Source organism: Notechis scutatus, chromosome 13 (assembly GCF_049901735.1).
Source record: "Notechis scutatus isolate UNSWTSFEM ecotype Mainland chromosome 13, rNotScu1.2, whole genome shotgun sequence".
In the NCBI taxonomy this organism is placed as follows: domain Eukaryota; kingdom Metazoa; phylum Chordata; class Lepidosauria; order Squamata; family Elapidae; genus Notechis; species Notechis scutatus.
In genome coordinates, this window is record NC_142021.1 from 10008171 (window position 1) to 10129829 (window position 121659).

The 121659-nt window shown below is 43.9% G+C and overlaps 2 protein-coding genes and 1 long non-coding RNA gene across 11 annotated transcripts; 2 read left to right on the top strand and 1 right to left on the bottom strand.

Moving 5' to 3' along the window:
- The first annotated feature begins 4876 nt into the window (after positions 1 to 4876).
- On the top strand, positions 4877 to 41204 carry LOC148129620 (uncharacterized). Its single transcript, XR_015745281.1, has 3 exons — positions 4877 to 5023; positions 16327 to 16470; positions 41133 to 41204. It is a non-coding gene; the product is annotated as an uncharacterized LOC148129620 (long non-coding RNA).
- A 1651-nt stretch (positions 41205 to 42855) lies between these two features.
- Positions 42856 to 97920, top strand: RIMBP2 (RIMS binding protein 2). Of its 9 annotated transcripts, none has more exons than XM_087942974.1 (21): positions 42856 to 42982; positions 45546 to 45650; positions 51195 to 51245; positions 56549 to 56569; positions 59275 to 59479; positions 63712 to 63863; positions 65541 to 65617; positions 67266 to 67375; positions 69597 to 70406; positions 73571 to 73722; positions 75759 to 76217; positions 77645 to 77794; positions 78611 to 78769; positions 80640 to 81353; positions 83329 to 83446; positions 86378 to 86559; positions 88353 to 88521; positions 89638 to 89741; positions 90444 to 90515; positions 93655 to 93789; positions 94430 to 96190. In XM_087942974.1, exons 2-21 carry the CDS (start codon positions 45549 to 45551, stop codon positions 94454 to 94456), a joined length of 3969 nt encoding a protein of 1322 aa, XP_087799100.1. In that variant the 5' UTR covers positions 42856 to 42982; positions 45546 to 45548; the 3' UTR covers positions 94457 to 96190. The 9 variants fall into 9 exon arrangements, with proteins under 9 accessions (XP_087799100.1, XP_087799101.1, XP_087799093.1 ...); XM_087942975.1 differs by lacking the exon at positions 94430 to 96190 and adding an exon at positions 96360 to 97920 and having other exon boundaries at positions 42862 to 42982; XM_087942967.1 differs by having other exon boundaries at positions 42862 to 42982; positions 75759 to 76226; positions 77651 to 77794.
- A 484-nt stretch (positions 97921 to 98404) lies between these two features.
- PIWIL1 (piwi like RNA-mediated gene silencing 1) lies at positions 98405 to 114067 on the bottom strand. Its single transcript, XM_087942965.1, has 21 exons — positions 113940 to 114067; positions 111523 to 111625; positions 111165 to 111294; positions 110297 to 110422; positions 109431 to 109645; positions 108847 to 108968; positions 108173 to 108253; positions 107554 to 107751; positions 107088 to 107199; positions 106405 to 106531; positions 105853 to 105970; positions 105610 to 105724; positions 105264 to 105451; positions 104417 to 104489; positions 103623 to 103823; positions 103105 to 103208; positions 102274 to 102344; positions 101930 to 102083; positions 101205 to 101330; positions 99685 to 99832; positions 98405 to 98836 (listed from the first exon to the last, which is right to left on the bottom strand). The coding sequence occupies exons 2-21, from the start codon at positions 111607 to 111609 to the stop codon at positions 98720 to 98722; spliced, it is 2613 nt and encodes an 870-aa protein (XP_087799091.1). The 5' UTR covers positions 111610 to 111625; positions 113940 to 114067; the 3' UTR covers positions 98405 to 98719.
- Between the last annotated feature and the right edge of the window lie 7592 nt (positions 114068 to 121659).

Here is a 121659-nt window from a genome sequence, read left to right on the forward strand (position 1 = left end):
CACTCATGGTCTTTTTCCCCCTTTCGGGCCATCACTCTACTGAACACCTGCTTCTCACAGTACCCTCTATGCATATTTTACCCATGCAGTATGGCCGTATTATTATTATCATTATTATCTTCTTTACTGCCCCCTCTTATTGGTGGTATTATTGTTATTATTCTGCTTTGCATGTATACTGAGAGCTTCAGCGCTGGAGACAGATTCCTTGTGTGTCTAATCACACTTTGACAAATAAAAGCTGTTCTATTCCCGTTCTCTATTCTCTTCTATTCCTTCTATTTTCTATTCTGTTCTTCTTATTTTCTATTTCATTTTATTTTCTATTCTATTTTCTATTCTATTCTATTTTCTATTCTATGTTGTATTATTTTCTATTCTATTCTATTTTCTATTCCATTCTCTGTTCCATTCTCTATTCTCTATTCTATTTTCTATTCTATTCTTCTGTTTTCTATTCTGTTCTATTTTCTATTCCATTTTCTATTCTATTTTCTATTCCATTCTCTATTCTATGTTCTATTCTATTCTTCCATTTTCTATTCTATTCCATTTTCTATTCTATTCTCTATTCTATTTTCTATTCTAATCTTCTGTTTTATATTCTGTTCTATTTCTATTCCATTCTCTTCTATTTTCTATTCTATTCTACTCTATTCTATTCTCCTTCCTTCTTCTCTGCTTCTACTTGTCCCAACCTTCTCCTTCTCCTTTCCCTTCTCCTATTCCATTCCATTCATTTGATTTCTCTCTGTTCTTGCCAACCATCAAGTGTGTTGAAGACAGCCCATGCCAGTAGAGAAACGCAATAAAATACAGACATAAATATACACATTCAACCAATGAATAATAAAGTTACTGTTTTAAAACACAACAGTTCTAAACGCCCTAGAGTAAAGACTTGGCTTGTAAACCTTTTTATAAAAGAGGACTAGAAAAGCCACAATAGGTGACTTCTGCAGTGTGAAAAAGATTCAGGAATGTGTCTAATATCTTTTGTCTCTAAAAAATAATGACATCTTGAGAAGACCTTAGCCAAGATCATGAGCTGAGATAGCTCCTGATCTTCTGTTGAAATAGGTATGTCTTCTTAGTCTTCTTGTCTTCATGTATATGGCTGGAGGAAACCAGTCCTTGTTCTTTCTTGGGTCTTTGGAAGAACACCTGCACAGCTCCATCAGAACTCCTGGATTCACTTGGTTCTGAGAACCTAAGACGTTAGAAACTGGAAGAATGTATGTAATCATTCCAGTTAATAATCTGAATAGTAATTCAGATTTTTGCCTTGAAATTCTTCACCCCTTTTATCATTCCTCCCCCTTTCCACCTTCGGTTAAAAGAACTTTGTCAGTTGCACAGATTGTAATTGAACGGTAGAGGGCATCTGGACTCTTTTCCCTTGCCTCAAAGACGTGTCCATTTAGTCTCCTTGACAATAGCATGGAGTTGATTTGCCGTTGTCCAGAAAGACGTCTCACCCATCCACCAGCCCAGACTTTTCAGGCTATCAGACATCCATGACAAAGTAAGTCAGCTCCAACTTGGTTTTTTGGACCAGTGAAGGTTTAACCAGGAGCTACCATCTACTGTAGGCCTTCATTCATTTTGACCGATTCAAAATACAATCATATCGAAGCAAGCTATAGTTTACTCCTCCTCCTAATTTGGGAGGAATGCCATCTTTGGACCAGAGTTTGGAATCCCTTCACCAGTTTTATCTGAGATGTTGAGGGCTGCAAGATGACTCAAGTTAGCTTGATGACTGCAAAGAGGAAGCTTTGCCTTCTTGGTTGGCCTAACTCCAATATCCCCGTGGATCCATTGGAAGATGTCATCTTCTGTTTGAAAAGTGATGTCCTCTCATTCACTTACGTCCAAAGATGAGGAAGGAACCTTTCTCTCCAGATGTTGCTGAAGATGCAGCATTTCTCATCATTGGTCAAGTTAGCGACATCTGGGGTCCTTGCCCCCGCCCTCACTTACACAAAGAGGCCATCCTGGTGTCTTTTGCAAAAGTTCTCCATTTAGGTAAGGAAGAATTTTGGATTAGCCCAGCATCTTCCAATCTGATGCATTCCCTATGTGCCAACAGTGCTTAAGAAACTGAAAAAAAAAATAGCAACAGGTCTTCAACAAGAACAAACTCAGAAATGGGATGACCAAAAAACTCAACTGAGGAAGAAAACAGGACCCCTCGATGGGGAATCTCAGTGTTTAGGTTTAGTGTGCTTTCTAAGATTCAGAGATCAAGTCTCTGAAATCAGTTTAGATGTGCATGAGGTAAATAATGATCCATAAAGCGATTTGCCATGTTTTATAAAATGGAAAATCTGAATGTTTAGAAATCATTTTACTGCTTTAAAACTAATAATTTCAGGATGTGCATCCAAACAGACCCTTTTGTCAACTGCTAGATCCTACTTTAGAGGTATATGCTCATGATTTCTAAAGCTTGCTGTTCAGCTTCCGGAGCTCCTAAAAAAAGGTTTTATTTTGTTTAAGATTTGGAAGACAAGAGTAATGGCCTGTGGGAAAGACCTTGGGAGACCAGGAGAAGAGATGCTGCCAAGGGGAATGGTCAGATAAGAGACAGCATAGCCGAGAGCTTCACAACAGGTAGAGAAAGATGCTTAGAAGGGACCCAACTAGTTTCTCATTAAAGGAGGCAGCTGTAATGGTATGTGACAAAGAGATGGGGGAAAAGATTCTGCCAAGGAAGGAGATAAGAGACGGCATAGCTCAGAGCTGCATAATGGGTGGAGAAAGAGACTCAGAAGGGACCCTCCCTAGTTTCTCAGGCTGTAAAGAGATGGAAGGTGGGAAAGATGTACTTATGGAATGGTCAGTTTAAGAAACTGCATAGCCCTCAGATGCATAATGGCTGGGGAAAGAGGCTGAGAAGGTACCCTCCCTCCCTGGTTTCTTGGGCTGTAAATGAAGTGGCTGGAATGGTATGTGAGAAAGGCCTTGGGAGACCAGGAGAAGAGAAGCTCCCTAGAGAATAAGAGACAGCATAGTCCACAGCTGCATAATGGGTGGAACAAGAGACTGAAGGGACCCTCCCTAGTCTCTTGAGGTGTAAAGGAGACGGCTGTAAGGGTGAGTGGGAAAAAACTTGGGAGAGGGAAGGAAAGAGATGCTGTCTAGGGTATGGACAGATAAAAGTGGGCACAGCCCAAAGCTGTACAACGGATGAAGAAAGAGGCTGAAAAGGTACCCTTCCTAGTTTCTTGGGCTGTAAAGAAGATGGCTGGAATGGTTATGTGAGAAAGGCCTTGGGAGACAATTAAAAGAGACTCTCCCTAGGGAATGATTAGATAAGAGACAGCATAGCCCACAGCTGCCTAATGGATGGAGAAAGAAGCTCAGAAGGGACCCTCAGGCTGTTAGACCCTTAACTTCTCGGGCTATTCAGGAGCCAGCTGTAATAGTACGTGAGAAAGATCTCAGGAAATGGGAAGAAGAGATGCTCTCTAGGGAACAGTCAGATAAGAGAGAGCATAGCCCACAGCTGTATAATGGGTGGAGAAAGAGGCTCAGGGTTCCTTCCTATGTTATTGGTGAAATTTGTGGTCATACATTGAGGACTACCGGTAGTTTTACAAGAGCAGGAACAAGCAAGCGTCTACTGAAGGAATATCATGACCTTACAAAAAAAAATCTGGTGGAACCACAGCCAAGAAATATGGAACAGCCCCAGCAGGACCTCTTGTGTCTGCAGAGACTGCTCTCTATCCAACCTACTGGGACATCCACGTCCATTTTATGGACAAGCCTGGTGTACGTAAGCTTTGGGAAGTGCTTTTCCATTGTCTCCTGCGTTGGAGAATATCATTTTGCAAAAGGCAGGCAAAGAACCACTTGCTGTAGAAAAGCCACGTGCTTGAAATAAGGATTCTCATATTGATCGTCAATTCTTAAAAATAGCTGTGGCAGGCGTGCAAGAAAAGAAATCTTTTCAAACGGCTCGTCTCACCTGGCCCACCCATATCCCTATTTTTTTTCCCCTCTTCTCCCCCAAGGGCTAAAAGATTTGGCTTCCATCTCCAAGAGTTCGGGTTTTTTTACATTTACCACACGAAGAGGTCTCTTTTTTCCTCTTCCTCCTCCTCCTCCTTCCAGTTGCTAGGCAGCTGCCTGATCACCCAGCGAGAAGAAGTTGCAAATTGGGAATGCAAGTTGATTGCAGTCTTCTTTTGCCAAAGGGTGGGGAGCGGGCGAGAAGAACCCCTTGGTTGGAAGCCTCCAGCTAACCCCTCCGAAATACCTTTCAGGGGCTTCCTTGGAGCTGACAAGGAGGGAGGTTTTCCAAGGGTTGGGCCCATCGGGGTTCTGAAAGGGGTTCAGGATTCCACTTCTCCTGCCCTCCCATCCATCGGGTCTCCTGGTAGGTTCTTTCCCCCAAGACCTGTTGAAGCTCTCCTGGGCCAGCTTTGGGCAGGGAGTAAAAAAAAAGGCGAACCCTTTCCTCCAGCTGGCTCTTTCCCCACCCTCTCCTTCCCCACGCTGAATTTCCCTGCATTATGCTTCTCTCTCTTTTTCTCTCTCTCTCTCTCTCTCTCTCCATCCACCCCACCCCGCCGGCAGGTGGGCTTCCATGCTCCGACTGGAAGGACTCTCCGCCAAGCCCAGGAAAAGCCATCTTGGTGCGTGTCCAGGGGTGTGCGTGCGTGTGGGTTCTGTGGCACGGCACAGGCGCGCGCTGTGCTGCTGTGCCATAGGCTGTGGCGCCTGCTGCATGGCCAATGATGCGCCCCCACCGCCTCCCCGCACAGAGTCCCAAGAGCCTCTGGACAGCTCGCGGGCGCACGGGGGCTCCCGGTTCTTCTTTGCTGCTGCTGCTGCTGCTGCTTCCTCTTCTTCTTCCTCCTCCTCCTCCTCCATCCTCCTCTCAGGACAGCGGCCACACAAGCCCAGGGCTCGTGCCTCTCGTTTTATTTTTCCCCAGTTGGGTTATTTTTCTCCCCCTGCCTCTTCTCCACTCTGGTTCTGCAACCTCTAGGAAAAGGCTGCATTTCTGAAGGTAAGGCACCGAGCGGTTGGTTTTATTTTACGGTGTGTGTTTTTCCCCCCTCTTTTTTTTGCTGACGGTCTGTTTCCATTCGGCTCCTCTTTCCTAAAAATAGATTTATCTGCTTAACTGGCTTAAGAGGGTCACCCACCCTTGGCCTCTCTCTGTCTCTCTGTCTCTCTGTCTCTCTCTCTCCGTCTCCCTTTCCCCCTCTCTCACTCTCTCTCTTTCATGTCCTCTTCCCTCTCAAACCCCTTTGGGGGCTGACCAGCCACCCCCCACTGCAGGAGAGGCCATCCGGATAGCAACCCCAACTTTCGCATTCTGCTGGAATGTAGCTGCTGGTGGGGGGGGGCAGGGAGTGGGGGGGGGGGCTTTGATGTCCTTCAAAAGCTTCCCAGTGAAGGGAGGGGAGCTTGGCCGGTTGGAAGAAACGGCCTCTTGTCTCTGAGGCCGGCAGCATAAGATCTGCCCCGGATTAAACCCTTTTGCTAGATTATTTCCCGCCCCCCGCCCCCCGCGCCTCTCCCTCTCCTCTCTTCTCTCCAGCTTCTCTCCCGTTTGGCCATTCGCTCTCCCTTCTCCCCGAGCCCCTCTCTCTCCTGCCCCCACCCCACCGCTGTCCTCTCTTCGGGTGATGATGCATCGGGAGGAGAAAGTACGTGCATCCTTTTTTTAAAAAAAAAAAGAAAGAAAGAAGGAAAGAAAGAAAGAAGGAAAGAAAGGAAAACCCTGTGTCATCTCCCCCCGGATATGGTCTTGGCCTCTTCTGAAAGCTGCTGTTGGAAGCTGCTTTACCAGCCGCGGTTCTGAATGTGTGTCTGCACCGAGGGGGAAACTTTGTCATTCTGCTAATCAATATATTTCTGCCCCTCCCTTCCCCCCACCCCTCCATTCTCCAGTTTCACTTCCTTCCTCTTTGGTTTCATGGGTATTTTTTTTCCCCCAAACAGCCTTTGAGCCTTGAAATGCCTGCTCTCGTTTTTCCTCTCTCCTCCTCTCTCCCTTCCCCCCCTCTCCCTTTCTCTCTTCCTCCCCCTCTCTCCCTCTCCTTCTCCCTCTCTCCCTCTCCCTTTCTCCCTCCCCCTCTATCCTTCTCTCCCTCCCTCCCACTCTCTTCCTCTCCCTCTCTCCCTTCCCTTTCTTCCCTCTCCCTCCCTCTTCCCTCTCCCTTTCTCTCTCTCTCCATCCCCCACTCTCTTCCTCTCCCTCTCTCCCTTTCCTTTCTTCCCTCTCCCTCCCTCTTCCCTCTCCCTTTCTCTCTCTCTCCATCCCCCACCTCTCCTCCTCTCTCTCCCCCTCTCCTCCTTGCCCTCATTCCCTTTCTCCCTTTCCTTCCCTCTTTCTCTCTCTCTCCCCCTCTCTGGCTCTCTCTGTCTCCCAGATGTGAAATTCCCTATGGGGCTTCCAAGTATCTCTTTGCCTTTTGCTTCTTGGCTGCCTGGGGTTAAGGTTAGGGTTGGGGTTTGCCAAACTGGTTCTGCAGTGGGTTGCTTTCATTGGTGTGGAAATAGGAGTTTCTGAAGGTGTGGGTATTTGTGTGTGTGTCTGTGTGTCTATGTGTGTGTACATGTACGGGTATGGGTATATGAACATGTATAGATATAGGTTTAGCTGTTAAGGCACAAGGCTAGAAACCAGGTGTCCATGAGTTCTAGGCCTGCCTTAGGCATGAAAGCCAGCTGGGTGACTTTTGGCGAATCACCAGGAGACTGGGAGTTCTAGTCCTGCCTTAGTTTTGAAAATCAGTTGGGTGACTTTGGGCCAATCACCAGGAGACTGGGAGTTCTAGTCCTGCCTTAGGCATGAAAGCCAGCTGGGTGATTTTGGACCAATCACCAGGAGACTGGGAGTTCTAGTCCTGCCTTAGTTTTGAAAATCAGTTGGGTGACTTTGGGCCAATCACCAGGAGACTGGGAGTTCTAGTCCTGCCTTAGGCATGAAAGCCAGCTGGGTGATTTTGGACCAATCACCAGGAGACTGGGAGTTCTAGTCCTGCCTTAGTTTTGAAAATCAGTTGGGTGACTTTGGGCCAATCACCAGGAGACTGGGAGTTCTAGTCCTGCCTTAGGCATGAAAGCCAGCTGGGTGATTTTGGACCAATCACCAGGAGACTGGGAGTTCTAGTCCTGCCTTAGTTTTGAAAATCAGTTGGGTGACTTTGGGCCAATCACCAGGAGACTGGGAGTTCTAGTCCTGCCTTAGTTTTGAAAATCAATTGGGTGACTTTGGGCCAATCACCAGGAGACTGGGAGTTCTAGTCCTGCCTTAGTTTTGAAAATCAGTTGGGTGACTTTGGGCCAATCACCAGGAGACTGGGCATTCTAGTCCTGCCTTTGACATGAATCCGACTGGGTGATTTTGGGCCAGTCCCTCTCTCTCTCTCTCTCTCAGCCCAACCCAGTTGTTAAGTGAATTATGCCTGATTTTACGAACTCTTTGTTAAGTGAATCACTTAACAAGTAAGTGAATCATGCGGTCATTAAGCAAATCTAGCTCCCCCCCCCAATGAGCTTGCTCATAGGAAACCAATTAGGAAGATCAAGCAAATGGGGATCACGTGACCCAGAGATGCCACAACTATTGGTCGTATATTCTGGTTACTAAGTGCCTGAATTTTGATCCCATGACCGGAGATGCTGCAGGAGTTATAAGTGTGAGGACTGGTTTTAAGTCACTTTTTCAGTACTATTGTAACATGAAACAGGCTGTGGAACCTCTTCCTTTCAACATTTTTTGAATTACAAGCTGCCCAGAATCGTTCTCTGAGATAGCAATAGCACTTAGATTTTTATACCGCTTCCCAGTGCTTTCCAGCCCTCTCTAAGTGGTTTACTGAGTCAGCCTATCACCCCCAACAATCTGGGTCCTCATTTTACCAACCTTGGAAGGATGGAAGGCTGAGTCAACCTTGAGCCGGTCGGGATCAAACTGTTGGCAGTGGGCAGAGTTATGGAAGGAAGGAAGGAAGGAAAGAAGGAGAAAAGAAAGAACAATAGCAATAGCACTTAGACTTATATACCGCTTCACAGTGCTCTGCAGCCTTCTCTAAGTGGTTTACGGAGTCAGCCTCTTGCCCCCAACAATCTGGGTCTTCATTTTACCCACCTCGGAAGGAAGGAAGGGTGAATCAACCTTGATTCAGTCAGGATTGAACTGCTGGCAGCCGGCAGAGTTAGCCTGCAATACTGTATTTTAACCACTGTACACCTTGGAAAGAAGGGAGGGAGGGTAATAGCAATAGGCCTCAGACTTATATACTGCTTCACAGTGCTTTACAGCCCTCTCTAAGTGGTTCACAGAGTCAGCCTCTTGCCCCCAACAATCTGGGTCCTCATTTTACCTACCCCGGAAGGATGGAAGGCCAAATCAACCTGGAGCTGATCAGAATTGAACTGCTGATGGCTGGCAGAGTTAGCCTGCTATCCTGCATTCTAACCACTGCACCACCACAGCTCATGGGCAGATACAGAAAAATACATACATACACACATACATGCACAAGTGTTAGATGTCAATTAATCTGGGACCTTGTATTCCTTACCTTTTCCCCCTTTTTCTGGAAAACAAGACTCGTCCTGCATAGCTTCCATAGTTGTTTGCTGTTGTTAAAAACACCATCCGTCTTCATGTTTCTGTAACCCCCATCAAGCGGCCTCAAGAAATGAAGTGCTGGAATCAATAAGCGAAGACAATTGCTAAGTAACAACCAAGAGGGAAGAGCCTCCTCTTCGAAAAGGCATCCCTGAGATAAAAGCCATGAGAACCAGCCGGTCTTCCGTTATAAATAAAGATGTGGCCATCTTAATAAAATTGCTTCTACCACAGCCCTGCCAGAGCCAGGCAGGCCTTGTTCAGACGTGCATGCACGTACAATCATCATTTGCTTGATTTGCCCATCAGGGAAGGCAGCTGAGCGAAGGGGTGGAGGAGTGCTGAGAAAAATCTAAGCGGGAGGTAGACCATCTCTCGTGACCATTTGGGCATCTTAGGGCCTTCTAGGTCCTCAGAACCTCGGACGTAGGAGCCAAGCAGACCCTGACCCAGTTAGGATTGGGATGAAAGACCACCAGGAACCTTCAGCATTGTAGGAGGTTCCCCCCCAAAAAAAATAAGGAGAAGAAGAAACGTGCTAAAAGCAAGCAGCGGGAATCTCTTTCCATCCCCGTTGTCAAGGAAACCCTATGCATCCTTGAAGTTAGCTTGACGTGAAGGAGATTTTACTTTGTATAGCTTAAGCCTAAAATAGGCCTAACAGAGATTTTTTTTAAAAAAAAAAGAAATTTGCTGCAGTTGTTCAGTCACTAAGGCCATGTCTGACCTCATGGACCATAGCACGCCAGGTCCCCCTGTCCTCCAGTGTCCCCTGGAGTTTGTCCAAATCCATATTCATTGCGTTGATGACCGTATCTAACCATCTCCTCCCCTGCCATCCAGGGGTGGGATTCAGCCAGTTCAGACCGGTTCAGGCAAGCCAGCGATTAGTAGATCCTGCCCACCCGCCCCTGCCCTAGTCTGTCCCAGTGGTGGTATTCTCCTGGTTCGGCCTGGTTCTGCCGAGCCGGTAGCACCGATGAGCAGAGGAGACCGAACCAGTTTAGTATATATATATTTTTAGTATTTATTTGATTTGTCAATCGCTTACAAGATACAGGTATAAGAATAAATATAGTTTTGAATACACGAGATAGATACTTATAAGAAGAAGAAAAAAACAGTAGGACAGGGACGGTAGGCACGATTGGTGCGCTTATGCACGACCCCTACAGTCCTCTCCGCGGCTCTGCTGTTGGGCCCACCTGCCTGCCTGGTTTCCCATACTCACCTTTACTCCTTGCTTTTGAAGCACAGTTGCACCTGCACAAAGTGCGCATTTGGCACGCGCGTGCATGCAAAGTGTATGCATGCGTGCAAAGCGTGCCTACTAAGCCATGCCCACAAAACCGGTGGTAAAAATCTTCGAATGCCACCACTGGTCTGTCCTATATCTCCGTGTTTTGAAGCCACGCCTCAGCTGTTTTACTGACCGGGGCTGCAGCAGGAGGTCAGTTTTAGAGCTGAATACGGGTGGTTTTCAAACACTGCACGCGCGTGTTCACCAAGACAGTTGTTGCACCAGTTGAATCCCACCACTGTTGCCACCCCCTTCTCCTCATGCCTTGCATCTTTCCCATCATTGGGGGGGTCTTTTTCCAAGGAATCTTCTCTTCTCCTTAGGTGGCCAAAATATTTGAGCTTGAGTTTCAGGATCTGTCCTTCCAAGGAACAGAGTTGACTTCCTGTAGGAGGGGCTGATTTCCTCTCCTTGCAATCCAAGGAGACTCCCAAGAGTGTTCTCCAATACCACCGTTTGAAAAAGAACTTTGCTTCCTTCCACAAATCCAGAAAAAAAAAAGAAAAGGTCTACCCTTCTGTCTCCCCTCAAAAAAAAATAGCGGGCCTTTTCGGTAACATATTCTCCAGATCCAATTCTATTGGAATGCTTGAATCCGTGGTGCGTTTCAAATATTCTTACCGCCGGTTCGGTGGGCGTGGCTTGGTGGGCACGCTTTGTGGGTGCGCACATGTTTTGTGTGCACGCGCACACCAAACGCGCCCTTTGTGCAGGTGCAGAGGCATTTGGAGTCACCTCCTGCGCTCTTGCACTCTCCCTGACTCTTCAGCAGCTGCTGCGCAACAATTGCTGTGCCGCACAAAGCAGCTAGCTATGCTTCAAAAGCGGGACATGGTGGGCCCATCGCTACTACCAGCTCAGCAGAACCGGGCCAAACCGGTAGAATACTACCACTGGCTCGAATCCATGTGTAGAAGAATAGTGGGCGTCTCAGAAAGGGGAACGGTTGAAGCGAAGAACATTTCTTGGTCCTCCAAGATCTCCTAATCCAGAACCAAGCACTGGCGATAGGACTCGGCCGTCTTATTATACATACATACATACATACATACATACATACATATTTAATGGACCAGCTTTTGGTAAGAGAAACGAAGCAGAAACGAAGATTAGAAGCTCTGAAAAGGCATTTGAAATACAAAATAGAAGGGGCATCAAAGTAATAAATATAGGACTAAGGAATCAAACAGCTAATAATTTGCTGCTCTTATGTGACTTCTTGAAGTGGGAAAAAAAAGAAGAAAGATCTTGGATGGTTTTCAGAAGCTGAATTTCTACTCAGTGGGGCAGGGTTTTCTGGTGTTGGGAGCAAAACGTTTTATTTTTGTTTTGTTTTTAAATGTGGGGAAACAAAGAAGAGCCTGACATTACGAACAGGTGGCTTATGAGCCCAGACGATCCTTTTATTCACCTGCGGTTCCTAAAGTGAGGGACTGCAGCTTTGATGGGCAGCCAGGAGAAGCCCGCGATGAGTTGCCATGCCTTCTGTTGGGCCAGGCTGCTCGATTAAAATCCTTTGGCTGGAGATGGTGGCTGGGATCCAGTTGACTTGAGACCATCATCCGAGTGGCAAGTGGATAGGAAAACACAGGAGTTTCTATATAAAGGGGGTGAACTGTGTCTGTTGACCTGTGCAGGCACTTGGTGAACTTGGCTGCGATGACCCAGGGCACGGCACAAAGGCAACACAGTCAGATAATCAGTAGGAGTCCCTTTATTAGCTCCAACTTTGCCCCCAATGTCCTGGTTACCTTCTGGCTGGAGAAAAACTTTCCCAGGAACAGCCTTTGGCTGCAGAGAGTCAAGTCCAAAACATGGTCAACAAAAACTGAAACTTTAAGTCCAATGAGGTAGTTATCTGGCAGGGCAGGAGCAAGGAGACATGAAGGGCACAGCAAAACTCACACGATTGGGAAGATGCCAGGACACAGATAACCGAAGCCAACACTAGATAAACTCACATTTGTTTCCAGCAGATGCCGCACTCAGCATGCATCTCTTTTAAACTCTCTTCCTAGGTGTGGCTAATGAAGGGAATCAGGGCCCTTTCCTCCCCCCGTAAGCCATGCAACCCACCTTGCTCTCTTCTCCGTTCCTCTGCCTCACTGCTGTCAGATTCAGCACATAACTCCCAGATGGCCCTAGCCCCGTCTCTGTATCGGATGCAGGACCCTCCTCCGAGTCCTCCCCAGATTCCTGGACAGGCCCATGTTCCTCCCCACTGTCTGACTCTGCTGCCATCTCCGCAGGCTGCCGACAGACCATAACAACCAGAAGAAATTTTCGGCTCCATTGTGGTCCTATGTCGAGGACTTACCTGTACAATACGGGCAATCCCCAAGCTAAGGACATCTGAGGTATGGAGAGCTCATACTTATGAACAGGCTCCTAAAAATGGATAGGTGGTGCTCTCCTTCCTCGAGCCATGAACTGCTGAAGCTGTGCAATCTTTTTATGAACTTCTGGAGCCCGGGGGGCTTTGAAGACACCACCTGTTTTCAGCAGTTCATGAAAACATTGTTTGGCTCTGGGAGTTGGGCCACTGGAGGATGGAGAGTGCTAGCCACCATTTTTAGAAATAGCGGTTCCGTTTCTAAGCAGTGGTGGGATTCATTTTTTTTTTTTACTACCGGTTCTGTGGGCGTGGCTTGGTGGACGTGGCAGGGGAAGGATACTGTAAAATCTCCAGTCAGTGGTGGGATTTGCCGGTTGTCTGAACCACTCAAAATTTCCACTACCGGTTCTCCAGAACTGGTCAGAACCTGCTGAATACCCACCCCTGTTTCTAAGTACGGAATCCACAGTATGTAGAAATTGGAGTTAAAGAGCGAATTAGGAATGGGACTTGATTCAGGGCTTCAAAAAATTTAGCAAAGGGTTCTCTGCCCAGTTGCTGGGTAGGCATGGCCATGGTGGGCGTGGCCTAGTCGGTCTCCTGCACCATGGGGGGGTGTGTTTTTGCCCTCCCTGGGCTCCTGAGGCTTTCTTCAAGCCTCCGGGAGGGTGAAAACGGCTTCCCCAGGATCTGGAGGCTCTCTGGAAGCCGGAAACAGGCCATTTCTGGCCTTCTTGAACTTCCAGGAGGCCCGTTTTTCAACCTCCCTGAGCCTCCGTACACATCCTTCCCTCACCTGCATCCAAAACAGGCCACATGGGGACTCCTGGGAAGGGTGGAGTGGGGTGGGCGGGGCCAGCCAGGAGTGGGATTCACCAGAACCGACTGTTAACATTCTAAGCAGTTCGGAGAACCGGTTGTTAGAAGAAATTCCTGGCCTAATCCTGTAAGGAAGGCAGGAAGGAAACATTCTGGTGTTGCTTACAGAAACTGCCTCTCCGTTAACCCTGATTACATTCTTGGCAGGACTAGAATTCCTATCTCAGGAACTTCTCTGGAGGTTTTTTTTCCTCCTTTACTGGTACTTTGCTTGTGTGGAGTGACCATTCAAAGTTACAATGGCACTGAAAAAAGGGACTTATGACCCTTTTTCACACTTACGACTGTTGCAGCATCCCCACAGTCACGAGAGACCAGGCGAGGAGATGCGTGCCTCGATGTGAGTGATATTGAGTTGGCCACGCCCAGCCAATAACATGACCACCAAGCCACACCCACCACCTAAGCTACGCCCACAGAACCGGTTGTTAAAAAAATTGAATCTCACCCCTGGTATAAACACACACATATATACATTCTATACACACACACACACACATGCACACATACGTATATACCACCATCATCGTCATTTTAGCCATTGTCTACACACTGCAGGTTGAAGGCCTCTTCCACATTTTTCCAACCATGTTTGGTATGTGTGTATTGGTATGTGGAAGGAATAGACCATAATCTGCCACGCTGGTCCAATGCAGGTTGGCAAATGTGATCAGTGTTAGTCTGGGGTATCCATTGGCACTGATGAGGGCAAAACCAAATCTAGCTAATTCCTGCGCAAAATTAGCTTTTAATGACCTTTTTTTTTTATTCTTAATAGAACGATTCCTTTGCCGAAAGGGGAAGTATTGTTTGCCTGCAGAAAATTGGAAGAAATTTGATCATGGCTAAGCATGCAATATCCATTTATTAGTAGACAAAATAGGGCTTCTGCTGCCCTTTAAAGAATCATTATATATGGCCTGTTGTCTTCTCAATTTTCTAAATAAGGGAGAGAGTGGCCCACTTCTTTCCTATGAATTCTGTGGGGCTACCTCAACTTGAGACCCTCTTTAAATGTCTATTCTCAGTTCTCCAGGTCATGGTTGTCCCAAGGGTGCTTTTTTTCCAAGAGGCAATTGGACTTTCTGGAGGTTTTCTGAAAGCATTTCACTTCTCATCCAAGAAGCTTCTTCAGCTCTGACTGGATGGTGGGGAATGGAAGGATTTATATTCTTTGCAGACAACTGGTCATTTGCACTCTTTTAGGGAGTTGTTGAGGCCACTTGGAGGTTTATCTGTGTCCTCAGGATCACCTGAGTGGTGCAAATGGTTCCTGTAGTCTGCAATTTTTGGACACAGATAAACCTCCACATGGCCTCAACCACTCCCTAAAAGAGTGCAAATGACCAGCTGTCTGCAAGGAGTGTAAATCCTTGCATTCATATATTTTATTATCTCACTGCTAATCATTGTATTGTTTCGGTATGTTAATAATACCGTCATTCATCCTCTAATTTTCCAATTCATGCTTGGTTCTTATAATTCCCAATCAGTTTTTTGAAAATGAGCTGCAAATGTAGGTACTATTGGGTGAAGTCTTGGCTTTGTTAATTGTCAGAATAGTTAGCTTCAGGGAGAACATTGGTGGGGCTTGTGTTTTTCTGCACGGTGGTTTTGATGGGTTTCGGCAAACTGTTTCATGTTCTTCAACGTGGAGATGTTTCCTCCAGTTTGTCTCAGAAATAGACAACCTGGTTGCTTCCTAAAAAGACACTGCTATTTGGCGAATTTTTTTTTTAAAAAAAACAGACCTCAGTATGCAAATGTGCAATATTTTTCTTTCACCGAAGGAAGAAGATTGAAAACCCAGGCTTGCTAATCTAGTGGAGCAGGCAAGGGAATATAAATATCAAATGTGCAAAGATTTGCAGTGGAGCATTCAGCGAGGGAAGCCAAAACCAGCATGAAACAGGAATAGCAATTGGAGCCCAGCCTAGATGGTTAAGGATGGCCGACTTTTCAAACACTTTGCTAAAGTTAGCTCCTGATGCCCTGAAGCTGTGAAGTCTATGCCAAGACGTGGTCCCTTGCACAGCTTCAACAACTAACAGAATAAGAATAGCAGAATTGGAGGGGACCTCAGAGATCTTCTAATCCATCCCCTTGCTGAAGCAGGAGACCCTACACCATTCCGGACAAATAGTTGACCATTGTCTTCTTTAAAACCTCCAGTGATGGTGCATGCACAACTTCTGGAGGCAATCCATTCCACTGGTTTAATTGTTCTCACTGTGGGGTCCTTGGTACTCCCTGAGCTTGGCTGTTTTCTTGCAGATCCTTCCTTCTAGCACTGATGATGTTCCCTAGTTAGGTAATGAAACGTCTGCAGGAAAACCACTAAGCTCCGAGAGCACAGTTCAACTCTGAGCTACAAATAGGACCTTCTAATAGACTACAGACTTTTTCTGGGGCTCCATTCCTGTTTTTTTTTTTTTTTTTTAAAGTATTTTTATTGTGCATTTTCCTTCATTTTACAATTGCAATTGCAATTTTGCAACAACGATATGCTGGTAGTATCAGCACCTTTTTAAAATATACATGATGTTATACATCCTAGTTATGACAATTTTTCTCTTTTTTATATAGTCCATGGAAAAAAAGAATAAAAACTTGATATTATACAACATACCTATATCTATTGCATCCATGGTTATAACATACTTCTGTATACATTTATCACTCTATATATTTTGATTTACAATTATGTACAATCTAGTACCAATATTGCTTACGATACGTATCCTTCTATATAGCTTTATACCTGTATTTATTTCTAACCTGTTGATCCTCGTTTGTCATCCGTTTTCTAACCTTTGCACCTATTGTTTAGCTAATTGTACCATAGATCCCATATTAGGTAATACTCTGTTTCTCCTTTGTCTTTAACTTCTATCGTTAAAACCTGTCCACTTTGGCGCATTCTAATGTTTTCTTTATTACCATTTCCTCTGTGGGTATACTTCCATTTTTCCAATTTTGTGCATACGTAATTCTAGCCGCTGTTATTAGATGTAGCATTCCTCATCAGTCAATTTTTCTATCTTTGGCCCCAAGACGGAGATATGGAATTTGACATATTTTTAAACTACAGCCATCAAAGGCAACTGAAAACAATCATTCAAGAATTTTGGTGAACCATCGCCAAAATTGTTCCAAAAAAAAAAAAAAAAAAGGAGTACAAATAATAACCCTCTTTCTCATTTTCAGGTTGGAAATGAGTTGCCATCCAGACAACCTGCAGCGACACAGAAAACATTGGAGCAAATCCTTCTTTTAGAAGGAAGAGAATTTGGGTATTTTGGTCGAATGTCATCAGCCTAAACTGAGTGAATCACCGTTTGCGGGTTTTTGGTAAGTCACCCACGTTTCGTATTGGGTTTGTGGGTTTGTTTCCAGACCTTTCCATGACAATGGTGTTGGAGATAAAAGATAAAAGGCAACGTTTGGTGCGAGGACTCTTGTGTGATTTACACCTTTCTTCCTTTCCTGTCGGTGAGAATCTATCGTGTTTGGATTCCTTGTATTGGATTGTGGCTTTTGGACATGCCAAATAGGAAGGTCTGGTCTTTGCGTCTCCCATTCTAAAGTGCTGAAATGCATTTTTGGCTTATCATTCAGTATGGGTTAATGGTGCAAGGAGTGAGGAGCCCGTGCATAGCTGGGAGTCCGAATTGTTTCCATAGCAATAGCCATAGCACTTAGACTTATATACCGCTTCACAGTGCTTTACAGCCCTCTCTAAGTGGTTTACAGAGTCAGCATCTTATCCTCAAAATGGGTCCTCATTTTACCGACCTTGGAAGGATGAAAGGCTGAGTCAACTTGAGCTGGTCAGGATCAAACTGCTGACAGTGGGCAGAGTCAGCCTGCAATACTGCATTCTAACAGGAAGGAAGGAAGGAAGGAAGGAAGGAAGGAAGGAAGGAAGGAAGGAAGGAAGGAAGGATAAAAGGAAGAGCAAAGAAATACCACTGTGAAGCGGTATATTAGATGTATATACCGCTTCACATTGCTTTACAGCCCTCTCTAAGTGGTTTATCAGCCTATCGCCCCCAACAATCTGGGTCCTCATTTTACTAACCTTGGAAGTTAACCGTGAGCCCATCAGGATTGAACTCCTGGCTGTGGGCAGAATTAGCCTGCAAAGCTGCATTTTAACCATTGTGCACCATGGATGGATGGGTGGAAGGAAGGAAAGAAGGAAGGAAGGGGAAAAGGAAGAGGAATAGCAATAGCAATAGCACTTAGACTTATATACTGCTTTAGAGTGCTTTCCAGCCCTCTCTAAGCGGTTTACAGAGCCATCCTCTTGCCTCCAACAATCGGGGTCCTCGTTTTACTGACCTTGGAAGGATGGAAGGCTGAGTCAACCTTGAGCCGGTCAGGATCGAACTGCCAAACTGCAGCCAGCAGTCAGCAGAAGTCTCTGCGTCACCGGCTCATACCTCTTTGTGCACTTCAGGGTTTGTGGTTTAAGCCATTGTTCCGCGCCCTTTCCAACTATGTGGACTGGCGGGGTGGGGTGGCTGACAGGCGCACAGCTCCATTGGCACAAGCGGTGTGCACACATACCTGCCATTCATGCCAATGGGGCACGCACACAGATGCTCGCCCACCGCTTGCACAAGTAGGGATGCGTGAGAGTGCATGCACTCACCTGCTGTTTCTGTGGCCCGGTTGCAGATAGCTCACAGCCCACTGAAAGGCCACGGCCCAGAGGTTGGAACCCCTGGTTTAAGGCATGCCATAGTTGAGAAAAAAGAAGAAAACACCCATATACACGAACCATTTGCACCACTCAGGTGACCCTGAGGACACAGATAAAACCTCCAAGTGGCCTCAACGACCCTCCAAAGGGATGCAAATGACCAGCTTATCTGCGAGGAGTATAAATCCTTCCATTCCCCACCATCCAGTCAGAGCTGAAGAAGCTTCTTGGGTGAGAAGCGAAATAACTTCAAAAGAAAAAAACCAGAAAGTCCAGTTGCCTTTGGGACAACCATGACCTGGATGACTAAGAATCTCTACAGACTCTTCCTACACCCTAGCTACAGATATTTGCCGCCACTGCAGAACAGCTATGTTTCTGTGTTCAAAGGAACACTGCCAAGCCGTCACTCTTCTTTATCCTTGACCATTAAGCATGCAGCCTGCGAAGACAGGTTTGTTTGCTGGCTTCCTCACCTGGTAGTTACTAGGCAACTGTAGAATTTACTGCATTGTGTGACAGCTGTTGGGTAAATGCATGGAAGTCTAAATGGACAGGGAATTGCCGGGGTGGGAGAGGGGATTGCAATCGATACCAATAAAGAGATTGGGAAGCGAGAAGGCAAAGGTCACTTCGCTGGGAGTGCCACGAGCTTTGGGGGGGGGGGCTCATTTTGCTAAAGATGTTTAAAATTATTTTATTCATTTCCTGCCTTGGTTCTTTTGCAAAGAGCTCGAGGCGGTGAACGTATACTACGTGCTTCCTCCTTACTTTCCGCACAACAACTTTGTGAGGTGGGTTGGGCTGAACGAGAGGGACTGGCTCAGAATCACCTAGCTGGCTTTGATGCTAAAATAGGACTGGAACTCACAGTCTCCTGGTGATTGGCCCAAAGTCACCCAGCTAGATTTCATGCCTGATGGTGGAACTAGAACTCACCGTCTCCTGGTGATTAGCCCAAAGTCACCCAGCTAGCTTTCATGCCTCAAGGTGGAACTAGAACTCCCAGTCTCCTGGTGATTGGCCCAAAGTCACCCAGCTAGATTTCATGCCTGATGTGGAACTAGAACTCAGAGTCTCCTGATGATTGACCTATAGTCAACCAGCTAGCTTTCATGCCTGAAGGTGGAACTCGAACTCACAGTCTCCTGGTGATTGGCCCAAAGTCACCCAGCTAACTTTCATGCCTAAGATGGGACTAAAACTCACCATCTCCTGGTGACTGACACATAGGCACCCAGCCATCTTTCATGACCAAAACAGGACTAGAACTCACAATCTTCCACTTTCTAGCCTGGTGCCTTAATCAGTAGACCAAATGGACTGTAAAGATCATCAAGTAGGTTTTCTATGGTTGCTTTGGTTCTTCTTCTCTGCCCGTTCTCTGCTCTACCGCTGTCCTACCTTGCATGAGCCCTAAGGATGTCTCTTGAGGATTGGGGGCTTTCCTCTTGTGGGTCCCCACCAGCTGCACACACAAAGCAGTTGTTGGATCCACAAATTTATACTACCTGTTCTATGGGCGTGGCTTCATGGGCGTGGCTTTGTGGGCATGGCAGGATAAGGATATTGCAAAATCTCCATTCCCTCCCCATCCCACTAACCTGCTTTCCAGCTCCATTCTCCTATGCAGGGCAACCAAAGGAGACCCAGCCAATCATCTGGGACTCGGGAGGCAGAGAATAGATGGGGGTGGGGCCAGTCAGAGATGGGATTTGCCGTTTCTCCGGACTACTCAAAATTTCTGCTACCGGTTCTCCACAACCAGTCAGAACCGGCTGAATACCACCTCTGAAAGCAGGGCTTTTTCTGTATCAGTCCCTAGGAAATAGGAATGCGGAGCTCCTTTCCCTAGGATGTAGCAGAAAGTTAGCCCTGAACCCACTGAGAGAGTAGAGAAATAGTAGACAAGTGGAATAGTTTCATTTGACCTTTAATAATACTTTGCGAAACCTTCAACAAGAACGCTCAGGCAAAAAGACATCACATTTCAAAATTGCCGTGCGTGTTTGAAGCCCATGTTTATGGAAGACTGTCGTTGGCTTCCGCGAAATTGTGAAGAGGAGCAGATGTGTGGTGTGTTTGCGTTAGCACCTCCAGTAAATATTTGGTCCATTCAGTCGAGTGTTTTTAAGGGAATCTACAACGCGAGCAACCTGCAAACATTTCCCCTCCCCCCCTTAATGTTTACACATGCTTTTTTTTACACCAGGTTTTTCAAACACGGAGTTGGAACTTTTTGTGAGATGATGTTTAACTAGGCACGCCTTTTGAGCAACGCTGTTTCTGAAGTTGGGAAAAAGCACCACCCTAAAATTACTCAGCTGAATAGGAGGTGGCACTTTATGACATCTGGATTTATAGCAGGGGAGTTGAGGCAGAGAGTTTTCTGCAGTGGGCTGTGAGGATAACCTTGGGAGACGGGAGGAAGAGCTACAGCCCAGACTACACACTACCTTATGGAACCATCATTGTCCAGTTATTTCAGCCCGTCCCATCCATTCAGGCAGGGAAGACATGTTTTTATTCTTTTAATAATTTTTATTGTACACCAACCAGAGTTCCTCTTTGGGGGAGAAGGGCAGTTCTTCAATCAGATGACAGACAGACAGACAGACAGACCAATGATACAAATGGCTAGAGATAGATATGGATTTATGTAGATAGATGACAGAGAAAGATGGATGGAGATAAATAAAGAGATAGAGAAATAGAAAAGGAAATGGATGGAGAGGATGGTGGGTAGGTAGGTAGGTAGGTAGGTAGGTAGGTAGGTAGGTAGATAGATAGATAGATAGATAGATAGATAGATAGATAGATAGATAGATAGATAGATAGATAGATAGATAGATAGATAGATAGATAGATAGATAGATAGATAGATAGATAGATAGATAGATAGATAGATAAATGATATTGCTAGAGATAGATATGGATGGAATTTATGTAGATAGATGACAGAAAGATGAGTGGAGATAGATCAAGAGATAGAGAAATAGAACAAGAAATGGATGGAGATAGATAAAGAGATAGATAGATGGAGGGAGGGATGGACAGACGGACAGATAGACAGACAGATGATGCATATGATATGGCTAGAGATTGGTAGAGACAGCTGAGAGAGAGATAGAGATATGCAGATAAATAGATAGAGAAATAGAGAGATGGATGGAGATGACAGGCAGGCAGGCAGGCAGGCAGACAGAGACATTTGAATCCAAAGCAGGAATGAGGATGGAGAAAGCACCTCAGATGGGACCCTCCCTCGTTCCCTGAAATATAAAAACAGGGAGGGAGGGGGAGTGTTTTTCAGGATTTCCAGATTCTTATTACTGTAACCTTACACTAAAAGTAGCATTGTAGTATTGACGGGTTCTAGTCTGGACTTAGGGCTGTACGTTCTGTGTCCCCCTATCAGTCAACTTCTTCATCAGGCCCCGTAAAATATATGATGAATCTTGGATGAATGACGGCATCAACCTATATATCGGCAGAGTTGATGTCCCCATTTCCTTTCCGAGCAAAGCGGTGCGATCGCCCGATGCAACCCTTTGACAAGCTTAAGCCAAATATACTATGTCAGATCTTCATTAAGAGCCTTGACAAGAGACATTAGTTCAGAGAGAGGAAGCATCTGTGAGCAAATGGCATTGCAGACCTGAGATTTAATAAAATCAAGACTAATTCGGTTTGTACCAAATTTACCTAACTTTAATTCTAGAGGGGAGAAGATACGAAGTGAGTGTTTGACTCTTTGCCCATCATTCCAGGTAGACCAGACAGGAAACAAGGAAACAGTTGAGCTAATTCTATTTTATTGTTAAGGCTACATTAACAGAACCTTTGCAAGTGCAATTCTCACACCATCATCTTTACAAGCAATAACTTAGGGGGAGCCTCTTTGCTCCACCCACTAGGCAACTATGCGCTATGTTACCCCTTATCTGACTGATATTTCTTTCCTGGTCTCCCAAAGTCATTCTCACACCTGTTTACAGTATTTCTCAATCGTAGCAACTTCCAGGGAATGTGGACTTCAACTCCCAGAATTCTCATCCATGACCATGTTGGCTGTGGAATTGTGGGAGTTGAAGTCCACACGCCCGGAAATGGCTGTGGTAGGGTAAATAGTACATTAAGTGGTTGGTTACTTGTCACATTGTGTTTGTAGTTCTTGTTGGTTGCCTTTAAAAGACGTCTGTACTTGGGCATGTTGACTGTGACAAACTTTGAAACGGAAAGATACTTTTCAAATCAGTTGCCTGGAAGTCAATTTTCTGCACGTAACTCAACATCGATGGCCTGGTTTCCAACTAGACCCAATTCCTTACTAGAGAGAAATCAGGTTGGTTGAGCAGCTGAAGGAGGTGGGGTTTGGAGAAGGGGGCCTGTGCTTCATCTGCATGGCGTTGCTCGCTTGTTCCCCCCACCTCCAAGTTTAATAACCAAGTTATTAAAAATTCATATGCCTGGCTCTCTTGCTGATATGTTTTTTTCATTGTGAAAGCTGCCAACGTGATTAATAATTGAGGGCAATTAAAAACAGGTATGTTAAAGCCATGTGATTTTAATAGGTTGGTTTTGTTGGCATAACAAATGCTTTGTTGGTTGTATTGGAGGGCTTTTGTGCCTAAGGTGGGACTAGAACTCACTGTCTCCTGGTGATTGGCCCAAGGCCACCTAGACAGCTTTCATGTCTAAGACAGTCACCTGGTGATTGACCTAAACTCACACTGTTGGTTTTCATGCCTAAGGTGAAACTAGAATTCACCTTTGGACCAAGTCACCCAGCCAGCTTTCATGCCTAAGGTGGGACTAGAACTCACAGTCTCCTGGTGATTGACCTAAACTCACACAGTTGACTTTCATGCCTAAGGTGGGACTAGAACTCACAGTCTCCTGGTGATTGACCTAAACTCACACTGTTGCCTTTCATGCCTAAGGTGAAACTGGAATTCACCTTCGGACCAAGTCACTCAGCTGGCTTTCATGCCTAAGGTGGAACTAGAACTCACTATCACCTGCTTTTAAGCCTGGTGCCTTAACTACTAGACCAAACTGGCTCACTTTTGTATAGCATTTGCAATCCAAAGGAAAAATCCTACTAGGAACTGCTTTAAGGGATCACAAACTGGATGCCTTTTCCTTCTACATCTATATAAAAAAGAATATAATTATCTAGAGGTCTGATTTCTTCCAATCTGCTGGGATCGCATACAACCAGATCCTTTCCCTGTGCACAATGTTGTTTTGTATGGAATCTGTTTGAGCAGTTGTGTGGATATACGGTATTCCCTACCACACGGATCTGATAAAATTAGCCATTGTTCCAATTGTGTCACTCGCTCTGCTTTGGCCTTCCCAACTGTGACAGTGTCTCTATGTTACTTTTCCCCCCCAAAAAATAAATGTTTAGCTGCCAAGCGAATTTTGGGAGTGGAGCCAACTCCCCAACAGGTTCTGTTGGCATCTCTGCAGCTTCCTTAAGTTATCCATCAACGCAAAAACGGATCTGAACAATTTGGAAGGCCAGGATACATCTCTCCATCCCCCAGGGTTCTTTGATTAGGCGCTCCATCCCATAATTTCCATACTTAGTGGTGGCTCAGGCAGTCTCTTTTCTGTGATATGACTTAGACTTAGAATAACTTTACTGTCACTTTGTATGTACACTAATCGGCATACGTTAAAATGAAATTACGTTGCATGCAGCTCTTAAAGGGTCTCTACCTCTAATATAAACATATACATGACAAGATAAACAAACAAACAAACACAAAATTATGCACGTACCCACATATATTATATGACACAGAGAAACAAAACAGTCTAGTTTGGATGTAGACATGTACCGGTACATGGTGAGAGAAAACAATCTTGCGAGTTTACCAGTCAGGTGACATAGGGAGCAAAGCTGTTCCAGAATCTGGCAGTCCTGCTAGAAATACTTGGAAACCTCCTCCCGGAGGGGAACAACAGAAACAGACCATAAAGTGGGTGCGTGGGGTCTCTAACAATGCTTTGCGCTCTAAGCACATAGCAATAGCAATAGCACTTAGACTTACATACCACTTTATAGTGCTTTACAGCCCTCTCTAAGCAGTTTACAGAGTCAGCCTCTTGCCCCCAACAATCTGGGTCCTCATTTTACCCACCGCGGAAGGAGGGAAGGCTGAGTCAACCTTGAGCCTGGTGGGATTCGAACTGCCAAATTGCAGGCAGCCGGCAGTCAGCAGAAGTAGCCTGCAGTACTGCACTCTAACCACTGCACCACTGGTGCCTCTATCGTGCTTACAAGCAGCATCCTGAATAATGGGAAGCAAGCTTCCTATGACTTTCTCCACTGGCCTCACCACTCTCTGTAGGGACTTTCTATCTGAGGCACTGCTGCCATCAATCCAAACAGGGATACAGTTTGCTAAAGCGCTCTCAATCATGCCCCTGTAAAAAGTGGCCAGGTCAGAAGGAGAAAGATGTGCTCTCCTCATCCGACGTCGGAGATGCAGAGATTTGCATGCTTCGCTCAGGATGACGTGGAGAAACCAATTCAGATTGTTAGTTATCTGCACCCCCGGGTACTTAATACTGTTGACCACCTCCACAGCTGCATCCGGCTGATACTGAGTGGAGTATGATCATGCCGGTCAATGTGATATCTGGGGGGTCCTTGTTGCTCTCTGAGATTGGTTGGGTTTTTTTTGTTTTTTTTTTTTTTTTTTTGCAGACGTTTCATGACCCAACTAGGCAACATGATCAGTGCTAGAAGGGAATGGGGTTTGCAGAGAGGAGGAGGAGGAAGAGGAGGAGGAGGAGGAAGGAGGAGCAGATGGAGGGAGGAGGAGGAGGAGGAGGAGGAGGGAGGAGGAGGAGGAGGAGGAAGAATAATGACTGTGAGGTCATTGGTGCTCTCCAAACTTGGTGGGGTTTTTTGCAGACATTTCATGACCCAACTAGGCAACATGATCAGTGCTAGAAGGGAATGGGGTTTGCAGAGAGGAGGAGGAGGAAGCAGGGAGGAGGGGAGGAGGAGGAGGAGGAGGAGGAAGAATAATGACTGTGGGGTCATTGGTGTTCTTAGAACTTGGTGGGGTTTTTTGCAGACATTTCATGACCCAACTAGGCAACATGATCAGTGCTAGAAGGGAATGGGGTTTGCAGAGAGGAGGAGGGAGGAGGAGGAGGAGGAGGAGGAGGAGGAGGAGGAAGAATAATGACTGTGGGGTCACTGGTGCTGTCCGAACTTGGTGGGGGGTTTTGCAGACATTTCATGACCCAACTAGGCAACATGATCAGTGCTAGAAGGGAATGGGGTTTTACTCTCTGTTTATAGACAAGTGGCTTCCCCCGTCACTGTCGATGGGAGTGTTGTTTTCTTTCTTGGTAGTTCCTTGAAAGAACGAAGTCTTACGTGACCTATTTATTGATCTCTAGTCCTAGGAGTAATTTAATTTTTGAGAGGCAAATTCTAAATGGGCTCTTTCCCCATTTGGATCTGGACCCGGGAGCTCAAAATTCAGAGGGACAGAAGTGGCGGAAGTAAATTTTGACATTTCGTGGCCTTTCTGCTGCGTTGTTTGCTTAAGGAGGGTAATTGAGTTTGGCTGTGATTACAGCAGGTAACCAGATTGCAGTGTTAATGTTGCCTGCACAGCAGGAAATGAGAACATCGATTTGGTTTTGTTTTTTTTAATCATTAGCCTGTGAGCTGATGCTGGAATAGGCAAATTTTGAAATCTCTTTGCTTCTCAATTTTTTTTTCCAGGCTTGAAGCTTCTCTTCTGGGAAGAGGAGACCGATAAAGAGTTTTGCAAGAGATGTTATTTCTACAGGTAAAATATAAGCTATCCGATAGAAAGTAGGACTCCCTTTCTAGACCTCAAAAAAGTCAAGAGATAGTCGGTGTGAACCATAGGGGGTATTCAGCAGTTCTGACCAGTTCTGGAGAACTGGTAGCAGAAATTTTGAGTAGTGGGGAGAACTGGCAAATACCACCCCTGACTGGAGATTTTACAGTATCCTTCCCCTGCCACGCCCACCAAGCCACGCCCCACCAAGCCACACCCACAGAACCGGTAGTTTAAAAAAATCAGTATTCATATGGCTAGTGTCCTGTCAGTGTGTGAGAGAGTTGAGGGCTGTTTGGAAATTGAAATAGTATTTGCTGTGTGAGCAAGAAGGAGACAGCAAGGAGCATGGGCATGGCTTAACTCAACTGTTCTGTACTAAAGCTGGTTGCTGTTGTGAAACTGAAACTGAAACTCCTCTCCTCTGCTTGTGTTTTGCATTTGAAAGAGATTTCTTTTCAGGTGGGAAGGGGGAGTAATAATATAGGAAATACTAATGCTGTGATGGTAATTTTGAAAAACCCTTCCTTAGTGAGCACCTAGAAGGAACATATGTGCTGAATTTCAAGTTTGTAGGCTTTACGGTTCTGGAGATTTTATGATGATGCGTGAGTGGCATTTTGCATACATTTTTCTTTAATAAACAGAAAAAAACTCAATCTCTATATGAACAGCGTCTGAGTACAGTTAGTTCTGAACAACAAGATGATAAGCATAATCATCATAATATACATATCATTGATAATAATCACATAATAATAGCAACCTTGGCTTATCCATACTAGAAAGCTTTCCTTCCCTAATTAATCATTCTCTTAATCTCTTTGATTTCTAATCTCTGTTTCTGTTAGTTAATCATTGGTAAAACAAAGTATTCATATTTTAACAAAGTTAAAAAGTATTCCGTTTCTTCCTTCTCCTTTATTTTTATGCAACTTTAAGACTTGTGGACTTCAACCCCAGAATTCCTTGTTCCAGTATGGCTGGCTGAGGAATTTGGGGAGTTGAAGTCCACAAGACTCAAAAGTTGTCAAGGTTGGAGACCTCCCCCCACCCAGCCTAAACCACAAGATGGGCAGCAAATAAATTTGATTAAAAAAATCAGCACCCATACGGGTTTAAGAAGAGGGCAAAAACTAACTAAAGGAACTAGCAAAGCCACTAATCTGGCAGTTTCTATCAGCTGTTCTTCACCAACCAGCAAGTCTGAATTTTGGCCAGATTCCTAAATCTACTACAATAGGGATATATATATACAGGAGAGTGATCTCATCTTCCTTGACTGGCCGTTCTCTAGTCCTTCTATTTCAGGATCTTATAGGCAATGGCTGTGCAAGATTTATGATACTGCAGTACAGCAGGAAAGAAAGCATTTCTGCCTCTTTATCCAGCTTTCAACAATAAATAAAAAAAAGCTCAAATTTAAACATTGGGTAAGAGTTGACAATGTCCCCTTGATGTCACATCATCCATCAAGGTTGATGCAATTGGCTTCAAAAAAAAAACAACATACAAGACTTTATTTTGAGTGACTGTTTTGTCTAGTTCACCAACTGCAGACACAGTTCCTTTGTAGGCATCAACCATAGGTACCACCAACTGGAGTTACAGTATGTCAAAATGTCCACGTCCTTAAACATGTTCAAGAGGCGAGAAGATATGCCAACGTTTCAGGAACTTTGTTGTGGATCCACTTTGATCATTCCTAACTATCTACAGTATCTGTCTGACTCTGTCCATCTTCTTTCTTTCTTTCTTTCTTTCTTTCTTTCTTTCTTTCTTTCTTTCTTTCTTTCTTTCTTTCTTTCTTTTTTCTTTCTTTCTTTCTTTCTTTCTTTCTTTCTTTCTTTCTTTCTATCTATCTAATCATCTATATCTACTTACATACATAGGTATCTTTATCTACCTACCAATCATCTATCAACATTATCTATCATCTATCTATTGTCCATCCTATCTATTGTCCACCCTGTATACATGCATGCATGCATACATACATGTATACATTTACCCATTTGATCATCTATACAGCCATTGATCTACCTACCATCCATCCATCCATCCATCCATCCATCCATCCATCCTTATAGCCACTGTAATGCTAGAAAATCTGAAAGCAAAACTATTTTATAAAGAAGATCATGCTGAGAAACTGGCCAAGTCTGCTGAGAGGATAGACATTTCTCTATTCTCTCCTTCTTCTTCCTGTGCCTGAAACAGCTGAGAAATCTTTGTGCCTTCATCCTTACGGGCAGCATGGTCTTCAGAGTTATGGGCAAGAAGGCCAAGATGGTGTCCAGAGCAGCATGACCAAGCTCCTCCTCCTTCCATATCTGGCACCAGATTTCTCCTGCAACCCCCTAGTGACCAAGTTCTCTTCCAAACGGTTAGATCTTTCGTGATTCTTGCTGGTCTCCTACGTCTTAACGAAATAAGAGCTTTTCAGTAACAAGATCCAGAACTCCCCAAAGGGAGATAAATCTTCTCGAGCAGACAAACGCTTGCAGGAATTGCTTTCTCCATGAAATAGAACAGTGCTCAATGATTACATAAGAGAGATGCAAAGGGGAGGCGGAGGAAGGGGTATCTAACGCTGTGTTCTCTCCAATTCAATTCCAGATCCATTTAGGAGGAGGTGACATTTGCCAGGGTGGAAAGAAAAGAGGGTGTTATAAGTTCTCTCTCAAACTTAGAAACAAAATTTGGGTTACGTTTGGAAGTGGAGTGTACCTTGAATTGTTGAGAAGGAATAGGACAGCCTCCTTCTTCTTTCCCAAGAAAATGAATTGCCTGGGGAAAGAGTTGTGTTGTTTTGTCATTCCCCACAAATGTATTCCCCACTCACGTTGCGTGAATCTGACTTTGGGATTGTCTATGGAGATTCTCAGTCCTCCAGGGCATGGTTGTCCCAATGGTGCTTTTTCAAGAGGCAACTGGACTCTCTGGTTTCTCTTGTGAAGACATTTCGCTTCTCCTCCAAGAAGCTTCTTTAGCTCTGACTTTCATTGAAATCCTTCCATTCGCACCATCCAAGTCAGAGCTGAAGAAGCTTTGTGGGATGAGAAGCGAAACGTCTTCAAAGAAAAATCAGAATATCCAGTTGCCTCTTGAAAAAAAACACCTTTGGGACAACTTTAGGATTGAAGAGAAGAAGACAATGACTTTCTCTCCATTTCTAAATACAAAAACATCATCAGTCATCCCAAAAACCTTGTTTTTGCAAAAGCCATTCCTTTTTTTTTTTTTTTAAACAAAAAGAGCTACTCTTTATCCTTTGAACTGTCTCTTTTCTGTTCCTCATCCCAGTTTGGTCTGATCTTTTTTACCATGCAGATGTGGCTGAAAATACACAGCTCCGCTTGGTTTGTGCTCCCAAATTAAACTCTGGCAGGTTTTAAATGTTGGTTGTTTGCTCCATCAAGCATGGAACGTCTCTCTTTCATTTGTCTTCCTGCACTTTGGAAGAAGAAGAAGACACAGAGTCTTGCCTTCTTCTTTTCTTCTCTATCCTAACGGTATCTGTTATTGCAAAGGTTCCCAAAACAAACAAACAGGAAGCAAACCCCAAAACAAAACACAAAACACGATAGACGGAAGTTGGTTCAGCACCAAAGGGAAGAGCGGAGAAAGAAGGTTGCTCTCCATGGTGCTGAAGTTCCTTAAGACACAATTAACGGATGGCACATTCCGTGTTGGAGCTGTCCGTGTTGATGAAGGCACCACATGTCCTTGAAAACATAGTGTTCGTTGCCTTGTCAAGTTCCCTCTCTCTGAGAATCCAATAAAACTGATTTAGTAGTTTAATTAGTTGGATTCACCCAAATCACCCAAGGTTTTTTTTTTGGATAATATGCCTCAAAATGAACCGATGTATATGCTGAGTTTCCGGAGTGGAGATTCCCGATCTCCTCATTCTGAGACTTGCAATAGAACATAGAATTATACCATTGGAAGGGACCATGAAGGTCTTCTAGTCCAACCCCCTGCTCAAGCAGAAGACCCTATAACCATTCTGGACAAATGGCTGTCCAATGTCTGTTCTTGAAAACCTCCAGTGATGGAGCATCCACACTTCCAGAAGCAAGCCGTTCCACTGATTAATTGTCCTCACTGTCAAGAAATTGTTCCTTATTTCCAGCCTTGCTCATGGTATTCAGCCATTTTGGTATTCCCCAAACCACGGGGAACATCATGCCTGTGACACCATGAACCACTCTCCTTACCTTGATTAGAATTGCCAATGATAGGCGAGGGAAAAGCAGCCCAGCCTCTCTTTTTCCATTCTGTTAATTCTTCAAGGGTAATGCTATTATTTTATTTTTAAACAATTAAAACCTGACAGCCTTTGCCTCCAGTATCTTTTTTTTTCCAATCATCATCTGCGTGTGCTAGTTTGGGCAATTAAATTGGAGACAGTTGACAGGGAATGTCAGTTCTTTTTGGAGGAAACTGACTTGATCGTCTCTGTTTAGAAAAAGGGGCGAGTTTTCTAAATGCTCTCTCCCTAGGCTAGATAGAACGAACCCCAGGATCAGTAATTGTCTCCTCAGTTCAGGCAAAGATTAACAACAACAAAAATCTGTCTTGTAAAAGAAAGGGAGGGTTTTTATTATTAACGGAGACAGAAACTTGTCCAATTAAAGGATGAGTTGTTGATTCAGTGTAAGAATTTAATGGATTTATTGAGTCATTTCACTGCATCACTACAGAATTAGGGAACAGCCAAATAAATACAGTTTCAAATAAACACACAGTTTTGTCTAACCAAAAGCTACTTTTTAAAGAGGCGTGCCTCTTTCTTTTCAATAGATCCTTGCTTCTTGTTGTGGGTTTATAAAGGTACAGAAAGCACGTATAATATTTGACCAAATTTAAAAGGAAACGTGTGCAACTGTGAATAAAGATAGAATGGAAGGGTTGATCCTTTGCACAGCCCATGCGACGATATTTTGATTAGTTACAATAACAGCATAACAGAACTGGAAGGGACCTCAGAGGTCTTCTAGTCCAACCCACTGCTCAAGCAGGAGACCCTATACCATTCCAGAGAAGTAGCTGTCCAATCTCTTCTTAAAAACTTCCAGTGTTGGAGCATTTACAACTTCTGGAGGCAAGCTGTTTCTCTGATTAATTGTTCTAATTGCCAGGAAATTCCTCCTTAGTTCTAGGTTGCTTCTCTCCTTGATTAGTTTCCATCTGTCCCTTCTTTTCTTGCCTTCAAATGCTTTGGAGCAGGGGTCGCCAACTTTGGCAACTTTAAGACTTGTGGACTTCAACTCCCAGAATTCCTCAGCCAGCAAATCTAGCTGAGGAATTCTGGGAGCTGAAGTCCACAAGTCTTAAAGTCGTCAAGGTTGGAGACCCCTGCTTTGGAGAATAGATCGACCTCCTCTTCTCTGGGGCAGCCCCTCAAAGATTGGAAGACTGCTATCTTCTCACCCCTAATCCTTCCTATCACTAGACTAGCCATGCCCAGTTCCTGCATCCATTCATTGTATGTTTTAGCCTCCAGTCCTCTACTTAGGTCTCCAACCTTGGCAACTTTAAGACTTGTGGACTTAACTCCCAGATTCCTCAGCCAGCAAAGCTGGCTGAGGAATTCTGGGAGTTGAAGTCCACAAGTCTTAAAGTTGCCAAGGTTGGAGACCCCTGCTCTACTGGACCAGACCGGACTGAATTTTAGGCATTGCAAAGAAGCGACGTTGAACTGAGGATTCCCAAACCACCATCACCCCAATTCCTTGAGACACGTTATGAAGGACTAGATAAATTTTTAAATATTGCACCGACCAACAGCTGCAACAGAGCTTAAAATGTGTGGATTTCTCTATCCCTGCCCTAACTCTCTCCCCAGCCCCCAGGCAACTAATATGTTGTTTCCAGGCACTTACCAGAAAGGTCAACCCCAACCAGGCAGGAAGATTAAATTTAAATTTAACAGCAGGCACCCTGCACCAGAGCAGGAGGTCTGACCCTTGGGAGGGGAGGGGCTGTTTATATGGAGGAAACCATGTGGGCAGCTGGGTGGAGAAGCAAAGCCACAAGACCAGACACGGGTTTTCCGTAGCAATTGTTTAAAGCCGCCGTTTAAGGATTCAGCACTTCCTGGCACCCTTCTTGATTCCTCTTGGGTTATCCGCGCCGACGCCTCTCAGAGGTTGCTCCTTGCCCACCTTTCAGGAGGATATTTGGGCAGGTAAGTTTTGCAACTTCATTGCTTTCCATGTCTTGCTTTCCTCTTGTGGCCCTTTACGAGGAGGTGTTCTTTGCCGTCTTTCAACAATGTCCTGCCAGCACCTTCTTCGTCTTGCTTGGCTGTGGGAATAAAAAGTAGAATGCATTCATTGCGGTGGTAGATCAGCTCAGAAACAGGGATCCAGCCCCTACGTGATTCCCAGAATTCAACAAGGAAATTGCTTTGTCTTCAGCAACAGAGTGGTCAATGTCTGGAATACTCTACCTGACTCTGTGGTTTCTTCCCCAAACCCCCAAAACTTTAACCTTAGACTGTCTACTGTTGACCTCACCCACTTCCTAAGAGGTCTGTAAGGGGCGTGCATAAGGGGCGTGCATAATGTTCTCTTTATTCATATCCATTTCATTAATAATCTTGTTTATACTTATATCTGTTATCTAATACATGCTCGACAAAATAAATAAATAAAGAAATAAATAATACAAATAAATAAATATTGGCACATTGCACAGCTAACAGGGATAATCTAAACTTATCAACTTGTTTTGACGAATGGTTGACAGGGTTCTTTCTTTTCTTCCACTCAACCAAGTTAGAAAGTATTATAAAATACAAAGTAAATAGAAAATCAGTGGTGGCGCAGAAGGAAAGTGAGGAAAGATAAGAAAAGAAAAGGAAAAGAAGCACTGACACCCGACCCTCTCTATTACAGGAAAATAAGGCACAAACATCCCAATCAAGACTTTTGGCTTTTTTCATAATAATATGAACCAGCCATTCCTATCAAGATCTATCAGTCTAATGGGTAAACCCCAAAGTCAGAGTTTCATTCTTTTCCACAACAAGCACAAAGTTCAGAGGCAGTACTTATGTTCTTTTTTTTAATCATCCTTTAATCAAAGTGGTCAATTCAATCATGTCTGATTCTTGGCGACTGCAAATTTTTGGGAAGGGTTTTTTTTTTAAAGTGGTTTGCCCTTGCCATCTTTTTCTTAGGGCTCAGAGAGCTGGACCCTCGCCCAACTAGCTTTGTGCCTCAAACTGGACTAGAACTCACTCTCCCCCAGTTGCTAGCTTGTTGCTTTAAGCTCTAAGCCAGTGATGGCTAACCTATGACACGCGTGTCACTCGTGACGTGCTGAGGCACTTTGACTGACACGCCTGTTGGTCTGGGGAAAACCTGCACATTTAGAGGCTGCCTGTGCTCTGCTCCAATCCCTGCTCCCTGCTTGTGGCGTGGAGGCGTGGTGTCACCGCTGCCGCGAGATCTTTGCAGCAGAGAACCAGTTTTAACCACCATAAACTGAGGTTTGTCAGTTTCATTACCTCAGGAACGCTACAGGAGGAAAGGAGATCCATGAGGTTCACAGCCCTGTAAGGTGGCCTTCCGATCCCCACATCCTGCACCTGCAGCCCTGAGACCAGGGAGACGAGTTTCACAGCCCTGTGTGATCACCCCAGCCCAGTCCGTCATAAACCAAATTATTGATATTTCTTGAAGTGACACACGACCCGAGGAAGGCTACACTTTTTCCTGATTTTCGACACACCAAGCTGAAAAGGTTAGCCATCACTGCTCTAAGCAAATCTTGCTCCAAGCACACAAAATGTAACCAGTTTAACCCAGATTCAAAGGCTCTGATTCTGAAAGGAAAAGCTACTCTGACCGTACCTGTGAATCTCACTTGGGGATAAACTATAACCAGTTAAATATGAGCCAGCAGTGTGCAGCGGCTGCCAAAAAAGCCAACATAATCCTAGGCTGCATAAACAGAGGGATTTTATCAAGATCAAGGAGGTACTAATACCACTCTATAAAGCCTTAGTAAGACCACACTTAGAATACTGCATCCAGTTTTGGTCACCACAATGTAAAAAAAGACGTTTAGACTCTAGAAAGAGTGCAGAGAAGAGCAACAAAGAAGATTAGGGGACTGGAGGCTAAAACATAGGAAGAACGGTTGCTGGAACTCGGTATGTCTAGTTTGATGAAATGAAGGACTAGGGGAGACATGATAGCAGTGTTCCAATATCTCAGGGGCTGCCCCAAAGAAGAGGGAGTCAAGCTATTCTCCAAAGCACCTGAGGGCAAGACAAGAAGCAAGGGTGGAAACTGATCAAGGAGAGAAGCAACTTAGAACTAAGGAGAGATTTCCTCACAGTGAGAACAATCAACCAGTGAAACAACTTGCGTCCAGAAGTTGTGAATGCTCCAACTTTTTAAAAAAAGTTTTTGGACAACCATTTATCCAAAGCGATGTAGCGTTTCCTGCCTAGGCAGGGCTAGAAGACCTCCAAGGTCCCTTCCAACTTTGTTATTCTGTTCTATTCTATAAAACATTGACGTGTTTCTTCCTTACGGTGGGTCAGTATCATGCAGGGGTTGAGGAGTGGCTAAAATTTTGATTTTGCACCAAGCTTTCCTGCATATTCAGTTGAAATGTCCAGAGGTTTTCTTCAGTTTGGGAAAGAATTGAATTCAACTTCAAGAATACGGCTAAAGGAGAGAAGGGTTGCTGTGTTAGCTTAACCAACTTCTTCTGACAAGATGATCTTTGGGTTGAAAAGAAAATATTGAAAGAAAAGCAGAGGTCCCTACGCCATGCGGTGCATGCGTTTGTTAAATATATCTCTGTCACGACGTTTTAAAACATCTTTGATTACTAAAATATGAGTCCAGATCCCCACCGCTTGCTCATTAAGTAAAGGCCAAGCTAGAAGACTTAATCCCTAGCTGTGCAATAATTAACGTAGCAACACAAATGCCACCCAGGGTGGCCGTTGAATGTTCTCTCAAGTTGGGGTGTTGGGTGTCCAACTTCATCGAGTCTTCTCCTCCCCACCCCCAATCCAAGGTGACAAATTCAGCCAGCTTCATGAAGGACGAGTTGAGTACTTGTGTCTTTTAGCAGCTGGAAGCAACCCCTAGAGGAAGCAATCCAGATCTGGAAGATTGAATCTTTGTAAATCTCTGGGGAAATTGAGCTCTTGATGATCCTCCAAATTAATTTTAGAACTTTCATTTCCTCCGCTTTAAAAGACAGGGTCAAAATTCCTTAAACACGGGAGGCTGTTTGTCCTCACAATGGCTGTTCGTCTCCAGGTTTGCTCACCTCTTATGCCTCTCTTTTTGCCTATGGCAATCAGGCCAAATTTTGAGAATGGATTTTCCTCTTTAAAATTCCAACCTCCATGCAAGAAGTAAAGGTGAAGGGGATGGGTTTAAAGCCAAGCTGTTTCCTTCTTTTGGTTGATTTGGATCTGGTTACTGTGTCAACCTCTGTAGATTCACAGGTGGAGTTTTCACTCATTTTCTTCTTATGCTTCTTCTTCTTCTTCTTCTTCTTCTTCTTCTTCTTCTTCTTCTTCTTCTTCTTCTTCTTCTTCTTCTTCTTCTTCTTCTTCTTCTTCTTCTTCTTCTTCTTCTTCTCCTCCTCCTCCTCCTCCTCCTCCTCCTCCTCCTCCCTCCTCCTCCTCCTCCTCCCCTCCTCCTCTTTCTCCTTCTCCTCCTCCTCCTCCTCCTCCTCCTCCTCCTCTATCAGCACCAACACTAACACCAACACCCATCTTGTAAGGGAGCCTGCTTCATCTGGTCTCACAAAAAGCTTAAATTCATTCTGCCCCAGCTTTCTTGATGCCTGTAGGAAACATCTCCTTATAGAAGATTAAAAATAAAAAAAGTAAGAGGGAGAGGGACTTCAGTTAAGATTTTTCTATAAAAATGCATTTCCTCCCCATCTAGCATTTCAGCTTACAATTGTGGGGTGACCTAAGATTCTAGTTCTCTAATGTCTAATGTCCAGCACTGTCAAATGTTGGGAGTGGCTGAGCATCTTTAAGAACAATGATCATTGTAAGTTGACCAACAAGCTTGCCTTTGGATAGAAGAATGCACATCCACCCTTTTGTATTTCCTTATCACTTATTATAATTCTGTCATCTTTATGGGCAAATGTATTATGAAACAGAAAGAAAAAAGTCAAGTTACTGTCTTTGAGGGATTTCCCCTATTTTAATTCCTGCAGGGAAGAAGGGAGTTGAAAAGGGTGCTTCCTACTCTACTCTAATTTTTTTTTAAAAAAGTGTGCCCTCTGCATGCTATCTAATTAATATCAACTTGTAGGTTAACCCAGTTTAACATCTACCAAGTGTTTAAAATTTAAAGGATTTTCTCAATAATAAGTATAGTTATTCATTTGTCAAGCTGAGACAAATGTTCATTTGTCGCAAGGTAGAAAGCTATGGGAATGTCAGGAAGTTGATTAAAAAGAACCAGAGGAGATACATTTGTGGTAATATATCTCTTCTATGTGTTTTATACACCCTTTGGGATGTAGTTCTGCAGATAAGAAAGAGTCCACCCTCTTCCCGTTAGGAGGATATATGTGAAGTAGAGGGCATCTCCAATTTTTCATTTTGGATTGCCGTCAGCTTCCCACTTACTCTACTTTTCATCAGTTTCATTAAATAGATTGGATTAGCAGTGGAAGGAATCCCCTGGGATACAACTGCAGCCCAGGGTAACTGAAGGGAACCAGATTGGTGGTGTCTAACCTGACATATTTAATTCAAGTCTTTGGCCCTTGAAATCCCCAAATTCTTTGGGAAGTTTAATGAGAAGGCAAAAGGACATCTGTATGGAATTGTCTACCTTTAGACGTGTTACGGCAGGTAGCAATATCTGGCTAATTCATGCCTTCGATGCCTGAAATCAGAGAAGGGATTAATTTAGTAACTAGATCTCATGTCTAAAGAAGGAATAGAATAGAATAGAATAGAATAGAATAGAATAGAATAGAATAGAATAGAATAGAATAGAATGGAATGGAATGGAATGGAATGGAATGGAATGGAATGGAATGGAAAATAGAATGGAATGGAATAGAATAGAATGGAATGGAATGGAATGGAATAGAATAGAATAGAATAGAATAGAATAGAATAGAATAGAATAGAATAGAATAGAATAGAATAGAATAGAATAGAATAGAATAGAATAGAAGGTACCTTGGAGGTCTTCTAGTCCAACCCCCTGCTTAGGCAGGAAACCCTACACCACGTCACACAAATGGCTGTCCAGTCTCTTCTTACAGACTTCCAGTGTTGGAACATTTACAACTTCTGGAGGCAAGTTGTTCCACTGATTAATTGTTCTAACTGTCAGGAAATTCCTCCTCAGTTCTAGGTTGCTTCTTTCCTTGTTTGGTTTTCCATCCATTGCTTCTTGTCCTGCCTTCAGGTGCTTTGGAGAGTAGCACTTACTAGACTAGAGCTCAGCATCTCCCAGTTGGCATCTCCAGTTGGCTTTCACACCTAAGGTGGGACTAGAACCCACAGTCTCCTAGTGGTTGGCCCAAAGTCACTCTTTCACGCCCAAGGAAGGACTAGAACTCATTTTCTCTGGGTGATTGGTGCAAAGTCACCTAGCTGGTTAAGGCGGGACTAGAACTCCCAGTCTCCCAGTTTCTAGCCTGGGGTCTTAACCACTAGACTCAACTGGCTTTCCCCATGAAGGATGTTGATTTCCCTAAGAAGTACAATTATGTATCACCCATCCTAGGGGTGATACATAACTAGGAGAGACAGGAGAGCAGTCTTCCAATATCTCAGGGGCTGCCCCAAAGAAGAGGGAGTCAAGCTATTCTCCAAAGCACCAGAAAGCAGGATAAGAAGCAATGGGTGGAAACTAATCAAGGAGAGAAGCAACCTAGAATTAAGAAATTTCCTGACAGTTAGAACAATTAATCAGTGGAATAATTTGTCTCCAGAAATTGTGAATTCTCCAACACTGGAAGTTTTTTAAAAGGTTGGATAACCATTTGTCTGAAGTGGTGTAGGGTTTCCTTTGCCTAAGCAGGCGGTTGGACTAGAAGACCTCCAAGGTCCCTTCCAACTCTGATATTCTATTCTATTCAAGGGATACAGGCTGACAGAGGGAAGGCATAGCTAAATGATGGAAGTTACTGCAGGGGGTGATGAAATTGAAATGGATGTTTATTCTATCTGGATTCACGAGGTCCCAAACACATCTGGATAGATGCTCTGAGAAATGGTATGCTGGTTAGTCAGTCTCTTGGATCGGTCTTTTGGTGCATATCCTAGATAGCCTTGAATGTGCCCACCTGGTGGTCTGTTTGATGGTACTTTAAACGTTTCCTGCCAGGAACTCTGATTGCAGAAAACTCTTGCTGTTCAAAGAGCCAGTGGCTCTGAATCTTAGATAGGCAGTTTGTTTATTTCCTTCGTGGCTATTTTTACCCTTTGCATATCAAATGCTCTGCTCTCAGGCTATCATTAAAGAACAAACTCCAATCGGTTGCAGTGTTGGTACTCTTTTATTAGGACATGTTTTAATTTGCATCTTTAAAAAGAAAGAAAGAATCTAATCGTGGAATGGAGCTATTTAAAATGCAGATGGTTTCTGAACTGTCATACATAAGGGAGGAAAATAAAACCATCTTGGAGGGTTGAGCTGAACCCTCCCTGGGCTTTTAACAGCTGGCACTTTCTGGATGTCCCTGGTTCCTTGCCTTTTGATGGCCTGGCACCACATTTTGCAGGTTCCCCCAAATCCAGGTATGTCATCACCACTATTTAAAAGAGAAATTTAAGATCAGGTTCCTTTGGTAGAGTTGGTGAACCAACTCAACAGAAGATCCTAGAAAAAGCTAAAGTAGTTCAAGGTTGTCTAAGTCTAGAATCTCAAGTCTGGTGCTGTGGGTATTCTGAACAGAGGAATGTAATCTTCTTCTGGTAAAATACTTCTGGACTCGCTCCATTGTGTGTATGTTTATATCATGCTAGAAGGGAGTGAGGTTTGAGGAAGAGGAAGAGTAACAGTAAGAGGAGGATGAGGAGGGGGGGTTATTGGTGCTTTCTGAGTTTGGTTGGTGATTTGCAGACTTCATTACCCAACTAGATAATATACTCAGTGCTAAAAGTGAGTGAGGATGGAGGAGGAGAAGGAGCAGGAGGAGGAGGAGAGTTGTGGGGATTTCAGTGGTCTCTGAGCTTGGTTATTTGTTTGCAGATGTTTCATTACCCAATTAGATAACATCAAGGCAATGATGAAACATCTGCAAGAAAACCACCAAGCTCCAAGAGCACCAAGGACCCCACAGTGGCAAATTATTCAGAAAGGCAGATGAAAGGAAAGAAGACTACGCAGAGTTTGGTTCAACTCTCCAGATGTTTGCCCATTCTGGTGCGGTTCGACTTCAACCTGACGCTGCCTTCCTTTCTTTGTTGAGTTGGCTTATTTTAAGGTCTCTGGCATTTACATAACTTTCCCCCCTCCCCCTTGGCCTACGTTTTTTGGTTCATTCATTTCTGTGTTCTCAACTACGAAACAAAATACATCAAGGACGTGTGAACTAAATAAAACATTCAAAAAGAGATGCTTGACTCCAGGCGATACAGAATCTGGCTTCAGAAACAACAGTGGGTTGAATTTCTTTTCCTTTTCCTTTTTCTTTTTTTGGCTTACTGGTGGCCATGTCCTCCCCGAAAGATTTTTATTCCTCTCGCTGTGTTGTTTTTAAATTGCATTTATTTCCAGGCCTGGAAGAGAGGCTGGCTTGGCTCTCCCCCTAAAAACACAAAACTCAATTAAAAGGCAACTTGTTCTATTTAACACCCCCCAAAAAAACCACATTTGTTCTATCCTGTTTTTTTGTTTGTTTGTTGTTGTTGTTTTGCATTCTTCCTGTCGGAGATCACAGGATATTAGCTAGTTGTAACAGTTCAATGCACTGGTTTCTTATTAAGCAGGAGCGCTGCAAGGCAGAAAGAGGGAAGGAGGGAGGGTCGGGAGACTGCATTTTTGATGAATTGCTTTTATCTCACGGATGCTTTATTAAAGATAGATATCTTGGAGGAGATGCAGAAGGCACAGCTCTTGGGAGATTCTGCCTCAGATCCTTTTGTACAGGTAGTCCTCAACTAAGGACCACAACTGGAACTAGAATTTCTAAGCAAGGCAAGATTAGTCAGGCCTTTTGCCACAGTCATTCAGCGAATCGTTGCACTTGTTAAAGGAATCCCTTTGCGCCAATGACCAGCAGACCATGAGTCTTAGCCCAGTCCCACTTAGCCATGAAACAAGGAGGCAGTGGGTTCAAGTCTCGTTTTAGGCATGAAAGCTGGCTGGGTGATTTTGGGCCAATCACCAGGAGATGGTGAGTTCTGGTCCTGCCTAAGCCATGAAAACCATCTGGGTGACTTTGGGCCAATTACCAGGAGATGGTGAGTTCTAGTTCTGCTTTAGCTTTGCAAGCCAGCTGGGTGACTTTGGGCCAATCACCAGGAGACGGTGAGTTCTAGTCCTGCCTTAGTTTTGAAAATCAGTTGGGTGCCAATCACCAGGAGACTGGGAGTTCTTGTCCTACCTTAGCTTGAAAGCAATCTGGGTGACTTTGGGCCAGTCCCTCTCTGTATCAGCCTAACCCACCTCACTGGGCTGTTGTTGTGGAGAAAATAGGAGGAAAGTGTGTTGAATATGTTGAGTCATATGTAAAAATAATAAAGGTGGGATGCAAATAAATAAAGGAATAAAATCCTCCATTTCTTTACATGGCATTTTTTAAAATATTTTTTTATTATTTACATATAGGTATATCTAACACAGTGTGACCATCCTGGCATTTTCTTCACCATGTACACCAAAGTGAAAGACATATATAGTACTTATACATTGCTAGTCTTGTACAATTATTTTTGACCAACATACTCATTCTAATACATATAATAATATCTTATTCCAGGTCTACTTAGTCTAATTATTTTGTGTTCCGACTCCCACCTCTTAATTTCAGCCATTGATAATATCTGTTCCATGGGTCATAATATTCTGTCTCCCCTTTGTTTGTTTTTTAATTCTGACTTTTATCTGTCCGATTCTGCGCAAATTAATATCTTCTTTATTGTCTCCTTTTCTAAAGAAGTGTTTTCACTTTTCCATTGCTGGACATATACCATTCTCACTGCCGTCAGAATATGTAATATTAGGTATATTGACCCTTTACTATAACCATCTATTATAATTCCTAATAGAAATATTTCTGGTTTAAATTCTATACGTTGTCCAACCATATTTTTTTTCTAACCACATCTGGATTTGTCACCAAAATTTCCTTGCTTCTTTTTTTAATAAGTCCACCTTTACGTGGTATTTTCCATTTTATCCCAGCAGCATCCAACCTGAATGGCAACATTTGAACGAAACACCACTGCAATGCTTGAGTCCCTCTCTTTCCTTTCCTTGCAGGAAAATGAACTGAAAAATGTTGGGGATGGAAAGGACCCTCTGAACTTCCAATATGCAAGCGTATCACCCAAGGTATTACAGTACAACTAGGGAATTTGCAAGAGGAGGATTTACTTTTAAGTTAAAGGAAGGGGCTATCCCTTAAAATCAGAGGCAAATTTATTTGAATTGGCTTAAGGCTGCAACCAAGCCCTGAAAATTTTGGAAGGATGATGGCACGTTGCATTGTTCTCTTCTTCTTGGTTGGTGAATTTAATTCTGTGATGCCCAAATGCTGCCAGGCTCATCTTTCACCACCAAATGTCACTGTGTTCTGACCCAAACCCTTGTCCAATAAAACAAACACGGACCAAAGGGAACAGAAACCTTTTAATGATTCTTACGAATCCCCGGTTAAAAGGCTGCTGCAAACTAATTAACTTTGATAAGCATAAGCCTCGCCAAAACTGTGTGAGGCTGCCAAGAATCACAGATAAGAAATATTTCACAACACAAGAGTCTTCAAATATCAACTTAAGATACTGCAATGTCCACGAGGCTGAGTTTCAAAACGACTTTGCTTCCTGCAAAGAACGTACAATTCACAGCTGGCTTTTATCTTCTTGAAGGAGGGGCCATTACCTTGCAGCCTTACTCCCGAGTTGCCCGTGCTGCTGCAGCTGCTCTTTCCTTCGTGCATCCCTGCATGCACTTGGCACAGGCTCCTCAGTAACTTCCTCATCGCTGCTGCCAACCCCCACAATCTCTGAAGGCAGCAGTCCACTCCGTAATGGCCCTGGCCTCTCATCTGAGTCCTTGCTCTCCTCAGCCGTCTATACCTGCTGCCGGCTAACCACAACACACTGCCAGAGCCAAATACAGGGGCTAACTAGCATCCTTGGACCAACGTCTATCTGGATCTCTTTCATTTCTCATTTGTGGGGTCCTCGCTGCTTTCTGAGCTTGGTTGGCTAACATCATCAGTGCTAGAAAGGATGGGGGTTTGCAGAGTGGAGAAGAAAGAGGAGGAGGAGGAAGAGGAGGAGAAGGAGGAGGAGGAGGACTGTGAGGTCTTTGATGCCATCTGAGATTGATTGTTTTCTTGCAGATGTTTCATTGCCCAACAGGGCAACATCATCAGTGCTAGAAGGGAGGGGGGCTTTGTGGAGTGGAGAAGAAAGATGAGGGAGAACAAGGAGGAGGAGCGGGGAGGGGAGAGGGGGGAGGAGAACAACTGTGAGGTCCTTGATGCTATCTGAGAATGGTTGCCAAATTAGATAATATCCTGAGTGCTAGAAAGGAGTGGGGTTTGGGAGGAGGAGGAGGAGGAGGATGTCATCCTTGGTGCTCTATGAACTGGGTGCTTTACAGACATTTCATTACCCAACTAGGTAACATCATCAGGGCTAGAAGGGAGTGGGGTTTGCTCTCTGTTTCTATGCAACTGCTTTCCCTATCAGTGTTGGTAGGAGTATTCTTGGCGATTCCTTGATTAGGTCATTGTTTACTTTTTGATTGTTTCCCTGAGATGTTAGTTCCTTGATCGGGGCGTTGTCTTTTGTGACTCTCACCTTAAAATCTATAAAACCACTAGAACTTCCGATATCTTCTATGGTTAGGGGATGAATAATAGAAGGAGTCTTACTCTGAAACCATTGATCACCTTCTTTTTCTGTGGGCAGGAATATTGAGTATGGAAAGTGGTTTTTACCCTCATTTCCCCCCCTCCCTTCCTGTTTGCTTTCAAGGTGTAAAACAACGATGACCAGCTCACAGAAGTCCTTGCTGTAGTAACCAAAGAACGAGATTTGGCTCTCTGGGGGAAACACCATCTCCAAGCCAAACTGGAGAACTTAGAGCAAGTCCTAAAGGTAGGTTGAATATTGCTACCAAGAACTTTGCAACCTCGTAGAAGGAAGTACAGGCCATCCTCGACTTACAAACCATTCAATTAGCAACTGGTCAAAGTTATAATGGCACTGAAAAAGAAAAGCAACCAATCCTTGTACTTCAAATGATCCTCACAATCATGTGATCAAAATTTGGGCATTGGGCAACCACCTGTATTTATGAGAGGGCACGATGGCTCGGCGGTTAAAGACGCTGAGCTTGCCAGCTGGAAAGGATTTGAGACCCGGGCGTCATGTATATGGGGTGAGCTCCCATTCCTTGCTCCATCTCCTGCCCACCTAGCAGTTTGAAAGCATGTGAAAGAGAGTAGATAAATAGGTACCACTTCCGTGGGAAAGTAATAGCATTTCGTGTGCCTTGGCATAAAGCCACATCACCACAGAAAGGACAACACTGGCTCCCTCGGCCAAGAAACTGAGCCGAACACTGTCCCCTGAAGTCAGACATGGCTGGATAGAGGAGACCTTGATTTTTACCTGTATGTTTATGAGGGTCTCAGTGTCCAGGGGTCACACGATCACTATTTCAGACTGTCAAGCTGCCATTCTGAAGGGGAGTGAGGGGTAGCTTCATGTGTTGAAGACTGTGATGACCCAGGGCGTGGCACAAAGGCAACACAGTCAAATAATCAGTAGGAGTCCCTTTATTAGCTCCAACTTTGCCCCCAACGTCCTGGTTACCTTCTGGACTGGAGAAAAACTCTCCTAGGATCAGCCTTTGGCTGCAGAGAATCAAGTCCAAAACATGGTCAGCAAAAACTGTAACTATAAGTCCAATCAAGGCAAGAGGAGGTAATTAGTCTGGCAGGGCAAGAGAAGGAATTCCAGGTGTGAAGGCACAGCAATAACTCAACACGGTTGGGAGGATGCCAGGAACACAGATAGCCAAAGTCAACACAAGATAAACTCACGTTTGTTCCCAGCAGATGCAGCACTCAGCATGCATCTCTTTTAAACTCTCTTCCCAGGTGTGCCGAATGAAGGGAACCAGGGCCCTTTCCTCCCCGTAAGCCACGCAACCCATGTTGTTCCCTTCTCCATTCTTCCCTGCGTGCCCTAGGATGAAGAGCGGGCGGGCCTGGTTCATCCTCTGAACTCCCTTTCCCTTGTTCTACCTCTTCCCTGCTCTGCCCAGCTGGACTTTGCCCTTCCCCAGTTTCCTCCACAGCCAACAGAGCCACACTCCCACTCCCTGTCAGCTGACAGAGGCATGACAAAGACTTTGCATATTTTCACTTTTGCTGTAACCATTTGGGGGTGTCTATGGAGGTTCTCAGTCCTCCAGGTCATGGTTGTCCTAAAGGTGCTTTTTCAAGAGGCAACTGGACTTCCTGGCTTTTCTTTGAAGGCATTTCGCTTCTCCTCCAAGTCAGAGCTGAAGAAGCTTCTTGGATGAGAAGCAAAATGTCTTCAAAGAAAAACCAGGAAATCCAGTTGCCTCTTGAAAAAAGCACTTTTTGGGACAGCCGCTTGGGAATTAGGGAGGGGGAATGCGCCACCTGCACAGATTCTCCCTCTCAGGCAATTCCAGCCTGTTACTCAAGGAAAGCCTATTATCCCCATCCAATCTCAGAGTTCTCAAAACACCTTGGTGGCATCCTATTGGCCACCGGTGGACATGGGGTGGGGGGGTTGAAGGGAAAAATGAGCTTCGTGCATCGATTTTCAGACTCCACCTGACTTCCCTGCAGCCCCTTTCTCTCAGTAAAAGTTCCTTTTCAAATTCAAATTGTTTCGGGAGTCCTGCTTTCCCAAGACAATAGCTTTGGCAGGTCCTTACAGAGATCAGCAAAATCAAGGTTAGAAGCCAGATTCTCTTAACAAGCATTTGATTCACTTAAAACAGTCGGAGGGATTTGCTGGACAGCCATGGCCGAATCATAAAATCAAGCACGCCTCTAACTCTTAAGGCAGAGGTCTCCAATCTTGGCAACTTTAAGACTTGTGGACTTCAACTCCCAGAATTCTCCAGCCAGCTCTGCTTTATGGACCACAGTCTAAGTACCACTACTTCAGAACTGTGGCAAATCCAAGCAGCCTTGGAATGTCCTTGAGTTTTAATTTTATTGGAAAAGCTTCTTCTATTCAGAGGTCTCCAATCTTGGCAACTTTAAGACTTGTGGACTTCAACTCCCAGAATTCTCCAGCCAGCTCTGCTTTATGGACCACAGTCTAAGTACCACTACTTCAGAACTGTGGCAAATCCAAGCAGCCTTGGAATGTCCTTGAGTTTTAATTTTATTGGAAAAGCTTCTTCTATTCAGAGGTCTCCAATCTTGGCAACTTTAAGACTTGTGGACTTCAACTCCCAGAATTCTCCAGCCAGCAAAGCTGGCTGAAGAATTCTGGGAGTTGAAGTCCACAAATCTTAAAGTTGCCAAGTTTGGAGACCTCTGTCTTAAGGGCCCTAACCCTTAACAAACAGTCTTGCTTAGCCATGGAAATTCTGTTTGTAAGTCAAGGAGTCCCTACGCCTTGCTTGCTTCATCTGCAGTGGTTGTCTTCCTCCCTCTTGTCTTTCCAGCATATGCGAGAGGCTGCTGAACGGCGGCAACAGCTGGAACTAGAGCATGAACAGGCCTTGGCTATTCTCAACTCAAAACAGAAGGAAATTGAACTGTTGCAAAAGGTAAGAGAAGGGCCAGGCGGGATCCCCCAGTAGCCAACAGAAAGGTAGAAATTGCTGCAGAGAATGAAAAAGACAATCTGGTGTCCGCATTCCAACTAACCAACTCCAAGCCAATAAACTCCGAGACAATCAATTCCTCAAAGTTCCATCGATTAGAGTCGTCCTATTGGCACATTGGGGAAAACCCGAATCTGAGAGTTCTGGGTTTTCCCTTCCCAAAAGAGAAATCCAAGATCCATCCCCCTGCGTCCATCAGTCCATCACATGGTCCAATCAAATCTTCGTCCTAACTGCTGTTCTGACCCAAACCTGGTTCCAAGAGAGCAAACACGAGACAAAGGCAGCACTATAACCTTTTTATGTTTCAGCTAAAAATCCTGCTTCTTCACAGATATCTCAGTTTCGGAATAATGTCAGACCGTGCTCCTTCTAAATCCCAAGAAAGAAATACTCAGACTCCATGGTGTAGAGCAGAATTATTCTTTTACTGGAAATTGAATGGTAGCAACAGAATCAATTCCAAAACTGAGATATTGGCGGGTAAAATGCATATACAAAGGGATAGAATTGCTCCCCCCTCCAAAGATCAAATGATTCTTCCAATTAAAACTTCTGAATAGGATCATGTGGTCATCTCCAGGTGATGATGAGGCTACTGTCAGTGACCTTGACATATTTTGATAAAGTTCGCAGCTGCGCAGAAAAAGGACAGAGGCTAGCGAAGAAATGGAAAGTTAAAACAAAGAATCCCCCTCCCTTTCTTAACCCAGCAAAGGAATGCAAAACACCTCCTGCCTTCTTCCTCCAAGATTCCCCCCTCCCACCGTTTCATGACAGCCGAAAGAGAGGAAAAGAGCATAGCAACAAATAAGCAATAGTTAGGGGTGAAGATATCTTGATAGTTAGGGGTGAAGATATCTTGAGGCTGGCATAAAAGGTTGCTTCCAACTAATTAGCTCTGACAAGAAAGAGCCTTGCCAAGTTTTTTCAAGTCTGCCAAAAAACAACAGATAAGAAATAGTTTACCAACTGGAATGTCCACAAGGCTAGAGTTTCAAAACGTCTTTGCCGTCTGCAAAATATGTTCATTCACAGCTGGCTTTTATCTTCTTGAAGGAGGGGTCATTACCTTGCAGCCTGACTCCTGAGTCACGTGCGCTGTTGTAACTGTTCTTTCCTCCGAGCAATCCTGTGCGCACACGCTCTTGGCACAGGCTCCTCGGGAACCTCCTCATCACTGCTGCCAGCCCCCACAATCTCTGAAGGCAGCAGTCCACTCCCTAATGGTCCTGGCCCCTCATCTGAGTCCTCGCTCTCCTCAGCCATCTGAACCTGCTGCTGGCTAACGACAACAACTGGAGACATCCCTCCAGTCACTCCCCTCCAGGTGCAGGGAAACTTGTCCTTGACTCTCTGAGAAAGAATGTTGTTGTGTCTATTCTTCTATCCCACTATGAATTCCCCTGTCTGGATTCTGGCGATCACCCTATTTAAATCATGAGTCTCGAGCCAAGCTTCAAAAATCTTCAAAAGATTTATTAGAAGCGACATGCTGGCATCCCCTGTATGAAGCCAATTCTGAGACACGTAATTTACAATCACCTATGACCCCCACCCCCCACCCTCCTGGGTGTATTAAAATTCAGATTCTCCAACGAAACACATTCATGGGCTGGGTGTCGTCAATCACATTCTCCTACAAAGGATTTTCGGGGGCAGAATACCCGGCTGCCTAAGTTACAATCTTTGTGAGATAAGCTTGGAATGTGCTTCTGATTTTATTTGCCGTATGCTCCTTCAGGTTCCACCCCTCCCTCCTTTCTCATGGCAACTTGGAAACAGGCATAGGAATGTTTTACAAGTTGACATCCCCCTCCCAGATTCCCAGGCATTGAATGTGGCAGCCTCGAAGCTTCCAAAACCAAAAATGGCTTCCAGAACTGACATCTGGTTTACACGTCAGTTCCCTTGCTCTCTCTCTGCTCTCCACTTGCAGGCCAGTAAATTTAATAACCGTCTTTTCTCATTGCTGCTTACAATGTGATCGGAACAATTACCCAATTACGGAATATATGAAATATCTCTCCTGGATGGTTCTTCATAGCCAGCTTCCAAAACCAGACAGAACCTTAATAATGTCCTTCAAGAGGAAATGGATACTGATAAGAAGATCCAATAAGGATAACCATGTTGGTCGAGAACCTAAGATTGCTGTCTCTCTCTCTCTCGCTCTCTCTCTGTCTCTTTCTCTGTCTGTCTCCTTTATTATTACAAGCTCGAATTTCGAAAAGATGTATTATTATGGAAATCTGTGATACAAGATAAGATAGACGTTTCTTATTATGTTGCAAAGGACCTTTGGTATTGCAAACCTCAGACTTCACTTCTCGCCTCTGTGGATCTGATTGCCTAGTTTAATATATAGTTTGGCATACAGATAGAGTAATCCAAGATCCAGGATCCGCTCTTGAGGTCGTAGAGAGCAGAGATGATGATGAGTGATTAAACTTTCACCCAGAATTTGGGTGGACTTTCTGAGCTACCTAGTGAGACATCACTTCTAGTTCCTGAAGTATGCCGAAACACACACTTACATTAAACCCCAAAAACTTTAACCTTAGACTGTCTACTATTGACCTCATCCCTTCCTAAGAGGCCTGTAGGGGGCGTGCATAAGTGCACCAATTGTGCCTACCGTCCCTGTCCTATTGTTTCTTTTTATTTTTCTTATAAGTATCTATCTCATGTGTTCAAAACTATGTTTATTCTTACCATACGCCCAACCGTCGGGACCGTACTTAGAACAAGCCTTACCGGTTGCTGGTTGCCACATCAGAAGCTCCAGGTACAAATACAAGACAGCTTTTCCGTAAAGCCTTTCACCGAAAAAGCTCACCGGCCCATTTTGACAGCGGTTCCGTGACGCCACGTTGCAAAGTGGCGGCGCCTTTAACGGCCGGTCAGCAAGCGATGCTAACCGGGCGGCATAGGTGGGGGTCCTGTGCGATTGACAAATCAAACAAATACAAATACAAGACACAAATACAAACCAGAGGTCTCCAAACTTGGCAACTTGTGGACTTCAACTCCCAGAATTCTATGCTGGCTGGAGAATTCTGGGAGTTGAAGTCCACAAGTCTTAAAGTTGCCAAGTTTGGGGACCCCTACAGTAAACTGTTCCAATTTCCAGATAGCTTCTGTTTTTTGTTCTCATTTTCAGATACATTTACAGGTTGTTCTCATCGTACAATCATTCACTTAGTGTCCATTCAGTTGGCCATGTAACCATTCCATTACAGCGGCCTTAAAAATAGTAATTTATAACCAGAGTTTGATCCAGTGGTGGGATTCAAATAATTTAACAACCGGTTCTCTCTGCCCTAATGATTTCTTCCAACAACCAGTTCACCAAACTGCTCAACAAGTTAACAACCGTTTCTCCCGAACTGGTGTGAACTGGCTGGACCCCACCATTGCTTACGACTAGTCCTTGCACTTATGACCATTACAGCACCAATGTGCAAAAAAAAAAAAGGTCATAAAATAACCGCCTTGCGTAGCCAGTGAAATTAGGGCCCCAAATATGGTTGTAAGCCAAGGGCTACCATCTGTTTGATGATGTTTGGAGAACGTCTTTTATGGGGAAAGAACGCTGAAGTTATTTCTTTTCTCTTTGATTCCCCCCCTTTTTTAAAAATTTTAATATCTGTACGAGAAACATCGCATAGAATTTTCTTCTGATTTTTCTCCCCCCTTTAAATCAACCCACTTCCAATTGCAGGTGAATGTTTAAGGGACATATTTCATCTGATAAATCTCCTGAAAATGCTTTGCCAAAACAAATCCGGTCCAAGACTCTTTGATATTTATGATGTATGATGACTGCCAAGTTCCTGAAAATCGCTCCCCTTGTTTGAGCGACAGGAAAAAATGTTCAAAACTCGGCTTGGAGGATGCCACAAACAATGGCATCATTTGTGTATGGAGATTCTCAGTCCTCCGGGTCATGGTTGGCCCAAAGGTGCTGTTTTTCAAGAGGCAACTGGACTTTTGGGGTTTTCTTTGAAGACATTTCGCTTCTCATCCAAGGAGTTTCTTCAGCTCTGACTTGGATGGCGGGGAATGGAAGGATTTATACTCCTTGCAGACGTCTGGTCATTTGGATGGGTTTGAGTACAATGCAGTGAGCCATCTGTATATTGTAGATCTGTATATTGGGGAAACAAAACAACCCCTTCTTAAATGCATGGCAGAACATAGGAGAACAAACCCATCCAGACTAGATTCAGCAGACCATCTGCACTTAAAAGACAAAGGCCGCTCTTTTGAAGACAGCAAAGTCGACATTTTGGACACAGAGGACCGCTGGTTTGAAAGAGGTGTCAAAGGGTCCATCTATGTCCAAATTAGAATAGAATAGAATAGAATAGAATAGAATAGAATAGAATAGAATAGAATAGAATAGAATAGAATAGAATAGAGGAAGGAGAATGGAATGGAATAAATAGGAATAGAATAGAATAGAATAGAATAAGGAATAGAATAGAATAGAATAGAATAGAATAGAATAGAATAGAATAGAATAGAATAGAATAGAATAGAATAGAATAGAATAGAAGGAGGAGAAGGAGAAGGAGAAATAGAATAAGAAGAATGGAAATAGAATAGAATAGAATAGAGGAAGGAGAATGGAATGGAATAAATAGGAATAGAATAGAATAGAATAGAATAGAATAGAATAGAATAGAATAGAATAGAATAGAATAGAGGAAGGAGAATGGAATGGAATAAATAGGAATAGAATAGAATAGAATAGAATAGAATAGAATAGAATAGAATAGAATAGAATAGAGAATGAAATGAGAATAGAATACTTCATTGGCCAAGTGTGATTGGACACACCAGGAATTTGTCTTGGTGCAAATGCTCTCAGTGTGCATAAAAGAAAAGATACGTTCACCAAGAGTCAAGAATCATCAGGTGCAACACTTAATAATAGTCATAGGGTACAATAAGCAATCAAATTATACTAGGAAACAGTCAATAAAAATCGTAAGGATACAAGCAACACAGTTACAGTCATACAGTCACAAGTGGGAGGCAGTGGATGAAAGGAAGGATTGGAGGATTAATAGTAATAGTAGTGCAGATTAGTAGCCCCCTCTCAATAGAGGGGGAGGGATACAGCATCATCTATCTCCAATCTACAACGCAGTCCTTTCAGCAGTTCCGAGAAGGTTCCACACTCATTTGCACTACTCAGGTGAATCTGAGGACACAGATAAACCTCCCAAGTGGCCTCAATGCTCTCTAAAAGGATGCAAATGACCAGCTGTCTGCAAGGAGCGTAAATCCTTCCATTCCCCGCCATCCAAGTCAGAGCTGAAGAAGCTTCTTGAATGAGAAGTGAAACGTCTTCAAAGAAAAAAAACCAAGGAAGCCCAGTGGCCTCTGGGGGAAGAAAAAAAAAGCACCTTTGGGATGGCATCATTTCTACAAAATAAAGTTCTCGTTCTGCCTTTTTCCTCTTTCTCTATTTTTTAGGCTCAGGTTGAGGCAAAGAAAGAACACGAGGGAGCAATCCAGCTGCTAGAGGTAAGGCCAGTTTTTATGTTTTCTTCGCCACTTGGAGATGCGTGTAATCTCTGCATTTCTAAGTACAGATCGTCCTCGACATACAACAGTTTGTTTAGTTACTGTTCAAAGTTACAACGGCACGGGGAAAAAGTGATGTATGATTGTTTTTCAAACTTACGACCGTTGCAGCACCCTGTGGCCACAAGATCAAAATGTAATATGGGGAAGGAAATACCATGTGGAATCTGACAGAGAAAATATATATATATATATGGCCTTCAGCTCAGTAGCTACAACAAAAGCACCACCATATACGGGAAAATATATATACATATATGAATATACATATATATATAAAATATATATATATATATATATATATATATATGTGTGTGTGTGTGTGTGTGTGTGTGTGTGTGTGTTCTGAGGTTCTCGGGGTATTTGTATGTGGATCTTTGGTTATTCGGGTTTTCTCCGCATAAAATTGGAAGTATCTAGGCAACGTTTGATGAAGTCTCATTCATCATCTTCAGGCTTGTGTCTTCGGCTCTGAAGACACAAGCCTGAAGATGATGAATGAGACTTCATCAAACGTTGCCTAGATACTTCCAATTTTACGCAGGAGAAAACCTGAATAACCAAAGATAATGATAGATAGATAGATAGATAGATAGATAGATAGATAGATAGATAGATAGATAGATAGATAGATAGATAGATAGATTCGTAGATTTTCAGGGGTACAGGTATGCAGGTCTTGGCGTGTTTGGGTCTTCTTCCCGTGTAAGATTGAGAGTATCTTGGCAACATTTTGATGAGGTCCCACTCGTCATCTTCAGGCTGGTGCTTTCGGCTTCGTGCTTGTGCGAGCAAAGTGTGATCGGAGCTGCTGTCTCTCTATAAATACTGGTGGGGAGGTGTGGTGTACTGGTTCTGCTGTAAGTGGGCTGGTTGGCTGTGTTGTTATTTCTTGATTGGTTGATGGAGTTGATGTTTGCAGATTGGTTGGCTTTTTCGTAAGAACCTGTGTGGCTGAGGTACTGGCTGTGTGTCTATCATCCTCCTGTGTTGTAACAACCTGGGTAATGGGCTGTGTGATTACCTTCTGAGTTCTATTGTTGTGACATCCTGGGTCTTGTGCTGTAATTTCCTGGGTCGTTGGCTGTGTTGCAACTTCCTGAGGTTTTGTGGTGTAACCTCCTGAGTTCTGTCATGTGATATCCTGAGCGGATGGCTGGGATGTAACGTTCCGGGTTTTGGTTTGGCTCCGAGTTTGAGGTCTGGCTATGTGTTTATGGGGTGTGTCAGTTTGCTTAGTTTGGGGGTCGGGGTGTGTGGCAGCTGGTGATCACAGCCATCTGCTCAGGATACATCACAGCCATCCGCAACAATAGAACTCAGAAGGTCATCACACAGCCCATTACCCAGGTCGTTACAACACAGGAGGCTGATAGACACACAGCCAGTACCTCAACCACACAGGTTCTTACAAAAAAGCCAACCAATCTGCAAACATCCACAAACACACACACACACACACATATGTCAACTCATAAAACATTTTGTATACACATTTTACAGTTGTCAACAGAAAGTGGGGGGAGTTTCAAAGAGCCAGCGGCAGTGTGGAATCGAAAGTACATTCCATTCATGTTTTCTTCAGAGACTGATTAGATGACTGAAGCTTCTGCCACACAAAAATCTAATTGGAGAGCATGATTGATGACTCTTGGCTATGGACGTGTTTCGTTGGATGATACACCCAGAGGGGTTGGGGGGGAAAGCAGGATCAAAGGTGACAGTGAATTAAGTGTCGCAGAATCAGCTACACCCAGGCAAATGCAGGAAGTAAAATGATAACTTCTAATAAATCCCTTTTAGTTTTGGGAGTGTGGCTCGAGGCTCATTATTTAATTGGAGTAGCTGTTGGAATCCTGCATATATAATATTTAATATGGGGAAGGAAATACTATGTGGAATCTGACAGAGAACACACACACACACACAATAAGGTAATATTTTAATGGATTATATAATTTGTGACTTATCTGTATAGGGTAGTGAGGTATATGAACATAGTATAGAGTAATAAGAAAAAAAAAGATTATATTGTTATTGATTTATATAATTGGCCAAATGAAAATAAGATGGAAAATATAATTCATGTAAATGTGATGAAGTTAGAGGGAAGGGTGTGCATGAAATATATAGATAGATATAATGGTGGCAAAAGTAATATTAAAAAGGGGATAAATATTGGATAATATAAATTAAGTATGAGTTTGTCAGTAACCAATAGAACGATATGATTTGATAAAATTTGCAAAAATGATGAATATAAGACTATACGATCAATGAATATAGAGAATCATTAAGAATAAGATTGTGAACTGCTGCAACCGTGTGTTGTAGATTTAAAATTTTTTTGATGGATTATCAGCAAAACGTTCCTGTGTGTTTTACTGTTACCGCCAAATGTGTTGAAATTGATTTTTCTTTTTCTTTTTCTTTTTTAAAAAAGCAAAAAGTCCAAACGGCTCAGACATTTTTGGTGCTTGCAAAAGGAAATTAGTTCGGTCCCAAGAGGGAGGTTTTGTAGGGGGTGTCTCTTATTAGGGTAAATGACTTTTCTTTTCTTTCTCCACCCCCCTCCCCCCCTTTTTTTTTTTTCAATTCCAATTTCATCTGCCCTGTTTCCTTCCTTGCTGATTTCCTTATCGATCTGACACAGCTTGGGAGCCCATTAAATTTTCTCCCAAGTATGTTTATTTAATTGGCCCGCTGAGATTGCAAATCAGCAACCATATTGATTTTTTTCTCCCCGCCCTCAAAATATATTCCTTTTGGTGCATGCTTTCCTCTTCCCCTCCCCTTCTCTTCCCCCCTTTTAAAGCGTGGTAAGTGTACTAGTGGGCGTATCTATGTTACTTGCTGAAAACTGGTTTCAAAGCTTGTGTTTGCTGCACTGGATGGGGTTGTGAAATTCCAGCACCTGCCTTTTCCCAACCTGCAAACAGCAAAATGGAAGATTCTCAGAGGCAGTTCTACTAAAAGACAGAAAAAATACGTACAAAGAACTTTCCCTTTTGGAGTTCCAAGCAAGAGGTCCTAGTATAAAGTTCTAGTAAAAGTGCCAACAGGAACATCTTGACTACAAAGTCAAGATAGAGGCCATGCAGTTGACTGTGGAGATGCTCAACCCTCCATGTCATGGTTGTCCCAAAGGTGCGTTTTCCCAAAAGGCAAATTTGACCTCCTTGGTTTTTCTTTGAAAATTAGAATTTGTATTCTTTATTGGCCAAGTGTGAGTAGACACACAAGGAATTTGTCTCGGGTGCAGAAGCTCTCAATGGACATGAAACAAGAGTGACAGATCATTATCATAGTCATTGTAAAAATAACATTCATCCTAAAATATTAGATACAACGCTTAGTGATAGCAAAATGTTTTGCTTCTAATCCAAGAAGCTTCTTTAGAACTTCAGAGCTGAAGAAGCTTCTTAGGGGTGACATGATAGCAATGTCCCAATATCTCAGGGGCTGCCCCAAAGAAGAGGAAGTCAAGCTATTCTCCAAAGCACCAGAAGGCAGGACAAGAAGCAACAGATGGAAACCAATCAAGGAGAGAAACAACCTAGAACCAAGGAGGAATTTCCTGACAGGGAGGACAATTAACCTGTGGAACAGCTTGCCACCAGGAGTTGTAGGTGCTTCATCACTGGAGGTTTTTACGAATAGAATAGAATTCTTGATTGGCCAAGTGTGATTGGACGCACAAGGAATTTGTCTTGGTGTAAATACTCTCAGTATACATAAAGAAAAGGTACATTCATTAAGAATCAAGAATCATAACGTACAACTCTTAATGATAGTCATAGGGTACAATCAACAATCAAATCATACTAGGAAACAGTCAAGTGGGAGGGGATGGGTGATAAGGAGTGGTGAGAAGATTAACAGTAATAGTAGTGTACACTTTGTAAATAGTTGAACAGTGTTGAGGGAATTATTTGTTTAGCAGAGTGATGGCATTTGGGGAAACACTGTCCTTGTGTCTAGTTGTTCTGGAAGACAGAGAGAGACTGGACAGCCACTTTCTCAAACGGTATAGGGTTTCCTGCCTGAGCAGGGGGTTGGACTAGAAGACCTCCAAGATCCCTTCCAACTCTGTTAGTCTATCCTATTTTATTCTATTCCTGGATGAGGAAGTCCAGCTGCCTTTTGGAAAAAGCATCTTTGGGACATACCATGAAATCGATGGCCCAACTTTTTTCACCAACCACTCATGAAAAAAGTGGCTGGGGGGGGGGGCTTTGACCTCCCAGTTGAGGCCACCGTTCTTTGAACGACTACCTTCCCCCTCCCCAGATGGTCTTGCTTCAAGTGGATTTCTTTTCCCCTCGCTTGAAGGCTGGTTTACTAATAGGTGGGATGCCTGCCACCTTCTCGGATAGCTCCTTGCTGGCCTTTTCAGAAGAAGACTGTGAGGGTATCTCCCATGCTTGTATCTGGATAGCCCGCAACCTTCTACCACTTCAGGAACTTGGCACAGCACCCCTTGTGCACACGGGGAAGACTTCAGGAGGTTTTTAGCAAAAGGGGGTGCAGGGAAGGTGATGCTGTCATTTCCGCCCATCGGGTCCAAACTCAGGGTTTGCATGGCCTTTTTCTCTGCGTTTCTCACCAGCCTTGGTTTCAAATAACAGGAGGGTCTATATTTGGGTGAGGACCTGGAAACGTTAAGCCTTTGAGACTTTCCCAGATTTTGTCCAAACTCATGTTTCCCAAGATGCCTTGAAAGCTTGTCAACTAGATGGGCAGCACCTAAATTGAAAAATAAAGGAAAGGAAAGGAAGGGAAGGGAAGGGAAGGGGAAGGAAGGAAAGGAAAGGAAAGGAAAGGGAAGGAAAGGGAAGGAAAGGAAGGGAAGGAAGGAAGGAAGGAAGGAAGGAAGGAAGGAAGGAAGGAAGGAAGGAAGGAAGGAAGGAAGGAAGGAAGAAAGGAAGAAAGAAAGAAAGAAAGAAAGAAAGAAAGAAAGAAAGAAAGAAAGAAAGAAAGAAAGAAAGAAAGAAAGAAAGAAAGAAAGAAAGAAAGAAAGACAAACCGGAACAATTCCAGAAGCTCTGAAACAATTTCAAACCTGCAGCATAGAACAGGTTCAATATGTGTATTGCTTTGTAGAGGATTTGTCTGTTGTTTGGCTGTGTTTTGGCTTTTTGTAAATCTTTCTTTTAACGCACAACTTTTTTTTCCCATCCTGTGTCTTTGTTTTTGTTTTTTTTTCTTTCTTTCTTCTATGTATTGCTTTGCTTCTCATCCAGATCACTTTGGACAGTATGCAGGTATTTTTAGATGGAGGGGAGAGGGAGGGAGGACGGGAAAAAAAACCTTTTCTGGGGTCTTCTTCTACCCAACCTCTTCCAAATCGCCCCTTGCCAAATGCCCTTGGCATTTGCATGGAACCTTTGCATGGAACCCTAAACACGATTGTTACAAAAAAAAAAAAAAAAGCATGTCGAATTGCTTGATGCAAATCCTGGTGCATGGCTTGGTGGGGATGTCCAAGCAAACGGGAGATCCTTCAGCCCATAAACCTCCAGGGCAAAAATGCTCCAGGGCAAAAATGCTCCACTGATATCTTCTGGAGACGTTCTGGCAGGTTGGTCACTAATCCGAAGAGTGTGCCTCAGAAAAACCGTGCAAAACTGTTCTCCATGCAAAGTAGAAAGTTTCTCATGACTGTCTGTAGAGTTTGTCTGAATGTACAGTAGGGGATCTAATCCTAACCCTAACCCTAGCCCAGGGGTTGGCAACCCGCGGCTCTGGAGCCTCATGTGGCTCTTTTATCCCCCTGTTGCGGCTCCCTGTCGCCAGTTGGTTCCACCATTGATAGGGCTTTAGGTTAGGATAGGTAGAGGAAAAAGGACGCTGCGCTAGGAGGAGACTGTGGTGGGGGAACGGAACTTCCGGTCAGCAGATGAAAAAAGGACACCGTGCTAGGAGGACACTCTGTGGTGGGGGAACCAGACTTCCGGTCGGCTCCAGAATTGAACGGGGGGGCTTCTGGTTAGGACTTCTGTGACTCTGAGTGTTTAAGGTTGCCTATCCCTGCCCTAGCCAGAAGAGATTCTGGAAAGATCTTGAGTTTGGCTGCAGGGCTTTGTAGTGATCCCTGAGCAGTTGGCAACTCTTAAGAAAGATGACTTCGATGAACCTTGAAAGATGTTTAGGAGTGCCAAACCTGGTTAGAACATGGATAGAAGACTTCCTGGAATTGCCAGGGCTTCATCTAGACAGGTAATGGAAGGGTGTGGAGCCTGTAGCAATTGTACAAGAGTGGTTTGGGGTGTCTTCTGACCCAGCTCCCCAAACACAACAAACCCTCTAGTGAGAACTCAAAAGATTCCTTTATTAGGAATGCCGGCGGCCCTGGCAAGAAGTTGATCTTGCAGGGTAACAAGTCTGTCTGTCTGGAAGATGAATAGTTGTCTGCCACACCTATTCATCTCCACCCGCTGCCTTTTATCCCCAGAGCTAGGGTGGGGCCTCGCTAGCAGCGGTGGCTCTTCTGTCCCAAGGACCGGCCCATAGATTTCCACTGCTCTCCTCTCCTCTGCCTTCTGTGTATCCGCATGTCAGGCACTGGACCCAGCTGTTCCTCCTCTTCCTCATCAGCCACCTCCAGACCTGGGGGCTGTTGACTCTCCATCTGACGGCTGATGGACAGCCCAGGCTCCGCCTCTCCCCCCCCCCACTCTCTCTTTCTGCCAGTTCCATTCCCTCCCCCCTCCCCAAAGCTCCCAGGTTGCCCTAATGCGGATCCTGACTCCCGCGCCTCCTCCTCTGATTCGGCTGCTGGCGGGGCCAGTGGCTGACAGGCCACGAAAGGGGGCTACCATTCACCCACCATTGATGGAGGATGCTTTCGGCCATTTCTAGCACATTCAGTCCACGTGTAGCAAGGGCAGAGACTATAGCAGAGACCCATTTCAGCTTCCAGGCCATGCCTTTTTTCTAGCACTTCATATTTGTCCCCTCTTAGATCCCATGGAACAATGGTTGGAATTCATGGATCTTCATGGAGATTAGGGACGTTGTTCAGGAGGAAGTTGCATGGAATTGGAAGTTCTTTTTCAAGGCAAATGTGGTTCCCCCAACAACTTTAGAAAACTATTTAGTCCTAGATAGAGACGCAAAGAAAACAAGAGGCCCAGAAGCTCAACTATACAATGGACGGTTGAGGGAACTAGGTATGTCCAGTGTAATGAAGAGAAGAATTGGGGATGATGTGATAACAACCTTCCAGTACTTGAGGGGCTGTCACAGAGAAGAGGGGGGTTGAACTATTCTCCAAAGCACCTGAGGGAAGGACAAGAAGTAACCATTGGAAGCTTAACAAAGAGAGATTCCAGCCTAGAACTAAGCAGAAATGTCCTGACTGTGAGAACAATTAGTGGAAGGTCTTCCCTCTGGAAGTTGTGGGTGGTTCATCTCCTGAGGCTTTCAAGAAGAGACTGGACAGCCATTTGTCTGAAATGGTATAGGCTTTCCTCCTTCAGCAGTGGGTTGGACTAGAAGACCTCTAGGTCCCCTGCAACTCTGTTATTCTGTGTTCTATAATGAGCTGGACAAATTAACATAAATCATATAAATGATGGGCGCTCCGTCACTGGAGGTTTTTAAGAAGAGGCTGGACAGCCATTTGTCTGGCATGGTAGAGGGTCTCCTGCTTGAATAGGGGTTGGACTAGAAGACCTCCAAGGCCCCTTCCAACTCTGACTAGTCTACATTCTAAACTTCTGACACAACTCTGCTTGATCTCAAATCTGCATGTCCCCACTGATTGCAACAAAGGGCCACGGAACATTTCAAACCCCCAATTAGAGATTGCCATGTTTGCCTATTCCATTTGTCTGTATGGATTGTTCCCGGGAAGGATTTGGACAGGAAATGGCCAAATTTTTCAGGGCAGAAGTAGGAAACATAGCGATCCTTTGCTATCTCGATGTACCTTTGCCCAGTTCTTTCCTCCTCTCTGTTTGCCCAGGCCAAAGTTTGTGAGCTCGAAGAGAAATGCCGGACGCAGAGTGAGCAATTCAACCTCCTGTCCAAGGAACTGGAAAAGTTTCGGCAACAAACTGGGAAATTCGATCTTCTAGGTACTAATCTGTTGACCTCCTCGGCTCTTCCTGGCTCTCCTGGCAAATCTTTAGCCCAATTAATGAACGGAATTGCCGCCTCTTTGGGTCAAGGTAAGAAGGAAGAGAGGGGTCAACCTTACCAGGTGGATCAGACAAGAAACACAACCCAATGAGCTAATTCTACTTTATTGTAAGGCTATATTGATATAATCTTACAAGTCTGAAAGTACAAATCTACCACTGTCTCCTTTACAGTCTGAGAAACTAGGGAGGGGGTCCCTTCTGGGTCTCTTTCTCCACCCATTTTGCAGCTGTGGGCTATGCTGTCTCTTATCTGACCCATCTCCTTGGCAGCATCTCTTGGCCCTGTCTTCCAAGGTCTTTCCCACATGCCATTATAGCCGCATGCTTTACACCTTGAGAAATTAGGGAGGGTCCCTTCTAAGCCTCTTTCTCCACCTGTTATGGTGCTCTGGGCTATGCTGTCTCTTATCTCTTCATCCTCCAGGCAGCATCTCTTCTCCCCGTCTCCCAAGGTCTCTCCCACATACCCATTACAATAGTCCAGATCAAAAGCTGAACCAGAAGGACTAAGTCTATCTTTATGTTAAGGTTACATTAACACATTCCTGCAAGACTGAAAGGATTTCTCTCCTCCTTCCCTTTTAGTATTTCTCCCTCCTTCCCTCCTTCTCCCAAGGTCTCTCCCACATACCCATTATAACAGTCCAGACCAGAAGTCCAACCAGAAGGACTAAGTTTATCTTTATATTAAGGCTACATTAATATATTCCTGCAAGACTGAAAGTATTTTCCCCACCTTCCCTTTTACTCTCCAGGAAACTAGGGGGGGTCCCTTCTGAACCTCTTGCCTTGCCCGTTATCCAGATGAGGGCTAAGTGGTTCCTTATCTGAATGTTCCTAGGCAGCATCTCTGGTTTTCATCCATCATGTGGTCATTCTCACATACTGTTACATCAGGCCATCTGATCTCAGAAGGACACCTTATCCTTCTAAATGTTTTCTAAAGATCCTTTTAATTAAAAGAAAAAAGAAAGGAGAATACCTTGTGGCAAAAGGAAATGCCATATTGGCAAGAGCGCCTCTGGGGCACCCCAGCTGGTGTGGTTAGAGGATAAACACGATCAATGTTTGTAGGTCAGTCATTTGTTCACCTGTGCTGAAACAAAAGCGAAATAGTTAAGGTGTGGTTATCAGCTTCTCCAGCTCGTCTCCAAGGAAATGGAGAAATGGACGTTCTCAATTGTGTAATTGGCTTCAAATTTCTAAAACTGCCTGTCAGGTAACCTATAGAATGTTTTGTAAATTCTATCCTGGGGTGAACCTGTAAGACACCAAATTAAATCAACTTTATCCGGCTGGGAGACTCATTTTATTCTTCTCCTGGAAAAACCTGGATGGAATTCAGATTACAGAACTTCTCTTCTGGTTGATCTCTGTGTGATGTAAGGGAAGTGACAGACTGTGGAACTAGAAACAGAACTGTTAGCTTTCATGTAACAGGGAGGAACAAGGTTTTTCGGAAAGGAAAAACATGTCATATGTCTAAATCATTTTTAAGAGTCATATCGAAATTGAGTGGCTATGGTTGCCTGGATTATTTTAATGACTCAGAGTACTTCTGACAGTTTGATAGTTGCAGTTCTTTTAAATGTGATCTTCTATCTAGACAAAAGGTTGTTTCTAGGCAACTTGGCCAGTTACAGTAAGAAAAATAGAAGTTAAAATTGAATTGTATGGAGATATTTTTTACCCGGATGAATGTTTAAACAGCTTTTTCCAATCCGCCTACCATTCCCATTATACTTATCCTACAATTCTTAGTATCCTTGACAGTGTTAGTTTTAATACAAAATAAAAACCATCACCTTGCTCGGAATTGCCTATATTCTTAGATGCTACCTCAATCATTACTGGTTAGGACTTCCACTCATCATAATAACCACTTGAACACCATCTGCACTGATAATCAGTCAATTGCAAAAGGCAGCCTTGAAACAGCTTACATCCAGCAACAACATCCTTGGGGAGACTTGATAAGGCGAACAAACGTGCCAAATTCAGTCTAAACAAACCACTAAAGAACAGCGCTTTATTTCTGGGGACATGTTGCTTGGAGGCTGGAATTCTGGGAGTTGAAGTTCACCCATCTTAAAGTCACCAAGGTCGAGGAACACTGGTTTAGAATTCTGAATTGCACATCTGGACATGTTGATTGGCTTCAAAAGAGACATATAGTTTGTTTTGGTGTTTGTACCGATCCGGGGAACAAACATTAAGAGAACAGACAGAATAACAGAGTTGAAAGGGACCTTGTAGGTCATCTGGTCCAATCCCCCGCCCAAGCAGGAGACCCTACACCATTTCTGACAGATGGCAGTCCACTCTCTTATTCTTCTTTTTTAATATATATATTTTATTGTTTACAACTGTAATATACAACGGTGCTGCCATTTTGGCGTCACATATACCATACGTACAAAGATATTGCTAAACCATTAACTTTCATATTATTAATACTGTATTTGCTTTTTGGTTCTATTCATTCTGTCTATTTCTCCCTCCGACCTTCCCTTCTTTTTTGTAGCCGTTGATAAAACTTATTCCATGTTTCATAGTAAGCTGATTCCCCCTTATTTTTCAATTGTAAAGTCAACCTATCTGATTCTGCACAAGCCATTATTTTCTTTATTATTTCTCTTTCTGGTGGTATGCAGTCCAGTCTCTTCTTGAAAGCTTCCAGTGATGAAGCTCACACAATTTCTGAAGGCAACTTCTGTTCCATGGGTTGATTGCTCTCGTTGTCAGAAAATTCCTCCTTATTTCCGGGTTGAATCTCTCCTTGTTCAGTTTCCATCCATTATTCCTCGTCTGGCCTTCAGGTGCCTTGGAAAACAGCTTGACCCCCTTCCTCCTCTCTGGGGCAGCCCCTCAAATACTGGAAGACTGCTATCCTGTCTCCCCTGGTCCTCTTCACTAGACTAGCCAGACCCAGTTCCTGCAACCGTTCATCATATGTTTTAGCCTCCAGTCATCCCCTAATCAAAAGCAAAGGCAGACTGGTTTTCAGCTGCACAAATGGAAACCCAGAAGCTACTGGGAGCGGAGGCTGGGAAACTGAGCATGGTTTTAACCTGGGCAATCACGATAATTAAATACGGAGGGCAGTGAGATGCATTTACTCAAGGATCTAGTGGAGATCATAACTGACGGATCGATACCGATATGACTCGCCTTGCATAAATGCTCTTTTAAGTGCCAGAAGTTAACATGTGTTTGGAGACCTTTAAAATAAGTCTGTCACACTGGAAGGTTTTTCTTTTCACGTTGCTTGTTCTGAGGAAGTATTCTTCTCTCCGTGAGTGATTCGTTCTTTGAGCTGCTTGTTTGGAATTTGCTTACCAGTCTTCCGGATTTTGGGGCATGGCCACTTCTGCGTTTCCTATTGCTTGTTCTTGCTTTTATATCGCCCCTTGTTCCTCCTTCCCACCCCAAGAATGTTAATTATTTTCATCTTCACTTTTGATAGAATTGGGTTATATTCAGGATCATATTCTCAAGAGCATTAAAAAAAAATGAAAGAAAAAGAAAAACGTTTGGGTCATCGATAGAAGAGACTATTTGTAGCTCAGGGTTCACCTGTGGGATCCTTGGGGTCCTCTGAGTTGTTTGTTTTCTTGCAGACGTTTCATGATCCAATTAAGTAACAACATCAGTGTTGGAAGGGAGGAGTGGTGGCAGTGGCCTAGAGCTGGAGCTCTCAACTCACAATCAGGAAGCTTGTGAGTTCAATCCTGGGTAGCAGCAGATATTTGGGCACAATGAGAATATATCAGCTGAACAAAACTCCACATTGGCAACAGGAAGGGCATCCGGCCAGTAAACACTCATCTCCATTCAGTCTCTCAGACTCCACCCCCATGCAAAGGATTACGGGATCATTAAAAGACAAAAAAAAAACAGTATTGGAAGGGAATACAGTTTGCAGAGAAGAAGACGGGGAGGAAGGGGAGGAGAGAGGAAGAGGAAGAAGAGAAGGAAGAGGAAGAGGAACAGGAGGAGACATTAATTTGAACTGTACTTTGTTTTGTTTTAAGGTTTTATTCAGTCTGGATGTTGTCCAGTTCTGGGTTTAATCCAGTTGGTTGCTAAAGATAAATAAATATAGGCAAACATTGCAAACAATGAGAAAGATGGTGTCTGTTATTTCAGAATTGTCCAAGATTGTTCCTACATTTGTTATTTCAATAGCCTATTCAGTTACAATTGCTGTATGGGACAACTAGTGTGACATTCAATTGTGTGTTGCTTTTTCCATGCAGATCATGAAAGTCCCTCCCGAGGCCAATTTGTGATCTCTGAGTACACACGTCCCCTGCAGCTGTCTGGTGACAAACCGGACCAACTCTCCATCAAACCAGCTTTCCTCATCCGCTCACGCTCCAGCATCCCAAGATGCAGATTTGAATCAGACGTACGTAGATGATATTCCTTCCTTGCCTGTAAGCAGGCGGCTTTGCTGAAAATGAATGATAACAGAGACAGCAAACTGATGGAATGTGTGTAGCTCAGGGTTGAACTGTGGGGTCCTTGGTGCTCTCTGAGCTTGGTTGTCTTCTTGTAGACGTTTCATGACCCAACTAGGTAACATCATCAGTGCTAGAAGGGAGTAGGGTTTGCAGAGTGGTGGAGCAAGAGGAGGGGGGAGAAGGAGGACTGTGGGGTCCATGGTGTACTCTGAGCTTGGTGGTTTTCTTACAGACGTTTCATGACCCAACTAGGTAACAACATCAGTGCTAGAAGGGAGTGGGGTTTGCAGAGTGGTGGAGCAAGAGGAGGGGGGAGAAGGAGGACTGTGGGGTCCATGGTGTTCTCTGAGCTTGGTGGTTTTCTTACAGACGTTTCATGACCCAACTAGGTAACAACATCAGTGCTAGAAGGGAGTCAGGTTATGGAGTAGAGGGGGAGGACCATGTGGTCCGTGGTGCTGTTTCCCTTCTTATCCAAGAAGCTTCTTCAGCTCTGACTGGATGGTGGGGAATGGAAGGATTTAAACTCCTTGCAGACAGCTGGTCATTTGCATCCTTTTAGAGGTTGTTGAGGCCGCTTGGAGGTTTATCTGTGTCCTCAGGGCCACCTGAGTAGTGCAAATGGTTCCTGTAGTCTGCAATTCTTTTTTCCCTGGAAATCCATTTCTACCCCCACACCATTCCGAGGGTGTTTTGTCCCAAATTGTATAGTGCTAAAAGTCTGTCGAGATTCTCAGTCATCCAGGTCTTCAAAAGAAGAAGCAAGAAAGTCCAGTTGCCTCCTGAAAAAGTACCTTTGGGACAACCATGACTGAGACAGGCCAGTGCAATTCATTTTTGCACCTTTCCATTCCTTATTAGCACCTCTGCATGGGCTACTGTGTTTAATCTCTCTCTGTGTCTTTGAAATTATCACTTTCCTAAATATATAAAATGGTCTTCAGACTTTCGCACATGCTTAATCTCTCATGAGACACGGTTTGGGTTTCTTTGATGTTAAGAGGAATCCCATTTTGTGTTAAGTCAATGTGTGTAGGTGGACGACTCATCCTGTTCAATATTGTCATGCTCCTGGTGAAGACTGACTCTGAGGGAGAGGAGGAACAGCCGACAGGGAGTAGAAGTGTGGCTCCGGAGGTTGTGGAGGAGGCTGGGGAAGGGCAGAGGCTGGCTGGGTAGTCAGAGGAGGACCCGGGCCCATCCCGTCTCCATCCTAGGGCATGCAGAGAGGAGAGGATAAGGGAGAGATGCAGGCTGCAGCTGTGACAACTGAATAAGAGGACGGACATGCGCAAGGGCGAGTGCTGGAAACAAAGCATGGAAATATCTCTAGTTTATGGTTCCTCTCTGAATTTGGCGTCCTTTCCAGTGTGTGTTCTGTTATCTATGGATGTCCTCCAGCCCTTATCTTGTCTGGTTTGTGTTGTTTTTACTCTGTATAATTTAAACGGCATTTCCTCCTTTTCGTAACTGCTCACGTGGGAGTTTTTTGTCTCCAGTCAAGGATATTTGGAGCTTGGAAGTGAAGGAATAAAAGGGGCTTCACCTGTTTTTTGTGACTGTGTTTATTTTGTATCCCACCCTGGGTCACCCCAAATATCTTGTTCGTGTTCTTGTTGCAGATGGAGAACGAACGGAATTCTAATACCTCAAAGCAGAGGTATTCGGGGAAAGTCCACCTTTGCATTGCCCGATACAGGTAATACGGCCTGTCCAATAAACACTTTCAACCTTAAATTGGTGCTAGTTTTAAATTCTTGATAAGGTCCCTGACCCAACTCCTTTCAAAAACTGACAATGCCTGTCTTGCTCTATGAGGCTAAACTGTTTTTTTCCCCAACCAGGTTATGTTGAATAAGACATAATAGTTGAGTCATAACGCTAAGCCACAATGATTACATTTGCATGACTTCAAGCCCAAAATAATATCTCATTCCAATATCTGAATGCAGGTGGTTATTAATAGTGCCTTTCTCTTTATGAGTAGGGGTGCAGTGGCTCAGTAATTAAAGAGGCTGAGTGTTGTCCTCCAGTTCCAGAATCCAAATAAAATAAAACTCCAGGTTTATTCCATTTCCGAAAATTTTGTTTATTGAATACACTGCATGGTAATGTCGAAGCAAAACTAACTCTGAGGTTCCCAGGCATCAGTTCATAGAATTAAACAATAATTTCCCCAGCCAAACCCACAACCTCTCACGTACTCATGTAAGTTTGTTATGGGAACCATCTGCTTCGACTTCACACCTGCTACAGTATCCTTGAAAAGGTTTCAGGTTCTCTCTCAGTCTCCAGCGGAATCGTGGAGGTTTCGTTTCTCCATCCAACCCATTCTAAAGCAATCTCTTCCCCTCTTATTCTACTGGCAAGTTGAAACGAAGAGGCACGTAGCTGCCAAAGTTTCATACTTGACACTGAGCTTGTCAGCTGAGAGCCCAGGCTCGAGACCCAAACGCCACACGATGTAGTGAGCTCCCATTACTTGCCCCAGCTCCTGTCCACCAAGCAGTTCAAGAGTATGCAATTTCAAGTAGATAAAGTAGTTAAAGAAGGTATTGCTTCGGTGGGAAGGTAACAGCGTTCTGTGTGCCTTTGGGGTATAGTCATGTTGGCCACATGACCATGGAAATGGTCTTCAGACAACACTGAGCTTGTCAACTGAGAGCCCAGGTTCGAGACCCAAGCGCCACGCAATGGGGTGAGCTCCCATTACTTGCCCCAGCTCCTTCCCACCAAGCACTTTAAGAGCATGCAATTGCAAGTCGATTAAGTTAAAGAAGGTATCGCTTCTGTGGGAAGGTAGCTGTCAGGGCTCCAACAAATCCACCCTCATTCAAATCAAAAGTCTCTAGCCACATCTCAGAAAAAGTAAATTGGTTTATTAGAAATTGCCGTGTTGGCGCGTCACATCATACATTTCCCCCTTGACCCTGGTTTTCCCCCCACCCCCTGGATGTGACTTCTCCAATGGGACACATCCATCTCCAAGAGTCATCCATCATGCTCTCCAATAACCTTCTTATATGCTCTGACAACTTTGGGCTGCCGAGGTGATTATCTAGGCATTTCAAGAATGTCTTGTTTTCCCCCCCACTCCCTTTTTCTGGCAGCTAAAAAGACCAAAGGTGTATCTTTTTAGTTGACAGTAACAGCGTTCTGTGTGCCTTTGGGGTACAGTCATATTGGCCACATGACCATGGGAATGGTCTTCAGACAACACTGGCTCCCTTGGCCAAGAAACGGAGGTGAGCACTGCCCCCTGACATGAATGGACAGGGGAAACCTTTTACATTTCCCTCCTTATGAAAGATTCTGAAAACGAATCACAATCTTGTGTTTTCCTTCAGTTACAATCCGTTTGATGGGCCAAATGAAAACCCTGAGGCGGAACTTCCTCTCACTGCGGGAAAATATCTCTACGTATATGGAGATATGGATGAAGATGGCTTTTTTGAAGGTGTGTTGGAGATGGGGGCGTGGCCTAGCAGAACCCATGGTTTAAATATCTTTATTGAAATAGTTCCACCCTTCAGGTACGAAGAAACTTCCTGGCCGTTCTCTTAAACACATGACTTAGTTTATGCAATGAACGGTTGAGTCTCATCTCAAGTCTAAAAAGAGAAGGACTACGGTAGACATGATAGCAGTCTTCCAGTACTTGAGGGGTTCTCTCAGAGAAGAGGGGGTTCACTTATTCTCTAGGACACCAGAAGGCAGGAGAAGAAGTTAGAGGTGGAAGATCATTAAGCAGAGGCCCAACCTAGAACTAAGAAGAAACTTCCTGACAGTAAGAACAGTTCATCAGTGGAATAGCTTGCCTCCTGGAGTCGTGGGTCGCTCCATCACTGGAGGTTTTCAAAAATAGACAGGACAACCATTTGACTGGGAAGGTATAAGGCTCCTGTCTTGAGCAGGGATTGGATTTAGAACAGGGGTCTCCAACCTTGGCAACTTTAAGACTTCTGGACTTCAACTCCCAGAATTCTCCAGCCAGCTGGCTGGAGAATTCTGGGAGTTGAAGTCCACAAGTCTTAAAGTTGCCAAGTTTAGAGACCTCTATTCTAGTATTTTAATAAGAAGCTAAATCCCTGGATTCTATCATCAGCAACACTTTAACTAATGCTCACTCAACTTTTCATTGGAACCCCAGAGCAAGGGTCCTCAAACCTGGCCAGTTTAAGACTTGTGGATTTCAACTCCCGGAATTCCTGAGCTAATACGACTGGAGGAAGAATTTCGGGAGTTGAAGTCCACAAGTCTTAAAGTTGCCAACTTTGAAGACCCCTGACCTAGAGAGATTGGACTGCCATCTGTCAGACAGGGTATAGGGTCTCTTGGTTGGGCAGGAGGGTTAGACTAGATGACCTACAAGATCCCTTCCTGTTAGGCCCCACAGTAAGGTTTTAGAGGGACTGAAAAAAGGATCAGATACGGTGGAGAGGTGGGTGAGATTCCCCTCAAAGCTGTCTCCAGTGTCCCTGAGCTGCTGTGACTTTTTTTCTTCTCTTCTTCTGCCTTGTTGGCTTGGAAAAAAACGCAGATAAAAGGGAGGACAGGCAGGAAGGGAGGACTCTCAGAGGATTAAAACAAACCATGGTTGCTGCAAACCAATTATCCCAATTTTTGCTGCCATTAGATCAGGGGTCTCCAACCTTAGCAACTTTAAGACTTGTGCAATTCCCACAATTCCTCAACCAGCCATGCTGGCTAAGGAATTCTGGGAGTTGAAATGCACAAGTCTTAAAGTTATCAACGTTGAAGAACCCCGCAGGAGCAATAGCATTTACACTTATATGCCACCTTACAACCCTCTTTAAGTGGCTCTTGCCCCGAACAATCTGGGTCCTCATTTTACCCACTTTGGAAGGTTGAGTCAACCTTGAGCCTGGTGAGATTCGAACTGCCAAATTTCAGGCAGCTGGCAGTCAGCAGAAGTAGCCTGCAGTACTGCACTCTAACCATTGTGCCACAATATTACCCTTATCAAGGAAGAATCAGAGTACTACCTAACATTGGACATATTGTATAATTGGATGAGTAATAGAAGCAGAGAATAGTACTATGACTTGATTGCTTATTGTACCCTATGACTATCATTAAGTGTTGTACCTTATGATTCTTGATGAATGTATCTTTTCTTTTATGTACACTGAGAGCATTTGCACCAAGACAAATTCCTTGTGTGTCCAATCACACTTGGCCAATCAAGAATTCTATCTATCTACTAAATAAGGAAAGAAGATTAACAAAATAGATATATACAGTGATAGAATAAACAATGTGAGAAACTGCATTATTGTGTTATGAAATTGTACAAGAATATAGTATTCATAGAGTGAGAATTGTAATGGCGTAATACGATAGAAATAAGCAAATAATAATGACCAATTGGATATATAATATGATGGAGAGAGTATATTGCATGACGGTCTTAATTAGGATGTATAACATGATGGAAGGCGGGGGGGAAAGAGGCTGATGTAACCAGTACACAATGAGGTTGTATAATTGGAATGGCTATGTATGTCAAGGGAAAAAAGTACAATAAAACTTAAATAAAAAAAAAAGCCTTATCAAACAATTAGTAGATAACTCTTAACTGGGATGGACAGGATCTTCATGTTCTGGCAACATGGCTAGTATGTGTCTTCCTTGTCTCATGTCTCTTTCTCCCCAAGGTGAACTTCTAGATGGACAGAGAGGTCTGGTTCCATCCAACTTTGTGGATTTTGTGCAGGATGAGTCTCGTTTATCCAGCGGGTTGAGCGGTGAGCCAGAGCAGAATGTCCTCAACCACAGTAGTCACCTGGTGGAAGGAGAAGGTCTCCAGGATATCAGCTTACCGGTCCAGTTGGACTCCGGCATCCTCAATAACGGTGCAGGAACTCTGGATGTGAACATTGACGAAATTGGAGAAAACATTGTGCCTTACCCTAGGAAAATTACCCTCATCAAACAATTAGCCAAAAGTGTCATTGTGGGCTGGGAACCTCCAGTCGTGCCACCTGGTTGGGGAACCATCCATAGCTACAACGTTCTAGTAGACAAGGAAGTACGCATGAACGTCCCTTTGGGGAGCAAAACTAAAGCTCTCATAGAAAAATTGAACATCGCTACTTGCACTTATCGGATCTCCGTTCAAAGCATAACCAGCCGGGGCAATTCCGACGAACTGCAGTGCACCTTGTTGGTTGGGAAAGATGTCGTTGTGGCACCTTCACACCTTAAGGTCGACAACGTCAGCCAGGTTTCGGTGGAGATCACCTGGCTCCCCACAAACAGCAACTACAGCCACGTCATCTTCCTCAACGAAGAAGAGTTCGACATTGTCCGGGCCGCCACCTACAAGTATCAGTTTTTCAACTTGAAACCCAACATGGCCTACAAGGTCAAAGTTTTGGCCAAGCCCCATCAGATGCCCTGGCAGCTGCCTTTAGAGCAACGCGAGAAAAAGGAAGCTTTCGTAGAATTTTCGACCTTGCCAGCAGGTAGGCCTTGAGTCTCACAAGGACCCCAAAGTCCTCCTCCTCTTTCTTCTTCTCCTTCTCTTTCTTCTTCTTCCCCCTCCTCCTCCTGCCTTCTTACACTGATGATATTACCTAGTTGGGTAATGAAACGTCTGCAAGAAAACAATCCCAGAGAGCACCATGGACCCCACAATCCTCCTCCTCTTCCTCCCCCCTCCTACTTCCCCCTCTTCCCTCTCCTCCTCCTGCCTTCTTACACTGATGGTATTACCTAGTTGGGTAATGAAACATCTGCAAGAAATGAACCAATCTCAAAGTGCACCACCAAACTCCTTGCTTTGAGTCTCACGAAGTCAGTTGGGGTCAGTTGCGCAGCAGCCCCCAACCATTCCAGCTTGTCGGCCCAGCGTGAGGCGGGGGGGTCTAGTGTGGGGCAGGTGCGTGCGCACGCACACTGCTCCGTTTTGAGTGGAGCTTTGTGTGCATGAGCATTTGTCCATTTCTCCCACTGCCAAGTTCTGACCGGGCCGCAGCCTGGTAGTGTGGGCCACAGCCTGTTGGATAAGGACCCATGTAGTAGGGGACTGGAGGCTAAAACACAGGAAGAATGGTTGTAGGAATTGCATATGTCTAGAAGAAGGGGATGATAGAGAAGGAGGTGGCCGGATGGGGTCACTGAAGCAGTTGGCGTGAACTTAAATGGACTCCGGAGGATGGTAGAGGACAGGAAGCAGAGGTGGGATTCAGCAGGTTCTGACCAGTTGTGGAGAACTGGTAGCGGAAATTTTGAGTAGTTTGGAGAACCAGCCAATCCCACCTCTGACTGGCCCCGCCAACCCCATCTCTTCTCTGCCTCCCATTGAGTCCCAACTGATCGGCTGGGTCTCCTTTGGTTGCCCTGCATAGGAGAACGGAGCTGGAAAGCAGGTCAGTGGGGTGGGGAGGGAAGGGGGATTTTGCAGTAACTTTCCCCTGCCATGCCCACAGAAGCCGTAGTAAAAAAAATTGAATCCCACCACTGACAGGAAGGCCTGGAGGAACGTTGTTCATGGAGTCCTGTAGGTCAGACACAACTTCGCAACTAACAACAACAGAAGTTTGATGAAAAGAAGGACTAGGGGTGACGTGGTAGCAGTGTTCCGAAATCTCAGGGGCTGCCACAAAGAAGAGGGAGTCAAATTATTCTCCAAACACCTGAAGGGAGAACTAGAAGTAATGGATGGAAACTAATCAAGGAGAGAAGCAACTTAAAACTAGGAGAAATTTCCTGAAAGTTAGAACAATTAATTAGTGAAACGACTTCCCTCCAGAAGTTGTAAATGCTCCAACACTGGAAGTTTTGAAGAAGAGATTGGACAGCCATTTGTCTGAAATGGTAGAGTTTCATTTCAACCATCAAGCCGCTTTGTTGGCTGACTGCGTGTCTCCCATCAGGAGTTCGGTTGTCTAGCATCAAAAGAGGTGGAGAAGCTGTCCGTGGCTCCATCTGTGTCCCTGAAGCAAGTTGCTGAGTCAGCTGGGACGTTCTTCTCTATGAAAGTTCTCACCACTTGCTCGGTTCAGCCACGAGGTTGCCAAACCTTGAGAGAACTCATGAAATATGCATCTCCTTCATAGTTGCGTAGTTATTTTTAGGCGACTCTTCCATCTAGCACACTTCTTCTATTTCCGGACGGTGAATTTATTTAAAGAGCAAGGCTGCGCTCACAATGCAAGCTTTTTTTAAAGTTTCCAAAGGACTAGAATTCTCCACAGTAGAGTAGGATGGAATAACAGAGTTGGAAGGGACCTCGGAGGTCTTCTAGTCCAACCCCCTGCTTAGGCAGAGGAAACCCTACACCACTTCAGACAAATGGTTATCCAATCTCTTCTTTAAAAACTTTCAGTATTGGAGCATCCACAATTTCTGGAGGCAATTTGTTCCGCTGATTAATTGTTCTAACTGTCCGGAAATTTCTTCTAATTTCTAGATTATTTCTCCTGCCTTCAGATGCTTTGGAGAATAATTTGACCCCTTCTTCTTTGTGGCAGCCTCTGAGAAATCAGACTACTGCTATCATGTCATTCCTAGTAGATCAAGCCTGTCTTGGTTTTGGGAATGGATAATATATTTGTGAATGCAGGGGGCTCCCTTGGGAAGGCCGTCCCACAATTATTTAACTGAAAACAGAGCTTGGTCTCTTCGGTGGATGGGTAGGAAAATTTTTTGGCTGAGTTCCTGCAAAGCCAAAGGAGAAACTACCAGATGCATTCTCATCACACACCGGCTTGGTTAGAGGTTTTAGTAGTTTTAGAGGTTTGTGTGAAGGCTGTTAGCTGATTGGTCCAAGATATTATAGGATCAGCGTGGTGTAGTTTTTACAATGGTGTATTAGAGTTGGTTGAATGCAGCAGGGAAGAACCCGAGGGTTTGGGAGAAGAAGCAGGGAGGTCAAAGTGAAAGAGCTAATAGATGCATTTGTACCACCAAGTGTTTGGTTTGCTGGGGAAGAGGAGGAGGAGGAGGAGGAGGAGGAGGAGGAGGAGGAGGAGGAGGAGGAGGAGGAGGAGGAGGAGGAGGAGGAGGAGAGCAGAAGCAGGAAGAGAAGGGGAACAGGAGGAGAAAGGGAGAAGCAGGAGAGGAGCAAGAGGAGGAGGAGGGGAGGAGGAGAGGAGGAAGAGAAGGAGGGAGAGGAGGAGGGTAGGAGGAGGAGGAGAAGAACAGGAGAGGAGGAGAGGAGGAGGAGGGGGAGCAGAAGCAGGAAGAGAAGGGGAACAGGAGGAGAAAGGAGAAGCAGGAGAGGAGCAAGAGTAGGAGGAGGGGAGTAGGAGAGGAAGAAGAGAAGGAGAAAGAGGAGGAGGAGGCTAGGAGGAGGAGGAGAAGAACAGGAGATGATGATGATGAGGAGGAGGCCATAAGATATTAGAGGATTTCTATGAATCCAGGAGGTTAGGAGAGGAAATGATACACTGTAAGGTCAAGGTAAAGACCTAGTCGATATAGAGTACCACCAAGAATTTGGTTTGCTAGCAAGAAGAAAAAGCTATAAGATAATTCATGATTTTTCTTATTCCGCGGATGTAGGAGAGGAAGTGAGATATTAGATTTAAAAGGAAGACCTCATTTGTACCGCCAAGAATTTTGATTCATTAGCAAGAGGAAGAAAAACAAGAAGATGTCAGATATTTCTTGTGTTCCATCCCAGGTCCCCCAGCTCCCCCTCAAGACATACGAATTCAAGTTGGTCCAACACCAGGAACTATCCTGGTTTCTTGGAAGCCACCAGTCCTCACCGCTGCAGGGACCTCCAACGGAGCCAACGTGACTGGCTATGGTATTTATGCAAAAGGTCAAAGGGTAGGTCTCTACTTAGAGAAACCTTACATTGTTGGTTTTTTTAAAATAATAATAATAATAATAATCCAAGGACGACAGCCAAATTTGCTAACGGGGCAGATGTTTAGCATCATCATAAAAAGAGATGAAGGGATCTTGGTCTATATACCAAACGAATGATCCATTGGGATCCCCATGTGATCACCCGGGCATGGCACAGAGGCAACACAGGCAGCTGGCCCTTCAAACTGCCCCTTTATTGCTCCAAATTTTCCCAAATGCTCCCACATTTCCCGCACGTATCAGAGCAAAGTGGCTGTCAGGATTCCGGCAGTTGCCCGAATTAAACCATGAGCCTCGAGCCAAGCTTCAAAAACTTCAAAGAATATTAATAGGAGAGAACATGTTGGCATGACCTGTATGAAGCCAATTCTGAGACACATAATTCATTGTCACCCTTGACCCTGGTTTCCCACCCCACCCCACCCGTGTATATCATAATTCATATTCACCAACGAAACACGTTCATAGCCAAGAGTCATCAATCACATTCTCCAATTAGAGATTTATGCAGCAGAAATTCTGGTAGCTTAGTTATAATCTTTGCAAGATAAGAATGGAATGCACTTTCAGTTCCAAACTGCTGCACTGCTCTTTCAAATTTCTCACCTCCCCCTTCTGTTCATGGCAACTCTAAAACAAGCATAGAAATGTTTTATGGGTTGACAGTGATCTCTCTCTCACACACACACACCTCTAGCAGCCTCTGGCTGCAAGTTGTCCAGCACAACACTGTGAGCACAATGACTGCAACGAAATCCAGCAGGGCAAATCAAGGAGTCCAGGAAGCAAAGGAGCCAAGGCAATTAGTCCAGAAAGCCAGAAAGAATGCAAGGAATGCAGGAAAGTCCAGTTGTCGGCAACGACGCTCAACGCTCCATGAATTCAGCCTTTATTCCCGAGAAATGCCCCTCCCCACAGCATCTCCTTAAGTCTCAGTCCCCAGGTGTACCTTGTGAAGAGGGGTGGGGTGCTCTCCTCCTGAGTAGTTAGGTCAGTCAGTCTGTGCTGTTCTCGCCTTCTCTCCACTCTCCATGCTCAGGGATCAGGAGGGGGCGGTCCTTGCTTATCACCTGAGCTCTGTCTCACATGTTCACTGCTTAACCTCAGCTGGTCATCCTGCCCCCGTTCCTCCCTGCCTACAAGCCGTCCCAATCCTGAAAGGCCCTGGCTTGACTGGGCCTGCTCCTCCCCATTCTGTTCCAAAGGCAGTGAAGCCACCCGCTCGATCGCCATCAGCTCCGGTCCCAGCTCGTCTTCCCCTGCAGGTTCAGACTCTGAAGGGGGCATGACATCCCATATCAAAACAACTTACCTTATGTGCAGCCAGAATCTGAAAATAACATCCTCATCATCCTCCTCCTCCCTTCTAGCATTGATGATATTACCTTGTTGGGTAATGAAACATCTGTAAGAAAACAACTGACCTCAGAGAGCACCAAGGACCCCAGAGTCCTCCTCCTTCTCTTTGCAAACGCCACTCTCTTCTACTCAGTTTCTCCAACAATACGGCCTCCCCCAATAGGAAGTCGCAGCATGTTTTATAGGCATGAAATGAAATTAAGCCCCTCCCCCCCAAATTATGGCCTATATCAAAACATGCGAAATGGTGGGGAATGGTGGGGGGGGGCTTGCCGTTAGGAAGTACTTTCGTTGCACACCCGGATATGGTGCTGCCTGCGTTGACCCCGATACGAAGTGGCCCACCAACGCCGAAGTCAACATCCAAGCCGTCGCCGCCCGCCCGAAGATGGAAGGGGGAATTAAGTCACCCCACAAAAGACGGCCTAGCCATTTTTTCGGGGCTCAAAAAAATAAATAAGACCCAGCCTTATTATATGAGAAACACGGTAGTCCTGACAATGTTATCTCTTTGGGTGGCTAAACGCCTGCAAGAAAACCACCAAACTCAGAGGACCCCTTCATTTCCACCCCTGAGCTACGAATATTCTCCTTTACCGTTCCTAACATATTTGCATCTGTCCCTGCATTTTCAGGTGGCCGAAGTGATGTTTCCAACCGCCGAGAACAGCACCGTGGCGCTAAACAAAATCCAGAGCCTGGATGCCAGAGAAGTCCTTGTCCGGACCCAGTCCGCCCAAGGGGAGTCCATGGACTCGTTGAGTGCTCCCATCCCACCTGACTTACTGGTGCCTCCTCACCCTCAGCCAGCTCCCAAATCTAAGCCATTATCAAGTGCCAGTATCCCAGATACCAAAGAGGAACATTTGTGTCCCCACGGGAAAAGGGACGACGCCTGGGAACAGACCCGCATGGCCTCCCCCATCCATGGACACACTCTGGAACCTCCCAACTTCCACAGCCCGCATCAGGGGCGGCGGTCGCCCTCGCCCAACCGGATCCTTCCACAGCCGCAGGGCACCCCTGTCCCCAACACCGTCGCCAAGGCCATGGCACGAGAGGCCGCTCAGAGGGTGGCAGCCGAAAGCAACAGGGTGAGCAGTGTTGCGGCTTCTGGTCACCGCGAGGCAACTTTTCCCAAGTCTGGTTTGGGCTGCATGCCGGGTTTCGTTCGCTGGAATAGGTTCGAGGGTCAGTTTACCTCAGAGTTGGTATTCAGCCGGTTCTGGACGGTTCTAGAGAACCGGTCGCGGAAATTTTGAGTAGTTCAGAAACCCGGCAAATACCACCTCCACCAATACCACCAACCCCATCTATTCTCTGCCTCCCATTGAGTCCCAGCTGATCGGCTGGGTCTTCTTGGGTTGCCCTGCACAGGAGAACGGAGCTGGAAAGCAGGTTAGTGGGGTGGGGAGGGAATGGGGATTTTGCAGGAACCTTCCCCTGCCACACCCACCAAGCCACACCCACAGAACCAATAGTAAAAATAATCGGATCCCACCACTGGTTTACCTCCACTGACAGGCCAGGTTTTTTTGAGGGGGAGGGAAAAAAGGCGGGGTTGGAGGAACGGGAAGGGTTAGCAAAGTAGAAACATAGGAGGAGTGGATGCTAATTGGGGAAACGTTGAAGTCTTATTTTACTTTATTTATTTATTTGATTTGTCAATCGCTTACAAGATGATAGGCATAAGCTCTGCTGGCTGGAGAATTCTGGGAGTTGGAGTCCACAAGTCTTAAAAGTTGCCAAATTTGAAGACCTCTGCTTTAGGGGAACCCCCCCCCCACTTTCCACCCCAAGAGTGATCCTTAGGGCACCCCAAGTCTGCTGTTGTTAATTGCACCTTTGTGCAGGGATGGTGCTCTAGAGTAGGATTTTCAAATTTTAGCAACTTAAGATGCATGGACTTCACCTCCCAGAATTTTGTATGCTAGCTGGGGAATTCTGGGATATTGAAGTCCACAAGTCTTTTTCTTTTAAATTAAACTTTATTAATTCTTTTACATTTTGAAAAGAAAAAAATAACATCTCTATACATCTCTATCTCTTGTGTGTTATACATTGATACACATTGTTATGCGATTATATTCATTTATCTGTCACCTTCTTTTAACTTTCATTATTTTCTATTTGTCTAATTTCCAGCCAATCATACCACATACCCCAAACTTTATAATATTCCGAATCTTCTTTGGCCTTTAGTTCTAGGGTCAATTTGTCCATTTCGGCACATTGCAAGATTTTTTGAATTATCAATTCGTCAGGGGGGATGTTCTTAATGTTTCCAACATTGTGCATAAGATAACCTAGCCACCGTTAATATGTGTAATACAATGTACTTAATCTTTTTATCATGGTTCTTTTTAAATATTCCTAGCATAAATAATTCCAGTTCAAATTCTATTTGTTCTTTGACAATTTCTTGTATAAGTCCAAAAGTCTTAAAGTTGCCAAGTTTGGGGACCCCTGCCCTAGAGAGAGTCCCGTTTCTCATTCTCTTTTCCCCTCTGGGGCCCCGCAGATGGAGAGGAGGCCTGCATTTCCAGAGAGGAGCAACGCATTGCAGTACACCAACTCAGATGAGGAAGAAGATGGCTACGACTCGCCCAGGGTCAAGCGAAGAGGTGCTTCGGTAGACGAGTTTTTGAAGGGCTCCGAGCTCGGGAAACAGGTAATGGGCATCTCTTTGGCAATGGGAACAGGAGAGGTAAAGGTAAAGGTAATGGTTCCCCTGGCATATAATACGTGCTAGTCATTTCTGGCTCTAGGGGGCGGTGCTCATCTCCATTGCAAAGCTGAAGAGCCAGCGCTGTCCGAAGACGTCTCTGTGGTCATGTGACTGGCATGACTAAATGCCGAAGGTGCACGGAACGCTGTTGCCTTCCCGCCAAAGGGATCCCTATGTTTCTACTTGCTCTTTTACATGCTTTCGAACTGCTAGGTTGGCAGAAGCTGGGGCGTGGAACAGGAGCTCACTCCGTTACGCGGCGCTAGGGATTCGAACCGCCGAACTGCCGACCTTTCTGATTGAAAAACTCAGCATCTTAGCCACTGAGCCACCGCGTCCCTCTACAAAGCCATGATTCCTAAGAAAGATGCTTTGGAGGTTCACCATCTCTTTCCTCTTCCATCTGTTTTCAAGAAAGAGGGAGAAGGTTTACCCAAAAGATCTTGACCAACTTGAACAAGGGGTCCTATCCAACAAAAATGAATTTCACTGACATTTAGGCAGGAAAAATCTAAAGGTATAAGTTCAGATTAGGTGAGACCTGGCTCAAAAAGAAGCGAGAATAACTTAATGGAACATCTCGGCCTTCAGAAGTCGGAGTGGAGTGGAATTCTTTATTGGCCAAGTGTGATTGGACACACAAGGAATTTGTCTTTGGTGCAAATGCTCTCAGTGTACATAAAAGGAAAGATACATTTGTCAAGAGTCCCTCATCACCCTATGATTCTGTGTTCCCTCTCTCCCTCCCCTCTCTCACAGCCCCACTATAGCCATGGGGAGGAATATCACACAGAAAGCAGCCGAGGCTCTGATTTGTCCGACATTATGGAAGAAGATGAAGAAGACTTATACTCGGAGATGCAGCTGGAAGATGGCGGGAGGAGACGAGTGAGCGTAACCTCACATAACACCCTGAAGGTATAAAGAAACGATGACCCAAAGGCGCTTTTTTTTTTTTTCAAGAGGCCACTGGACTTGCTTTGTTTTCCCTTGAAGACATCTCACTTCTCATCCAAGAAGCTTCTTCAGTTGCCTCTTGAAAAAAGCACCTTTAGGACAACCATGACATGGATGGCTGAGAATCTCCAGACAGGGTGAACCCAGTTTGAAATGACTGTGGTTCACAAGCCATGATTTGTAGACTAGTTATCGATTTGTGGTTGGTGTCTGCCCTGAGGCATGACTGGCAAACCATAGCGGTTTAAGTGTTGAGTTGGTTGCGTTAACCAGTCCTTATTGTACACAAAGAGATGTTCCAAATCTAGTTTGAGATGTACTACGGTTTTCCTACGGTGCAGTTCTGGTGCAAGAGAGAAAGAAAGAAACGGTTGTGTGAATGGAGTATAAATCGGGGGTATCAAAAGATCTAGATAAGATGAGAGTCTAGGTAAGCAACGCATGGCCCTCTGGAAATTTTTGGAGACTTCAAGAGAGGAAGAATTCCCACCGTGTCTCTTAAGCTTGGATTTTGCCATTGGGACCTAGACTATGGACATCTTCTTCAAACATCTATGAACTTTCCCGTGGGGTCTAGGTGTTTTCTGGCTTTTAGTAGACAAAACACAGTGTGCTATCTTTGAAAACCGAGGTGGCCAAAGTTGCAATTCAAATGTTGAAATCTTGAATCCTTCCACCGAATGGAAAGGCTTAAGGTTAGGAACAAGGGATTTTCTGAAAAGCAAAGGAGGGAGGGGCATAGCTTTAGAAAAAGATCTTCCCTTCAGCCTTGGAGTTCTCTGTGGCATCACATCTCCTGCTTTTTTTAAAAAAATTGTGTCCTCTCCCATCCAGCAGCAGGTATCATCATGGTTTTCTTTTTTTCTTCTTCTTTTCCTCCTTTCAAAAGTAGGTGTCATTGTTTTGATCTCTTTAGGAAAATCTAGGATTATTTTTAGGAACTTGTTACGGTCTAAACAGTTAAAAAAACAAACAAACCACTATTAATAGGATTGGAGCATTTCTGGTGGATCTGGGGTGGCTTCTCCACCATTGGAGGAGAAGGAGGATCTTCAGAGAGTCACACCCCCTAAAGGAAAAACAAAAACTTGTTCTTCTAATCAATAGTGAAGAGATTTTTGTACTGAATAGAGACAGGATACTAACACTGAGAGAGAGAAGGGTTAAGTTCCAGTGGTAGCCGATTCCGAGATGAGATTTTCTATGTAGGGTCAACTACTCATATTCCGTATGCCTTGTCAGGTTCTTCTTTTGACATGCCTGCTAAAGTTGACATCTCGCCCGATAGACCACGCTAGGGCAGCTGTTCTAATCATCTGTTTTATTTTCACAGATTCCCATTCAAAGCATGACATAGTTCTTCACTTGAATAAGAGCCGCATGCTTTCAGCTCACCATTGCTGTACAACTAATTCTGTCTTTATTTTTTCCCCTTTCCTTTCCTTCCTCTCCTTTCCTTCCATTCCCTTCCTTATCTCCATCCCCATCCTCCTTTCTTTTTTTCCTTTCCTTTCCCCCTTTCCTTCCTCCTCTTCCCTTCCTTATCCCCATCACCATCCTCCTTTCCTTTCCCTTCCCTTCTCTTCCCTTCTGTTCCCTATTCATCCCTTCCCTTCCTTTTCCTTCCCAATTCATTCATCTCCTCTGCTCCCTTCCCCTTCCCTCCTCTCCCTCTTTTTAAAAATTGCACACTTTGTTCTCCTTGCCTTTCTTTCTTTCTTTCTTTCTTTCTTTCTTTCTTTCTTTCTTTCTTTCTTTCTTTCTTTTCTTTCTTTCTTTCTTTCTTTCTTTCTTTCTTTCTTTCTTTCTTTCTCGGTGGTGACTCTTAAAGGAATGCTATCATCCTAAAGCCACGGAAACAGCTTCCCAGGAGCCTCCCAATTTTGCCCGCCACCGTAAGACACTGTTCAGTATCCCTGAAGTGGCGGAAGAGGAAGGCGATCACCCCGAACGTTTCCACAAGCAGGGATTACGGAGGACCCGCCAGGCCCAAAACGCCCTAGCTAGAGAGAGTAGATCGACCAAGGCCTCCTGCCAAGAGCATCCCATCTTCTGGCACCCCACCACCAAGTCACGGAGTTTGGAGGACACCGAAGAACGAGGTTGTGGTCGATCCAGCAGGTCTTCCACCCGAAGCCCAGATAGTGGTTTGGACTGTGGCAGCGAAGAAGAAGAATCGCGTTTTAATTTCCCCCCGGTGCATGAGACCCTCGCTGCTCGTATGTCCTCCGCCTGTGGTCAAGAGGAGGACAGCTCTTCCTCGTCTTTACGGCCGCTCCTGGCCCGCCGGAAGACCTTAGTCCGGCAGAGTAGCGTTGAAGAAGATTTTGGAGACCCCATCCAGCTCTTTGTGGATTCTCCAAACCAGGAGGACCTTTCAGCTTGTTACAAGAGGAAGCCAGAACATCAGAAAGGTTGTAGAGCAGAACGTTCCAGCCATGAAGATGCTGGGGGAGGTTGGAGTAGCCCCTTGATAGAGAATGAAACGAGACTCACTTCTCTTCCACTTTCAAAGCAACCCTACCGAATGTCCGAAGCCCCACTGGTGTGTTGCAATCCAAGCTTCCTTCTTCTAACATCTGCCTGCCAAATCACTTCCTTTATTTTCAAACAAAAAATCTTTTTTATTCCTCTCTTTCCGTTTTGAGTTCTTCTCTTCCCATATTGCACGTGACTCTTTCTTTCTTTCTTTCTTTTTCCCATTTTTTTTCCTTCTCCGCCTCCCAATCATTCGCTTCCCATCTTAATTTGCATTGCTTCATCGGCTTCCTAAAACGCTATCCCTTTGGTTTCGTTTTTCCTTCTTTCTTTTAATTTTGTGCCTTGCTTTAAATAAAATAAAATAAAATAAAATAAAATGAGATTAAATTGCTTGTCAGTCCATTATGATTTCATTGTTCCCCCACAGGCCATGAATAAATATATAAATAAATAAAAAAAATTAAAACACCTGCCTCTTTTTCCCCTTCTCTTTTCTTTAAAAGGACAACTGAAACGATGTTTTAATTAAGGGTTAGCTGAACTGCCATTGTCCTGACTTTTGGGGTCGCTCTTTGATTTTATTTCTCTTGTTTTCCCTTCTTTATATTTGTGCTCTCGATTTTGAGCTCGCTCGGTAGAATAGAACCATGTCTAATTTGATGCACACCTTCAGCAACAACAACAAAATACACACAACCAAACAATGAATGCATTTCCATCCCCTCCTGCCTTCTTCCATTCAATGTCTGCTTTCAATAGTTTTATCTTTTTATTTTTTTAGTTTAGTTCATTTTTAACCTCATTCCAGATTTTCAAGGATGAAACATTCTCGCCAATCCTTGGGGAGCTCCAACGTCTGTAATGGACCATATGCTTCTTTCTATTCCTACTTTATTTTTCCATTCCTGCTTGTTTCTTTTTTTTTTTTCTTTTGAACAAAATCAGAAATCACCTCTTCTTGCCTTTGAAGTTGCAAACTCCTAACTCTCTCATCCTGCAGGAAGACCCATCATCCACTCTCCTAGGTTTTAGCCTTTTTTTTCAAGGCAACGGAAAGACTTGGAACCCTTGAGACATAGATGGATGTTGTGTCTTACTTAAGGCATGTGATTCTCTCCAGTTGATCCGGATCGTGGTTTGCTCCTGGTGTAGCAAACTAGAGATGCTCCAAATAGTCCACTCTGCGTGATAAGGAGATCCAGCAGTCCATTATTCCGAATGCATGGAATGCTTTCTTCTTTTTCAAAATTGTCCATCGACCAAATTTTTGTTTCTGTGCTCTTTTTGTTTCTGTTTTCCGCACCGATGGTTGGTTATTTGCAAAGCCATTCTCCTGAAGGTCCTTGAGAGAATTTGAAAGCCTCTTTCACCATTTTTTTTTTAAAAAGTTGGGCAGGTGGCAGGAAAGTAACAGATAAGAGGAAAGAGGTTGTAGGTGTCTAGGCAAATATTCTGCACATATTCTGCAAAGGATGGCAAATATTCTGCAAATAGGACAGGCTAAACTCTCTGAAAAAGCCGATAAACCTACCAGCTCATCCAGATTTCGTAGTTCCAAGGAACAGCCACATTCTCAACAAAGAGGAGGCCAAAAGACGCAACCACAAAGGCAAAAGAAAATGTTTAATTCTCCTTTTGTTTGTTTGTTTGTTTGAATGTGTGACTGTTGTCTGCCAAATATGTGCCATATCCGGATGGCAATTTTTCCGTCTCTCCGTCTGTCTGCCTCTCTTTCTCTCTTTCTCTCTCTCTCTCTGTGATTTTCTTTCTCAGGTTTAATGGCATCTGTTCTCTCCCCTCCCCCCTTTCTTTCTTCCTTTTCTTTTTCAGCTAACCTTTCAGTTAAAAAAGAAAAGTTTAGTTGCCTTTAGAATGTACGTTTTTTGGAGAACAATTCGTTTGATTTTTCTTCCACGCAATTGTGTATTTTCCCTTGTTGCCTTTCACACCTTCTACGGGGCAGTTGGGTAGCTTTTAAACATCTTTTTCTCCCTCCCCCATTCTCTCTTCTTTTATTTTCTATTGGTGTGGACCTTCAGCTCTTAAGTAAACCCATGTCATCCAGGAGGCCGGATCGAGGGGAGCATCCAGATCGAAGATCATCCCATGGCACTTCTGGTCCTCAAAGATCACGTCCCATTCTGGTCCCTTCTATGGGTGAGTTGGCGATGATGCCTCCGTGTGCTTGGCTGGGGGGTTACTGAGTTTAGAGGAGAAGGTTGACTTTGAAGACCTGTTTTGATGCGATGGAAGGGAACGAGTGTTTTTCCAGTGAAATCGGTCTATCAGGGCGACCTGGTCTGCCCAAATAAGGGATGAAGCATACTGTTCTGACCCAGCCTTAGCGAAACCAAGAAACAGACTCCTTGTCCCTAAATCCCCCTCTTTATTTAGTTACTGTGAATTCATGGCATTCAACACAGAAAAGTCCAGGCAATAATCCTCCCTAGGGTTAATTGCAAAGAACAGACCTTATCAGTCCTTGGATATTGCCAGGCCGAGAGCTTCCAGTCACAAAGCTGTAAATTAATTCTTGGCAAGGAGGAGGCACGAACTCTGATAAGCAAATCTTTCAAAAGAAATATGAACTATGTGTATCCTGCAACCACCGCTCCCCTTTTGCTTCCATTTATTACCCAGGGAGGGGCCATTCAGCATCCCCATGTGCCTTTCTTCCTAAGTTGACCCCTGTTCCACAGTTATTCTCCTCTCCCGACAGCTCTGCGCATACGCGCATCTGGAACAGGCTCCAGCTGTTCTTCTTCCTCACTTATCTCTGACTCTGAAGGCAGATGGGAAATGTCGGGTGGCCCTGGCTCTATATCTGCTTCTGACACAGAGCATCCATCAGAGCCTTCCCCTGACTCCAGGACTGGCCCAAGTTCCCCCCCAATTCCCTCATCATCCGAGTCTGGCGCCAGCTCCACTGGCAGCTGGCAGGCCACAACGTATGCTGCTTCCGCTTTCACCTTTCAGCCCCAATCCAAGAGCCTTTGCAGGCAGTTGCTTTTGCAGCAAACTATTTTTTGTGTTGAATTTATAATTTACCGACAAAGTTTTTTTTTTTAAAAATAGTTTATTTATTGAAGCCTATAAACAAGAATCTGGTCAACTAACATATTAAAGGTAACAATTGCAAAGAAGGAAGGCAAGCTGGAAATTTTTTTTGCTGTGACCAATTTTTATAACTTTATTAACACGGGACTTGCAATAGTTACCGTACACAATTTGAGCAAGCACATCGACTTCGTTCACCCTTGCTTACCTCAAGGGTCAGCTGACACACTTCTCCCTTGTGCAAAGTCTCATAATTAGAAATGACTTTAAATAGTTCAAACTTCACACAATTCACACCTTTTGTGTGTGTGCGTGTGATTTAAATAGCCGCCTTATTTTTAACAGTTCCCTAGATGGAGAGTCCAACAAGAAATATGGCTGGTGCAGATGAGTGACAATCGTATTCACTTCTTGTTAAACGAAAGAACCAAATAGGCCTGAATACAAAATGAATTGATGTGAGGTTTAAAGGAAAACAACCACAATTGGGACCAAGAAATTGGTCATTAAGCAGTGTGGAGGTTAAATAGGCATCATAGGACTTCCCCCTGGTTTTACGACCTCTTTGGCCACAGTCATTAAGTGAATCACCTTGGTTGTTAAGCAAGACAGCATGTGGTTGCAACTTGCTACCTTTCCTGCAAGCTTTCCCATTAACTTTGATTGTTGGAAGCAGCTGGGAACGGTGGTGATATTCTACCGGTTCGGACCGGTTCAAGCGAACCGGTAGTAAAAAAAAAACAGCTACCAGTTCGGCCAAAGTGGTATTTCTTTTTTTTTTCCTCCCGACAATCAGCTGTTCCGATGATCAGCTGTGCTGGGATCCCCCTCGCTGTGTCTTACTGCTTTGCCCAGGAGGCAAAAAATAAAAATAAAAATGGAGCACTGGGGGTGGAATGCTGCAAAAAAAGAAGCCATGCCCACTTAGCCATGCCCACAGAACCGGTAATAAAAATATTCGCATCCCAGCCCTGGCTGGGAAGGTCTCAAAATGGCGATCACGTAACTCCAGCAGGCTGCAACCATTGTAAATGTGAGCTGGTTGCCAAGTGCCTGGATTGTGATCATGTGACAGTGGGGAACGTTGTGACAGTCAAAGGTTACTTTTTTCAGTGCCATCATAACTTCAAACAATCCCTCCCTGCCTTCGTTCTCACCTGCCTGCTTGCCTGCCTGCCTGCCTGCCTGCCTGCCTGCCTTCCTAGGAAAATGTGTATCTATGACTGGGGGCAGTGCTGGCCAGGACATCTGATCACTTGGAACTGTGCCATTAGCAGGCTGGGTGATGTGGTTTTGTTTCAACTTCAAGCAAGGAACAAGCTAGGATCAAAATCCACATGCAGTTCTGCAGTGCCATCTAGTGGCAGACCGCGGCATTTATTGTATTGCAACGCTAGTTTGGAGGGTAGAAAGCACACCGGGTGCTGGGGGATTCTGGGATTTGAAGTCCACACCTCTTTTAAGCTACTGAGTTTGAGGAACATTGTTCTAAACGACTGGTTATAAATGCACGACAATTGCCAAGCACCTAAATGATGATCACACGAGCGTGCAGATGTTACGACAGTAGTAAGTGCGAGGACCTAACTTGAGTCACTAAACATACGGTTGTCAGGTTAACTTACAACAGTTCATTTAGTGACCATTCAAGTTTACCATGGCACTGAAAAAAGGACTTACGACTGTTTTTCACAGTTACGACCTTTGCAGCATTCCCATGGCCACTGGTTCATTGTTACGACCGTTGCAGAGTCCCGGGGTCACTGGATCACCTTTTGTGACCTTCCAACGTGCAAAGCCAGATTCACTTAACAATTGGATTTCTAATTTATCAACTGCGGTGATTCGCTTAACAACCCAGGCAAGAAAAGTCATAAAACGGGGGCAAAAAAAACCTCACTCAAGCAATGTCTCACTTAACAAGAGAAATTGGGGACTCCATGGCAGTCATAAGTCGAGGACTACCTGTACTCCCAATGGCTCTTACCTCCATATAACCAATTTGCTGATCCAGTCTCTCTGCTTTCCCAGATGGGTACAGTAGCCGCGACCGCCTGTCTCCAGAGATCTACGAAGAATCAGAAACTGACCCCGGAGCAGAAGAGATGACAACGCGGATCTTTGTCGCCCTCTTTGATTATGACCCACTGACCATGTCTCCAAACCCTGATGCAACCGAAGAGCTTCCCTTTAAAGAAGGGCAAATTATCAAGGTAGGGTTGATTTACGGATTAACAGAGTTGGAAGGGACCTTGTAGGTCATCTAATCCAATACCCCCACCCACCCAAGCAGGAGACCCTACACCATTTCTGACCGATGGGCAGTCCAATCTCTTCTTGAAAGCCTCCAGGGATGAAGCTCCCACAACTTCCAAAGGCAACTTCTGTTCCATGGGTTGATTGTTCTCACTGTCAGAAAGTTTCTCCTTATTTCCAGGTTTAATCCTTCCTGGATCAGTTTCCATCTGTTATTCCTTGTCTGAACTTCAGGTGCCTTGGAAAACAGCTTGACCCCCTCCTCCTCTCTGTGGCAGCCCCTCAAATATTGGAAGGCTGCTCTCCTGTCTCCCCTGGTCCTTCTCGTCTCTAGACCAGCCATGCCTAGTTCCTGCAACTGTTCTTCGTATGTTTTAGTCTCCAGCCCCTTGATAATCTTAGATAGATTCAGTATAACAGACTTGGAAGGGACTTTGTAGGTCATCTAGTCCAATCCCCTGCCCAAGCAGGAGACCCTGCACCATTTCTGACAGATGGCTCCAGTGACGAAGCTCCCACAACTTCCAAAGGCAACTTCTGTTCCATGGGTTGGTTGCTCTCACTGCCAGAAAATTCCTCCTTATTTCCAGGATGAATCTCTCCCCATTCAGTTTCCACCCATTCTTCCTTGTCTTGTCTGATTCACGTAACTGTGGCAAGAAAGGTCATAAAATGGGGGCAAGACTCACTTGACTGTCTTGCTTAGCAACGGAAATGTGGGGCTCGATTGTGGTCATAAGTTGAGGACTTACATGATAGATGATAGCTACATTTAATTTTTTATTTTATTTATTTATTTTGTCGAGCATGTATTAGATAACAGATACAAGTATAAACATGATTGTGAATATATAATTGGTTGCCTTCTCCCCTCTTTGGAAGAGCTTTAGAGCTCCCGCTGCCTTAAGAAAGTTCAAAACATTCTCAATCCTGGGAACCCTTCTCATCCTGGGAACCATCTCATCCTGGGAACCCTTTTTTTTTTTTAACTATTACCATCAGGCAGATGGTACAGAATAATAAAAACAAGGACAAATAGGCTGAAAAATAGCTCCTATCCCAGGGCAGTAACTCTATTGAATTCTGCTGTATGGTGCAATATTCATGCAATATCAGGGGTTTTCCATTCAATGTATAGAATGTGAAGGATGTGTGTTTGTGTTTATTTTCATAGTCATAATGTACACCGAAGATGGTATTTAATTTTGTTGTATGAGGTGCAATGACAATAAAGTAGTAAACTAAACTAAACTAAACATGAAATGGATACGAATAAAAAGGGAGCATTAGGACAGGGACGATAGGCACGATTGGTGCGCTTATGCACACCCCTTACAGACCTCTTAGGAAAGGGGTGAGGTCAACAGTAGACAGTCTAAAGTTAAAGTTTTTGGGGTTTGGGGAAGAAACCACAGAGTCAGGTAGAATATTCCAGACATGGACCACTCTGTTGCTGAAGTCGTATTTCTTGCAGTTGAGTTTGGAGCGGTATACCCTGAGTTTGTATCTACTGTGTGCTCGTGTATTGTTGAGGTTGAAGCTGAAGTAGTCATTGGCAAGTAGGACATCGTAGTAGATAATTTTCTGTACTACGCTTAGGTCGGACCGACGGTGGTGTAGTTCTAGGTTGTCTAAGCCTAAAATTTCAAGTCTGGTGGCATAAGGTATGCATCACGATGAACCTTTGCAAATTCTAACCGGTGGTTCTTTTGCATTCTTTTCTGTGTCGTACCTCTTTTCTACGTCTAAGGTTTATGGGGACAAAGATGCTGACGGGTTTTATCGGGGGGAAACTTGTGCGAGGCTGGGCCTTATTCCTTGCAACATGGTTTCTGAAATCCAAGCAGACGACCAAGAAATGATGGACCACCTTCTGAAGCAAGGGTTCCTCCCTATGAACACCCCAATTGAGAAACTTGGTAAGCATCGGCCTTGTGGACATGCATGGAACTGGTGGCTTGACCGCCAGTTGTCCTTGGGACAGTTATTTCCACGGTTGGGAAAGGTTCTCCACCTTTGAGATCAGGCCTCTTCTAAGTTGCATTCCCACGTGTTTAACTAGGACACTTCGTTGCTTGGAAAGCACTAAGATCATAGACAAGGGGCTCGCTCTGTAACACCACATCAACAATAAAGCAATAAATAACATCCATATTGAAGGGCTACAACACTCCCACCAACACTGATAGAGTGAGCCGCTTGTATATAAACGGAGAGCAAACCCTTCTCCTAGCACTGATGATGTTACCTAGTTGGGTCATGAAATGTCAAGGAAACAACCAAGCTCAGAGGACACCGAGGACCACACAGTCCTCTTCCTCCTTCTCCTCTTCCTAGTGAACCTACTACTACTACTGCTCCTCCTTCTTTCCTTCCTTCCTTCCTTCCTTCCTTCCTTCCTTCCTTCCTTCCTTCCTTCCTTCCTTCCTTCCTTCCTTCCTTCCTCCCTCCCTCCCTCCCTCCCTCCCTCCCTCCCTCCCTTCTTTCTAACACTGATAATGTTGCCTAGTTGGGTCATGAAACATCTGAAAGGAAACAACCAAGCTCAGAGGATACCGAGGACCACATAGTCTTCTTCCTCCTTCTCCTGCTCCTACTACTGCTCCTCCTTCCTTCCTCCTTTCCTCTCTCCCTCCCTTTCTTCTTCATTCCTCCTCCTCTTCTCCTCCTCCATTTCACCAACTCCACTCTCTTCTAACAGTGATAATGTTGCCTAGTTGGGTCTTGAAATGTCTGCAAGGAAACAACCAAGCTTAGAGAGCAAGGACACCACAGTCCTCCTCCTCCTCTTCCCCTTCCTCCTCTCCTCTCCTTCCTTCCTTCCTTCCTTTCCTCCTCTTCCTCTTTTTCTTCCTCTCCCTCCTCCATTCCACAAACCCCACTCCCTTCTAGCATTGATGAAGTTCCCTATTTGGGTAATGAAACATCAGCAAGAAAACAACCAAGCCCATAACCACCCAAGGATGCTACAAATTAATGGCCTGTTGTACACTTAAGGACAGTTGCAATTGCTTTCTCTCTTTGGGTTGGAACAGAAAGAAACCGAAGAAGCAGCCGTCTGCCTGGGTCAACCACAAGAAGAATGGTTGCGTTGTATGACTACGACCCAAGAGAAAGCTCTCCTAATGTTGATGTGGAGGTATTGTGGTCATGGACACAAACCCAGAACATTTTGTTTATAATTAAAAAAAAAAACCAATGGGAAATGGGGCTACAGCATCCAATTAGGGGACAAAACAGGTGGGTTGAAAATTATGGCGTGGGTTCCGGATCTGTCCAGAAACTTTTTCCTGGACCACTGGCTACTTAGAAGATAGAATCATGGGGCTGGCCTGGAAGGGATCTCGGAGGTCTTCTAGTCCACCTCCCCGCCAGAGGTGGTATTCAGCAGGTTCTGACCAGTTGTGGAGAACCTGTAGCGGAAATTTTGAGTACTTCGAAGAACCGGCAAAACCCACCTCTGACTGGCCCCGCCCCTGTCTATTCTCCACCTCCCATTGAGTCCCAGCTGATCGGCTGGGTCTCCTTTGGTTGCCCTGCACAAGAGAACAGAGCTGGAAAGCAGGTTAGTGAGGTGGGGAGGGAAGGGGGATTTTGCAGTATCCTTCCCCTGCCGCGCCCACCAAGCCACGCCATTCCCACAGAACCGGTAGTAAAAAAAATTTGAATCCCACCACTTCTCCCCATTCAAGGTAGGAGACCTTACACCATCCCAATCAAATGGTTGTCCGGTCTAATTTTTAAATGTGGGAGTGGGGTCCTCAGAGCAAAAGATTTGAGAAACACTGGAATAAGAGGTGTGAAAGTAATGGGTTTATTTTTTTATTAATCGTTTCTGCAGGCTGAGCTCACATTTTGTACTGGCGACATCATTACTGTCTTTGGAGAAATTGATGAAGATGGTTTTTATTATGTAAGTGCTTTATTTATGCTCTTCCCCTGGTTTGTATTAATGGTGGGGGGAAAGCCTTTTGGTTGACAAGCAGGAACCTGAAGACAGGATGTCACCCAAGATGGATGGTGGGTCAAGAATGAGCTTTAGTCTTGTTGTTGTTTTCTTGACTCCCTTAAACTAGTGTCCTTCAACTCTTGGCCATGGAGAGAAGAATCTGCTTTACCTTTCAAGGTCGACCTTGCCATAATTGAAATCAGTGCATTGGGGGAACTTCTAAAGCAGCATTTTCCAAGCTTGAGGACCTGAAGATAGGTGGACCTCAACTCCCAGAAGTCCCCAGCCAGCTGTGATTGAGATTGAGAACTTTAAAATAGGGGGACTTCCAGAATTCCCCCAGCAGGTCATGATTCAGATTGAGAACTCCAGATTAGCGTTTCTCAAGCTTGAGAACTTTAGGACAGGTGGACTTCAACTCCCAGAATTCTCCAGCCAGCCATGATCAAGAAGACCGAGAGTCCTAGATCAATGTGTTTCTCAAGCTTGAGAACTTGAAAGTTAGGCGGGCAGAAATTGATGGAGTTAAAACTGACCACTTTGATTAAAGAAAAGAACATAAGTTACTTTTGTTTCCATATGGAGACAGCTTCTGAACTTCGTGCTTGATGTGGAGAAAAACAAAACTTTGACTTTGAGATTTATTGATTTGTAGATCTTTATAGAAATGGCTTGTTATTTTATTACAGAAAAGCAAAAACTTGTGATTTGATGCTCATGCCTTATTTTACTGTAACAGAAGTAGCTGGAGGTCAACGCTACTTTTTCTTTCTTTCTTATCTTTCCTCACTTCTCCTTCCCTGTCCCCTTCCCACTGCTCTCCTATTTACTTTTTTGTATTTTATATTACTCTATAACTCAATAGAAATGTTAGCTTGGAGAACTTGAAAGTTAGGTGGTCTAAGTCTGCCAGAGCCCACCAGTAGTTGAATTCCACCATTCTGGAAATCTGCCTATCTTGAAGTCACCATGGTTGAGAAATGGTGTTCTAGAGCAGGGGTATCAAACTTGATTTCATTGAGGACCACATCAGGGTTGTGTTTGGCTGGGGGGGAGGGACATGGCCAGGGGTGTGTGGCCAACTCAACATCACTCACATTGTGTTGGGGGCACCTGTGGGGGCCAAGTGCTAAGGCATCCCCTTCCTTCCTTCCTTCCTCCCTCCCTCCCTCCCACCTTCCTTCCTTCCTTCCTTCCTTCCTTCCTTCCTTCCTTCCTTCCTTCCTTCCTCCCGCCCACCTTCCTTCCTTCCTTCCTCCCTCCCTCCCTCCCTCCCGCCCACCTTCCTTCCTTCCTTCCTTCCTTCCTTCCTTCCTTCCTTCCTTCCTTCCTTCCTTCCTTCCTTCCTCCCGCCCACCTTCCTTCCTTCCTTCCTTTCCTTCCTTCCCCTTCCCACCTTCCTTCCTTCCTTCCTTCCTTCCTTTTCCTTCCTTTCCTTCCTTCCTTCCTTCCTTCCTTCCTTCCTTCCTTCCCGCCCACCTTCCTTCCTTCCTTTCCTTCCTTCCTTCCTTCCTTCCTTCCTTCCTTCCTTCCTTCCTTCCTTCTTTCCTTTCTACTTTCTCCCTCCCTTCAGCCCTCTTGCTTCTCCTCCTCTCTCTTTAACTCCATCCATCCGTCCATCCATCCATCCATCCATCCATCCTATTTCCTTTCTACTTTCTCCCTCCTTTCAGCTCTCTTGCTTCTTTTCTTTTCTCTCTTTAACTTCCTTCCTTCTTCCTTTTCTTTTTCCTTCCCTCTTTCCTCCTCCTTTCTTCTTCCTTCCCCTCTTTCCTTATTTTTCCTTCCTTGCTCTCTTCCCATCTTTTTCTTCGTCTTTCCTCTTTCTCTTCCTCCTTCCCTGTCCCTTCTTGCCTGTTCAAAATGCAAACGGGGAAACATTTCTCCTTTGGTTTTGCTTTTTAGTTTGTTTTTTAGTTTGTTTTGCTAGCCCTCTGCCAGCGAAAATGGAGCTGGCTCCGTTTTGCTGACAGAGGAACCACCGGTCAGTCCTTCACTGTTTCCAGGGCAACCCTGCGGGCCAGATTCTAAGCGACCTTGAGTTTGACATCCCTGTTCTAGGAGCTCATGATGATGATGAAGCTCCCACAACTTCCAAAGGCAACTGTTCCGTGGGTTGATTGCTCTGACTGTCAGAAAATTCCTCCTTATTTCTAGGTTGAACCTCTCCTTGTTCATTTCCCACCCATTATTCCTTGTCTGGCCTTCGGGTGGCTTGGAAAATAGCTTGACCCCCCTCCTCTCTGTGGCAGCCCCTCAAATATTGCTATCCTGTCTCCCCTGGTCCTTCTCTTCACTAGACTAGCCAGGCCCAGTTCCTGCAACTGTTCATTGTATGTTTTAGTCTCCAGGCCTTTGATCATCTTAGATAGATTCAGATTAACAGAGTTGGAAGGGACCTTGTCGGTCATCTAATCCAATCCCCCCCTCACCTAAGCAGGAGACCCTACTCCATTTCTGACAAATTGGCAGTCCAGTCTCTTCTTGAAAGCCTCCAGTGATGAAGCAACCACAACTTCTGAAGGCAACTTCAGTTCCATGGGTTGATTGCTCTCACTGTCAGAAAATTCCTCCTTATTTCTAGGTTGATCAGTTTCCATTCATTGTTCCTTGTCTGGCCTTTGGGTTCCTTGGAAAATAGCTTGACCCCTTCCTCCTCTCTGTGGCATCCCCTCAGATATTGGAAGGCTGCTCTCCTGTCTCCCCTGGTTCTTCTCTTCACTGGACTAGCCATGCCCATTTCCTGTATCGTAAGTTTTAGCCTCCAGTCCCTCAATCATCCTGGTTGCTCTTCTCTGCACTCTTTCTACCACAGCTGTCTAGTCCGATATCTCAGTCAGAACAGAATAAGAATGGGAAGGGACCTTGAAGGTCATCTAATCCAACCCCCTGCCCACCCAGCAGACCCTACGCCATTTCTGACATATGGCAGTCCAGTCCCTTCTTGAAAGCTTCCAGGGATGAAGCCCCCACAACTTCCGAAGGCAACTTCATTCAGTTCCATCGGTTGATCGTTCTCACTGTCAGAAAATTCCTCCTTATTTCCAGGGTTGAATCTCTCCTTGTTTGTTCGTTCATTTTTCTTTCCATTTCCATGTTTCAGGGGGAACTGAACAACCAGATGGGTCTCGTTCCTTCAAATTTTCTTGAAGAAGTGCCTGATGATGTAGAAGTCTATTTATCTGACGCGCCCTCCCAGTACCCTCAAGATGCGCCCATACGTACAAAAGCAAAAAGGGTAAGCAAGCATTGAGAGAGAGAAAAGAGAATTAAAAAACAAAACGACACTGTTGTTTTCGCTTTGTTCCCCTTGCCGACCATTTCAGATTCTGTTTGGCTTGAACGTGTTTGTGTACATATGTATATGTATATATATATATATAGATAGATCTATTAAGAAATGCATTTTTTTTTTGAAACCAAGTTTTTAGATCGCTCTGAAGCTGGGAGATAAAAAAACAAAAAAAAATGAAACAGCTCCTCGCTCTAAACCAACTTATTCCTTCCATCAGTGATCGAGCTCATGCTAATTTAGGAGCCACTAATTTTCTATGTAGATATAGATATATTCGTTCCCCCACCTTGAGCAGTTTATATCTGTAAATTATAGATCTGCTGTAGACATTTACCTAAGACAGTAGACTTGGGGATGGATGGATGGATGGATGTAAAACTTCAGGCACTTCTTTTTTGGGAGGGAGGGGGAACACCGCCCCAAACTTCAAAATTTCAAAGCGATGTTTTGAGCTCCTGAATGATGCTCCCTTCTGAAGGGTTTCATGTGTCTTCTTCTCTCATCCTTGCAGTTTTTTTCTCTTATTATATTTTATGTGTATATATATTTATTTTATTTCTTTGCTCATCCGCTTGGGAACCAGAAGAAGAGTGTTCATTTCACACCTTAAAAAACGGGCAACATTGCCTTCACGTAAGTGTGCAACTGAAGATACCAGTGGATAACCCCGATTCCTCTAAGTTGGCCTCCTGTAATGCGAGCCACCTTGGGCCCATGATGTGGGCAGAAAAAAAAGAAATATGTTTCCAAATTCCTTAGTTCCTGGTTCCAGAAAAGCAAGGATTTCCCAATCGGATGCCTTCCAACTATGGGGGACTACAAGTCCCATCCCTTCCAGGCGACCAGCCATTGGACTGCTAGTCTAGCGGCAATAGAAGGCACCAAGTTAGAAAAGGAGAATTTCTGATTTATAAAAAAAGAAATGCAGAAACGCACCAGGGCTTAAGGCTCGTTTAACCCACCCAGGGAGAAAAACATTTCTGACTATTTGGAACATATTTCTTACTGGCCTTAATGCTTGTTTGCATAAAGAGTGCTCCCGGTGTTTTGATTCCAAAGAAAAGCTGCGTATTGCATTGTTAGCTAATTGGGGAGAATGAAAAACAACCCAACATTGTTTGCTGAGCAAGCCAGTTGTGCTAAAACAACCTGGCTGGCGGTGGGAAGAGAGGACTCGAGTTCCTTCTTTTGAAAGCACGCTACATTTCAATAACCGGTGGCCATTTTGCCTTCAAAGCAATTCTCCTGGCGTGTGGTTGCCCATCTGGTCGTGGCCGAGTTCAAACTATGTCACTTATAGAAGTGTGCTCCTTTCTCCAACATCTCAGCAGCTCTTTGGTTGACCAATGCAATAAGCTGAAAGGAAAGCGTTGCCGCTCAGATCGGTGGGCAAACACATTAATGCTCCACAGATGGTATCTTCAGGTGTATGTTGGGATTGCACTGAGAAAAAGGGTCCCTTTTGGCTTCTCCCCTCCCCCATTAGACAAGACCTTGATCGAAGATCAAAGCAAGCTTGGCACCTCCTTGGCTTAACGAACCCACTGAGATGTTCAAACAGACATAACATGAGGGAAGTTGGATGTTCTTAGGAGCTCCATTTTGGTTTTTTTCCCACCATTTTTCCTCACGGTGCTCTCCTCTTCAATGCCATTGGGCGTGTGGAGAATGCCAGCCAACTCCGAAACGTTCAACCAAAGGTCTCTCAAAGAGCTTTCTTTGATTGTGATTAAGGTCTGTTTTTGTTTGGTTTTGTCTGCTTTTCTTTTTTCCTTTCCACCAGTGTGCCATCTTCTCAAAATATGTCCTGACAGAATGCTAAAAGTTGGCAAAGGCGGGATGGGGATGCGGGGACGGATTAAGAAGCATGGAGGAAAGCAAGAATTGAGCTAGTCTGAATTCTTCGTCACCCCGGATGATTCTTCCCGGAAATGGGTTAGTCCACATAGACATATGCCACGTGTGAGTCCCCAGATCCCTCCTGAGAAGCAAGGGGATTCGGGCAAAATCCAGATCCCTCTTTTAGAATAAGTCCTTTTGTGGAGGTTGGTCTTCTAAAATAGGCAGAAGACTTCAGCTGTCTATGCTGCGACTTTTAACATATCAAGCCCAATTCAATTTACACAAGTCTTTTGACATAATCCGGGAAACAGACGGGTCTGTCACATGGCATAAAGAAGAAAAATAATCCCGCCCCTAAAAGAGGTGTGTGTGTGTTTGTGTGTTTAATGCAGTGTTTGTCAACTCTGACCACTTTAAGATGGGCGGACTTCAACTCCCAGAATTCTCCAGCCCAGCCCTGGTCTAGATCAGTTGTGGGCTCTAGAACGGTTGTGGGCTGGAGTGCTCTAGATAAGTTGTGGGCTGGAGAATTCTGGGCGTGGGAAGTCCACCTGTCTTCAACAGGCCAAGATTGAGAAACCCTGGTTTAATGAATGAAAAAAAGAAAAAAAAGCTTTCTTGTTGTCCGTTGACTGCAACCCTTCAGTAAACTTAACAAATATACCTATCAGGTTCCTCCTGAGAACACAGGTTCACCACCAAGGAGATCACCAAGCCCCACAGCCCATCTCCACTCGGGGTCACCTCTCCCAACTATGGGCTCTGGTAGCCCCAGGCGAGGCAGGGAGGTCTCTTCGAGAAAGACGAAGGGTCTCCTTTCCAAAGGGAAGAAACTTCTGAAAAGACTGGGTGCCGTGAAATGAAACTTACAATCATCTGGACATCCTCTTAAAAACCACCAGACTTTCTTTTCTTTTTAACAAAAAAAACAAAACACCCATATGCAGATCGATCTAGAAACGCTCAAAAACTAGGGATTTCAGGACCCACCGAGACCCTTTTTTATGATGACGATGATTGTCTCCAGAAACTTCTCTCTGGATTGGTCTTGCTCAGCGGGGCAATGATGCTAAAAAGAAAAGCATTTTGCTAGCATGTTTGTTTGTTTTCCTCCCCCAAACAAAAACATTTAGAGAGAAGATGGGATTAAGGAATTTAAACCTTGCAACCAACCCTAAGGGACTTTTGTTTCCTATTTCCACTTTTCCCCCCTCCTCTATTCCCAAGTTCCCTATTTCCACTTTGGCGAAACCCTTACCTGAAAGTGGAAAAACAAAGAACCCTAAAAACTTTTTTTTAACAAAAAAGAACCCTGTTTTTTGAGCCCCATGTTTCTTCACCACGTGACACGTCCATGGTCTTGAAACTCCTAGTTTGCCAGAAGCCTTGATGTTTTTGCCTTATTAAATGCACAATTAGTACTGTCTGAACTCTACAAGCGTAAACTTTCTATGTACTCTGTGTTGAACTATTAACGGTTTCATTATTCACTGAGATGCCCGTCATTTAAAAGGCGATGGGAGTCCCGATTCGTGTCCGGTATTAATTCCTGGGAGTGTGAAAATGTCGTGCAAAGGTTCATTATTATAATTTTTTTTTCAACCGTCTGTGTAAGTGCTGCTGTTCAGCTTTTCATGTAAGCTTTAAAAAAAAAAAGCAAAATTTGATTACGGCAGAAACAAAAAAATGCAGATTTAAGGTGGCCGTTGCTTGGGGTTTCCATTATTGTTGAGCTTCAAAGTGTGTTTGAGTCAAATAAGTAGAAGGAAATACGCAAAAATGTTGTGTATTATTCCTGGGCCACTGCCAGCAAGAAGTCTTTCAAATTAGAAAAGTTGAATTTTGTCACCCCTTCTTGTGACTGGAGATGAAAGATGGAGTCGCACAACCATTGTGTACGTGGAATTAAAAAAAAAAAAGATTTGGCTGTTTAAGACTTTTGTAACCATTTGTATATTCTTTTTACTGTTTATACATACTTTTCAGACTGCCTTTGTTTTATAATTGATGGAAGGTTTGTAATATGGATGATCAAAGCTTTTTCCCCATTGTGTCTTCAAAGAAATATAATGTAAATTCTTGTAAAATAATAGTGTGCTGGATTTATGTAAAGGAAAAAAAAATGGCCTAAACTTGTGGTTCAAAGTATTGTGTGGGCGTGTGCAACTGTGCATGTGTACAGTTGTTAATGTGTAAATTATTTTATATAAATAAATTTGATATTTTGTAGAAGGGTGTGGCTCCTGAATTAACCAATTAGCCATGTGTAAGCTAATTCAGACATGTTGGCTAAACATAGTTTAACCAAGAGTAGCAATTGGTTTGCCATGGGCAAAATCTCCCTTTAGTCTATGAAACTAGGTTTAATTTTAGCCTACTTCTTACATGCAAATAGTTATTACAGCGAGGATTTTAAAGTACCTAGTAAATTTGTTTTGTGTGTCTTTGAATCTTTTTTGGGGGGGTACAATTTAGCTAAAAGGAACAAGACTTTTTGCACACAGTGACTAGAGTCCTCAATTTACGACTCCCAAATTTATGTTGCCAAGTGAGAAATTTGTTGAGTGACTCTTGCCCTATTTTACAACTTTTCTTGCCACAGGAAAAAAAAACACAGCAAGGGTGACAAGGCAGGTTGTCTACTTCACCGTCCCCTTATTCTCCGAGCAAAACGCCTTACGGTACCACACTTTGAAAAACAGATTCCGACACAAGCTTTACTGACATTAACTTTATTCGTAACACCCAGCCTCTGCTGACGAAACCACTATTTTGGCAACAAAACATGCTCCAGTAAAAATTGATCTGGATGAAAAACTTAACCAAGTCATACAGGCACAAATGATGATGATGATGATAATAAAAAAGATAATCTTGACATATTTATCACTGATGTGTGTAATACAACAGCACCAAATATCTACTCGATCGAGTTTTAAGGTACTTCTTTGGGGGTTTTTTTTTCTAACAAAAGAACTCTCTCTGGTCCAAATTCCCTTTCCATTCCATTATACCACCTCCTCTTGTAGACTCACAGATAATAAAGTTTCTCCGAAAGGGTTAAATTTGGCTCTCTGTGGATACTTTGCCCTACGAGGAAAGCCAGTTTATGGGCATACTGGCAGGGAGCAGGCACCCGAATGACTCCCTGCAGAGAAAGGAAGAGACACAAAACCTCATTTTTAAGGTAACAGCCATATTCTGGGACACAACAAACACTCAACCTTGATGCTTTTGGACCAAGGAAGGAATTCAGTTTTTAGGATACACTTTCAAGAGTGGTTGAACAGGCCTATGACTTTAGGAATGAATGAAATTTCACCTCCTTTGACGTTTTAAGCAGAAAAAAAATGGAATAAAAATTCAACAGGGGCAGATCCAGCAAGAAGATACAATCTAGATAACACTAAATGGACTTCCTAAAATGTAGTCACTTCTAGAGGCTTAGGAGATCATTTAAAGATTTCTCAAAGAGGCATCCCATGATTCGTCTCATTCAAACCCAGAAAAACGGATGTGAGGCTACAGGTAATAAAGAAGACAACTGCAGATGGGTTGGGGATCATCAAAAACTACTTCCGAAGTTGATGGGAGGCAGGCTCACCTACAGCAACATTGGAAGTGTTGGTATGGACATTCCTGGGCTGCAGAGCGTAACAATATCTAAATGCAACCACTTTGTTGTTGGTCCAGTTACATTTTTGTAACTTTACTTTATTGACTTTAGTCCAACTTGCAGACATTTAGGGAATTTTCTAAGGCTAAAACTACAACTGTATTTGTTTTTTTTCTCGCCTTTCCTGTTCATTCAGGTTGATAGAATCCGTTCCCTATCCAGATTCAATATTCAGCTCTTGGGCAACAAAAGGAAGAACTGGAATAAGATAATAGGTGGTTTCCTCCCTTGAATATTGAGGTTAGTAAGAAGCCTACAGCTCAACTGGTGTCGGTCTAAGTAACCATGGAAGGCCCACTAAAGGGCAAGTGACTACTTACCGGCCAATTGTAGTACATGTGACACAGCTTATATGTTAGCCTCTGCATGTAGTCAGGCTTCAGCGCGCTGCTGTCATAGATTACGTTGTAATGGGTGGGTGCGACTGTGCCGCTTTTCACGGACTGACTCACAATGAAGAAATCGTACCTAGGGTGAGAAACAGATCAAAGCAGTCTTGAGGTACGTTCAAGCTTGGAGAACTTCATCCTCCTGGAGATCAGAAGACCCCATTCAGGGATGGTCTTGGATCAGCCTAATCTGCGCTCAGAGCATCTCTCTTCAATGGCTAACGGGAAGTCCTTGGGTAGATTTTAAGGTAAAAGGCTCCCCATTATTTGAAATTGTTAGGTCAACAATTGTCACCTGGTGTCTACGTTGCTTGACCATCACTGGGTTTAACTTCTCTAAGGAACTGACCCTGTCCTAGGCTAGTGTTTTCTTTCTTTCTGCATCCTGGATCTCACAAGGAACTATGAGACAAAAAAAAAAAAAAAAACCCCACTATTTTCTTCTCCTTTTGCTTGGTCACACCAAAAATGTTATCTTCCATTGAAAACTGGTGTAGAGGAATACCATGAAGACTTGAAGAAGATATTCAACCACTGTTGGAGAATATCAACCTAACCCCGGAAGGAAGGAGAAAGAAACTCAAGGCTGCCCTATCCTGATGCCCTTTGGTATAAGTATGATGAGGAAGAATCAAGATTGTTTTGAAATAAGAATTCTAGTCAGGTTTGAAGAATGTAAAATAGGCAATCCCTTCCTCGATGAATAACAGAGTTGGAAGGGACCTTGGCAATCGTCTACTCCAGTGATCCCCAACCTTTTTTACGCCGCGGCCCGGTACTGGCATCAGCTGGGCGCCATCTTTTTTTGATTAAAAGTGCTTCCGGTGACCTCACCGGAAGCACTTTTTCATCAAAAAGATGGCGGCGCTAGCTTCGGTGAGCTTTTCCGGGTAGAAATGGCTTTCTACCGGAAAAGCTCACCAAAGCGCTAGCACCGCCATCTTTTTGATGAAAGCGTGCTTCCGGTGAGCTTTCTACCGGAAAAGCTCACCGGAAGCACTTTTTCATCAAAAAAAGATGGCGGCGCCCAGCAAGCCAGCGGCACGGTAGGACTTGTTCCGCGGACCGGTGGTTGGGGACCCCTGGTCTACTCCAACCCCCTGCTCAAGCAGGCGACCCAACACCATTCCAGACAAATGGTTGTCTAGTCTCTTCTTAAAAGCCTCCAGTGGTGGAGCATTCACAACTTCTAAAGACAAGCTGTTCGACTGATTAATCGTTCTCACTGTCAGAAAATTTCTCCTTAATTCCAGGTTGCTTCTCTCCCTGATTAGTTTCCATCCATTGTTTCTTGTCCTGCCTTCCGGTGCTTTGGAGAACAGCTTGACCCCCCACCTTCTTTGGAAGAGCCTCTTAGATATTAGAAACCCCTTCCCCAAGAATAGAAATCTCTCAACTTCCTGTTTTTGAGCATCTGTACATTTTTCCCTTGAACTCAGCAGTTGACTTACCACTCTGGTCTGGTAACTTCTAAGTCAATAACTGTGCCAGGTGGTGGATTCTGTAGCTTTCCTTCAATTTCAGCAAAGAATCTGCTGTTCACACGTTTCTTTACCACGATCACTGTCAGTTTGGGGCTTCAGAAGATTGCATAGCAAGGGTTAGTTTGCTTAAAGTGCTCACCATTTCTCAAGAGACAGACAAGAAATTAAATGTGACTTCCCTTCTTTTAACCGATCATCCTCTGCTATTCTCGGAAAATTAAAATGTGCATCAAGGAAAGCTGTGCATAAAATTGCCCGTGCAAACAAGCCAAAAAAAGATATACAGAATCACAAATACGCTGATTTGGGATCAGCAACTTTTGTAGCCAAGAAAGATTTATATGCCGAAGTGTAATGTTTCTGTAATTTTAAAAAATTATTTCTATTTCTTTGGCTGTCCCTAATGTTGCTCAAAGTCATTTCCAGTGTGAGCAACTCAGAAAATTGAATCCAAGTAAGGCTTGATATGGCTGTTTCATTCACAGTGCCTGCATTGTGCTGCCTTATATACCTGACAGTCCAGCCCTGCGGCCATATCACATTTATTCTACAAATCCTTTTGCTTCAAGAAATTACAGCCATACAAGTTTCCAAAGGGCCTTACAGGGGTTGAAGTAAACTGCCCTTTGGAGTATGGTCTACCCAACCAAGCCCTTTTCCTCCCAGGAAACTTGGTCAGGCCCCCAACTTACCGATAGTCAGATCCAACTGTTTTCAAGCACTCCAACAATTGTGGGATTTCATAGCTCACCAAGGTTTTTAACTGACCGTCACCAACACCATCGCGATACACGATGATACGGGTAGGCATGTGTTCGTTGTAGGAATACCAAGTCCTGAGTGCCGCTAAGGAAAGACGGGGCAGCAATTTACAAAAATTAAACCGGATTCCCTACCCAAAACAAAGAGGTCAGCCTTACCCTCCCTAGAACACAAAGAAGCTAGCTTCTTTTATCAAGATTATATTTCAAATATAGGACTGTCATTTCTTTAGTAAAGCTCTCAAGCATTGACACTTTGTTGAGGCTATTTTTACCTTGTAGGCACACTTTGAGTCCATCCACAATTTCTTGCCCACGATCTTGAAGCACACAGCGTGAATACCAACTGCCAAGAGAAGGCAAAAAGGCTCAGATCCCCAGAGACTTCCTGCCCTGCTGCCAAGGACAATACAGGAAGTCCCTGACTTACAGCCAAAATTGGGACCGGAATTTTGGCCATAAGGTGAAGCACAGACGTGACTGGATTTGATTTTACAGTGGTTATTGAGCAAATAATCTGGTTGTTAAATCAGAATCAACTAGTCATAAGTCCGATATGCCATAGTCTCCTTGGCATGGAATGGGACAACTCACTGCAGCCAAATCACCCTGGGACAATTTAACAATTCAATTTAATTATTTAAAATAAAATAAAAATGTTTTCATTTTTTTCATCCTGTCCCTCCTTTTGCATCCTTTCTTCAATAATTCTATTCTATTCTATTCCACTGTTTCTTTAATACTGTCCCACAGCGAGTTGGCTGTGGCGAATTGTCACAGACCCTCCTGCTGTTCTCCTGAAAACGGTCGCGAATCAGTTAATGCGACCACAGGATGCTGCAACCGGTCATAAATGTGAACCCAGTGCCCAAATAGGGCCATGTGATAGCAGGGCAGGAGGGAGGACATTTTGCAACAGTTGGGAAGGGCTTTGTAGGTTGCCAAGCACCCTTTCTGGGGCACTTTTCATTCCAAATGGCCGTTAAATGATAAGTGGTAACTTGAAGATTGCCCGAAACAGCAAAACAATCCCTGAATGGCAACATAGCCACATATGTGTTTTCCTAAAAGATTTGCAGCTCTTGAAAAGGTCTTAACAATCCTACCGGGTCATTCCATGATTCAAGCTTGCAACAAACGCCGCCACTGATCGCCGTCCAGCCGAAATGTCGTGGTAACAGTCGATGCCCACAATCATGAGCTGCTTCATCTGGAATATTGGAGAATTATTGTCATGGGAGAGCCAGTTTGGCCTAGTGGCTAAGGCACCAGGCTAGAAAGTCCCACCTCGGGCATGAAAGCCAGCTGGGTGACTTTGGGCCACTCCCTCTCTCTCTCTCTCAGCCCAACCCACCTCAGCATGGTTGTTGTGGGGAAAAGAGAAGTGGGACGATCTGTTCGCCACCTCAAGTTACTTGCAAAAATAAAGATGAGATATTAATTGATTCTTGAGTCAAACACAGATTGTTCAGTGAACTGGAACAAAACACAAGACATCCCCAAAACAAGCTAAGTTATGTTTTAACTCTCATGTGGGTTTCTTACAGGGCTGCTAAGCTAAACACTCCTGGAAAGAGAGAAAGAAAAATAAAATAAAATAAAATAAAATATAAAAGCTACTTACTGGGATTTCAACGCTCCAGAGTTCTCCCCCCATTTTACAGTTCATCTGTAAGGCGATTTTGGTGGCTATGGCCATGATAGTTTGCTGCTTGCTCAAGGTGCGAGCCAGAACACACTGGCTGGGTGTGGGACAATCAGTACACAAGTATTTCTTGATTGCGTCGTATTTGTCTTTACGGTTACTGGACAGGACACACACCACCTTGAAGAAGCAAAGACAGTCAAGTACATCCTCCCAGGGTTTACTGAAAACCTCAAGAGTTCTATAGCTTGCTGGGAATCGCATCGTAGGCTGCATTAGCAGAGCTACCCTGGAAAAGCCAGCATGGCCTTTTGCCTTTTACACAGTGGTAAACCTGGAGTGCTCTCGATGACCCTCGCAGTCCTATATTTCCATCCTTCCAAAGACACTCAAAGGCAATTTAGATGGTCCAGTTAGAGAACGTTAGCCTAATAGCATTTAAGTAAAGAACAAAGTTTTGATTTCTGCGGGCTTCGTAAGACTGTTTATAAGCTTTCTAGAGGACTTGCCCCCTACTCCATTTTCCAACCATCTTCATGTGCCTTCTTTGATTGTATTTAATCCTGATCTTGGCATGAGATATCAACTGATAAAAATGGGATCTGGCAGGGTTGCTGCCCCATTAATTCCTAGAAGCAAAGCTCCAGAGGGTGTTTAATCACTTAATCCCAAAGGTTTAAACCAGAGCAAACCCGTGGTTCCCTGCATCCTGTATTTAATCAGGGATCAGACAAACCATGACATTGCAGTTCATGGGATCACATTGGCCATACCATCTGAGTTTCGGAGGTAATCTTCTGCTTTAAGGTTCTCAGGTACGCCTCTGTTCTGTCATCAACTTCAACCCTACAAAGAAAGATGCCATCTCTTTTACCACTAACTGCATAAATGGGTATTTCTCCACCTGGATAACTTGAAAACGTGAGGACTGGCAGGGGAATTCTGGAAATCCACCAAATCTTAAAAGTTGTCCAGGTTGAGAAACACTGTACAGTAGAAATACTGTACTTAGTGCCAACTGATGCCATACAGGTAAATCCTCGACTTTTGACCTCAATTGGGACTAGAACATCTTATCATTAAGTGAGGTGGTCATTTAAGTGAGGAGACATGCCCGATGTTACAACATTGTTTTGCTGCTAAATGAATCCAGCTTCCTCCCACTGGTGGAAACTGGCTGGAAAGGTTTCCAATGGTGCTCAGGTGACCCTGGGACACTGCAACCATAAAGACTTGCCAGCTGCCAAGAACCCAAATTTTGATCCCGTGATTGTGGGGATGCTGCAACAGTTCTAAGTGCAAGTATCCTGGTTGCAGGATACTTTTTTTGAATAGAGCTATAATTTCAAATGGTCATTAAACGAACGGTTGCAGGTTGAGGACTGTCTGTCTATCTACTCTATCTTTTTTTCTCTCTCTCTCTCTCTCTGATATCTGCTAACCTGGCTGTTCTAGGCAATGTTACAAACCCCACCTTCAAAATACTGCATTCCTTTTCGAGTACTAGCTTCACCTGGGAATTCCCAGCGGGGAAACTGAATCGTGGTTTAAATTGGCAGCTTTAAATTCAGAAGCCCCCTCCCTGTCCCTGCCAAGAACAAGAGTCTTGACGGTACTTACATGATGGCTTTGTTCATTCTTATGCCCATTGCGGGGGTGACTTTGAAAAGGTTTTGGACCAGAATATTAGCGGCGTCGTAATTCCGGCGGGTGTAGATCAGCAGCCAGTTTTCCAGAGGTTTTACACTGGTGAGGGGAGCACCCCTTGTTTCCCTGGACCAGTCTGCAAGGTGCGGGTTGTAGTCAAACTGAAAGGAAGCACTCGGAGTTCAGCACTTAACCAATTGGCCACGTCTCTCTTTTCTCTTCTTTTTCTTTCATCTAATTTAGCCTGCTCAGATTTTATTTTTGGGGTGGGTGGGTAGGTGGTTGTTTTAACCCACTTGAGGAAGGAAAAGTTGCCTACCGCTTTCCCTCCCTGACGAATTTTTTCAGATTGGACCACTCGCCCCGAAAAGGAAAGCAGTTTGGATTCAAAGCTTAGCCCCCAATCGCGTAGCTCTTTCTGAACGTTGTCATCTCTGCAAAAATAAAAATAGAGCTCGTAGATCAGGGGTGTCCAATACGGTCAGCCTGTGGACTTCAACTCCCAGAATTGAAGTTGCCCCCCTCTTTTTTTTGTGGGGGGGGGGGGATTCCAGCAACCTACTTATTAATGTAATTGATAAGTCGTCCAACTTCACGCATTCTTTGTTCGGGCGCAAGCCTTGTGTGAACAGACAGATCTTTCATTACGTTAAAATCACTTCGCATCTTATTAGTCAGGCCTACAAAGAGGAAAAAGGACAAAGTGGAGGGAGACCATACAATAAAATCAATAAAAGCCAGCACTCAGACCCAACTCATTTATTATCCCCCAAAACGAATCAATCTAAAAGTTAAAACATCCCTCTTATAATTGTCGAGGCAGCTGCAGCTGGAGGTGTAACAATCATTTTCGCTAGATAATTCTCAGTGTTACATTAGGTAAAAAGAAATTGCCTCATTTCCAAATCAGAAGGTGGATCATAGAGATCTTCTAGCCCAACCTTAGAGATCTTCTAGCCCAACCCCCTGCCCACTTTATGCCATCCTGGACACTGTTCAAGATCTCTTCTTGAAAAACCTCCAGCCATGGAGCACTACAACTCCATCAGGCAAGCCATTCCATTGATTAAATACCCACTACTGGAGAAGTAAGGCTATTTTTGAACCATCAGACCTGTAAGATAGCAGAGTTCAGGGATGAGTATTACTGGTCCTGCCAAGGCACCTGAAGGGCCTCGCGTCCTCTTTGGCTGGCTAATCAAAACGGGTTGGTTCAAGTCGGTGATTTCTTGGGTGTATTGCTGTTTTAAAGAGCAGAAACGTCGTTTGAATCCGACACGCAGAATGCGGAAAGGGGCTTCCTTTTGCAAGTCTTAAACTATGCAGGCAGAATCAGCTTCGTGAGACGGGAAGGCAATTTTTGTAAATTGCAAAGAAAAACAGCTTTGGGAAAGTCGACTCTGTGTTTCGTCAATGTGCAATTGATCAAGGTCCCTCTTTTCCTTTCTGGGACCCCTTTGTAATTAGATCACAATGCAAGATTATTGGGGTGGGTGGGAGGGGAAGAGCAATTAGTTTTTAAAGCCCCCTTTTTTGTGTGTGGCTGGAGGCTTAGCCTTGCAATTAAATTTCAACAATTATACGAACAACGGGTAATGGAACAAAGAGGCTTGCAGAGCCATTGAACATACTAAATTTCCCAGAGGCCATTTTGAATTACGTATCCATGTGCTGATCAATGCCTTTTACTGATCAAAATCTAGCCTTAGCGTTGCATTATAGATCTGACCGACTTAAAGGGAGGGGAGGAACCTACAATCCACCAAGGTCCTTTTCATTCCCACCAAAACTCCGTACCATCTTGTAGTAATCCACAAAGCTGATCTCGGTTCCATCAGATTTTTTGAAGGAATTTTTAGGACTTGATTCCCAATCAATATCGTCTACCCGGTACGTTTTGTTGTTATACCTGGGCAAAGGTTGGAAGGCTTCATTAATCTTAAATCACCTAAAATCTTCATCTCAATCTTAATTTCTCTTAAGGACTCTGCTTGTAGCCTCCCAGGGTTTGGGGGGGAATTGCCCTTTGCGATCTCCTCAACCGGCTTCTAATGAGCCGAGTCAACAGGGGAAGCTGGATTTGCTTAAGGACCATGTGATCCACTTAACAACGGCAGTGCCTGCCTGAAACCTAATGACCATAGCAGTGGAACTGTCGATTCCACCCCACCCCCACCCCCCACTGTGGTGGTAAGTCGGGGACTAGCTGGGAAAGCAAAAGGTTTTGATCTGCACCATTAACATCAAAATAAGCCGAGTTTACCGGGTAAGGACAATCACACCAATGAGTTCCTTTGTGCATAATTCTCGGAACTGCTGTTCTCCAACTTGATCATACAAGGTGTACATAAAATCCAGGACGGTCTCGCTTCGGAGGACCTTGTGGCTCACATCTGTGCAAAGCATGATGCTGGTCTCGTACTGCAGAATGGATGTGGTGAAGCCAGGCCAAATCATCAGCCTATCAAAAGACAAAAGAAAATTCAGTGGTTCACACTTGCTCTCTTTTAAACCGACAGGGAGCAACTCCTCTCACGTCGCAAACAAGTTCTGCAAGGGATCTGCAACTCCAATAGAGAAACCCATTTTATGTGGGGGGGGGGGTCGGTTGGCTTTCAAAACCAAGGTCTACGGGTCAGGCTGATCCCCCTTAAAATTGATTATTTCAAGTCGCACTAAGGAAAATCAGTTTGCTTGGGTTTGTAATCCCAGATCTTTCAATACAAAAACGCTACAGGCATCAGAATAAACATCTAAGGCAGAACTAAATGCTAATCTTTTGTTAGGAGAGGCAGAATGTATCTAGGAGCTTCCAAAAGAAGTAAGTAATGGATTGATTCTGGTCCCAGCTGTGATCATAAAGGCATTTCCAGTTTTATTACCTGTGCTTAGGAATATTGATTGGGTCACTTGGGTTGTAGTAATTACGCCCAATCTGCTGCAAGTTCATTATTTTCAACAATCTGAGAAAGAACAGAAATGGGAAAGTAAGATTATACACAGGGATCTTAGAAGGAAAGAGTCTGATTTTGGGCAATGGATGTTTTATTTTTTTCTCTTCTCCCACAAGACTTTTTTTTAGTCCAGTTGGAGAAGAAATCATCGTAATTACGATTTCTGGCTTCCTAAACAATAATTCACCTGCTGGGTGAGATATCACACCCAAATTTGAGCTAAGCCACCTGTTCCAGGTGATTGATCAACAAACTCCATGCCCATCACAAAGACCTTCCAATTAGCCAGGATGCTGAGAGCAGCAATAGAGAAAATGGAACTTTCAAAACTAGAAAAGCTTGTCTGGACCAATTGCAATAACTCGAATTGAGTTCTTCCCTTCCCCGCAAAAAAAAAAAAAAAAAAGTGAAAACCAAAATCTTTGCAGACCCTTCCCCACATTAATGAATTCTACAAATTGTCTAGTAGAAATATAATTGATTTCTCATACTTTAAAAAAAAATGTCCTGGCTCTCTAATGCACAGATCCTAGCAATCCCAGCTCTCTCTCTCTCTCAAAAAAAATAAATAAAAATAAAATGTGTATGCAGCAAAGGCTAACCTTCTAAAAATAATGTTGTAGAACTGTAGGCATGTTGGCGAAGTCGATGGAAGTTCATTGGTTAAAGTGATGGTGATCTTCACAGTCTCTCCCTGCCGTGTCTGGCTTAACACCTCCGTAACCTAAGAGAATCACCAATAATTATTTTTAGGATGGGATGATTTTAACCTCCAGAAGCCTTAAGAAAACTGACTAGAATCAAGAAATGGACAAGACTTCGTAATTTCTAAATGCTTCTCATTCTATGTGCAATGCCCATCGCTGATGCCACAAGCACAGTGGCTAAAATGCAGTATTGTAGGCTAAAATTCTGCCCACTGCCAGCAATTCAATCCTGACCGGCTCCAAGTTGACTCAGCCTTCCATCCTTCCAAGGTGGGTAAAATGAGGACCCAGATTGTTGAGGGCAAGAGGCTGACTCTTTAAACCGCTTAAGAGAGGGCTGGAAAGTACTGTGAAGTGGTACATAAGTCAAAGGGCTATTTAGCTCAACCTCAAAGACTCGATTTCCATAATTCTAAATTGCCACAGCCAACCGAGGCTGTATCTGAGCTATTCAGACTATGACTGAATATCGCTGGTACCTTGTTTTCCAACTTCTTTGGTAAGAACAAAATGGACCCATCGAAAGCATGTGTCTTGCCAATCAAGTTCTCGTGTTGGAATAGCAAGGCTGCCCGAAGACGGCGGGCTTCCATCTGTGGGTTGTAGTCAATGTGGTACTGGTACAAAGCCCACTGCGGGCGAGACGACAGCCGGAAGTGGTTGGTGCTCAATCTGATTAAATTCCCCGATACACCTGTGGGAAGGTATCCATCTGTTAGCCATTTATTATCAGAACAGAACAGAACAGAATTGGAAGGGACCTTGGAGGTCCTCTAACCCTTGCTCAAGATAGGAAAGCCTATCCCACTTCAGACAAGTGGCTGTCCGTTCTCTTCTTAAAAGCCTCCAGTGATGGAGCACCCACAACTTCTGGAGGCAAGCTGTTCCACTGGTTAATTGTTTTGTCAGGAAATTTGTTCTAAATTCCAAGTTGGATCTCGGATCATCTTCTGTTACTCCTTGTCTTCCCCTCAGGTGCTTTGGAGAATAGATTGACCCTCTCTTTTGGGGGGCAGCCCCTTAGATATTGGAAGACTGGTATCACGTCATCCCTAGTCCTTCTTTTCATGCCACTACACAGACCCAATTCCATCAGCCGATCTTTAACAAGCGTTTATTAAACAAGCATTTTCAACAGCTCTGCCACTGACTGGCATAACGTTCCATCCATCAACAGTAAAAGCACTAGCACCACATCAACTGCCAAATGCAGGACACCTGCGTTTCTTCACGGAGGATTAACATATTGTTGGATGTTGCTACAACTGGAAGGGGCTGGAAGGGTGACAGAAAAAGCACTCAAGAGAAAAATGGGAACTTTTCCTAAGAATCCCCCGTATAGTACCTGTTTTGGATTCTCTGACATGTTCCATTAAGTGACGGGTGTTTACACCAAGATCATGGTAGTCTCTGCGGCGTCCACCTCGTTCTCCCAAACTCATTTCTTGAAAGCCTGCTGAAATCTTAAGTTCTATAAAGTAGAGGACAAAAAAAAATATATCAGTCATGATCTGCCTTTGTGGTTAATTCTGGACAACCTGCCTCCTGAACGCTATTGGGCAAGTGGGCTGCTGTTGCTAAAGATGACCTAAAATGACCCACTGGGGATGGCATAGAAGTAAGAAACCCTGATCAACTGGATCACAAGACTTGCCTCTTAGCAACCCATAGAGAAAGCACCATATCAATTTCATGGTTAGTTAGGTCAGCTCCTACAGCTGCTTCTTATAGGGAGGCATTAAGAGATCAAGATTACCATCACTGAAAGGAGAGGTATGTGACTCCTACCAGATTAGGGGTTTTCTTAAAAAAAATGTGGTAAGATTGATAGAATATTTGTAGCTTGGGGTCGAACTGTGGGGTCCTTGGTGCTCTCTGAGCTTGGTAGTTTTCTTGCACATGCTTCATCACCCAACTTGGTAATGTCATCAGTGCTAGAAGGGAGCGGGGTTTGCAGAGGGGGAGAAGGAGGAGGACTTGGGGTCCTTGAGTCTGGCTGTTTTCCTGTTTCATTACCAAAGCAGGTAGTGCATAATGGCTAAGACTCCAGGATGAATATATACAGCGCCCCAGGAATTCAACCCACAGAAAGGCAGCAGACCAAATAACAGCTGCACCCCCACTTTATTTCTATTTCACCAATGTATATTCAAACTTTGGTTCGACTCCAGGAACGTGGAGAGGATTATCTGTCTTTGAGCTACCAATCCTACCTTCCGATTTCGATTTCAAAACCGGGGGTCCCATTTGTTGGCCATATCTAGCCTTAGCTCCATCTCCTGCTTCAGCTTGCAGCACTGGCGGAATCTGGGGAGTTATTGAGCTGTATCCAGGCGCAGAAACCTAGAGGAGGCAATGCTGGTTTAAAAAAAGGCTGCTCAATATCGAAAGACAAACCACATTATGGTAAATAACACGGACCAGAGGCCACGGCTGACCCTGGAAAACCAGAATTATAATTCTTATCGTTCCACTGAACAGGCTAGCTGGGGCTTCTAGGATATCGGTGATCAGAGGAGCACCCGTCCTTTTTAAAAAGGTTTTTAAAATTTCCTCATTTTTTAAACTTACAGGAGCTGGTCCCACTGTAGAGAGTGTTGTTTCTTGACCACGAGCTCGCCCCCTCGCCCGAGACCTTGCTCTTGCTCTCCCAGTCATTGTCTCACTGAATGAGCTGTAATGGCAGACAAACATGTAATTTTCATTCTTTTTCACATTTCCAGGGTTAAAAAAATACAGCCTGCTTTAAACTGAACCCATTTCCAGTGCATCTTTTCCGGCAATGAGTTTAATGAGTACATCAGAGGAACCTTCCCCATGTTTTTTAAAAGATGTCCCCTTTAGCACAGAAGTATAAGCCAGGATTTGAAGCACATCCTGGCTTATGGTTCCCTTACTGATAACTGCAAGCCCCAACTAATCCACAGGATTTCAGAATGAACCCAGCAAGATCCAAAGTAGATTTTGTGCAAGCTAAAATTCCAAGGTGGGTTTTTGAAGCTGCAAACCTCTAGGAGGGACTCCCATTGTTCAAGCTGGATTTAATCTTTCTCTCTCTATATATAAGTGAAATACCACCTCACGCATCATCACAAAATCTCCAGAACCGTAAAGCCTACAAACTTGAAATTTAAAGGATTTTTCAAAAGGACCACCAAAGCATTAGTATTTCCTATATTATTATTCTTAACATGCTCTGATGCTAAGGAACTCTACTCCCCCTCCCCACCTGAAAAGAAATCTGTTCTAAATTCAAAACACAAGGAGAGAAGTTTCAGTTTTAGTTTCAGAGCACCAAGCAGCTTTAGTACAGAACAGTTGAGCGAAGCCATGCCCAGGCTCCTTGCTGTCTACTTGCTCACACAGGTTCCAAACAGCCCTCAACTCTCTCACACACTGACAGGACACTAGCCAGATGAATACCGATGGATGCTGGTAGGCAGAGGCAGAATTTTTTTCTCCTTATTTTCCTCCCAAAAAATTAAGCCTGACCACATAGTTTCATAGCAAAGCACAGGTATCCAACTAGTCTAGCATATATTTAAACTAGTATCAAATGTTTGATTTGATGTGAGCCAATCTGGGAACATCAACCCAGATGCCCATAAAGGGTAGCAAATAAATATGCAACAATCCCAGCTGAATGGGGTTATGGGCTTTTGCATTCCAGATACCACAATTCTAATGTGAATCAGAGACAGACAAAAGCAAAATACTGGAGCACTCCAACCAACATTCTTCCTTTTGGACTACAACTCCCCTCATCCCCAATCACCTAGGATACCTCATCTGTTTTTTAAACAATACTTTTCATTTGTATGATATACCCATTGGTTAAGTCTTTATTATCTCAATAGGACCTATCCTTACACTTTACACTTTAAATTCTTCACTGCGCTGTTCTGGTCAACGAAGCCTGTTTTCAAAAATATACACAAAATGATTAACAATGTCAACTTCCCCAAATTGTTAGTAAATAGCAACTACTACCACTAGTAGCTTATAGCATTCCTCCCAATTCATAATTTGTGTGTGTTGAGGTGGGGTGGGTTTCCCACTTTTCTCACCTTTTACAAAGATATATTTATAGATACCCAAACTTAAGATTATTCTGAATCAACCTAGTTTGATATATATAACAAACCTAGTTTGATTCATTTAAGCCACTCATTAATGACATAATGATAAAGACTATAGAAACACTTGAAAACACTGGGATAATTAAAATATTGAGTCATTAATGATCCACTGAATTAAATGAACTAATGAATTTTAGATTTTAGGCATCATTGTAAAACAATTTGCTCATTTATTTATTTTTTTAAAAAATAAGGCTATTGTTAAGTCTTAAAACCACTAGAATTAAGATATTAGTTCATTAATGAACCATTAACTAAATTGTTAAATAATTAACAATGTTAACCTCCCCAATGAGAATAGCAAGTAAGTTTGTTAGTAACTAACAAGATAATGATTTCTATATTTTAGAATTATAAACTCTTTTGCTCCTTGACTAGTGGTTTTTTTTAAAAAATTTTTTCTGTTATGAGACTATTTTTAAAAAATAGAAACATAAGTCTTGAAAGCAGTGGATTATTCTTCATTTGCAAATGTTTTCATTTTTTTTCCTCCCCTCCATTTTGTACACACAAGTTGCAAACCCTCCATTTTTACTCCTTATTTTTTTTTAATTAAGTTGAGTTTAATTGAAGCTATTTTATTTTATAACCATCTTTTCATTGCACGAGAAACACACTAGAAAAAATATATATAATTCTCTACTAACGCCATGCAACTTCGTTCCTGGCATCCCCATTTTCACAGCACAAATCCTTAAGTAAATTTATACTATTACGAATAAAATAAGTTGAAATTGGGAATTTTTTTAACAAAAGGAAACATCAAAATAATAACCAGAAGGAATAACCAGAGCGATACCGTCGCAAGAACTTTTCACAGAATAAAAATAAATGAAAACAAACACTAACCAAAGAAAGCTTCGAATAAAAAAAAAAAACGAAACAAAAACTAATAATAAGCACGATTTTCAAATGGCGCTGGCTTTTCCCTCCAACGGTGAAAAACCGCCTCACTCGGAACGATCACTCCGCGTTCTGTACCACGTGACACGGCTTGATTTTTAAAGCGGAGGCGCCGGGGACTATTTTTTCCCCCCACCCACCCCCCGCCGCTCTCGGAGGAAGACGGTACACGATGCGCCCTTCGTGGCCGTTAGTTCAAAGGCTGCGTTGGGCTCTCATTGGCGGAGCGGCGTCTCGCGCGTTCCCTCCTCCTCCTCCTCCTCCTCTTTTTTTTTTTTAAGATTCCCCCCACCCCGCGGACGGAGCCGAAAAAGGCCGAAGCTCCTGAGACTCGGAAGCTTCCGAAGAAGTCCGAAAACTCCCGAAGGCTTCTTTAAAAGCAGAAGATAGAGAAACCTTTTGGCTTGCTTACAAATTTGGATTGGTTAATTTGGATTGATTTAAGTTGTCTTTTCTTAGTCTGTATTTTAAGTCCCCTCTTGGATGGCACACTTTTCTGAATTTTGCATTCCCGAGTGTTCGGTTTATCTCGTTTATAAACTTTTCAAAGTTTGGCTTTTATTTATGGTCGTTCTACATCAGTGAAAAGTCATCTGTAAAACCCAACTGTCTTTTCTTCTTTATTGACTTAAAGTAAATAAAGTCTGGATTACAATAAATGACACTAGCTGGACAAATTGTACATTATAATAATAATAATTAGCTGGACAATTAATAAAGTATAATTAGTTGGACAGGTTAACATAAATCATGATAAATTGCGGACGCTCCATCACTGGAGGCTTTCAAGAAGAGCCTGGACAGCCATTTGTCTGAAACAGTACAGGGTCTCCAGCCTGAGCAGGGGGTTGGATTAGATGACCTCCAAGGTCCCTTCCAATCCTCTTATTCTATGTTCTAAATGCCAATTCTGCTTGCTTTCTCATCACCGCAAACATGCCACAAACACACAGACAGCCTTCTCCCAAGAGCCTCAGGAAAGACCTGTGAATGTCTGTATTAATTATAATTAATTAATTATATAATATATATATATTGGAAAGGTATATTGAAAAAATATATTGCTCCTGCTTGAGCAGAGGGCTGAACTTGAAGACCTCTGAAGTCCCCTCCAACTCTGTCATTCTATGTGCTATAATTATCTGGATAATAATTTTTGCTGGATTTCCTGACCTTGTCGATGTAATTTTGGACATTTTGAATAGTTGAAGAATCTCAGTTCTGTTGTACTGTTTAACGATTGCAATAAAGTCAAGCATAAAATTCAAGCATAACGGTTGCAGGAACTGGGTCTGTCTAGTTTAATGAAAAGAAGGACTAGGGGAGACATGATAGCAGGCTTCCAATATCTCAGGGGCTGCCACAAAGAAGAGGGAATCAAGATATTCTCCAAACCACCTGAGGGCAGGACAAGAAGCAATGGGGGGAAACTAATCAAGCAGAGAAGCAATCTAGAACTAAGGAGAAATGTCCTGACAATCAAAACAATTAATCAGTGGAACAACTTGCCTCCAGAAGTTGCCAATGGTCCAACACTGGAAGTTTTAAAAAAGTTGTTGGATAACCGTCTGTCTGAAATGGTGTAGGGTTTCCTGCCTAAGCAGGGGATTGGACTAGAAGACCTCCAAGGTCCCTTCCAACTCTGTTATTCTATTCTAAAATCTCTTCTGTCCAGCCAGACAGGTCCATGGGTCTCCCAGCAGAGGGCAGAAGATCTCCAGAAATCTTTCTTGCAAGCTGGGAACCTTGAAAACGCCATACTGGTCTTCGCTGTTCCTGGATTTTGGGGAAAGTGGGTTACCAAATATGCTTTTCAGTTGTTGGTCAGCTGCTCCCTTCAGAACTGGCCAGATGCTTATTTGAAGGGCTTCTCTCCAGCTTGTCCTTTTGCGGTTTCCCTTTCCAGTTTTAAAATTAAAATTTTAATGTTTAAGAAATGGCAGCCTGGCCCTGCAAGGAAGGACCAATTTTTCTGCAACCCGTCACTTCAAATAAGGGTTGGGCTCTGTGCTTTTTTCCAAAATTCCTTGTAACAAACCTGTACAATTCCTTGTAACAGATTTGGGGCAATGTTTAGGAGGCGATGGGCAAAGAAATAGATATGAGAAGCATTCCTTCCAAAGCTCAAGATGTTTGTTTGTTTATTTGCATCCTGCCTTTATTATTTTTAGAAATAACTCGAGACACAAATATATTCCATACTCTTTCCTCCTGCCATTTGACGGGGATGGTGTAGGATCTCCTGCTTGGGGTGGGGGGTTGGACTAGATGACCTACAAGGTCCCTTCCAACTTTATTATTCTGTTATTTTCCCCACAACGACAACCCTGCGAAGTGGGTCAGGCTGAGAGCTGGGAATTGCATGACGATCCCTCTCGGATGGCACAATTTTCTGATTTTTGCATTCCTGGGTGTCGGTTTATCCTGTTTATAAACTTTTTAAAGTTTGGCTTTATTGATTTTTCAGCATTTCCGGTTTCCTTAACATTCCCTTTGCTTTGTTTTCCTTTCCTTCTTCCCCTTCCTGAAGTTTAGTAGATTATCATTAGCAATTAGAGAGCAAGAAGAAAAAGAGTACTATAAGATATGGGATTTATTTTACCAATGGTTAGATAGAAAAATAGGAAATTGAAGTATAATACAAAAGCAATGATATGTTACAATTGATTATATTGGAATGAATTATAAGATGAATCAAAATTAGTAAGAACTGAGATTTGCTCTAAAGGATAATGTGGATTTGAAATTAAAGTCTAACGTTCTAATAATAATATAATATGATGTGGAAAGTTGATTAATGCAATATGAATGTAAATTGAAGGGGAAAAGACTATAGATATTGTGCACAAGGAAAATGTACCAACCAACACTCTGTATAATTGAAAGAAGGTTTTATCTGTTGTTTTATGTTTATGTTTGTTGTTAAAAATAAAAAACCTTTTTGAGGAAAAATGTTCCTTCCCCTCTTCAGCCTTCTCTTGATGAAAAGGTTGTAAAAATCACGTTTAAAAAATGAATCTCCAGGGAGAAGCTCCCGAGAAATCAGATTTGTAAACTGACTTCTGGTGATTTGCTCCCCAGAGGTTCATTTTTCAATCCTGGTTTTTCACAACCTTTTGATCAATGGCTCTTAAAAGCCATTTGAGGTTTTCCTCAATCCTGTTAAAACTGTTAGCTGCCAAAAGTTTTATTTATGTGTTTATTTATTAAATTTATATATGCTGTCCATCTCACGGTTTGATTCTTGGGTGGCTTGCAAAACGATAAGCGGTTTCCTGGAAGTGGCATTTGGGGGGGTCGAGTGTGCAAAATATCAAAGCAAAAAACAAACAAACCAAACAGCTGGGTTTTCCCTCCCCCACACAGGATACATGGGATAAATTTATCCATAAATGCTGGATTTCTGCCAAATCCTTCGCTTTGGGGGCTGTGTTCCTGGATTAGCCCGGATCTAATCTCAGAATAAATTGCAATCATTTTATTACTATGATTAATTTTTGCAGAGGATGCTTTGCCTGGTCTGGTTTCTAGCTCGCTTTCCAGAATTTATAAACATTGATAAACACGGGTGAGATAATGGCTGTCGAAGGGCGTTTGTCAAAACAGTTGTGTAAAACACAGAAAGGCTTTTGTTAAAACAACTTTTGAAAACAAAACCTTTTGTTTTGATAACTTTACTTGCAGAGTCAAGGGCACAAGTGTGGAACTGAACCGCAGCCCTTGCCAGATTTAAGAGAATTTTAAATCTGGTTTTAGTCCAGATTTATAAACTGGATTCCCACGATGTGTACCCTGGAGATTCATTTTTTTACTTCTGGTTTTGTCACCTTTTTTTATCAATAGCTCTTAAAAGCCATCTGCTTCCTCTTCAATACTCTTTAACTGTTAGCTGCCAAAATTTTTATTTTATTTATCTATTTAATTGATATGCTGCAGGTCTCATTCTTGCAGTGACTCTAGTTAGCTTATCAAAGAATAAAAAAAAAGACAATAAAACTGAACCATTGACATTAAAGACGAAAGAATTACGATTAAAATTAAAAAGGAAGATTTCAGGGTTTTGAGGGTTTTCTTGCCATTTTTTTTAAAAAAAACATTCTTTCGCAGATTTTGTACCCTCTGCTGATCTTTTACTGTCCTTTCTCTTGGGCCGTAGATAAAGACGGAGCATGTTTTTTAATTGAGGGATTGGATTAAGTTTTTCTGGGGGCCTTTCTGCATCTTTTTGCAGGACAGGCAGGCTCTGAGTGTCACTCTAGAAACCAGGATGATGCAAGATGCTAGGCTAAACTATGGTTGGCTGGTTTTGCTATCCAAAGCATCAAGATAAAGGCGGGACAGTCCCCCTTGTGAGGTGGGGGTGAGCTTTTAATTTGCACCTGAAAATCCAGGCCGCCTTCCCACCTCTGTCCCCCCCCCCGCGTCTCCCTTCGGGATCTACCCCGAGACAAAGAAAGAGCATCAAAGGAAGAGAGCTCAGCGGGACTGTCATAAGCCTGAAGTTATAACTTAGGCATGCAGCTTTAAAAAAGGGGGGAGGGGGGGTTGGGGAGACATGTTGGTCTCCCTCTGTCTCTTTCTGCTGTGAGTCGCCTCTAGTAATTAAGAATTTGACGCCTGCTGCTTTATCATCTCATTAGCAAAAGAGGGAAGGGGTGGTGGTGGTGTGAATTTCATCCTGGCTTGCTAAGAATCCAGCCTACCCCAAGTTGATCAGTTCATGAAAGGGAAAGTTAAATTTCTAAAGAAACCAAAGTGGCTTGGTTCACAAGGCTTTGCCTTGTGTTCCTTTCCTTTTCCCTTCATCTCTTCCTTTCCTTTCCTTTCCTTCGTCTCTTTTTCCTCCCCTTTCCTTTCTTCCCCTTCCCCTTCTTCATTCATTTATTCTCTTTCCCATCCATTTACTCCCTTCCCTTTCCCTCCCCTTCATCTCTTCTTCCTTTCCTTTCCTTTCCTTTCCCCTTTCCTTTCCTTTCTTTCCCCCTTTCCTTTCCCCTTTCCTTTCCTTTCTTTCCTTTTCTCTTTCCTTTCTTTCCTTTCCTTTTTCGCCTTTCCTTTCCTTTCCTTTCCCCTTTCCTTTCCTTTCCTTTCCTTTCCTTTTTTCCTTTCCCCTTTCCTTTCCTTTCCTTTCCTTTCTTCTTCCCCTTTCCTTTCCCCTTTCCTTCCTTTTTCTCTTTCCTTTCTTTCTTTCCTTTCCTTTCACCTTTCCTTTCCTTTCCTTTCCTTTCCTTTCCCCTTTCCTTTCCTTTCTTCTTCCCCTTTCCTTTCCCCTTTCCTTCCCTTTTCTCTTTCCTTTCTTTCCTTTTTCCTTTCACCTTTCCTTTCCCTTTCCTTTTTTCTTTCCTTTCTTTCCTTTCTTTCCTTTCCTCCTTTCGCCTTTCCTTTCCTTTCCTTTCCTTTCCTTTCCTTTCCTTTCCTTTCCTTTCCCTTTCCTTTCCTTTCCTTTCCTTTTCCTTTCCCCTTTCCTTTCCTTTCCTTTCCTTTCCTTTCCTTTCCTTTCCTTTCTTTCCCTTTCCTTTCCTTTCCTTTCCTTTCCTTTCCTTTCCTTTCCTTTCCTTTCCTTTCCTTTCCTTTCCTTTCCTTTCCTTTCCTTTCCCTTTCCTTTCCCCTTTCCTTTCCTTTCCTTTCCTTTCCTTTCCTTTCCTTTCCTTTCCTTTCCTTTCCTTCCTTCCTTTCCTTTCCTTTCCTTTCTTTCCTTTCCTTTTCCTTTCCTTTCCCCTTTCCTTTCCTTTCTTCTTCCCCTTTCCTTTCCCCTTTCCTTTCCTTTTTCTCTTTCCTTTCTTTCCTTTCCTTTCACCTTTCCTTTCCTTTCCTTTCCTTTCTCCTCCTTTCCCCTTTCCTTCCTCCTTCCCCTTCCTCATTCATTTTGATCCTGTTCCCACGGGGATGCTCTCCAAAGGTGATCATGTGGACCCTGAGAACTGCAACCGTCATAAATATGAGTCAGTTGCCAAGCATCCAAGTTTGGATCACATCACATGACTCTGTGGATGCTACAACAGACGTAAGGGTAAGAAACGGTCCAAAGGTATGTGTTTTTTTCCATTGCCGTCGTAACTTTTGAACGGTCACTAAACAAATGGCTGTAAGTCAAGGACTACTTGTAAATAACCAAGTCAAAGAAACCCTGTTGGGTTTTGAATTCCAACACGGAGGAGGCTTCCCAAACTTCCAGGTTTCTCTGGCAGCCTCCAACCACCCCAATCAAACCTTCCTTGTGGACCACTGCAGTTCCTCCTCTCTTGTCATCTCGCCCGTCCCAATTCCGTTCTGCCTCTTCCCCCCCTCCCAGTTCTCTCTCTCTCTCTCTCTCTCTCTCTCTCTCTCTCTCTCTCTCTCTCTCTCTCTAAGTCCCCAGAGATTGCTTTGTTCAAGAGGACAAGAAATTAAGAAAAGGAGGAGGAGGAATAGTAGGTGAAGAAACCCCTTATGTAAACTGCAATCTGGGTTCCGCGCCAACATATTAACTAATTTCTTGGCCAGCCTTTGAAGTTGGCAGGGGGTTCCCTGCTTGTGGAGCAGAGAAAGAAACGGGATTTTAAGTGATTCTTTTTCATCCCCTTAGCTTAATGAAAGATTAATAACCTTGTTATTTTCCTGGGTCTGCTTTATTTTCTTTTCAAGAGCGGGAGGCTGTTTCGGCACTTGCTCAAACCATCCTCTCCCTTATCCGGATGATTGGCACGGACTAATTTTACCATCACAGTTTGCTGGCCTGTTATTATTCATCAACTCCCCGTTTTAAGCCTCGCTGGATTGGAGAGTTAAGCGAAAGGTGGCTAATTCCTGGCTTCTTTGTCTCAGGAAAATATTGACCTAGGCTGAGCGCCTAGGGAGATTCTCCGCCATCCAGGTCACGGTTGTCCCAGAGGTGCTTTTTCAAGGGGCAACTGGACTTTCTGGTTTTTCTTTTGAAGGCATTTCACTTCTCATCCAAGAAGCTTCTCCAGTTCACTTCTCATCCAAGAAATGGCATGGTATATGCGGTATAATGCAGTTGTCAACTCATAAAATATTTCTCTGGTCTTTTTAGAGTTGGCAACAGAAAGAGAGGGGGGAGCAGTGCAGCAGCTTGCAAAACCGAAACTGCATTCCACAAATGTTTTCAAAGATAGTAACTAGGTGACCGAAGTTTCTGCCTGAGAGCATGATTGATGACTCTTGACTATGGATGTGTCCCATTGGAGAATATGAATTACGATATACCCAGGGCAGTGGAGGGAAAACCAGGGTCAAGTATGACAATGAATGATGTGTCTCAGAGTCGGCTCCACCCAGGCAATGCCAGATATGTTAACTCCCCATAAATCCTTTTTATGTTTTGGAAGTTTAGCTCAAGATTCATGATTTAAAATGGGGTGACTGCCAGAATCCTGACAGCAGTGAGTTTAGTTTAGTTTAGTTTATTGTCACTGCACCTCGTACAACGAAATCGAACACCATCTTCAATGCACATCATGGCCATGAAAAATAAATACAAACACACATCCTTCACACTCCACACATTGTAGTGAAACCCCAATACCGCACCAACACCGCACTATACAGTAGAATTCAAAAGAGCTACTGCCCTGGGATAGAAGCAGATCTGTACAGTAGGGAAACAAAACAACCACTTCATAAACACATGGCACACCGTAGAAGAAATTCAACAGGGCAAGATTCA

Coding starts and splice junctions, on each gene's coding strand:
- RIMBP2 (XM_087942975.1), top strand. CDS start 45,549: ATGCGAGAGGCTGCTGAACGGCGGCAACAGCTGGAACTAGAGCATGAA. Junction 65,618..67,265: donor CTTTGCATTGCCCGATACAG/GTAATACGGCCT, acceptor GTTTTCCTTCAG/TTACAATCCGTTTGATGGGC. Junction 86,560..88,352: donor AAGAAGGGCAAATTATCAAG/GTAGGGTTGATT, acceptor TCTACGTCTAAG/GTTTATGGGGACAAAGATGC.
- PIWIL1 (XM_087942965.1), bottom strand. CDS start 111,609: ATGACTGGGAGAGCAAGAGCAAGGTCTCGGGCGAGGGGGCGAGCTCGT. Junction 105,971..106,404: donor TGAACTCTGCTATCTTACAG/GTCTGATGGTTC, acceptor TCCTCTTTGTAG/GCCTGACTAATAAGATGCGA. Junction 101,331..101,929: donor ACAGTTGGATCTGACTATCG/GTAAGTTGGGGG, acceptor AATCTTCTGAAG/CCCCAAACTGACAGTGATCG.